This window comes from Bubalus kerabau, chromosome 4 (genome assembly GCF_029407905.1).
Source record: "Bubalus kerabau isolate K-KA32 ecotype Philippines breed swamp buffalo chromosome 4, PCC_UOA_SB_1v2, whole genome shotgun sequence".
NCBI classification, from domain to species: Eukaryota; Metazoa; Chordata; class Mammalia; order Artiodactyla; family Bovidae; genus Bubalus; species Bubalus kerabau.
The window spans coordinates 135,832,478-135,951,788 of NC_073627.1; the positions used below are offsets into that span (position 1 = coordinate 135,832,478).

General features: G+C 49.8%; 4 protein-coding genes across 5 annotated transcripts; 3 read left to right on the forward strand and 1 right to left on the reverse strand.

The window, feature by feature from the left end:
- Positions 1–5,766: 5,766 nt before the first annotated feature.
- On the forward strand, positions 5,767–8,245 carry SFTPC (surfactant protein C). Its single transcript, XM_055580269.1, has 5 exons — positions 5,767–5,808; positions 6,539–6,697; positions 7,289–7,411; positions 7,650–7,760; positions 8,108–8,245. Exons 1-5 carry the CDS (start codon positions 5,767–5,769, stop codon positions 8,243–8,245), a joined length of 573 nt encoding a protein of 190 aa, XP_055436244.1.
- A 1,141-nt stretch (positions 8,246–9,386) lies between these two features.
- Positions 9,387–56,677, forward strand: BMP1 (bone morphogenetic protein 1). 2 transcript variants are annotated; one of them, XM_055578695.1, is made up of 20 exons: positions 9,387–9,667; positions 17,867–17,980; positions 20,977–21,147; positions 21,311–21,428; positions 21,731–21,909; positions 22,635–22,740; positions 24,400–24,524; positions 25,062–25,177; positions 36,063–36,165; positions 37,878–37,994; positions 38,243–38,388; positions 38,499–38,694; positions 40,355–40,480; positions 41,312–41,472; positions 42,100–42,280; positions 46,216–46,341; positions 50,846–50,973; positions 51,315–51,528; positions 53,554–53,804; positions 55,973–56,677. In XM_055578695.1, exons 1-20 carry the CDS (start codon positions 9,514–9,516, stop codon positions 56,105–56,107), a joined length of 2,967 nt encoding a protein of 988 aa, XP_055434670.1. In that variant the 5' UTR covers positions 9,387–9,513; the 3' UTR covers positions 56,108–56,677. The 2 variants fall into 2 exon arrangements, with proteins under 2 accessions (XP_055434670.1, XP_055434671.1); XM_055578696.1 differs by lacking the exons at positions 46,216–46,341; positions 50,846–50,973; positions 51,315–51,528; positions 53,554–53,804; positions 55,973–56,677 and adding an exon at positions 45,536–45,855.
- A 7,009-nt stretch (positions 56,678–63,686) lies between these two features.
- Positions 63,687–70,878, reverse strand: PHYHIP (phytanoyl-CoA 2-hydroxylase interacting protein). Its single transcript, XM_055580270.1, has 4 exons — positions 70,714–70,878; positions 69,141–69,315; positions 66,723–66,840; positions 63,687–64,543 (listed from the first exon to the last, which is right to left on the reverse strand). Exons 1-4 carry the CDS (start codon positions 70,876–70,878, stop codon positions 64,009–64,011), a joined length of 993 nt encoding a protein of 330 aa, XP_055436245.1. The 3' UTR covers positions 63,687–64,008.
- An 18,246-nt stretch (positions 70,879–89,124) lies between these two features.
- POLR3D (RNA polymerase III subunit D) lies at positions 89,125–95,023 on the forward strand. The gene is made up of 9 exons (XM_055578697.1): positions 89,125–89,261; positions 89,504–89,673; positions 90,624–90,667; positions 91,879–92,030; positions 92,195–92,319; positions 92,724–92,892; positions 93,449–93,714; positions 94,402–94,554; positions 94,713–95,023. The coding sequence occupies exons 1-9, from the start codon at positions 89,240–89,242 to the stop codon at positions 94,833–94,835; spliced, it is 1,224 nt and encodes a 407-aa protein (XP_055434672.1). The 5' UTR covers positions 89,125–89,239; the 3' UTR covers positions 94,836–95,023.
- The last annotated feature ends 24,288 nt before the right edge of the window (positions 95,024–119,311 follow it).

Genomic DNA, 119,311 nt, shown 5'->3' on the forward strand with positions numbered 1-119,311 from the left:
CAGTGCAGAGGAAAGCAGCCAACCTTGTTATCACATCTACTAGCTGCTGTGTACTCTGTGTACTTAATCGCCTCAACCTTTTGAGGTCTTTGTTATTAATCACCTTTTGCAGATAAGGAAAGTGAGACCTGTAGTACCCAAATAAGAAAGGGACAGAGCAGGGGTTTAAAACGCACTCTGCCTGACTCCCTGGGCTCCCTGGTAGCTCAGCTGGTAAAGAATCCGCCTGCAAGGCAAGAGACTCTGGTTTGATACCTGGGCTGGGAAAATCCCCTGGAGAAGCGATAGACTCCAGTATTCTTGTCTGGAGAATCCCAAGGACAGAGGCGCCTGGCAAGCTACAGTCCATGGGGTCACAGTCAGACATGATGAGTGACAGAGAACACATGACCTGACTCCAGAGCCAACAACCATTCTACACACAGGATTTTCAAAGTCTGGTCCAGGGAGCCCAGGGGTCTGAGGACCTTCCAGGGAGTCTTTAAGGTCAAAACAATTTTCCTAATCATGTTAAGGCATTATTTGCCCTTTTCATTTTCACGCTCTTACAGAAGTACCCTGGAATTTTCCAGAGGTTACAAGACATATCTTCTATGAAATTAAAGAAATTTGCAAAAATGTAAAACAATGACGCCCTGCTCCGTAATTTTTTGTTTTGTAAAGTAGTTAATTTCATTACATAATTTATGTTACGTGTGCTACAAAACATTGGTATTCAGTCACTAAGTCGTGTCTGACTCTTTGCAGCCCCATGAAGTGCAGCACGCCAGACTTCCCTGTTCTTCACTATCTGCCTGAGTTTGCTCAAACTCATGTCCATTGAGTCAATAATGCTATCCAACCATCTCATCCTCTGTCGTCCCCTTCTCCTCCTGCCCCCAAATTTCCCCAGCATCCCAGGTCTTTTCCAATGAGTCAGCTCTTTGCAACAGGTGGCCAAAGTATTGGAGATTCAACTTTAGCATCAGTCCTTCCAATGAATATGCAGGGTTATTTTAACTAAATTAATTCAGTTTTTAAAATTTCTTAGTAAATATCAATATGGTAAGTATCGATAGCTGTAAGACACATAAACAAAAGCACTTTAGGGTTTTCACAACTTTTTAAGTGTTAAAGGTTCCTGAAACCAAGAAGTTTGAGAACTGCTGCTCTCTACTATGTTATTTCCCAGGGGTGTGTATGTGGGAGGAAGGTGATTGTCCGAGAGCTCACAGGTACAGTCAGGTGGATGGGCTCCCAGTTCAGTGCTCTTTCCATCAGTCCAGAAAGCCAAGATCACTGGATAGAAGATGCTTCCCCAGCTGTCCCTAGCCTCTGCCAGACAGGGATTCTCTGGTGTGAGCGTAAGTCCATGTTCTCCCAGCCAGGGATGCCCCTGCCCTTGGATGCTCACTTGCTACTGCCCGTCCAGCTGCCCGTGCTGCCCTCCCCATGCCAGTTTGTGGGAAGACAAGCAGTGGCGGGGGGGGGAGGGTGGCCTGGGCAGCTGGACAACCATCCCCACCCGTCCCTGGCACGGCTGTGCCCAGAACACAAAGGGCAGAGTGAATCTTGTCCCTCCCCTGAAGCTGAGGGGCCAGAAGGAGGAAAAGAGAAGGCACACACAGGAGAGGCTACCATGGGCTTCTCCATCACCCATAGTTCTCGGAGAGCTTTAACTCAGATACAGACAGAATGGGGGAGTCTGGGTCCTATTCTTAGCCAGTGGGAAGAGGTGCCCTGGGGGGTGAAGTCCATGATGATAATCATGATGATTGAACTTGCACATCGTGATGTCATTGGATCTTTACAACAACTTGGAGAGAGGAGCAAGATAGGCTGTATTAGTCCCCTTTCACAGATGAACACGTGGGTGCATGCGAAGTTACTTCAGTCGTGTCCGACTCTTTGCGACCCCATGGACTGTAGCCCGCCGGGCTCCTCTGTCCATGGGATTCTCCAGGCAAGAATACTGGAATGGATTACCATGCCCTCCTCCAGAGGATCTTCGTGACCCAGGGATCGGACCTGCATCTCTTATGTCTCTGGCATTGGCAGGTGGGTTGTTTACCACCTGGGAAGCCCACAGATGAATACACTAAAGCCAAGAAAGGCAGAATGACTTATCCATGGTCCCAGAGCTGAGCTGATCAGTGAAGCACTGCGTCTTCTATATACTGAGGGAATAAACTACTGAGCCCTCATTAGGAGCCCTGTCATGTTTGGTGACAGTCTTATTATCACTGAGTAGAGTTACAGGTTGGCTGCATGCATGTGCCTGACCCTGTGTGAAGCCTCAGGAAGGCATGGTCTCAGGGCTGGTCCCAAGGGCTGGCAGCCTGGTTGGGAAGAAGGGCAACACAAAACACCCACAGAGCTGAAGGGGACAGCAGTGCATGCTAAGTGGCAGGTGAACGTGCAGGAGGGAAGGGGCGCTGTGGGTTAGGGTGGGAGCACAGAGGGGGTGCCAACTGGCTCTTGCCTGATCTTTTAGGATGGGTGGTATTCAGCAAGGTGAAGAGGCATTGAAGGTATGCTTTCCAGCAAGGAGAAATGGCCTAAATAAAGGCCAAAAAGTGAAAAGCCTATAGCGGAGGGCTGGGATAGTGTGGGGGCAGGTGAGGTGACAACCCTGCATGCTCAGCTGAAGGTCCCTTGCCCCTTTCTGGAAGGAAGAAAAGAATCCCAAGACCTTCCATGTCAGTGCCAGCATGTGAATTTCCCTTATTAAACTTGAGAACACCCTTCCTTCCCCAACTTCCAAAAAGGCAAAAATGAATTAATAAAGAAAGGGATAAAAACAAAGTTGTAAGAACCACAGCCTAAGGGCAGCCGGCAGGGGAGACTTTCCCCAGCAGCCAGAGATGCTGGCAAGCTCCAGGCACAGCGCCTGCTCAGAACAAGCCCCACAGCTGGATCATGCCCCGCCCACCCCCAGGATGCCCACAGGGACCCCCAAGATGCTTGCCATTCTCCTTGGTTCTCCCGCTGGCCCACTGCCCATCTGGCTCAGGTCCAGTACATGTGAGTCAGCCAATCAATCCCAGTGTTGCTAGGACAACTGGGGTGGGAGTGGGGGCCCTGGGGCCAGCAGGGGTGGGCACGGCAGGCGGGCTGTCTCCTGCATCTGGCACCTGCAGCAGCTGAGGCTGCATAAAGTCCCCAGAAGGATGTTTCCCCTCCCTCCTTCTTCCTGGACTCCCATCCCTTTCTCTCCCTCCTCCTAGGACACTTGCTGCTAGAGGCTTAGGCAAATATTTAAAGCGGCAGTTGGAGGTGAGGAGGGTGGTGGGAACAAACACTTCTGTCTCTCTCTCCTTTCCGGAGCTTCTCTTCTGGGACTCTCAGCTCGGATGCCATGCCATTGTGTAACCTGGAGGCTAAAGGCTCTCCAACTGGAGAGGGGGTCCTTGTGGAGACAAGGGAACCTGCCAGGGCTGGAGAGTTGGGGGCCAGCTCGTGACTGAAGGGCAGGGCCAAGGTGGGAGGGGGTGCCCAGCAAGGGACAGGAATTGGGGTGAAGTGTTGGAGTTCAAGTACAAGGAGAATGGGGTGAGGCCAAGAGAGGAGTGAGGTGTGGGGCTCTGACTTACACTCGAGTTAAAGTTCAGAGGTGAAGGCAATGTAGAGACCACTTGGCCCAGCAAGTGGAGGGAGCTGGAGAGAAAGAAGGCAGTCATTAATTGGCATGGTTTAGTACTACAAAGCAACAGAGATGACTTTGGGGAAAGAGACAGGAAAGGGGTAGAGAGGAGAAGAAGAAGATCCAGAAGCAGTTCAGATCTGGGTAAGAGCATCCTCAGGGCAAATGCAGGAACAGAGGATATAAAAAGAAGAGTGTTGAGAGGGTAGGGCGTGAGGCAGCACTAAGCAAGTGGGCTGATTCAAGGACAAGGAGATGGGGACCCCCATCAGACACCACCACCAGCCCTGTGCAAGGCTGTCTGGGCATAACTGTCAGGTGAGGAACTGCTATCAAAAGCCTCTAGCGTGGTACTTCCCTGGTGGTCCAGTGGCTAAGACTCCACACTCCCAATACAGGGGGCCCAGGTCCAATCCTTGATCAAGGAGATAGATCCTGATGCCACAATTATGATAGAAGGTCTCAAGTGCCCAGTGTAGCCAAAAAAAAAAAAAAAAACCCTCCAGCTTGATCTCTGAAAATGGTTTGCTCCCTTGATGCAGAAAACCCACAGAAACATGCAAATCCAAAGTTCAAATCTTCGTGTTCACTTTAGGAACATTCATGAAACGGCACAGGCTATCAAGGGTATGTATATCCCTAAAGCCACCAAGTATTTGAAGGATGTCACTTTAGAGAAGCAATGTGTGCTGTGCCCTTGTTCCAACTGTGGAGCTGGTTGATGAGCCCAAGCCAAACAGCGGGGCTAAACTTAGGGTTGGCGACCCAAAAAGAATGCTGAGTTTTGCTGCACGTGCTCAAAAATGCAGACAGTAATGCTGAACTGAAGGGTTTCAATGTGGATTCTGTGGTCAATAAGCCCCCAAGATGCCGCACAGAACTTTGCAGAGCTCACAGTCGGATTAACCTCTGTGGGACTCCCCCTGCCACACAGAGATGATCCTGACTGGGAAAAGAGCCAGTTATTCCTAAACTTGCACAGGAACTTGTGCAGAAGAGAAAGCTATCCCAGAAGAAACTGAAGAAGCAAAAATGTATGGTCTGGAAAATAAATTCAGCATAAAATAATTGCAGGGACTTCCCTGGTGGGGAATCTGCCTGCCAATGCAGGGAACACAGATTCAATCCCTGGTCCAGGAAGATCCCACCTGCCCTGGGACAGCTAAGCTGGTGTGCCACAGTTACTGAGAACTCACTCTAGAGGCTGTGCTCCGCAACAAAAGACGTCTCTACAACAGAAGCCTATGCACTGCAACTAGAGTAGCCCCTGCTGGCTGCAACTAGAGAAAGCCTACAAGCAGCAATGAAGAACCAGCACAGCAAAAGTAAACAAACAAATAAATACAACTTAAAAATAAATGCAAAAAAGTTAAAACCAGGTTAAAAAGAAAAAGCCTTCAGCTTACAAACAAGCCCATACAAAGAAAGAAAAACTGCATGTTAGTAAGAATGTATAACTAGAAGGGACAGTTTTCAGAATTTGGGAAAGAATGACCAGGGGCATGTCTGAGGTTAGGTACAAGATGTGTAAGAGTAGGCAAAGCAGGTATACTTGAATTGAAAATCTGACACTCCCAGGAAATTTATGAACCATTTATGAAATCCTGCACCGATGCCAAAGCACCTCGTGCCTTTGGTACTGTCCCTGTGAGTCCACAAGATTTCCCCTTCCTGGAGCTTAGGCTCCAGGGGCAATTTGGAGGCAAGTCTGGGGGCAAATCTGTTGGGAAGTGTGGTGGACCCACTGGGTCTAGCCCTTGGTTGCCGAAGAGATTCAGCCTGGCAGAAGAACAGGAAAAGCCATAAGACAGCAGGGGCAGGTGCCAGCAAGAATGGTAGGCACGCCAGGAAGACACCCACGGTGAGAGGTGTAGATTTCTCAAGGGCAAGGTTGCTCAGCTCACCCAGCTTTGCTTTCCCTGGGGCCAAGAGGACTCACGCACCAGGGCCAAGGGCCCTTAGGCGCTCTTGCAGCTGGCTTATCCAGCCCTTGGCTCTGAAGGGCCAGGAACAAACAGGCTTCAAAGCTGAGGGCTTGGTTGGCAGACAGGGGCTGGGTCTTTTACCTCTGTCCTGTGTCCATGCTGGCACATATAAGACCCTCGTCGTACTCAGAGATGAGGAGGGAAGGTGTCTACAGCAAGATGGATGTGGGTAGCAAAGAGGTCTTGATGGAGAGCCCGCCGGTGAGTCTGATTGTGTGTACATGTATGTGTGTGTGTGTACATGTGCAAGAGTGTATCTGTGTACGATGGGCTCTGCCTCCTCCAGCCTCTCTGGGCCTGTTTCCTCACCCAAATTCATTCACTCCACTAACCTAGGACTGTGCTAAATTAAGACAGGGACACCAACCACTAAGACAGAGACTCGGAGTGGCAGACTCAGCAGCCACTAATTCCCATACAAGGGGCTGTGAGCCATCAAAGGGGTCCGTGGAAAAGACTGTAGAGAGCACTGGGAAAGGAGCCACTACACGGGAGGTCACAGGAAGCTTTGCAGAGAAACTAACATTTGAGCTGGCTCCAGAGGAACAAGCTGGAGCTCACCAGGTGGAGAAGGAGGAAGGCATTGCTGGAAGAAGGGATCATACGCCTAAAAGCACGGATTTGGAGGGGAACTGGAGGGGATGGGTGTGGCTGGGATGTCAGAGGTGTGGAGGAAACAGCAGGACGTGAGACTGGTGAAACAGGCTCTCTTGGATCTGTTCGAGCTAGACCTCACTTCTAAGCATCTATGAGTTTGTTGCAATCCAGGCCCCCTCCTCCAGGAAGCCTCTAACCGGCTCAGCCCTCTTCTACACATCCATGGCATTGGTTGTTCAGTCCTGGGAGAGAGTGGGAGGGTGTCTCAGTTGTGCAGGGAGAAGGGGCATCTTCATGACCTCATACCTGTCTCCCCGCCTGCCCCACATGTCAGGACTACACAGCAGTCCCTGGGGGCCGGCTCCCCATCCCCTGCTGTCCCGTGAACATCAAACGCCTTCTCATCGTGGTCGTGGTTGTGGTCCTTGTCGTCGTGGTGATCGTAGGGGCCCTGCTCATGGGCCTTCACATGAGCCAGAAACATACAGAGATGGTGAGTAGGCTTGGGATGGGGTGGGCAGTGGATACAGGGCAGGTCAGATAGAGGCCCTGGGATGGGGTGGGCAGAGAGCAAATTGCCCACGGGGAATGAGGGGAGGAGGCAAGTGACACCTCAGGGAAGGACAGAGGTGGAAACAGGGTGGCAAACTTGGCCTGGGCTTTTTCACCAGCCCCCACCCCACAGTTGGACAATCTGTTCCCTCCAGTGCCTGGTTTCCCTGGGCCTCTCTGAGCTCCCAGGGAAGAAAGAATTGCATTTGAGTAAAGAGGACTGGGGCTTCCCAGGTGTGCTAGTGGTAAAGAACCCGCCTGCCAATGCAGGAGACGTAAGAGATGAGGGTTCCATCTCTTACGGGTCGGGAAGATCCCCTGGAGGAGGGCATGGCAACCCACTCCAGTAGTCTTGCCTGGAGAATCCCATAGACAGAGGAGCCTGGAGGGTTACAGTCCACAGGGTCTCAAAGAGTTGGACATGACTGAAGTGACTGAGCATAGCACAGCACAAAGGGAACTGAGGGTGGGTATGAGCTGCTGGGATGAGTGGGGAAAGAGGAATGCCAGGCAGCACAATGCCCTCCTCTAGGTTCTAGAGATGAGTATCGCAGGCCCGGAAGCACAGCAGCGCCTGGCCCTGAGTGAGCGTGTGGGAAGCACTGCCACTTTCCTCATTGGCTCCACTGGCACTGTGGTGTATGACTACCAGCGGGTGGGTATGCGCGGACCTCTTGACCCCAAGGCTAGGGAACTGGTGATAATTCTGTGCTAGACCTCTTCAGCTTTGGCCTTCCTACAGGTTCATCTCTCCCCACCCCCAGCCCTTTTGCTAAGCCCCAGATTCCAGTATGACTCCTTCCAGTGCCCAACCTAGAGGGGGATGGCCTAGAGTTAGGAGTGAGCTAGGCAGCACCTTACTAACTGACCCTCTTGTATGTTCCCATGCCCAGCTCCTGATTGCCTACAAGCCAGCCCCCGGAACCTGCTGCTACATCATGAAGATGGCTCCGCAGAACATCCCAAGTCTCGAGGCTCTCACCAGAAAATTGCAGAACTTCCAGGTGGGTGTATGGGTAAGAGGGAGTGGGTTGGCTTTTCCCAGGGCTGCTGGCAGGAGCATTTTAGATGATGATTTTGTCACCTGTAAAACACTGCTCCTCATGGGCTGCCAGGTAAATGTCCTCCCTGGATTCCCCTGCACCGAACCTTTCCTAGCCAAGTTCCCCAGCCCCGCCCCGCAGCCAAGCTGCTGGCTTAGCTGAGCCCACACACCCCCTGGGGGCTCTGATTCTAGCACAACACCTTCTTTACACAGAGAGACTGCCTGGAACACCTGAGGTCCCATGATAAGGACCACAGGTGAGACAGAAACACAGTTCCCAGGCTCCAAACCAGATGCTCTTTCCAGGCCAAGCCCCAAGTGCCTTCCTCGAAGCTGGGCCAGGAGCAGGGCCGTGACGCCGGCTCAGCATTCTCTGGGGACCTGGCCTTCCTGGGCAGGACCGTGAGCACCCTGTGTGGCGAGGTGCCCCTGTACTACACCTAGGACTGGTCAGGTGAGCAGGTGTGACCTCCAGGGCACAGGAACAGACGCAGCCCTGGACGGTTTGGGCCACCTCTTCATGTCAGTTGACCAGGCACTGGGGGACCCAACAAGATGGGGTCACCTACAGAGCTCCAGGGAGGGAAGGTTTCACAAACACCCTCTCCAGTCCTTCTCCCTCACATAATAAACAGTGTTTCTTCGCTTCCCAGGGCCTCAGGAAGCCCCAAAGGGACAGCGGAGATCCAGGAGCAAAGGGTCTTGTGCGGACTGGCAGGAAGCGGATCCTGTCGACACCACCCAGACTGGCCCTGCAGAAATGGGAGCTGTGGGAAGAGGTGGGCGGAGGAGAAGCAGCTCCTAGGGCCCAAGGGGGCTCCTACCACCAAAGATTAAAGCATCCTGATTGCAAAACGAACGGTGTACCTCGTCTGTCCGCTCACAGCCCGGCTCTTGGTGGGAGCCGGCCAGGGGAAGGCTAGAGCCTTGGGGGCGCCAAGCCGGCTTTCCAGTTCTCCCCCGATCCCAGGGTGAGGAGACTGGGGAGCAATCCGCGGGCTCCAGGCGCCCTCCAGTGGCGTCTCCCGAGGGAGGGAGCGAGACGGAGACGGCAAGAGACCGAAGGACCGAACTAGAGGGACAGGGACGGAGATGGGCGAGAGCGAGGGTCCGAGAACCGGAGAGAGCGAGAGCCGCAGGCGGGGAAACGCAATCCGAGACAAGGGGGGCTAGAGCTGTGCGGAGGCTGCACGATCGACCCGGCGGCGTGTCCGGAGGCCCAGGAGGGGGCTCGGGCCGGACACCCCGGGGACCGGCGCCCCCTTCCCGGCCCCGCCGCCTCGCGCCCCGCGCCGCCCGAGCCCCCTCCAGGCCGGCCGGCTCCGTGCCCTCCCCGCCTCCGGCTGGCGTGCGTCCCGGCCCGGCCGATCGCCGTCCCGGCCCCGAGGGGGGCCGAGCTCCGGGCGAAAACCCGCCCTCCAGCGAGCTCATTTCCCTAAAGAGGGGGAGAGGGAGGGAGGGAGAGAAGGAAAGAGACGGAAAGAAGGGAAGGGAGAGCGGAGAAGCCGGGCTGGAGAGGGGGCGGGAGACAGGAAGGAGGGAGGGCGAGCAGAGGGAAGGGGAAGAGGTAGGGAGAGCTCGGGGGGAGAGCGGGCGGCCGGGAGCGCCCTCCCCTCGCCGCCAGTCCTCCGCTTCCCCTCGCCCGCTCCCGCGTCCGGGTGCGACCCGCCGCCGCCGCTGCCGCCGCCGCCGCCGCCGCCGCGCCCGCCAGCATGCCCGGCGTGGCCCGCCCGCCGCTGCCGCTGCTGCTCTGGCTGCTGCTGCTCGCGCGCCCCGGCCGGCCGCTCGACTTGGCCGATTACACCTATGACCTGGGGGAGGAGGACGACGCAGAGCCCCTCAACTACAAAGACCCCTGCAAGGCGGGTAGGTGCCCCCGACCCCGCCGGCCGGTCCCCGGGGCGCCAGGGCCGGGCGCGGGCGGCCCGGGGCCCGGAGGAAGGCGCCGGCTGCTTGAGGGTTCGGGGGAGGACAGTCCGGTGTGGGAAGCTGGGAGCTGCCTGGTTGGCAATGCAGTGGGGAACAAAAGAAAGAGGGAGAGAGTGGGGGGGGGGGAAGTTTGGGGGAATTGTAGGGACTGAAGTTTTGCTGCAATTGGTGTGAGCTGCCCAGTGGCTACCTCTGGTGTGACCCCAGGAGGGTTCCTCCCGGGATACCGGGAGGAAACCTGTGGCCAAGGAGGCTTTTCCTTCTACTGGAAACTTTTCCGGCCAAACTCCTGTGTGTGTGTATGTGTGTGTGTGTGTGTGTGTGTGTGTGTGTGCACACGCAGTTTTCCCTTCTGCCAGATCCGGGGTTCCAGCACACTGGTGTTTTCCATCCTGTCTGTCTGGGCTGCCCTAGGGGCTACACATCTGTCCGGCTGGGTTCAGGGAGGCCTCAATCTCCAAGCAGGTCTCCTGAGACCTACCCCCTCCACCCACCCAGTCCAAGTGGAAGAAAGTTTTTTTCAAGGGATCCTCTGAGATCATGCCCCCTGGGGATCCCATTTCCCCACCAGCAGCAGCAGTTTACTGAGACCTCAGAGACAGCTGTCAAAAGTCAGAGAAGCCAGCTCAGGACTGGGACTGACTTCTGTCCCCCTGTGCCAGAGGCCCCTGCCAAGGCCAAGTGGTGGTGGAAAGGGGGAAAAACGGAACTCAGATACTGTATATCAGCTCTCTCCATCCTGCAGACACTGGAGGTTAATTAGCCCAGGTCAGGGCCCTGGAGGGGGTGTGTGTGTGTGTTCTTTGTCCATGAAGACCTGGTGTAACCCCTTCACTCCTGCTGGGCCCAGAGGGATTCCCCCCTCTCCCCCCTACCAGAGTGACCAGATGGTCTTGCACTCCAGCCATTTGCCTGATCGGATGACCCTGAATAGGCTGCCATGGATAAGAGAACACACAGGGCGTAAGATATCAGAACCTTTCCTCGACTTCCAGCCTCTGATTTCAGACTGTCTCCAAATAGCCAGGGCCAGGGGAATGACTCGGGGTGCTTGGAATTCTAGACATACCTGTGGGTGGCACGGGGGACAGGGGGTCAGGTTGCTCTGGTTCCGACCCAGGGGACCCCTCTTTGGGTGATGGAGCAGAGCGAACTGCAGGCATAAGGGACCTTCCAGTGGGAGCAGGAGAAGCCGAAGCCTCAGCCCTTCCTCCTCCACCCGTGCTGGGCTGTGAGCAAACCAGACGTTAGCCTCCATCTTTCTCACTGGGCTTGGGGTGGACATAAGGCTAAGTGGCCAGAGTGTGGGCTTTGCAGGCAGGCAGACATAGCTCTCAATCCTGGACCCACAACTCATTAGCTGTAGCATCTTGGGAACAGTAATTATCATCTCTGGACTTTGCTTTTCTCACCTGTAAAATGGAACTGATAATACGTTTCTCCGTAGAGCTGGTGGTAAAGATTAAATGTGAGAACACATATAAAATGTGTATTAGAGCTTAACACTCAGGAAGCACTAAGTAAACATTGGTGGCTTACCCCCTGTTTTCTGTGCCTCACACACTTACTTCTTTTTTTTTTTTTTTTTTCTGAGAAAATAGGCTTGGTTTTCAGGAAAAGAGAATAGCTTCCTAACCCCGTCCTGTGTCATTTATTCATTCAACTGGCCTGCATTTGGGCTTCCCTCGTGTCTCAGACAGTAAAGAATCCACCTGCAATGCAGGAGACCTGAGTTCAGTCCCTGGGTGGGGGAGATCCCCTGGAGACAGGAATGGCTACCCCTCCAGTATTCTTGCCTGGAGAATTCCATTACAGAAAGGTTCCAGGCCATGGTCTTGATGTTGTGAGAGAAAGAATTATAAGCCAGGCTCCCTGCCCTCAAAGAGCTTACAGTCCAAAGGGGGCACAAGACATCTGTGGATGAACCAACTGCACAAACCAAGATATCTTACGTGCCACCCTGGAGGGAAAGCCCTTAAAGGCTCAAGGAACCTCTTGCCCCATGGTAGTGGTGCTGGCAGAGAAACAGTGATCACAGCATGCCGGGAAGGCTTGGGAGATCTTCATGGAGAAAGAGAGCTGGACAAGGCCTTAAAGAATAGGAAGGAAGCCAGGCTGATGTATTTCACTACCAGTTGGAAATTGGAGCGATTTTTTGGAGCAGGGAAGGTTCAGGGCTCCATCCCAGTCTCAGATTTCATGCTGGCTGGGTGGGGCTAGCTGAGTTGGAACTTCAAACGAAGGCTTTGGAGCAAGTTCTCCACTAGGGTGAAGTGAGGCTTGTGGGGAGCTGGGCCAGACCTAGGGGTGGCCAGGAGAGCCTGACAAGGCCAAGACTTGGGGTTGGAGCAGGCTTCCCTCCTTAGTGTGACTGGTACAGCCTTTCCTCCCTCCTGCCTGACTCCTAAGACCCCATATCAGCACCCTCAGGCCTCAGGTCCCCAGATTCTTTCCTCTGTTTGTGTTAACTTCTCCTGCCTGCCGTCACCTCTTGCCCCAGCTGAGCCCTGACCTCCAGATGCTGGTGCAGATGGTGTCTGACTTGACTTCCTTTGAATGCACCTGGCTGTACCTGCTTGATGCTCTCCAGCTCCCTTCTCTTCCTTCTCCTTCTTCTGTCAGAATTAGGGTTACTGTTGGCGGTAAGGACAGAATTAAGACCCTTGAGACCCTGGAGAGGTTCTGGCAAGACCAGAGCAAAGGGCAGGAAGCCAAAATAGCCTGTGTGTGCTCAGAGCCGTTTCCACCAAGCCCTCTTTTTCTCTCCCAGGGAGATTGCGACTCAGCCCTCATTTTTTGTATGTTGGGATGCCAAACCATCAAGGAAATCATTTCCCAAGATTCCCAGTTCCTTCTGGCTGCTCCAGATGACTCAGGGCTCTGGGAGAGACCATAGAGGCAAGAATTGGGACGCAGCTGCTCCATTCAGCAGAGAAGCCCACAGGATGCTCCTGAGCCAGCAAGGACCTTAATTCTGCCTCAGTTAGCAGCTCCGAGATATGCTATGGGGAGGCCAGGTGGTCTAGTAGCTCACCATCCTTATCCCAGGGGCTTTGTAACCCAGATTTGGACTTCACAGGGCCTCAGAGGAGTAGATTATAGGCTCTGGAGGTTGAGAAGCAATTCCTTCTCCTGCCAGACCACTTTCCCCCTCCAGACACGCTGCATGAGTCACCCACCCACCTATACCCTTGCTCCATGAGTCACCTTCTCTTTTCGGTGCCCCAAGGAAGGAGGAAAAGTCTTATAATCTTCCTGGACTCAGGATGAATGGGGAAACAATGGGACTCCCCTGGAAGAAGAAGCTCCAGAAATTCTAGTTTCTCCAGGGATTTTGGGAGAAGATATTGGGGGAGGAGGGGATGTAGTAGAGTGTATCACTCCTCAGGCCACTAAAGACCTCCTAAGGATAGCCAAGGGATTCAGCTACTCTCCCTTTCTCCTCTCCTCTCTCCATTTCTCAAGGTGCCCCTCTCCTTCAGTGAGGGGGTGTAGCCTGTGAAATGGGGTGTGCACATACAGTTCTTTGTGTATTTGAAAACACTGGGACTTGCACAGGAAAGCAGTTAGTGTGTTTTTACACGTCTGTGGGTGTGTCCCTGCTCTATGGGCAAGTCTATTCAACTGTGCCTGTGGGTACTCCTGAGTACATGTGTATGTGCACATATGCCCCTGTGTGTAAATGTATGGCTGTGATTAAGTACATGCAAACACTTGCGGGGGGGCTTCCGGGTGGCACTAGTGGTAAGGAATCTGCCTGCAATGCAGGAGGCCTGGGTTTGATCCCTGGGTGGGGAAGATCCCCTGGAGGAGGAAATAGCAACCCACTCTAGTATTCTTGCCTGGAGAATCCCATGGACAGAGGAGCCTGGTGGGCTACTATCCATGGCGCCACAAAAAGTCAGACATGACTGAGTGACTAAACACACACACAGACACTTGCAGGAGCTTAAGCATGTCCTCCTCCAGCTAGAAGCTTGCTAGAAGCCTGCATTTGTGTGATGGGTGGGACCTGTGTAGGACGCCTGGTACACATGGTTCTGTACAACACCAGCCAGGCTCCTCTCCGTCCTTCCAAAAGTGGAGGCGACTCTGTGGAGTCCCAAGGCCAACTGAAGGATGTGCTCAAGGGATGCAGTTTGATGTCTTTCATATCCTGCTTGAGGTAGGGGGGACTGGCTATGGAGCATTCATAAATGCCCCTAGCTGATTTATAGCCTGAAAACAAAACAAAACGTTTGATTCCATGTTGAAAACAACTACTACTCTGACCTTGACCCTTCCTTCTGGGTGAGGAGGGGCTTCCTGGACTCTCCAGAATCCAGTTTCCCTAACTGCCCTGGAGGGCACTGCGCATGGTCAGGGCCTTCAGCTCCCGGCCATAAGGCTCTCCTGCCCACCCCATCAGCCCTCCCGCCTTGGTTCCTTCGCATTCTTCAGTCATGACATTCACACCACTGGCCGCTGCTGACAGGGAGTGCTCCACTTCTAGCCTAGCCCAGGGCCTCTAGCCTAGCCCAGGACTGGTCCTGCCTTCTGCTCAGCTAGCCCTCCACACTGCCTTGCTCCCGCAGGCCAGCACAGTTCTGTGGCCTCTGTACTTGGAATGAAAGGTTCTGCTTCTCAGGGGCTTCATTGAGCCCAGAGGCCTGTGTGGGTGAAAACTGTATGGCCTTGGAAGTAGAGAGCTGACCTTGAGACCATGGGGCTCTTATTGGGGTGATATTAACAGTGGCCATTTAGTGGGTGCTTACTATGCTCCAGGCTTTGTGCTGGATGCTCTCTTTACATGCTTTATTTTGCGCAGTTATCCTGGGAGACAGATTCTTTTATTAGCTCCTTTTTTATGTAGGGGAAAATTGAGATTTAGAAGAGTTTTTGTGACTTATCAGTGAGAGGGTAGTCACACAGATTCAAAGCAGATCTGTCTGACTCCAAAGACCTTGTTCTTCGCTGCTATGTCCGAAGATGAGTTTAAATATCCAGATACATTGTATCCTTGTGATGCCTACGGTTGTGGCTGTGTGAGCCTGAGGGTACAGTGTCCGTGTAGAGGTGCAAAGAGAGCAGAGGTGTAGGGGCATTCATGTGGCACTGGGTGCCTGTGTAAACTTTAGCACATAGGATCCACCACCACCTCCGTGGGGTGTATCTCCCATCCCATGTCCTTGCTCAGACCACAGCTGAGAAGCACCTTGTATTGCTGTCCATCAGTTGCTGAGCCAAGGCCACCAAGATGTTTTCAGTAAGAAAATCTTTCCCATGTGGAGGAAGAAATTCTGGGCCACTTACCAGTTGGTGACCTTGGCCAGGTCGTTTCCCATCTCACATTCAAGTGTTCTGATCTCTCAAGTCAGGGCTGGCGTGAGCGCGCGTGCTAAGTCACTTCAGTCGTGTGCGACTCTTTGCAACCCCATGGACTGTAGCCTGCCAGGCTCCTCTATCCATGGGAATTTCCAGGCAAGAATACTGAAGTGGGTTGCCATGCCCTCCTTCATGGGATCTTCCCAACCCAGGAGTCAAACCTGGCTCTTGCATTGCAGGCAGATTCTTTACCACTCAGCCACCGTTTCCTGGCCCACTCAAGTCAGGGAGAAGGGATCAAATCTAACCACTAGGTTATTTCTCCAAGAGTTTGTAATGGGATGCTCCTTGGCAAGTGTATGGCTGGAGTTTGGCTTATTGGGAATATCCCTAGCGGGCCAGGATTAATGAATTCATTAATGTGAGAGCACTTTGTCAACAGGAAAGCACCAGGCAAATTTCAACAGATATTTACATAAGGTGTCATTATTGCTACTATTACTGGCTTAAAGGGTTTGGAACTTGCTGTTGGTTTGTGTGTGTTGGAGCTTCTGCATGTGTTTTAGGACTGTCTGTGATGTGTATATTTTTTGGTGGATGTGTGTTTCTGAATGAGTATTTTTGTGTATATGTATTTAGAATATGGGCCTTCCCTGGTGGCTCATTAGAAAAGAATCTGCCTGCCAATGCAGGAGGTGGGAGTTTGATCCCTGGGTTGGAAAGATCCCCTGGAGAGGGAAATGGCAACCCATGTCAGTATTCTTGCCTGGGAAATCCCATGGACAGAAGAGCCTGGCGGGCTGCAGTCCATGGGGTCGCAAATGAGTCAGACATGACTTAGCAACTAAACAAACAATTTAGAATGTGGGTTCTACAAGCTGACGAACTCGAGTGCAGTGAGCACTGGACTGGGAACTGGGAGGCCTGAGGTATAAATCCAGCCTTGGTAGTGACTAGCAGCATGATCTCCATTAAATCATCGCCCTTCTGGGCCTCAGTTTCTGCATCTATAAAATGGGACACTGGCCTAGACAACTGATAAAGTCATTCCACATTCTGCCCATCCAGCTCCAGGTCACACCTGTCGAAGAGTGAGTGTCTGTTGGCACATGTTTGCAAGCCCGAAGTATATCAGCATGACACTTCACTTGAACAAATGTATATCGAGTGCCTGCCACCACCAGAAGGGGTGGTGTGGGTGCTGCTCGTGTGTGCAGGAATGTCTATGTGACTTTTGTAGCTCTGTTTTGGATGGCACAGGTGTGGATGTTACCATGAGTCTGGCGGAACACTGACTCCTGTGTATGATGCTGTGGTGATGACTAGAGGGGTGTGTATGTGTGTGTCCACCCAGTGGGCCAGCTGGTGAGGAAAAACCTGTGTGCAAGGCCTCAAGGTTAGAACAGTTTGTGTAATGCTGCCCGCCAGGCCTCTGTAGCACTGGGGATGAGAAGCAGATGTCGCTGTGGGTGGGTCTGCGGGAGGCTGCTCTCTGCTCCACCTCCAGCGCGGCCTCCTGCCTCCCATACTGCAGCCCAGCATGAAGCTTGCATCTGAGCACCTTCCAAAGGGTTCAGCTCCCCCTGTATTTTTCAGAAAGCAGACTGTTCAGTCCATCCCTCAGGTTTCCCCATGAGAAACCTCATGAAAAGATGTTCAACATCACTCATTATAAGAGAAACACAAATCAAAACCACAATAAGGTGTCATCTCACTCCAGTCAGCATGGCCATCGTCAAAAAGTCTACAAACAATAAATGCTGGAGAGGGTGTGAAGAAAAGGGAACCCTTCTACACTGTTGGTGGGAATGCATACTGGTATTGCCACTATGGAGAACAGTGTGGAGATTCCTTAAAATAAGTTGGGAATAGAACTGCCATATGACCCAGCAATCCCACTGCTGGCTGGGCACACACCCCTCAGGAAACCTCTCCCCACAGCACCAGAAATCAAAACGCCCTGGGGTGGGGGACTCTTTTCCCCCAGATCTTTCTCCTTCCCGAAAGGGGACTTGAGACTCAGACAGGAATCACTGTTAAACCTTTTCCTCCAAGCCTATCAGGTGTCCTGACTTCCCTACCACACTTTCCTGCTCCCATTTTTATTCATAGGGTCCCCCTCAGTGTAATTGAAATGGCAATTCTTAAGCGAATTCCATATGCCCAACACAATGCCAAGGTTATGGACCCCCAAAGTAGACACTCTGTCCTCTTAACACCTTTGATTTTGTTGGTAATACCCATCCCTTCCTGGAATTCTCCAGCTCTGTTTTTGTTTACTTGTATATCTTTGAAGGTCAGTTTCCTACAAGTGAGTGGGGACCACTTCTGTCTTGCTAAACAGTAGAGTAGCACCTGGTCCACAGTAGGTGCTGACTGTGTGCTCAGACTCTTTGTGACCCCATGAACTATAGCCCACCAGGCTTCTTTGCCCGTGGATTCTCCAGGCAAGAATATTGGAGTGGGTTGCCATTTCCTCCTCCAGGGGATTTTCCTGACCCAGGGATCCCACCCCCATCTACATCTTCTGCTTTGCCGGTGGATTCTTTACTGTTGAGACATTACTAGGCATTTGCTAAAGAATGATGGAATACATGAAGTGACCCTGTCTTTGAGGAGTCTGGTGGGGCTGAGCATCAGCTTTGATGAGATTTCAACTGAAAATTGAGCTTGAGTTTCCCAAAAGATCCGCAAAGCTGGCCCCCCACTACTCCTCTTCCTTAGAAGGCATTTGAGGATTACAGTTGCAGTGAGGGCCAGGGGCAGTGGCCACGGGTCAGGCAATCAGTGCTGCACAGGGGGACTGACTGTCCTTGCCTCTTCTCTCTCCAGCTGCCTTCCTTGGGGACATCGCCCTGGACGAGGAGGACTTGAGGGCCTTCCAAGTGCAGCAGGCTGCGGATCTCAGACAGCGTGCAACTGGCAGGTCTTCCATCAAAGCTGCAGGTACACTGGGTATGGGCCAGCCCTCCTCTGTCCCAGAAACGGGTTCCAGAATTGGAGAAACAGGGAACGCCTCTGTTCTCAGCCAGGCCCTCCCAGGACAGAGGTGGTGAACTTGAATCCAGCATAAGGGCTTGTCTTCTCCTAGTGTATCTTTATCCCTTCCCCAGTACAGTGGCAAGTGTAGACATACCCAGAAGCTAAGCACCCATGTTGTTTTTGCTTACAGTTTATGAAGTACTTTCAAAAGCATTTTCTAACTTGACTGTCCCCAACCACCTTCAAAGGTAGGTCAGGACAACTCCCACTTTACAGACACAGATCTTCCTCACCTTATGATTGGGCTGAAAGTGTGAAAAAGTCAAAGTGTGTTAGTTGCTCAGTCGTGTCCAACTCTTTGTGACCCCATGGACTGCAGCCCCGCCAGGCTCTTCTGTCCATGGAATTCTCCAGGCAAGAATACTGGAGTGGGTAGATATTCCCTCCTCTGGGGGATCTTCCTGACCCAGGGATCAAACCTGAGTCTCCTGCATTGCTGGCAGATTCTTTACTATCTGAGCCAAGATGGGGTACATCCTGATAAACCCATCATAAATTGAAAATAGGTGAAGTTGAAAATGCTTTTAATACACCTAATCTACTGAACATCGTAGCTCAGCCTAGCCTACCTTAAAGGTGCTCAGGACACTTACATACACCTATTATTGGGCAAAATCATCTTAACACAAAGCCTATTTTATAATAAAATGATGAATCCCTCATGTAATTATTGAATACTGTCCAGAAAGTAAAAAATAGAATGATAGTCTGGGTACAGAATGGTTGCAAATGTGTGGGTTGTTTCCCGGCACAATGGTGTGGCTGGTGGGGAGCTGCAGCTTCCTGCCACTGCCCAGCATCTCAGGAGAGGGTACTGCCTATCTCTAGCTCAGGAAACTTAAAATACAAACTTTGAAGCGTAGTTTCTCCTGAATGTGGATCACATTCGTCCCATCATAAAGTCAAAACACTGTAAGTCAAACCATCGTAAATCAGAGACTGTACAGAAACCAAGAGTCACAGAGGTAAGGTGGCTTGCTCAAGATCCCAGAGCTAGTCAGTGGCGGAACCGGGACAGGAACCCAAGCCTTCACACTCTAAATCCCAAGTTCTTTGCTCAACCCCACAATCCCTCCTGGCCTCTCCTCCTGCTCCCATTTTGCAAGCCTCTACACATCCTTCATGGCCCATCTCAAGAGCTTCTCTTGGGAATCTTCCCTGATTGTCTCCCAGGCATGACCAGGCCACCAGTTGCTGTGCTCTCTCTGCTCTGGGCTTATACTATTAGCATCTCACAAGTCAAATCACACTGCAATGACTTGTTTATACTTCTCTCTCCCCAGCTGGACTCGAAGCTCTTCAAGGTCAGGTGTGGGTCCAAGCACCTCCCAGCCAGCCTGGCACTTGTGAATGGGGGAGGGCAGGGTGGGGTCAAGGCCCTGGGCTCTTTTAGTTCTGTCCAGCCTTCTCACTGCTCTGCAACATGGTCCAGCTCACAGATAACCCTCCCCTTGCCAAAGTGGGGGATTCTCACATGGGCCTGTTCTGGGCACACTCTGGTGGTGCTGGGTAGTTGGCCAGTCTGCATGAGGGAGGATCTTCACTGGGCAGTCCATGGAGTAAAGGTCAAACTATGCCAGTGAGCAGCTGGCATTGGAGGGTGACCTGGTAGCCTGATAACTGGCAAGGCTTATTTGACCTTAGTGCGGGGACTAGGAGACATGGGATAAGGGGAAAGACAAGGGGAAAGCTGAATGGAGATTTGGATCACCTGGACCTGCCACTTACCATCTGACTTTGGACAAGTCCTAGGCTTTAGTTTCCTTATCTGTCAAATGTAGGTAGTGACACTTGCCTAGTCCAGCATGAGAGCTACTGTGTCAAATGAGGACCTGTACTTGGGAATTCTTAAAGAAGACATTAAGTTCTGTATGCTCCACAATTATGAAAGTTCCCTGGTAGCTCAGGCGGTAAAGAATCTGCCTGCAATGCATGAGACTCTGGTTTGATCCCTGGGTCGGGAAGATCCCTTGGAGGAGGGCACAGCAACCCACTCCAGTATTCTTGCCTGGAGAATTCCATGGATAGAGGAGCCTAGTGGGCTACAGTCCACAGGGTCACATAGAGTCAGACATGATTGAGCAACTAACACTTTCATTAGCTGAGCAGGAATGTTTCCTAGTCTCAGGTTCCCTGTAGGTCCAGGGAAATGAGTACACCGCTGTTCTCTTATTCACTTGTAGTCTATTCTTATTGTTTATGGCAGTTACAGTTTATAGTTATAAGGTTATAACTATAACCTTATAGTTAGTTATTCCATAAAGTCACTGCAAACACTGAATTAGTGAATTCTGAGCCATTACTCCTAGGAGAAATACAAGGTTAAGTTCCTACAAGCCTCTGGTCACATTTTCATCAACTTGTTAACACATAACCAAGTCATATATGTGTTTCTATTTAAAGACATCTTATTTGCTATGTCATTGATTTATTAACACTGAACTCATGGTCAACAGCACTGTAAGTCAAGCCTGAATGAAGATTATCTAACACAGGTATTTTCTCTATATACATCCCAGCCCTCTTGCACTTGGGAGTTAGGGAGAGGGTCATTTTAGACAGTGAAATCACCAAGAAAAGGCATAAAAATGCAAAAAAAAAAAAAAAAAAGTGGCGCTAACTAAATTATGAAGATACTTACCTACAGAATGAGCTGAAACAGGGAGGCAGCCTGTCCCCTTGTTCGGGCTCAGCCCAGGTCACGTACATTGGGTGACTCAAATTTCTCACTGCTCTGTGCATCACAGCCAGTGACCATGAAAGAGCTGATGGTCTTGGTTTGGGGGGGTTTACAAATTTTAGTGAGTGGGCAGGTACAGAACCCCTAGACAATGAGGATCGGTTGTCATTTGCTTCCCCCTGCCCTTCATGCCCTTGCTACCAGTGGCTTCCTTTTTTAGTTTCAGGAAACTCCTCTACCCTCAACAGCCAGAACACTAGTATGAAGCCTCAGAGAAGAAGCCGTGGGAGATGGAAAAGCCGGTCCCGGAGCCGGCGGGCAGCAACGTCCAGACCAGAGCGGGTGTGGCCTGATGGAGTCATCCCCTTTGTCATTGGGGGCAACTTCACTGGTGAGCATGATGTTGGGGGCGGTTGGGGGTGGTTGGGGGTGGGGGTGGACGCGGTGGTGTGAGTGGTGCCTTCTGCCTGTCTGATGAATGGCTGACTCTTTAGCGGAGGGTGGAGGTGAGCCCCCTGGACACTGTGACAGCCTGGCCTCCTTTGTCCCCACAGGTAGCCAGAGGGCAGTCTTCCGGCAGGCCATGAGGCACTGGGAGAAGCACACCTGTGTCACCTTCTTAGAGCGCACGGACGAGGACAGCTATATCGTGTTCACCTACCGACCCTGCGGGTGAGCAGTGGCCCCTGGGCGCTGTACCCTCGGCCATCGCCCCAGCCCGTGTTCGGTCCTGGGTACTGCAGCCGTCCCCCCGGGCACGGCCCTGGGTCATGTGTCCCTTCCTGCCATGGGAGCATCTCCCCAGGAGCTGCCCCGGATGTGGCTCAGACCCCAGCACACAACCCGGGCATCCCGCGCTCGGGCCCCTCCTCCACCCCTCTGCTCCTTGACCCCCCTGGCAGCCACGCCCGGCCCCTGAGTGGATGCACTCCCCCAGCTCGGGACCGCCCCCCTGAGCTGGCCCCGCCCTCCAGGTGCTGCTCCTACGTGGGCCGCCGTGGCGGGGGCCCCCAGGCCATCTCCATTGGCAAGAACTGTGACAAGTTTGGCATCGTGGTCCACGAGCTGGGTCACGTCATCGGCTTCTGGCACGAGCACACACGACCTGACCGAGACCGCCACGTCTCCATCGTGCGGGAGAACATCCAGCCAGGTACAGACCTCTGCCTGCCCCTCCAGGGTCCCTGGTCAGGGTGGGAGCTGCTCCCTCAAGCCATCACCTTTGCTCAACGTGGTATTACAGTCCCAGCCCTGCCTGGGGTCCAAACCCTTCCCCTGAAGCATCTTCTCTGGGTCAGTGGCAGCTCAGGGACCTCAAATCCGTTGTCAGATGGGGGCCCGGACAGGTCTAGGTCCTGCACACAGGGCTGCCTGGAGCAGCCAGAACCCACCTGGCCTTCAGGATGGGGGTTGGGGAGGGGTCGGCCCTGTCTCCATGCTGCCTCAGCCTTTCTCTTCACTTTTACCCAGTCTTCAGCTCTCTGCCTATTCTGTCCTCTAAAGGGTTTTTTCTCTCTCCTTTCTCCCTACTATGCTCTCTCTTCCCTCCCTTCCTGCTTCCTCCCTCTCCTCCCCTCTTCACTGCTCTCATCTCCCCAGTGGTTCTAGAAATGGGCGCCTCCTGCCTATCGTCCCTTGAGTCATTTCTCCAGCATATCCTCACCCCACCTACACCCTGCTGGACAGACTCTTCTAGAGACCCGCCTCTCCCCCTGGCTTCCCTGGGCCACTGCTGGACCCCCAGGTAGGGGGTCACCTCTCAAGAGCAGGGAGGACCCCATCCCTGACCCTAAAGAGGTAGCACTGCAACCCCACAGACCTGCCCCCGCCCGCCCCCGCCCCCTCCCCTCCCACACTCCCTTCTCCTGGTCTTCACAGGGCAGGAGTATAACTTCCTGAAGATGGAGGTCCAGGAGGTGGAGTCCCTGGGGGAGACCTATGATTTTGACAGTATCATGCACTATGCCCGGAACACATTCTCCAGGTGAGAGATGGGGGCCCCCCTCTTCTGGGGCAGCCCAGCCCTGCCCTCTGTAGACCTCCCACTTTGCACTAGCCTGCCCCACTGGGGTCATCAGTGAGGACAAGAGTGGGTCCCTGGGTGGCTGAGGCCCTGGAACAGAGGACCCATGGGTGCTGCCTGCCCTGCTGCTCTCTTCCACGGTGGGTCGGTGGCAAGACTGGGACTCCCAGGGCCTAGGTTCCTCACCTAGTACTGGGCACAGTGGCCCCAGGAGGGTGAAACCCAGCTGCTGCCCAGGCACATGGGATGCCAAGACCCCGGAGCTGTATCAGCCCGAGGGAACTGAGTTTTTCCCTCAACCATCCGCAAAAGGGGGCACATTTTTCTGGTGGGTCTGCCTTTTTGTAATTGACTGATCTGTACAAAGGCTGGCTTCTGTCCTGGATCAGCCCCGCTCCCTAGTTCATGAGCACATATACACCTACTCTTTATCCTGAGCCCAGGCTTCCTGGTGGCTCAGACAGTAAAGAATCCGCCTGCAGTGGGAAAGACCTGGATTTGATCCCTGGGTTGGGAAGATCCCCTGGAGAAGGGAATGGTAACCAACTCCAGTATTCTTGCCTGGAGAATCCCATGGACAGAAAAGCCTGATGGTATACAGTTCAGGGGATGTTGCAAAGGGTCAGACAGGACTGAATGACTAAGCATAGGTTCCCAGAAACCACAGGCAGAACCCCCAGCAGTCTTGGCCCAGCCTCCCCATCCCAGCTTCTCCTTAGCAGAGTATGGGACTCTGCCCCTCCCCCTCCTCAGGCTTTCCCTCACCCGCCACGCCTGGCCTTTCCCATGCCTGGCTCTGCCCTCTTCCTCCATCTCTGTTCTCCCAGACACTGGCCCTTCCCCTCTCCTCAGTCGCTCCTTCTAGACCCTCTCTTCCTGCCTCCAGACCTGAGGGAATAGACCAAGGAAGGGTGGTGAGGTCACCCCAACCCCCACCCACAGACCACCCATTTCCCACCAATCCTACCCCAGCTCCTGCTGAGGTCCAGCCAGCTGGGTGTGAGTCAAGGGCCCTGGGGAGGTGGAGGGCTGCCTGTTCTGCCTGCATTCTGATCTTCCCAGATGGAAACACCCAAGACCCAGCAGGCAGGAACTGGGGGGACAGGAGACACAATGGGTCAGGAGCTGGAGGGGCTGTTTTGGGGTCTGGTCTGGCCACAGTGGAACCTGCCCTTTGGCCTTGTCCCAGGTGCCATCAGGAAGGAAGAAGGGCTGGCCCTGGGTAGTCCTGGGAGGGGTGTCGGCAGGGCTGATACAGCACAAGGGGCCTCAGAAGCAGGGCTGAGACACGGCTGACTAGGGGGTCTGAGGTCTCCCAGGGTTTGGAGGTGGGCCAGACAGAGCCAGGGCACGGGTGGGTCCCCAGGGCCTCCTAGGTTTTTGTTCTCAACCTCCCAAGTGTTCCCGGGGCTCCCCCAGGCCCTGTGGCGTGGCTGCCACGGAGCAGGGTGGCAGCTGGTCAGTGGGCAGTGTAATGACAGGGTGATATGTCTCCACCCGTCCCGGACCCTGCTGAGGAATGTCTGGGCTCTGGCAGGGTCGTGACCTTGGGTGCATGCAGGCGAGCCACCCTCCTTCCGTTCGATTCTCACCCGGGGCTGGGCTTCTCCTCCTCCCCAGGGGCATCTTCCTGGACACCATCGTTCCCAAGTACGAGGTGAATGGGGTAAAGCCCCCCATTGGCCAGAGGACACGACTCAGCAAGGGGGACATTGCCCAGGCACGCAAGCTCTACAAGTGCCCAGGTCAGGGCAGGGGTGGGGATGGGACAGAGTGGGGTGGAGGGCAGGCCCTGGAGCCAAGAAGGTTGAAGCTGTGAGACTTAGAAGTTAGAGGCAGCCTGGTTTCTGAGGAGGGGGCACCCAGGTAGGAGCAGTGTTCAAGTTACAGAGCCAAACTGGGGCTCGGATCTAGTGGGGAGGTGCTGAGCCACCCACCTTCTGAGGGTCTCTGAGAGTGAGGGGCAGTGGGAGTAGAAAAAGCCAAGGGTGGGGGGGTGTGCAGAGCAATTCCCAGGAAGTGAGATAGAGTGAGGCCCTCCCAAGGAGCTTGACCTTAACTCTGGAAGCCTTGTTGCCTTGACAACAGGGCATCCCTGGCACTAGGTAGAAAAAGAGGAGAAGGAGGTGGATCTTAAAGGGACAGAACCATCCCAGACTCTTTGCTCTGCTCAACCAGTCTGCTGTCCCCCAAAGGGCACCAGGGCTCAGGATGAGAAGCCAGAAGGTTGGGGGGACTGGGCAGCTGCAGCAAGCAATCTGATCATTTCCTTTCCTTGACAGCCTGTGGAGAGACCCTGCAGGACAGTACAGGCAACTTCTCCTCCCCCGAGTACCCCAATGGCTACTCTGCCCACATGCACTGTGTATGGCGCATCTCGGTCACACCTGGGGAGAAGGTAACTGAGCATCACTTCCTCTGCCAGGACCCCCGAGTAGGAGAGCTGAGTCCTTGTGGCTGTGAATGACCTGCCTGGGAAATGTACTCATTCACCCCACAGGAGGATGGGAAAGTGTGAAAGTCACTCAGTTGTGTCCAATTCTTTGTGATCCCATGGGCTGTAGCCCGCCAGGCTTCTCTGTCCATGGAATTCTCCAGGCTAGAATAATGGAGTGGGTGGCCATTCCCTGCTCCAGGGGATCTTTCCAACCCAGGGACTGAGCCCATGTCTCCCGCATTGCTGCTGCTGCTGCTAAGTCACTTCAGTCGTGTCCGACTCTGTGTGACCCCATAGACAGCAGCCCACCAGGCTCCCGTATCCCTGGGATTCTCCAGGCAAGAACACTGGAGTGGGTTGCCATTTCCTTCTCCAATGCATGAAAGTGAAAAGTGAAAGTTAAGTCGCTCAGTCATGTCTGACCCTCAGCGACCCCATGGACTGCAGCCTTCCAGGCTCCTCTGTCCATGGCATTTTCCAGGCAAGAGTACTGGAGTGGTGTGCCATTGCCTTCTCCGCATTGCAGGCGGATTCTTTACCATCTGAGCCACTAGGGAAGCCCAGGAGGATGGGAGGCATCTACTGATAGTTGTATACAAACGCTAACTCATGAAGAGCATGTATTATGTGCTAGGCATTTTTCTACTTGCTTCTCAGATCCATTCACAGGCTTTTCACGTGGAGTCTGGATCTCTCACCCACCCTTGGGTCTTCCATGTCCTTCATATTTTTATTGCACCCACAGCTTTTCAGCGTTTATATCCCTTGATTGGAACTTGGTACTTAATGTTCTAGTGCAACCTTGAGCTGGGTTAGATTTTATTATCAGTCACATTGCTTATTCCAACAGGTCTCAAGATCATTTTGAATCAGAATTCTACCAACCACCAGGTAGCCATTCTCACTCTGTCATGAGCTCATTGGATATGCATGTCTTCTGGGTCTTCCAAACTCAACCTTTGATCAAAATATTGAACAGGACATGAATCAAAGCAGATCCCAAGATCTCCCTCTGAATTGACCTTGCCCCAGTAATCTGCAGGCTTCAGGCAGAGCTATTCCATTAGCGATGACTACTTTAAGAGTCATTACCAGTCAGCCACAGGTCACCACTGGGTTGACCAACCACAGTAGGAGCCACTTCTGAGACCAGGCCTGTGTCATCTTTATGTCTTTGGCATAGGAAGTGATTAATAAATACCAAGTAAGTGGGTGGATTGCCTTAGCAAACATAAGTACTATTTCACTGGTTGGTAAAGCCCCTTTTTAAAAGGAAGTAAGATTTGTCTAATGTGTCTTGTTTCCAGTGAACCCAAACTGGCTCCTAGCAATCCAGTGTTTCTTTTCTAAATGGTCACAGGCTGTCTATTTTAAATGGTCACAGACCATCTGTTGAATTGGGGATTAACATTGAACTCCATGGTTTGCAATTCCCAGAATTAAACTCCAAACTCTCCTCCCCAAACACTCATGCGTACGTTCTCGCACACACCCCTTTTGAAAACTGGAAAGATTCTGTTCTGACTTCTCAAGATTACAGACACTGATCACATCTGCAAGTTATTTGAATGTCCTCTGATGTCATTTTTGAGTCTAGAGACAAAAGCCAATTTAAATAGGCGCTTGCTGACTCTCCTCCTATATTACTGAGCTTCTCTTTCCTTTTCAAATGATGTTTATTTTTTGTAATTTGAAGATCATCCTTTTTTACAACAAACTTTCATTGAGAGTTGAGTAATTCCCTATCTCTCTCGCTTAGCTTTCTACCGTCGTCCCTCAACAGTGAACCCACCCCTTCCTTGTTCTTCTCCTTGTTCTGAATCTAACTTAAAAATTGTGGTCCTTTTTGCTGTCTTGTACTGACCTTGCCCTGGATTCTTTCATTCCTCTACTGAGGAATTTGGAAATTTCACCACAGATAACAACAACATGTAATGACTACTGAGCATAATGATTGGCCAGGCACGTGTTAAATTCTTTGTGTCATGTCTTTTAGTTAGCCCCACAACGTTAAAGGCTGGGTGCTAATGTTAGCCTTATTATTATTATTATTATTTGGCTGCACTATGCAGCCTGTGGGATCTTATTTCCCTGACCAGGGATCGAACTCGAGCCCTTGGAGTAAAAGCACAGAGACCTAACCACCTGACTGCCAGGGTATTCCTGTTGGCTTCATTTTGTATATGAGAAAGCAAATTTAGAAAAACTAACTTGCCCAGGATCTCGTAGAACCTAGATTATGATATCAGAGTCTGCGATTGTAGTACTGTGTGTATTCCAAAGCCTATTCCGTTCTTTCAACAACTACTTAAGTGCTCTTCCGCTACAGTGTTGTCTGGCCACTTTGTGCCTGGTGCTGGGCCTGGCACTGGGGATGGACAGGTGCCCAAGATAGTCCCTGGCCCTGAGGAGCACTGAGGAGGGTAGAGCATCCTTTCTTTCCTGTTTAGGAGGTTTGCTTTGTCAGAAAGCATAGGGCAACTTTGTCAGGACCCACTTCTTCCCTTCCTACTCTGGACTGACATGGGCTGGCCCTACTCTCTAGAGCAGTGGTTCCCAACCTTTTTGGCACCAGGGACTGGTTTCATGGAAGACAGTGTTTCCACGGACTGGGGTGGGAGGGATGGTTTCAGGATGATTCAAGTGCACTGTGTTTATTGTGCTAATGATAGTATTTGCAGCCACTCCCTGGCGCTAGCATCACTGTCTCAGATCATCAGGCATTAGATTCTCATAAGAAGCGTGCAACCTCTATCCCTTGCATGCGTAGTTCACAATAGGGTTCATTCTCCTGTGAGAATTTAATGCCATGGCTGAACTGACAGGAGATAAAGCTCAAGGAGTAATGTGAGCAATGTGGAGTAGCTATAAATACAGATGAAACTTCACTCACTTGCCTGCTGTTCACCTCCTACAATATAGCCCAGTTGCTAACAGGCCATGGACTGGCAATTAGGGTGGGGACCCCTGGTCTAGTGGACATATGGCCTTGCCTTAGAAAAACCTCTGTATACCTTCAGCCTGCTCCCTCCATATCTCCCACAAGACTCACCATCCTTTTTCAGCAGTGTGCCCAGAGCTCCTGGGAGTAGGCTAGAGATTAAAAAAAATTCAGATTAACCAAGGCATGATTGGAGAATTCCATGAACAGAGGAGCCTGGCAGGCTACACTCCATGGGGTCACAAAGAGTCAGACACGACTGAGTTACTAACACACACACACAAAACATACCCATGGTCCTGGTTGAAGCCATAGAATTATAACTGAACGAAAGATGGAATTGTAGGGGACAGAAACATTTAGAAGCTGGAGAGAATAGAAGAAGATGGCATCAGAAAATTGTCACAGCCACTCCCTGTGGCCAATTATATGCAAAGTATTGGCATTCTATATACATGATCTCTTTATTCCTCACAACAGTGTCATGATGTAGGTACTGTTATCCCTGCTGGAGAGAGGAGGGTCTTGAGGCTCAAAGGGCAGTAGACCTGGCCAAGTTTGCTCCGGTAGCAGTGGTGGAACCAGCACTCAATTCTAGGACTATCTGACTCCAAAGTCTACTCTTTCAACAGTAAACCTTAAATAAATCTAACAGCATTAGCGAATGGACTTTGACATCTGTTTGGCTCCTGAGAGGTTGTTTTTCACTCGTCTCCCAGTTCTCAGCTTATTGCCAGCAATGCACGTGATATGTGAATCTTATCTTGTACAATCATGCAAGTCTCGGTGATGTCAAACAGATGAAAGAGCCACTTTGGAGGACTTCTCTGAGGATCCCTAAGCCTTGACGCTGCAAGTGATTAGCAGCTGCCCTGAAGAGTATTTACAGTGTTTCCCAGGCAACAAAGGGAACTCCTTTATGAGCAGGAGAGTGGTTTCAGGACACCCCAGTCAATTGTTGTAGAGCAGCCAAGAAGATAAGAGTATACAATGTTTTTTGGATTTGGCGTATCCACCCTCCTTCCCATCCCTACTTTCCGACATCCTGACTCTTCCTCAAGGTCCAGCCCAAATTCTGCCTCCTCTGTAAGGCCTTCCCTGACCCCTACTTCCCATTCCCCAACTGGGCAGAGATGACCCATCTCCTCCCTGCTCTGCAAGACCTGGGCTGAGTCCACTCCTAAGTCTCTCTTCTTGGGCACTGAAGGGCATGGGGCTCCGAGGATGGAGGGAAAGTTGATGCTTTCTTTGTACGGCTGTTGGGCAGAATTGATTGGTAGGCCTGGGGAGGCCACAGGGACTAGAGGTTAAGGGCATAAGTTTAAGAGCCAGAGTTGAAACCTAGGTTTGACTCTCAGCTGTGTTCTTTTTTTAATATATATATCTGTTGTTGTTCAGTCGCTAAGTCATGTCCAGCTCTTTGCGACCCCATGAACCGCAGCATGCCAGGCTTCCCTGTCCTTCATTATCTCCTGGAGTTTTCTCAAACTGATGTCCATTGAGCCAGTGATGCCCATCCTGCCATCTCATCCTCTGTCGCCCCTTCTCTTCCTGCCCTTGGTCTTTCCCAGCATCAGGGTCTTTTCCAGTGAGTTGGCTCTTCACATCAGGGGGCCAAAGTATTGGAGCTTCTGCTTCATCAGTCCTTCTGATGAATGTTCAAGGTTGATTTCCTTTAGGATGACTGGTTTGATCTTTCTGTCCAAGGGGCTCTCAAGCAGCTTCTTTAGCACTGCAATTCTAAAATTAATATATATGTTTATTTTTATTTATTTGGCTGTGCCTGGTCTTAGTTTCGGCATGTGGGATCTAGTTCCCCAACCAGAAATCGAACCCAGGCACTCTGCTTTGGGAACACAGTGTCTTAGCCACTGGACCATAAGGAAAGTCCCTCAGCTGTGCTCATTACTGGATGTGTGATGTTGGGGAAGTTGCTTATACTCTCTGAGCCTTTGTTTCCCCATCTGTAAAATGGGCCTGGTGATAGTACCTCCCTCATGGGGTTGATACAAGGGTTAAACAAGTTAATGTACATAAAGTGCTTATAGGGCACTGCCTAAACATAGCAGGAATTCGGTGTTAGCTGCTAGTATCATTCTGTGTGTGTGCTCAGTCATGTCTGACTTTTGTGACCCCATGGACTAGCCTGCCAAGCTCCTTTGTCCCTGAAATTTTCCAAGCAAGAATACTGGAGTGAGTTGCCATTTCCTACTCCAGGAGATCTTCCTGACCCAGGGATCAAACCCATCCCTCCTGCTTTGGCAGGTGGATTCTTTACCACTGCGCCACCTGGGAAGCAAGTATCATTCTGTAGTCCTGATCTATTAATGAATAAGCCCTAGTCAACGTCCCTGGGTGCCTCAATTGCCTCCCTCTATTTTCCTGGATTCTGGTGTGGACCATATTGTGACCCAAATATCAGACTATCTAAACTCAACTCTAGGAGCGAAATCCACATATATTGAGTGGCATACACTGCCATAGGGATGTGTGACACGTATGTTTGACCCCAGTGTCAGACAAGGTCTTAAATTTTACATGTAATAATTCAATTCCCCTAAACTCTATGAGGCAGGTACTATTACCATTTGTTGTTGTCATTGTTGTTTAGTCACTAAGTCCTGTCCAATTCCTTTGTGACCCCATGGACTGTAGCCCACCAGGCTCCTCCATCCATGGGATTTCCTAGGCAAGTATACTGGGGTGGGTTGCTATTTCTTCCTCCAGGGGAATCTTCCTGACCCATGGATCGAATCCACGTCTTCTGCATTGGCAGGTGGATTCTTTACTGCTGAGCCACCAGGGAAGCTCACTATTACCATCACCATCTTACAAATAAGGAAACAGAGGAGTTCAGTGATGAGCCCAAGATCTGCCTGAGGCCAGCCAACTGGTCTCCGAGGATTGATGTGTTCTCCCAGCTCCTCCTTGAGATCACCCAACACAAATGAGGAATACTTCCCACACGCAGGGTTCACCTGGGGACTCTGCACCCCTATCGCATTTTCCCCATGACTCCCCAGTGGAATCCTTATGATCGCCTCCATTTTTCAGACAAAGACAGCGAGGCCCAAAGTCAGGCTCCGAGCCAGAATCACCAGCTAGGAAGTGGCAGAGCCAGCCAGGTTTTCCTTGGCAAAGGGCAGCGCCCCTGCCACCAGAGCACTGCTGTTTCCACACGACAGAAGTCGTTACAACTCTTAATTAGACACCTCCGGTCTCAATATAGCCACAGCTGCACCTCCCTGTGAGATGCGCCTGACCGCCAGCCCAGGTCTCTTCCTCCTACTTGTGGTGACCTCTGCTTCCTCTTGCCCGTGGAAGGTCCTGGGTGGGCCCTGTAGGGGTCTGCCAGCCGGACGTGGTTTCTTTTGGGGGGGCCTGAGTGCATCCATCCTGGACAGAGTCACGGTTGTTTCCGGGGAAGAAGGGAAAGTGGCTGCTATTCTCCATGCAGCTGCTGAGCGGACTTGATTGGCAGGCTCAGAGAAGCCACGTGGAGTAGTGGTTAAGAGAGTAAGTTTAGGAGCCAAGAAGCCCTCACTTGGCCCTCTGCATTCCTTCTTCCATCCAGCCACTCTTTTTTTATTTTTTTAAAAGATTTATTTATTTTCTTTGTTGGCCGTGGTGGGTCTTTGTTGCTGCACAAGGGCTTTCTCTAGTTGCAGAGCATGGGCTTTTCATTGTGGTGGCTTCTCTTGCTGCAGAGCACAGGCTTCAGTAGATGTGGCTCTCAGGCTTAGTTGCTCTGTTGCATGTGGAATCTTCCCAGACCAGGGATCAAACCCATGTCCCTGCATTGGCAGGCGGATTCTTAACCACTGGACCACCAGGGAAGCCCCATCCAGCAACTCTTTAAAAGATATTTTTGTTGTGTGCTAGGTATAAAGATAACATATACATGTTATTAAAATTTTGAGCAATATAGAAATGCCTAAGGTAAAAAATGAACTTTCTCCCCTTGATTATCCTCTGAATGCCACTCCTCAGAGATGACTAAGCATTGGTAACACTTGGGATGTCCTCCCAGACCCTTTTAGTGTGTGTGTGGTCTTCTGTAACTTGCCTTTCACTCAACAATAAATCGTGGTCATCGGTTTATGTCCGCACATATATTATCTACCTCAATCACTTTTGAGGCTGCTTGGCATCCCATCATCTCAATTTAATTATTTAATCACCCCCTGCAGGTCTCTTTTTTATATATAATTTTATTTTTATTTATTTTTGACTGTGCTGGGTCTTCACTGCTGCGCACGGGCTTTTCTCTAGCTACAGCGAGTGGGGGCTGCTCTCTAGTTGCCATGCATAGGCTTCTCATTACAGTGATTTCTCTCATTGCAGGGCATGGGCTCGAGGTGTGCAGGCTTCAGTCTCGTGGCACGTGGACTCCGTAGTTGTGGTTCCCCGGCTCTAGAGCACAGGCAGAGTAGTTGTGGGTTCCTCAGCTTGTGGGATCCTTCCAGACCAGGGATTGAACCCATGTTTCCTGCATTGGCAGGAGGATTCTTTATGACTGAGCCACCAGGGAAGCCCACCCTGCAGGTTTCTTGATGGATGCTGATCTAAGTTTTTCCAACCTTTTATTACTACCAAAATAAACACCTTGAAATTTATGTCTTTATACACTTAGGCAACTTTCTCTGTAGAACAAATTGTAGAAGGCAAAATTCTGGTCAAGAAATATTTACTAAGCAACAACTATGTGCCATGCACTGAGGAGTCCATAATGAATGAAACTTCCTCTGTGGTCACATTTGATCATTTTCTGAAAAGATAAAATATTGGGTAATAAGACGCCGGCTATAGAGCAAGAGCTGGAACAGATTTTCAACTTCAGTTTTTCAAAATGTCAGGACTTGTTTTTTTATCATAATGATACTCCCGATGATGAATAATTATCATCATCAAGTGTAAGATAGTGTGCTTTTGAAGGGTTTCCTGGTAGCCTGGTTAGGGTTCCAGGCCATGGCCCAGGTTCAATTTCTGGTCAGAGAACTGAGATCCTGCAAGCTGTATGTGTGAATTCAGTCGTGTCCAACTCTTCATGACCCCAGGGACTGTAGCCCACCAGGCTCCTCTGTCCGTGGAATTTTCCAGGCAAGAATATTGGAGTGGATTGCCATACTCTCCTCCAGGGGATCTTCCCAGGGATTGAACCCATGTCTCTTATATCCTCTGCATTGGCAGGAAGGTTCTTTACCACTAGCACCACCTGGGAAGCCTGTGCAGTGTGTCCAAAAAAAAAAAAAAAAACACACCGAAAAAAGAGTAATATAGTGTACTTTTCAAAACATGATCTCACTTGATTACCTCTTGTAACCCCACTTGATTACATCAAAGCAGCAAAATTAATGAAAGCCTCCCCAACACAAACATATTTAAACTCATGTATGAATCAAAAGAAAAGATAAAAGGTGGACCATGGATTCCAAGCTAGGTCAGGATGACATGTGGGAGTGACAAGCAGTGAAAATATGATGGACTCAGTAGATTGAAGGTTGTAGTGAATTGGAAGGATTGGGCTCTATGCACAGAGGGAGTGAGTGAGGAAAGATTGGGCCACATGGACGGAGAATGGGGTCTTTGGGTTTGAGATTGTGGACGTTAACAAGATTTAGGGCATGATGTGTTGACTGGAAAGGGGCAGAGAGAGGGTGGGAGAGGAGGGCAGGGAATACAGAGGTCAGGAAATGGCAAGGATCATGCAAGTCAATGGTGAAATCACGAGGAGTTCTGACGGGGTTGGTGCTAAAGTGACCATAAGGCAGGAGCTCTTCCTTGACCAGTGGTAGCATTGACCTTGGCTAAAGACAGCAGCTGCCAGCGCCTGCTGTGGGATCTTTTTCATTCCAGCCTCTACTCTGTGTTAGTCGCTCAGTCATGTCTGACTCTTTGCAACCCCATGGACTGTAGCCGCCAGGCTCCTCTGTCCGTGGAATTTCCCAGGCAAGAATACTGCAGTGGGTTGCCATTCCCTTCTCTAGGGGATCTTCCTGACCTTCCTGACCCAGGGATCGAAACTGGGTCTCCTGCATTGCAGGCAGATTCTTTAACATCTCAGCCATCCTGGAAGCTATGGGATCTTTTTCATTCCAGCCTCCACTCTGTCTGCCTCTAACATTGCAGGAAGCCAGAGGGGAGACGGACTCCCTTGTCCCTTTCTCCTCCAGCAGGGAATCTAGTTCACACCTAACAGGTGGGCCCCTCAGAGCTTTGCATGCTTACTGCACACGCCTTGCAGATGGGCAAGGAGGCATTCTCTGGAGTCCCTGCTTGTTGGACTCAAAAAGTACAGCAAGCTTCAGGGCTCGCTCCAGAAACTACTAAGCAAGAAAGTGTGCTTCTCTACCTGTTCATGAGCCTACCTACTGGGGAGACTCGGTATTTACCAAGGTGTTAGAGGTCCCTCCAGTATTAGGTGAACATTTGATGAGTTCAAGGGCAGAAATGAGTTTATGTGCAGAAGGTGCTTAGGGCAGTGCCTATACCCATGAAGGGCTGTGTCAGGGTGAGATGTCTTTCCTCATTTTACGTACTAGGTAACTGAGGTTCAGAGAGGTCAAGTGATTTACCCAAGGACTCACAGCAGGAAAGGCAGAGATGAGATTCAAACCCAGGCTCAAATGACTGGGGCCTGAGTTTTTCACTCAGTGATCTTTTTAACATAATGCTTTTTTTTAATGACTTATTTGGCTGCCTCAGGTCTCAGTTCCAGCAGGTGGGATCTTTCACTGTAGCACTCTCTAGTTGTGGTTTGCAGGCTCAATTGTTGTGGCACACAAGCTCAGTCCCTCTGAGGCATGTGGGATCTTAGTTCCCCTGCCAGGGATAGAACCTGCATCCCCTTTCATTGCAGGGAGGATTTTTAACCACTGGACCCCAGGGAAGTGCCTCATTAGGTGATCTTTTCATGCATGTCTTATTCGTCTAAGTCCTAATTTCCTTGATAGAGATGTGTGTGTGTGTGTGTGTGTGTGTGTGTGTGTATAATCAACTACACTGTATCGCTGAGTATCTTAAACCCATTCACGGGAGGCATACAGACCTGATGTTCTCCTCAGCGGTCAGCATGACCCCTGCTCAGGACCAGCATTTAATAAATATGTGATGATAGGTGACCTCTGCTCTTCCTCTCTGGACCCTGCATTCCCATTCAGACCCCCCCAGTACCCAAATACTGTCTTGGGCCCTTCCTATCACCAAGGAGACCTCTTCCCTCTAAAGATGTTGTAATTTATATTATTTAAGTTGACCACGAGAAGAGCTAGGTTTGTGTAACCCTAAGCAACGGCTCCTTAACTAAGGAGATCAGTAAAATGAGATCCTGGGTTTCAAACGTATATTCAGTGAGGTCGTGCATTTTAAGTGAGGCCTGGCCCGGGATGTCTGGGAAGAATGCTGACTAGAACTGGCAGATGGCTGGGGAGGAGGGACATTTCTGTGCCAGGAGCTCCTTTTTGGAACTCTTAACTATTTTTTTTAAATTTATTTTTGGCTTCGCTGGGGTCTTTGTTGCTGAGCACTGGCTTTCTCTCTCGTCGTGGCAAGCGGGGGCTACTCTGTTGCAATGCCCAGGCTTCTCACTGCAGTGGCTTCTCTTGTTGCAGAGCACAGGCTTTAGGGTGTGAAGGCTTCAGTGGTTGCAGCATGCAGTCAGTAATTGTGGTGCACGAGTTTTTGTTGCTCTGTGGGGTGTGGGATCTTCCCGGACCAGGGATTGAACCCATGTCCCCTGCATTGGCAGGCAGATTCTTTAATCACTGAACCATCAGGGAAGTTCTTTTAACTATTTATAACCCATGGCAGATGGCCTTACAAGGCAAGCAGTGATCATGGGACTGATGGGTGAGGTCAGCGAAGCATGGGCAGCAGTGTAACCTTCTTCCTCCCCCATTTTCCCAGATCATTCTGAACTTCACGTCCATGGACCTGTACCGTAGCCGCCTATGCTGGTATGACTACGTGGAGGTCCGAGATGGCTTCTGGAGGAAGGCGCCCCTTCGAGGTACGGGCCCCAGCCTTGCCTTGCCCACTCCACAGTCGAATCCTTGGTATGATTATTCACATCACAGCCTGCATCCTCCCTGACACCAACACCTGGCCAAGGGCAGCACCATGGCGCAGAAGCCAGGAGAGCTGGTGTAGTTGCTGCTGCCAGCTCCATCGTGAAGTGTGTGACTTTGGGCAAGTCCCTTCCCTAATCTGGACCTCATGGAGACCTTGGTATGGGCTTCTGGGCTTCTCGCAGATGGTGGCTTATCAGTGTACATGGTGGGGAGTCACACCAGGTAACAGAGGGAGATGGACGGGCCCATCTTCTCAGCTCCAGGCTCTCTTGCTCATCTGGGCAATGTCAGGGGCTCTGTTGCTTGTTTGTGAGATGTGGCCTGAGGGTGCCCACGATGTAGCCTGGTGCATCACAGAGGCCTGCATTCCTGGCACAATGGCCCAAACTTGTTTGCACAGGATACTTTGTCTTGGGGTGGGGTGGTGGGTAAGTGGGGGGATGGCTGGGTCAGAACCACAGGACAGAAGATCCTGTAATGGACATAGAGCCTGAGAGGGTACCTGAATTTTCCTTCTCCGATCTGGACCTGATCCTAAGTGGCTCAGGACTGCTCATTAGCTTAAGAACCTCTGCCCCATAGCTTGTGCCTGAAGCAGGCTGACAAGTCCTCACTAACCATCTCTTCCCCCCTCCCCCTAGTTTGTTTCTGATGTTGGCCTATTTCTTATTAGTCACCCAAAGCAGCTGTCTTTATGATACTTCCTGCTACAAAAGTGTGAATGTTTCCAAGATTGCAGTTTCTTTTTCACAACTTGCATTCCTAGGGCAGCACCCTCCGTCCCCTGCCAAAAGTTGGGAAAACACCCATCTTACTAGGAACACACAAATCATCCCAAGTTGATTCTCGACTACAAAGGATTTCACAGAGGGCCAACCTCACCCGCTTATGTGGATTCTTGTCAGGTTTCACGTCAAATAAAGCATTTTCTGCCCAGTTCCTGGATTCAGGGGTGTATCTGGGCTCCTATGGCACCCCCCGCATTTGAGCAAATGGCATTTTGTCATAGCCAAAGAAAGCTGTGTTTGCTTTTGGTTATTGCTTGTTAGCATGGATAGCAAGTAAGAAAAGATAGGTAACAATGATAATGCTCTTTTTAAAAAGTGTCAATAAATAAAACACAGGTATCCTTGGTTATGGGCTTTCCTGGTAACTCAGCAGTAAAGAATCCGCCTATAGTGCTGGAGATATGGGTTCGATCCCTGGGTTGGGAAGATCCCCTGGAGAAGGGAATGGCACCCCACTCTAGTATTCTTGCCTAGAGAATCCCATGGACAGAGGAGCCTGGCGGGGATATACTATAGTCCATGGGATCGCAAAGAGTCGGACATGACCTAGTAACTAAACAACAGCACCATTGGTTATGGTGAGGAATCTCTTTCCTCCTAGACACAGATTCCTTCCTATCCTTTCCCTCGAGTGCATGAAATCTTCTAGAGTGGCCTCTGACTCTTCAAGGCCATACTGGACCTTGGATCAGATATAGGCCAACTGGAGTGTGTGCGGTCTTGAGAATGTGCGTCAAGGGCAGACCAGGGTCCAGCACCTGCCCGTGGAGATGGGGCGGGCTCCCTGGAGTTGCAGCCCTGGGGCGAGAAGGGAGGAGGCCTCGCTGGAGCCTCACTGCCTTCTGTCTGCCCAATCTGTGCAGGCCGCTTCTGTGGGGGCAAACTCCCCGAGCCCATCGTCTCCACCGACAGCCGCCTCTGGGTTGAATTCCGCAGCAGCAGCAACTGGGTCGGGAAGGGCTTCTTCGCGGTCTATGAAGGTACTAAGGCAAGGGGAGAGGGGAGTTGGAGGTGGGGTCCCTGGACACCCTAGAGCCCCTCCCTCCTGGCACCCCACGGGTGAGGCCAAGGCCCCTTGAGGGAGGAAGCAGAGATCTCAATGGGATTGGCCGAGGCCTGGGACCCTGGGAGGCTGGGGGATGTGGGTGGGACTGGAAGAAGGAAAGAGGAGCTCAGAGCATTCTGACCAACACTCCCCTCTTTCCCACCTTGTCCCTTGTCCCCAAAGCCATCTGCGGGGGAGATGTGAAAAAGGACAATGGCCACATCCAATCGCCCAATTACCCAGATGACTACCGGCCCAGCAAAGTCTGCGTCTGGCGGATCCAGGTGTCCGAGGGCTTCCACGTGGGCCTCACCTTCCAGTCCTTTGAGGTGGGTCAGGGACCCCCCCAGGACGGGGCCCACCTCCTGAGGGCTTCCAGGGCTTGGGTCTGGGCCGCCAGGGCTCCTCTTGCCGATGAGCCCCCCACTGCCTCCTCCAGATCGAGCGCCATGACAGCTGCGCCTACGACTACCTGGAGGTGCGGGACGGGCACAGCGAGAGCAGCACCCTCATCGGGCGCTACTGTGGCTACGAGAAGCCCGACGACATCAAGAGCACGTCCAGCCGCCTCTGGCTCAAGTTCGTCTCCGATGGGTCCATTAACAAGGCTGGCTTTGCCGTCAACTTTTTCAAAGGTGCCTCCTTCCCCGCTGCCCCACCAGGCCCGCCCATGTGGCCAACCCATCCTCTGTGGTCCTTCTTTTTCTTAATTTTATTTGCTTGTGGTAAAAACACTTAGTGTGAGAGCTACACTCAGAACACAACTGAGTGTACAATTCAGCACAGGTATGGTGCTGTCCAGCTCTGTCAGCTTGACTGAAACTTTTTTAAAAAATGATTTTAAATTTATTTTTTGGCTGCACTGCATGGCATGGCAGATCTTAAGTTCCCCATCCAGGGATTGAACCCAACCCATGCCCCCTCCAGTGGAAACTCGGAGTCTTAACCACTGGATAAGTGTTATCACTCAGTCATGTCTGACTCTGTGACCCCATGGACTGTAGTCCACCAGGCTCCTCTGTCCATGGAATTCTCCAGGCAAGCATACTGGAGTGGGTTGCCATGCCCTTCCCCAGGGGATCTTCCCGACCCAGGGATTGAACCCAAATCTCTTGTACTGCAGGCAGATTCTTTACCATCTGAGCCACTGGACCACCAGGGAAGTCCCTTGACTGAAAATTTATGCCTTCTGAGTTGTGACTCCCCACCCCTCAGCCCCTGGCACCCACCATTCCACTCTTTAATTTTATGAATGTGACTGTTTTTGATACCTCATGTGAATGGAATCATGTACATTTTAACTTTCTGTGACTGGCTTATTTTAACATAATATCCCAAAAGTTCACCTGTGTTGTCGTGTATGGCAGAATTTCCCTCTTTTTTAAGGCTGAATAGTATTCCAGTATGTGTCCAGATCAGATTTCCTTAGCCTGATCCATCAGTGGACACCTTAGCTAGTGTGAATTGTGCTGCTGTGGCTTCATCCCCACCTCATTCATTCACTCAACACACTCCTAGAGATGTGTAGACCCTGGCGCCCTGTCCTTGAAGTTATGTCCTAACCGGGCAGGAAAGGTCCCAGTGAATAACTACATATAATACCTGGTTGAGTAAATGCCACACCTAGGTAAAAGTAGCCAATGCGTGGTAGGTGCTCGACTGAGAGTTGACATAATTGCAGAGTTGCTTTTAAGTCCACACGTTTGTGCAGAAGGGATGTTGGTGAGAGGCGGAGGCAGGAAATGCCATAGCAGCTCAGGGAGGAGGCAAGACAGTGTGGACTTTTATCAGTGTGATTCTGGGCATTGAGGGCATTCTGCCCAAACTTCCTTTCCTTGTCTTAAGCTGGGGACAGCAACAGCCCCTCCATCACAAGCTTCACGTAGGGATTGAAGAAGAGATGCAAGAATAGTACTCAGCCAGGGACGGCGCAGGAGAGACACCAGTGAATGAAGGTGGCCACCAGCCCAGCTAGTGTGGTCAGAAGGAAGGCTCCATGGGCTCCATCTGTCCCTTCCTTCAGGGCTCTGCCTTTGGGGCTGTCTTCAGCCAGATGCCCTTGGGACCAAGTGGGGTTCTGAGCAGCCGTGGAAGGCTGGGTGGGGCAGGGAAGCCCTTGTCTTCGGAGCTGAGTGGACAAAGGAAGGTCTTAACTGACTTCTTCCCCTTGGAATGGCTAAGAGTGGCCTCAGCATCCTGAGGGATCCTGGGCTTGGCTCTCAAGCAGAGGGCAGGAGGAAGAGGGCCCCGGGTCCCAGACTGGGAGTCACTGACACCCTTGCTTTCTGACCGCAGAGGTGGACGAGTGCTCTCGGCCCAACCGCGGGGGCTGTGAGCAGCGGTGTCTCAACACCCTGGGCAGCTACAAGTGCAGCTGTGACCCTGGGTACGAGCTGGCCCCCGACAAGCGCCGCTGTGAGGGTGAGTGCCCCCAGACCACCCAGGACCCTGTGCCCTATCCCCTTCCAAACCCTCCAGCCCGGGTCTCTTATGCCCTTCGGACAGACCTTTTTCTGGAAAAACTAGGATTCTCTGGCACTTTGGTCACCACTGGTTGATGAGGAATACGTTGTATATTTCAGTCCCCCAGAACACACTGTGACCAGGTGTGATGTACTTCGGTTTTTTGTTTTCATTCTTGTTCTTCTTTTGAATGCTGATCTTGATTGATTTCATCACCCACCAGAAGGTGGTGATCCACCATTTGGCAGTTCTCCGATGGGCACTGAGTTTCGGCCTCTCATTATAAATGTTCCCAGGAGGCTAGTGAAACCCTATCTGGCTAACTGACTCCAGCTCAGCCTGATCTTGCTGCCGGCTTCTCTCTGCTCACCTCTGAGCAGCTTCTTCTCCCTGCCTCCTGGTCCCCACCCCCAGCCCTCCCTGCTACCCTTCCAGTCCTCCCTGTCTTCCCCGCCCACTGCCAGTCCCCTCTGCCTCCCTGCCAGCACTTTCTGCCCGCCTGCACTGCCTTTCTGGAGCCTGCCCCCAGCCCAAGCAAGCGCCTGGCCTGTTCTCTCACAGAGAAAATAGAAATGACCACACAACTCCTCAACTCCCTCTACTCTGAACACACCCCCTCACCCTGCCTCCTCCCCCTCTACCCTAGAGAGACCAGACACAAGCCCCCACTTTGGGCTGGGGGAATCCACAAATCTTTCTCTCCTCCTTCATGCACCGCAGCCCGTGTTCATGCCCTTTCTCTAGAGCCGAGACTCCCGGGGGGTGACACTGCCTTCCTTGTGCCCCCAGCTGCCTGTGGTGGATTCCTCACCAAGCTCAATGGCTCCATCACCAGCCCGGGCTGGCCCAAGGAGTACCCCCCTAACAAAAACTGCATCTGGCAGCTGGTGGCGCCCACCCAGTACCGCATTTCCCTGCAGTTCGACTTCTTTGAGACCGAGGGCAATGACGTAAGTGCCCACCCCAGGGGCTGAGGAGGCGCAGAGAGGTCCGAGGTGTGGGAGCTCAGCTCAGTGCCTGCTTCCTACCCTCTGAAAGAAACACTCCAGGAATGTAGAGATGGAGAGCACCTCAGGGAAGCAGTGGGGCTCAGGGAGGAGGGCCCTGAAGCCCATGGAGCATGTGGCATGTGGGAATGAAGGACATGGAGTCTGGACGCCTTTGGAGAGAGATGGGGCTAGGGGGCTTATGTGGGGAGCACAGGAGGAACTGACGAGGTGGGAGTGGCACCATTTTTTAAGTATTAGATGTGGCAAAAGAGATGTGGGCTTCCCAGGTGGCACTAGTGGTAAAGAACCCGCCTACCCATACAGGAGACACAAGAGATGTGGGTTTGATCCTTGAGGTGCGAAGATCCTCTGGAGGAGGGTATGGCAACCCGCTCCAGTATTCTTGCCTGGGAAATCCCATGGACAGAGGAGCCTGGCTGGCTACAGTCTGTGGGGCAAAGAGTCAGACATGACCGAGCACATACATAGCAACGGCGAAAGGACCCACAGAACAAGGAGCCTCCCTAGGTGGGGGTGGTCAGGAGGGGCTTCCTGGAGGAGGTGGCCTGGAGCTGTGCTGCCCCACAGGTGTGCAAGTACGACTTTGTGGAGGTGCGCAGTGGACTCACGGCCGACTCCAAGCTGCACGGCAAGTTCTGTGGCTCCGAGAAGCCTGAGGTCATCACCTCTCAGTACAACAACATGCGTGTGGAGTTCAAGTCTGACAATACGGTCTCCAAAAAGGGCTTCAAGGCCCACTTCTTCTCAGGTAACCCTGGACTGCCCCGCTTCAGGCCCCGCCTCCCCTTCTTACTGCCGCTGCACCCCCTGCACTCCCCAGCCCCTCCGGTGCCGGTGCCGGGCGGCACAGTCTGTCCCCTGCTCCCCCAACTAGCCCTCCACCACCAGGCCAGCCCCTTCCTGCCTGAACTCCTCTATTCCTGAGCCCTCAGAGCGGTATGGGAGCCACCCTGAGGCCAGGCAGTACATAGACCTGCAGAAAGGAAGGGAGAGGGCGCTCCAGGGCTTAGGAGCCCCAACAGAGGGCAAGCCCTGGGAACAGGGGGCACAGTGAGGTGGACACTGCCCCAGGCAGAGGAGGAGAGTGTTTGTGTTGGACTGTGGGGCAGATTATCTAGCAGTGGTTGGATCTTTAATCAGACCCTGCATGTGCCAAGTGGGGTCATACTGGGGGCTTCACAAGAGATGAGGAGCCCCTCCAGTCAACCCCAAAGCCTCCCCACTCCCCCAAGGCCCACGGTGGGGGGATTCAGATCCAATCAGCACTTGTCTGTTGAGAGCTGCTGCATGTAAGGCTAGGGGGTCAGTCCTTTTGATGGCCCCATCTCCGGGCAGACTCAATGGTAGTCAGAGCACCTGCCCAGCCTCTCCAAGCAGACCTCCAGGGGTCCCCAGACACCTCTCCCCTGCTTTAGTAACCCCCAGTCCTTCACCCAGGGCTAGGCTGGGAGGAGGCTGGTAGTTTTCTGGAGGCAGTAGGACCTGGGGCACTGACAGCGTTTAGGGTGGGAGAGAGTGTGGGGGGGTGGGGGGCGTGGACTGGCTGGAGTGGCCCAGGGGTCCTTAGCACACCTAGTGGGCCGGGCATGGGTGGCAGAAAGGCCAGAAGCCCCCGGCCGGGTCCCTGCCGCCTTCCTTCTCCCCTCTTCTGCCCGGAGTCCTGCATCCTTGAGCCCCCTGTGGCTGCCCTGCACCCCCGCCTACCCCACTGGATGCCATGCACTGCCCCTGTGCACTGGTTCCCCGCTTGGCACTGCCAGCCACCCTGCTCTGCATACAATGTCCCCAGCCCTGGCCCCACTGCTGGCTGAGACCACCCCGCAATGCAAATCCCTCTTTTCCCTGGGGACATCCCCAGAACTCCTCAAGGTGCTCACCAGAGGGCCGAGGGGATGTAACATCTATACTCAGGGGTGGGCTCGGTGCCAGAGAAACCATTACCTGCTTACTCTTGTCTCTTCCTGCCCTTCTGTTGCTCTAGTCTTGGGGGGCGGTGGGGGGGGACCAGTACTGCATCTGTCAGACCTAGAGCCCAGGGCTCTCCACCCATGATTGCTGCCCTGCCCTGGCACACCACTGTGTGCACCCCACCCTCAGCCCTGCGTAGATGCACGCACACACACACACATGCACGCACACATGCAGTGCCCTTTTGCACAAGAAACCTGCAGAGGACCCTCGCCACTGGGCATCAAGGTTCAGCCCTCAGGGCGCCCTGGGGCACCTGACTCTGGCCCCCCAGGAGAGGGGCTGTTTGGACTTTGGGACACCCAGCAAGGAGACCATAAGGCAAGAAGAAGAGAGAGCCGGAAGACCTTCAGTGTGACCCCAGCCACCTTCCGGGGCATTTGGCACTGGAGGGTGAGTGCCATCTCCTTGTCCCGGCCTGTGTCCACCCCCGTTCCTGCCCTTCTTGCAACCTGCATTCTTGGCTCCCAGGAGAGGCCACCCCCACCACCACCGTGCCAGAGCCCCTCCCCAGGCACTGCAGCAGGCCCTCCTTGGGGCACACAGCTCTCACTGCCGCACTCAGCCACACTCTCCCACTCAGTTTTTCACTGGCAAGTATCTATGACCCCTACAATGTGCCAGGCATCATACTTGGTATTTAGGGGAAATACGAGGAAGGTTTGAGGGTCAATTTCAGGAAAATCTTTGCTCATTCCATGGAGCTGCAACCCCTGAAGCTCCCAGCATAGGGTCACCAGTGTGTTCCTCAGTGAACTCCCAGGATGGGCTGTAGGGTACTCACCACCCCCCACGTTTTCACAGGGCTTGTGCAAAGGCAGCTTCCACAGGGCCCTCGCTCAAGGCCCCCATGGTTCTCTAACTTAGGAGACCTGGGGAAGGACTTGACGACTCCACCTCTTGACCTTGGGTTTTTCTGGATCCTTCTTGGCCTGAGAGGGGATTGGATAAGCAAGGCCACCTGCGAGTCCATGCTCCAGCCTTCAGGCCCTTCTCCCAAGGGAGACCAAGGACAGGGCTCCTGTTGTCACAGACCTCGCCTGGCCATGTGAGTGCCAGCAGGCATCTTTCTAGCTTGGGGTTCATCTCTGGAATTCTTGTGTTCATCTCACAACCCCCTTCCCTGAATGTCTGCCTCCGTGCCAGGCACCCAGTGCCCAGAATGACTGCGGAGAGACTGGAGAACATGTGTGTGTGACGTACTGCATGCCTGTGACCACGTGTCTCTCTGTGTATTAGTTTCTGTGTTCATGGGAGTGTGCATGTTCAGACCCACCCGAGCCGGAGCAGCTGAATGTATGAGCCCTCTGCAGGTCGCTGATCAGCCCGGGGTCTCTGCATTCGAGTGTGTCTCTGTTTGTACCCATGTGCAGGGCCCTGAAGGCAGCTGTGACCCCTGTGTTTGCACCTTTGTGTGCTTCCTCACATGTGAGGAGTGAGCAACCAGCATCTGTTTGTGTGTGCACATGTGCACAGGTGGCTGATGGCCGATGTATGAGCGTGTGGTGTCTGTGTGAGAGGGGCTGGTATGTATCCTGTGTACATGTGTGTGTATGTGTGTCCCTGTGGGTGGGTGTCTGTGCTGCGGGATCGGGAGGACAGTGCAGGGTGAGGGATCCTGTGTCTGTTGCTGTGTTGATGTGAGTGTGTGTCTGTCTGTAACACACTCTGTAGCTACAGCACCAGGAGGACAGAGCCAAGCTCTGGATCAGGCCCCTTCCCATGGACCGCTCCCCTCTGCCAGACTTCAGTCTCCTTCCCCAGCGTGCGGCCTCTTCCTCACACCCAGGCCTTGTCCCTGCCGCAGGCTTCCTCCCACCCGTCCCCTGTTGCTGTGCCTCCCCCTACCCCGCTGTCCCTCCGTGGCCTGGCTGCGCCGGACATGGCCGTCCTGCATGTGTGTCCCGCTGCCCCCCGCCCCTTGCCCTGCCCGTGGACCCCCGCCTCGGAGCCAGGCCTGGTTTTCACTGCTCTCCCTCCCTGGCCCCCGCCCTCCACCCCCTGGTCCCTTTTCTCCTTCTCTCTCTCGTTTCAGAAAAGAGGCCAGCTCTGCAGCCCCCCCGGGGACGCCCCCACCAGCTCAAATTCCGAGTGCAGAAAAGAAACCGGACCCCCCAGTGAGGCCGGCCTGGCCTCCCGGACTCTTTGTTACTCAGGAACCTCACCTTGGACGGAACGGGCTGGGGGCTTTGCGGCCGCCCACCCCCACCTCCGCTCGGCCTTGCCGGCCCACCTCCCTCTGGCCGGACAGAACTGGTGCTCTCCTCGCCCCCACCCCCCTCACATGGACAGGGGCCCCTCCTTGCCCCCCGCCCCCTCCCATTTTGATGGTGTCTGTGACATTTCCTGTTGTGAAGTAAAAGAGGGACCCCTGCGTCCTGCTCCTTTCTCTTGCAGTCTGCTTGTCCATGTGTCTGTTTTTCCACTTGTCCGTCTGTCCAGTAAGCAGGTAATGGTAGAGGGTGCCCATGCTGGTCAGCTCCAGACCCCAACCCTCCCTCCGTCCATTTCAACTTTCTCTCCGCACAGCTGGGCCCCCTCAGCTGGCTCTGCATGAGGCAGTGCCCCGGACCCCCACCATCGCCTTGACCTCCGCTCCCTGCCCTGCCTCCCCCAGGGTGGGGAGGACGCCCGGCCAGGCCCCCCACTTCCCTTGGGGTGCCGCTGCCCTTGGCCCATGCACAGACCCGTCCTGCCTTGCTTGCTCCCCTGCAGACAAGGACGAGTGCTCCAAGGACAACGGCGGCTGCCAGCAGGACTGCGTCAACACCTTCGGCAGCTACGAGTGCCAGTGTCGCAGCGGCTTTGTCCTCCACGACAACAAGCACGACTGCAAGGAAGGTAGGTGGCCCGAGTGCCCCGGCCAGCTGGCAGCCTGAGAACCAAGACTGCAGAAAGGGCTCAGAGATGCCATCTCCCTCGGCCTCTGTTTGGACTCAAGAAGCTGAGTGACCTCTGAGGTCACCTCTTTTCGCCTTCCATGCTCCTCCCTCCACCAGCAACATCCAAGCCACACACACTTATGGAGGGGAGGGGCTTGCGGCTCCCCCCAGGCCCTGTCGTCAAGCTGATCTGGTAACTAGCGCTTGTTCAAATCCATGTTCGGGTGTGTCTGTCAGGGGGGAGGTGAGCTGGGACAGTGCTGAAGAGCTGGGCTCTGGAGCCAGGCTGCCTGGCCCAGCCCCACCTCTTAGCCAGCTGTGGGCCCTGAGCCGCTGACTCCCTCCCTCCACACCTGGATTTGCTCGTTGGTGCTGCCTGCTTGGGCAGCGACACTGTGACTTGCTCCGAGAAGTGCCCGGCTTGTATCAAGCATGATCACATGTGTCACCATTATTGGTCACGTGCTCTGACCCCTGGGGACACCTAGAACAGGGCTGCTGCCTCCCTGACATTGAGGCTCTGCATAAGCTCAAAAACAGTTCTTGTGTCCTCTCCCATATCACGTGATACCTCCTCTTTGTACACAATACAACCCTGGCCTGCTCCCTGTGGTCAATACCACCGTGGACCATGCCAGCCGGCGATGCACGTTCCCCAGCTACACAACGCAGACTCGCCTTTGACCTTGAGTGTCTGTGTGCCCTTGGGCCAGTCCCTTCACCACTCTGAGTTCAACTGTCTCACCCATGAGATGGCCCTAAGCTTTCAAGCCCTTGCTTTGAACACTTAGCACAGGGTCTGGCAGATGCCTCTTCCACACCATCACTGTGTGGACAACCAAGGTGCCAGTAAATAAACTGCCAACTAGAATAAACATAGCTGAAGCACCAAGTGGACGCTCCAGGGCTTTTCACCCCATCACTTCAGTCTCCCAGATATGGAGTTCCACTCACTCACAGAGCCCCCACATCGTTTAGCTAGGGGGAGGACCTTCTTCTGATGCTGTTTCTAAACTGCATGCCATCTCTGTGCTCTCTATGAAAATGAAGGTTTTGCTAAGGAACCTTCCACACCAGCATCAACAAGAGAGCAGGAGCAGGTGTAAAATTCCTGGGAGGGTAGCCTGTGTGTGGCTCTGAGTCACTGGAGAAGCCCACATGGTTCCTTACTCAGTCAGTTCAGTCACTCAGTCGTGTCCGACTCCTTGCGACCCCATGAATCGCAGCACGCCAGGCCTCCCTGTCCATCACCAACTCCCAGAGTTCACCCAAACCCACGTCCATCGAGTCGGTGATGCCATCCAGCCATCTCATCCTCTGTTGTCCCCTTCTCCTCCTGCCCCCAATCCCTCCCAGCATCAGAGTCTTTTCCAATGAGTCAACTCTTCGCATGAGGTGGCCAAAGTATTGGAGCTTCAGCTTTAGCATCATTCCCTCCAAAGAACACCCAGGTCTGATCTCCTTCAGAATGGACTGGTTGGATCTCCTTGCAGTCCAAGGGACTCTCAGGAGTCTTCTCTAACACCACAGTTCAAAAGCATCAATTCTTCGATGCTCAGCTTTCTTCACAGTCCAACTCTCACATCCATACATGACCACTGGAAAAACCATAGCCTTGACTAGATGGACCTTTGTTGGCAAAGTAATGTCTCTGCTTTTCAATATGCTATGTAGGTTGGTCATAACTTGTCTTCCAAGGAGTAAGCGTCTTTTAATTTCATGGCTGCAATCACCATCTGCAGTGATTTTGGAGCCCCAAAAAATAAAGTCTGACACTGTTTCCACTGTTTCCCCATCTATTTCCCATGAAGTGGTGGGACCAGATGCCATGATCTTCATTTTCTGAATGTTGAGTTTTAAGCCAACTTTTTCACTCTCCTCTTTCAGCTTCATCAAGAGGCTTTTTAGTTCCTCTTCACTTTCTGCCATAAGGGTGGTGTCATCTGCATATCTAAGGTTATTGATATTTCTCCTGGCAATCTTGATTCCAGCTTGTGGTTCTTCCAGCCCAGCGTCTCTCATGATGTACTCTGCATAGAAGTTAAATAAGCAGGGTGACAATATACAGCCTTGACGTACTCCTTTTCCTATTTGGAACCAGTCTGTTGTTCCATGTCCAGTTCTAACTGTTGCTTCCTGACCTGCATATAGGTTTCTCAAGAGGCAGGTCAGGTGGTCTGGTATTCCCATCTCTTTCAGAATTTTCCACAGTTTATTGTGATCCACACAGTCAAAGGCTTTGGCATAGTCAATAAAGCAGAAATAGATGTTTTTCTGGAACTCGCTTGCTTTTTCGATGATCCAGCAGATGCTGGCAGTTTGATCTCTGGTTCCTTTGCCTTTTCTAAAACCAGCTTGAACATCTGGAAGTTCACGGTTCACGTATTGTTGAAGGCTGGCTTGGAGAATTTTGAGCATTACTTTACTAGCGTGTGAGATGAGTGCAATTGTGCGATAGTTTGAGCATTCTTTGGCATTGCCTTTCTTTGGGATTGGAATGAAAACTGACCTTTTCCAGTCCTGTGGCCACTGCTGAGTTTTCCAAATTTGCTGGCATATTGAGTGCAGCACTTTCACAGCATCATCTTTCAGGATTTGAAATAGCTCAACTGGAATTCCATCACCTCCACTAGCTTTGTTCGTAGTGATGCTTTCTAAGGCCCACTTGACTTCACATTCCAGGATGTCTGGCTCTAGGTGAGTGATCATACCAAGTGATGGGCTAGTAACAAATCAGTATTTCCTGATCCCCTGCAGAGGGTGCAGCACTGTACAAAGTTCTGTGGGGAATTAAAGATGGGGACCCCTCTGCTCTCGAGGAGACTGCTGTCTAGCTGGGAAGAGAAGCAGGTGTGGAAATAAATTAGAGGGCGGGGAATACCAGTAAAAGTGGGGAGACAGTGAGTGCAGACAAGGAAAGCTGAAGATGAGTAATAGAAGCAGCTCGTAGCTCAAACGTGGAGACCAGCGGCTCCGCACAGCCCCGAGGGCCCTGCTCCTCTCTGGACCCTGGTGGCCTTGCATTCATCCTGTGAGCCTCTGACTGTAGGCGCAGCTGTGTGGGCTGCATGCCACCCACCCCTTTTTCCTTCTCATCCCAGCAGTGCACTGGCTTTTCCTCAGAGGGACCTGTCAGATTGGATGATAACGAATAAAGAGCATCAGCGTTTCAGTTGGAGTTGTGAGGCTGTGCTTTTCCGAGGCAGAAAGCATGGATCAAGGAGTCATGAGCAGTGAGAACGTGACATAGCACGTTTTCTTGAAGAAAAGGGAGATAGGAGGGATGGTAGTCAGAAGGGAGTGTTGTTTTAGGATGCGCAAAGTGTAGGAAGGTTCGTGGGCTGGACGAGCTGGCAGAGAGAGCGAGCGTGGGTAACGTGTGATACAGAGGTCCCCGGATGGTGGGCAGCAGTGAGCTCCAGCTCATGAAGGAAAATCTAGTCCTGCCTAAGGGGAGGGACACCTTCTCTGAGATAAGGCAGGAGGGAAGGTGAGTGGAGAGGTGAGTTTGCAGGTAGGGGTCAGGAAGTTGAAGTTGTTCATATTTGCAGACTCTGCCTTTCCCCAAGAGGCAAGAGGTGAGGTGGTCTGCTGGGACGGGGAGGTGGGAGTTGAGGAAAGGGCCAAAGGTTTGGAGCCATAGCTGAGGAGGTGAGAGATGGAGCTGGTGAAGGGTAAGTCCAAAGAATACCAAGCACTTAGAGACCACAAATGGGGTTTTCCAAGATGGTACAGTTCAAGCATGGCCATTGGTGAGCAATTGGGGTGATGGGCCATGTGGTCCAGCTGATAGAGAAGCAAGGTAAGTAACCCCAGGATGAAGTATTGGGAGAAATCAGAAGGATCAACACCGTGGAGGTCTCTAAAGTTGACAAGGTGTTAAGGGAAATGGGGGAGGGGGGGCGCGCTGGCGCTGAGTGCCCTGGAAGAAAGAGAGGTGGCCACCAGCACCGAGAATTTGTGGGTGATGGCAGAGCCTTGTGGGGAAGGAAGTGAGAACTCATAGATCTGAGAAGGTCAGGAGAGGCCAGCGTGCGGGTGGACCATCCATGTGTTTGCTGACATCACCTAGGATGGTGGCAGGAGTGGAGTGGAGAGAACTGAGTCAGGTGCCAAAGTCTTCTGTGAATATGGAAGCGTGGCAGGAGATCAGAGGATACTAGCTTCGCAGGGGGCAGAGGAGGTGTGGCCAGATGGCCTCAAAGGTCCATGGGGTACCTGGGAGGGCTGCTTCCATAGATGCTGCCAGGCGAGGGCCAGCTTGGAACCAAGCAGCCAGATATCCCCAGGCTGGATGGCTGAATAGAAAACAAGCTGTGTGAGCCTTCAGCTCATTTCTAAGTGGAAGATAAGCAAGAAAGGAGCAGGTGGGACGGAGGAAATGTCTGCCTTCCTTTCTTCATAGGGGCCATTAGAACCCAGGGGTCCCCACTGATCCCCTTCCCCACCTCACCTCCCCACAGCGGGCTGTGACCACAAGGTGACATCCAGCAGCGGCACCATCACCAGTCCCAACTGGCCTGACAAGTACCCCAGCAAGAAGGAGTGTACCTGGGCCATCTCTAGCACCCCTGGGCACCGGGTCAAGCTGGTAAGGTGCCACTCCCAGGCCTGCTCCTCCATGCCATCTACCCATCACCTACTTCCCATCAGCTCCAAAGCCTCACGTCACTCAGAGCACCTTAGGCTGGTAACTGGCTGAGCCCACAGTGCCGGCATCCCTGTGGGATGCAAGTCTGGCCTGGACAAAGGCCCTTTCCCCAGCAACATGTTGGGGTATACCTGCCATTGCCCCATTCCTAGGTCCTCCCTCTCCCCATCCACCAGCAGTGGCCACTGTCCTAAACTGGGGTCCAGAGGTCTTGGTTTATTGCCCACGTCTCCTGCCCTTGGCCATATTCCTGATTCTCTGTTCTCCCTCACACCCTCCAGACTTTCATGGAGATGGACATCGAGTCCCAGCCTGAGTGTGCCTATGACCACCTGGAGGTGTATGATGGGCGTGACTCCAAGGCCCCCGTCCTGGGCCGCTTCTGCGGGAGCAAGAAGCCCGAGCCTGTCCTGGCCACTGGCAACCGCATGTTCCTGCGCTTCTACTCTGACAACTCCGTGCAGAGGAAGGGCTTCCAGGCGTCCCACTCCACAGGTGAGCCCACTGCAGGCCAGGTGCCCTCATGCAGTCATTTGTCCTAGAGGCATCTGCTGATTCTGGTCTCAAATGCAGACTGGGGGCTTGGATGGGGGGTTTACAAATAGCTCCTGAAGACAGACAGGCCCAGCCCCTGGCCAGGTGGGGAGACAGCATGTCCTGAAGGCTACTAAGCCGATTTCTGCCTCAGGACCTTTGCACCAGCAGTTCTCTGGCTTGAAACACCTAAAATCGTCTTCCCTTGAATCATTTCTCTATCTCATTATTTGAGACTCAGCTCAAATGCCTCCTCAGTATAGAGACCTTCCCTGCCCATCTAATATAAAGCAATGCCCTCTTCCTTTTTTTATATCATTCAGCTTTATTTTCACCAATGTGCTTATTTTCACCAACTGGAATTATCTTATATATTTATTTACTTGCTTATTATCTGCTCTCCTTTCCCCACTAGAAGTAAACCTTCACAGAACAGGAACTTTCTGTCTTGGCCCTGCTGTCTTTGTAGCAACTAGACTAGTTCTTGGCCCCAGTAGGTGCTCAAAAAATATTTACTGAATATTTTTTAAAATATTACTGAAAGCAAAGTAAGCCTTCTGGGCAAAGGCGGGGAAGTCCTGATTTGGGGTATGAAGGTCAGAAAACAGGCCAGTAACAACAAGGAGTAGAGAACGCAGAGATGGAGAGGAAATCTACAGAGTCCCTAGTGGCAGGACACTTGAGTGTGCAGTAGCCCACCCACATCCCACCCCCTAAATCCACTCGTTCATTCATCCTACAGACATTCATTAACATGCAGCACGTATGTGGCAGCATCCTGAGTGTGGGTCACAAAATGAACGAGGCAGACAAACCTCAGTCCTTGAGGGATTTACTCCGCATCTGCTCGTTCATGTATTCAACAACTTTTTATGGAGCCCTGGCCCCCTGCAGGGGACTCAGAGGGGCATGGGGAAATGAATCAGCCATGAGCCCTTCACCTTGCCCATCTGGGAACCCGCAGCCTGGGGGTGAGACGAGACCCAGACAGATAATTCCAACAGAAGACAAAACACGATCAGGGCCTTGCTCTGGGTGTGAGATGATGGGTCATTGCAGGCAGGGGAGGAGCCCAAGCACAGCTACAACTCCAGACAGCTGTGGGTGTACACAAGTGAATGCAGATCGTGTAGTGTGGCTAGAGCAATGGGCACGTGATGACAGCAGTGAACTGGGGATGCTGCGGCTACAGAGAAAGGCCGTAGCCTGGTCCTGCGAGGCCTGGATGTCAGGCCAGCCGTGGCCTCTGGGGGCTTGGCAGCTTCTTGGAGTCGTAAGCTACCTGCTGGGGAGGTCCCAAAACTGATGGATCCACAGCCTCCCCTCCTTCCTTTCAGCTCAGGCCACGCCCACCTACTTCCCCCCCTCCCCTCAACCCCCACCGTGAGCCCAGGTGTCCCGGAGGCCAGAGGACGTTCAGAGAAGGTGTGGTGTTCAGAGAAGGTGTGGTGTACACGGATGGCCTTGCCCTCGTCAGCCCCTCCCAGCACAGGGTCACACACTGGAGGCCCGGAAGTCCATATGGCTCTCAGAGCTGCTATGTTTGGCCCACATTGTGTTTTTTAAAAACCTGAGCCAACATTTAAAAATTAGGAGTTTTCACATAAAACCCAGATGGACATCTTCTCACTTAAGAACGGGAGCTCTGGCGTCACAGAGCCCACATTCTTCCATGACAGCTATCAGCTGGAGCAAATTAGCAACGTTCTCTTTCAACAAGTGCATCCTCCCTGGGGCCTCCACGGAGAATGGCCTTTCACCCGCTGTGTCCCTGGGCCTCCGTGGGCATCTCTCCAGAGAAAGAGCAGCAGAGCACTAGTTCCAGGCCAAGTCCTGGGCTGGATCCAAACCACCTATCTCTAGCCATGTGGCGCTGTCCCAGGGCCTCCATCCGGCCAGGAGGGCTGCACGTGGGGAGGGACAGTGCCTGGGCCACAACTGTGCTCCTGGGCGGCAGCTGACCTTGTGTCTCCCTCCTCCCTCTAGAGTGTGGTGGCCAGGTTCGGGCAGAGGTGAAGACCAAGGACCTTTACTCCCACGCCCAGTTTGGCGACAACAACTACCCGGGGGGAGTGGACTGTGAGTGGGTCATCGTAGCCGAGGAAGGCTATGGTGTGGAGCTGGTGTTCCAGACCTTCGAGGTGGAAGAGGAGACCGACTGTGGCTATGACTACATGGAGCTCTTCGACGGCTATGACAGCGCTGCCCCCAGGCTGGGGCGCTACTGTGGCTCAGGGGTGAGGCCCCCACACTCCTCACACCTCTCACCCCAGCCCAGGGACCCGGTGCCTCTGTAGACATGTGCAGCAGCCCCTGCCTGGCACTTTGCAGGGGCCAGAGGTCCAGCCTGGTGGGTCTCCCAGCTCACAAAGGCCCACCTGGCCCTGGGCCATCCCCACCCAGGAAACAAGGTTGTTTCTGGCTGACACTGAGGTTCCTGCACCCTCTGGGATAGACCCTACCCTGACCCAAGCCTGCTCAGCACCACTTCAGTTGGGTCTCCAAGGTAGTTTGCATTGGAGTTCCCTCTGCCCCCTCATTCCCTTGCCCTGGTCCAGAGGCAGCTGAGCAGGGCCCAGAATGAGGGCAGAGGCTGGGGCAAGAGCCAGGGCCCAGGGCTGAGCTGAGCCGCGCTGGGCAGTTATCCTGGCCGAGCCATAACAATACCCTCATCTCTTCCGCTGCCAGTTTCTCTTCTTGGTGACAGGCCAGCTGGTCCCGAAGCATATTGGTGCTGCTGTCCAAGCAGACACTGAGCATCATTTCTTGGTCCATAAAATGGTACTTTCAGAGGCAGTGGGCAAGAATTTGCTTGATAGGGTTTTAACTAAGGTCACAGGAAAACCACAGAGGTGGATTTATTTTCCTCCAGGCAGAGCCTGTGAATTCTTTGGTGGTTTTTTTTTTTTTCTGTTCTTTTTTAATCCTCGCTTCCTTCAGAGAATGCCATCTTCCTCTTCCCATTCTACATACCCACACACACTTTGGCACATGTACTCACACTCATATGTACACTCAGACATGCCCTCCTGCCCATCACTTCCTGCTCCCCTGCCTCTCATGGCCGTGCCTAGGACAGCCTGGGTGCCCCAGAAAGGGTTAATCTTCCCAGGAGCTGCAGCAGCTGCTGGACCCAGCATTGGCCAGTGCAGTCTCCCCTTAGGAGCAGAGCTTCAGCCTTTGTCAACTGGCAAAGGATTGGGGGGACAGAACTGGGGGGATGGGGACATGGAGCACACAGCCCCCTTGCCAGACGGGCTCAGCTGCTCTGGATCCCTGGGCTACCAAGCGAGTGCCCCCCTCACCACTTTGCCCTTTGCATCTCCCTTGACCTGACACCTTCGGGTGAGTCACACACCAAATTGGGTGTCCCCAGGTGGCTTCTTGCAGAGACTGCCATCAGGCTGGAGCCAGCAGGAGGGGACTGGGGAGGGAACCCAGTTCCGTCAAGGCTTCCTGGCATGGTTGCTGGAAATATCCCCAAGGTTCTTGGAAATGATCCTTTCCACGCCTCGAGGGCCAGGGCCTCCGTGTGCTGATGCTCCACGGGCAGCTGCTACTCTGAGCGCTGCACACAGAGGCAAGGAGGGGCTTGCAGGAGCCTCGGAAGGGGCATAACCTGGAGCCCACCATGGCCCGCATCTGAGGAGGGGAGGAGGAGAGAGGCCAAGTCCAGGTCTGGGGGATCCAGCTGTCCAGTCTTTTCCAAGAGACAGGCGGATTGCAAGAAGGCAGCTGACAAATTACTCCCTTTGCAAATCCCTTTGCAAAACTCTGACACATCCATCCTCTTATTTGTCTCCCCCGCCCCTGCCACCTCCACCCACCTTTCTAGACTTGAAGAGCAGAGAGCATTTGCTCCTTCCTGTTTGCTTTTGAAGGGAGTGAGGCCCAGAGAGGGGCAGTGCATTGCCTGAGACTTCACAGCTAACTAGTTAGGCACTGGGTACAGAATGGAAGTGTGACTCTGAACTTAAGACAAGCCCCCCATACCTCCCCTACTCCAGCATGCATGCTAAGTCACTTCAGTCATGTCTGACTCTTTGTAATGCCATGGACTGTAGCCTGCCAGGCTCCTCTGTCCATGGGAGTCTCCAGGCAAGAATGCTGCAGTGGGTTGCCATGCCTTCCTCCGGGGAGCCTCCCAACCCAGAGATCACACCCATGTCTCCTGCACTGGCGTGCGGATTCTTTACCACCAGAGCCACCTGGGAAGCCCTCCCCCTACTCCAAATGCCCCATTAAACTCCAGCTCACAAGAGTCCTCCTCCTGCTTCAAGGCACTGGGGGAACCTGGCGGGAGTCTGGAGCCACCCGCCTCCCTTATAGCAGGAGAACTTAGGGAGGGAAACAGCAGTCCCGGCCCCCGGTCCTCAGCCTCATGCCCACCTCTTTCCTCTAACAGCCTCCTGAGGAGGTGTACTCGGCAGGCGACTCTGTTCTGGTGAAATTCCACTCGGATGACACCATCACCAAAAAAGGCTTCCACCTGCGGTACACCAGCACGAAGTTCCAGGACACTCTACACAGCAGAAAGTGACCGCTGCCCTCACACGGCAGGGATGGGAGACCTGCTGCCCTCGGTCACCTGAGCCGGACAGCGGGGGGCGGGCAGAAAGTGGGTACCCCATCTCTCCCCCCTGGTGCCAGGACCTGCGGGCTGATGGTCCTGGTGAAGCTGTCCTCGGGAGGTGGGGCACTGGACTCCCACATGAGCTGCTGCCCCACGATCCCTTCCTCCCTCGCCCCCAACCCTGGGAGTGAGGGGCCAGGGCCAGGGTGCCAGAGCTTGCCCTGAGACACTTGAAGTGGCCATTCCTCTCTGGGGCCCAGCCCAGTGTGTGAGGACCCGCCCACCTTCCCCGCCCATCTCCAAGCACCCTATTGTGTATAGCCAGTGGCATATCTTCATTGTAATGTACGTTTCCCACCCCTCCCCCCCCCATTTGGTTTTGTTGGAAGCCCCCACCTCCCCGTTTCCTGGGGCGTGAATTTCCGTGCATGTCCCACAGGAGCCACATGCGGCTGCGGCAGGAGGATGAAGGAGAGGGGGTGGGGGCATCAAGACAGGGCTTCTCTCAGGCCCAGCGGCTGGTCAGCCACACCAGGGCACCCCAGCCAATAAACCGAAAGTGTTACAGCCAGTGTCCTGTGCCAGAGGCTGTCTGAGATATGGGGGTGGCAGTGGAGGGGGGTGGTGAGGGTGCACATCTTCCAGATGTGAGTCTGGGGCCGGCTCATAGCCAGGACACCTGGCCTCGCCGGCTGCCCTTCCTGCCTTGATTCCAGGGCCCCTGAGAGTGTGATTTCACACTGGGGCACACACAGATACGGATGCCTTGCACACTTGAGCCTGCAGGCACCCCTGTACCTCATAACCCTTCCACACGACCCAAGGGGCAGAACAGTTCTGTAAAGCGGCTATACAATGGGAAGGAAGGAGGTATGTCAACGGGATGATGGCGTGTGTCTGTCTAGACGGTGTCCAGCGGGGTCTTCTGTCTCTGGGTCTGGGTGATGGGCTAGAAGAGCCCACCACCCAGACCCAGAGTACCATTATGGGCCAGAGCAGATCCATCAGTCAGCTCCCAGTACCTTCCTTCCTGAAGGTCAGACCCCTGAGTGCTGGCCCCTTGGGACCATCTCTCTTCCGGGAGACAAGAGCCAGACACTAGGCAGCCACAGAGCAAACATTCCAGCTCTGGCCCCCTCTCCCAAGGCGACCCATGGCTGTGTCATGTCTGGTCTCTCCTTCCTGCCTCTGCCGCCTTCTCTCTTCCTAGCCAACGGTGAGGTACAGACCTCAGACCTGTCTCCCCGGAGGCCAGCAGGAGAGAAACCACATCCCTGCTCCTTTCTTTCAAAGGACCCTCTCTCCCTACTTTCTGTGGATCTCACAGGGAAAGAAAACCCAGAGAGGACCCAGCTTTCCTGCCTAGACTGGCTACTCCCAGATTCCAGAGCAAGCCAGGGGTCTGCTCCAAGCCCTGGGGCTCCCTGAGGGCCTCCAGTGGGACTGTGGGTCTTTTCCTGGCCCTAGACTTCTCCCTATAGCAGAGTCAGATGTGCCAGAAACTAAATCTGGACTCTGGGGTGGGGGGACCCACCCCCAGGGAACAGTATGGAGTGTTGCATCCCATGCTAAGTCACTTCAGTCGTGTCTGACTCTGTGCGACCCCATAGATGGCAGCCCACCAGGCTCCCCATCCCTGGGATTCTCCAGGCAAGAACACTGGAGTGGGTTGCCATTTCCTTCTCCAATGCATGAAAGTGAAAAGTGAAAGTGAAGTCGCTCAGTCGTGTCTGACTCTTAGCGACCCCATGGATTGCAGCCTAACAGGCTCCTCCGTCCATGGGATTTTCCAAGCAAGAGTACTGGAGTGGGGTGCCATTGCCTTCTCCGGTTGCATCCCATACTGGTCCTTTAAAAAATGGAAACCAGACACATGGCTAGTGTCCCATGTGCAAGTAGGCTGATGTGACCCCACGGTCAGGCTGCAGCCCTCTCTTCTAGTCCTGACTGCAGGTGAGGGAATGGGTGATGGTTGGAGGGCCAGCTAGGTCCCAGGCTGTGATGTCATGGCCACCCCTCTACCTCCTCTGAGCAGAATGTTCAGCACAGCCCAGAGGACCATGAACAGAACAGAAAGGCCCCCAAACCATTTGGAGCCGCCCAGGCATCTCATCTGGACACTGCCAACCAACCTGGGCTCAGCTCTGCAGCAGAGTTCATCGTCAGTGGTCCCAGCTCCCCTCACCAGCACCCCCGGGTTGCTCTGAAGCTCAGAGGACCACACTCTTGGTACAAGCCACATGTGTGAAGGGAGCCAGGATCCTAGCCCAGGTCCAGGCTGTAGGGCAGAGAGTACCCCATCCTCCCTCCAGGTCAGCACAGCCAGACGCAGGTCAGGACCGACCCACACAGCTGCCCAGGGGACCCATTCCTAGGCTCCATCACCGCCGTAGACTCGGGCCCCTCTAATGAGCCAGGGGCCTGTGCTGGTTGGGCCCTCCATCTTTCCTGGGCCCCTCTTCCCGGAGGCTACCTCTGGGTAGTGAAGGCTGCTTGGGAGCTGGCAGCAGGCCATTTATACACATTCCAGAACTTAATGAATGATTCTCCAGACCCAGCCCATCCTCACCTTCTGGCTGCTTGCAGGCTTCAAGACTAGATGAACCTCAATGCAGCTGCCCAACTGTTCAGGTGATTCCACGTCAGAGGACAGAACCCTTCCAATTCCAACTGTCCCCAAGCCCCTGAGATCCCTCTGAGGTCCCCTAGTCCTGAGTGTGTGGCCAGCAGCAGAATAATTAGAATGATCCTGTCCCAGATGGTGCTTCCAGCCTGGAAACCCAGGTGGAGATAACCCCAAACCCTGGAGCCCCAGGCTTTCCTCTCCGGGTGCACTTCTCTAACCCCTGGGGGACATAGCCAGCCCTGGCCTGGCGGTCAGGAGACCTAGCTCTGCCTTGCTTCGTTCTGTGATGTTGGCCAGTTTGTTCCCTCTCTGGGCTTCTGCTCCCCAGTCTGTCGTCTTTCCCCAGCAACCCTTCCTGTCAGGGTGTAGTCTCCAAGAGTCAGGCTCCTGAGGCAGCTGGGGGCTTCCAGGGCCAACTGTTGGCTCGGGTGCAGAAGAAGGAAGGTTGGATACCCGTCACTGCTCCCTCACTCCTTTTTGCCCCTCTCTTTCCCTTTCCTGCACTCTAACCCCACATGCTTCTCGGTCTTGAATGTAACATAGCCAGTTTCTGGACTTCCTGGGCGATCCAGTGGTTAAGACTCTGCACTTTCAATGCAGGGTGTGCAGGTTCACTCCCTGGTCAGGGAACTAAGATCCCACGTGCTGAGAGGCATGGCCAAAAAAAGTTTGAAAATAAATAAAATATGATAAAATAAGAACATAGACGATTTTGAATACAAGCTTTCCCATTTGGTGACTGTGTGTCCCTGGGTGAGTCATTTAACTGCTCTGAACCTTGGGTTCTTCATCTTGACCCAAAGAATGATAACACAGAGAGAAAGGAAGAGATACACACTGAAGGGAGCCTGTCAAAGCGCCTAGCAAATAGGCAGTCTGTAAATGGGTCTTCTTTTCCTGTCATCCGCCAAACAATTCTCCAGTTTCCGGATGACGTGTTTCCTGCGCTAAAAGGAAACGTCTGGGTTCACCAGTCTCCAGTCGTGCGTTAGGAGTTGAGCGCAGAACCGCATCTGTCTGCCAGAAAGGGCAATGCTTATGCCACGGTAGGGCGGGGCTTGCAGGGCGGCAGGCGACATATTTCTTTCTAAGCTGGTAGACTTTCTGGGCACCTCCCAAGTCACACCCTGTGCTTGACTGTCCCCACACACAAGACTGATTCTAGAATCTGTGAAGAGATCTGCTGTCCCAGTTTGCAAAAATAGTAGTGCCTGACTCGGGAGCGGCTAGATGTTTCTCCCAGAGTCAGGAGGCCCCCAACCCAGGCCCCCCAACCCTGCTGACCAGTCTGCTTCTCCTGCTCCAGCTCCCTCCCACCCTCCCAAGCCTCCCCTCCCCCATCCCAGGAACATCTGGTTCCAATCTCTTTCAGATGCTGTGGCCAAGCTGTTTTATGGCCAATCACCTCAGCTCAGCTTCCTGAAGGCCTCCCTCTATTTCGGGGAATGGTCCCTCCTCGTCCTCTTCCTTGGAACCCCTACCACCTCTTTTCCTAACATGGAGAAGAGACGCATGTCAGAGCCAGACGAAACTGTGAGGGTCCTCGGAACTGGCGCCTTCTCTCCTACTTCCTTGGAGGGGGCCTGTCATCCATCCAGGATTAAAAGAAAGATGCTACTCCGGGGGAAAGGAACAGATAGGAAAGTATGGATATATGTCTGGACAGAGGAGACTGCGTATGTGTGTGAGTCTCTGTGTGTGTGTATGTGTGTGTATGCATGTGTGTGTGGTGGAGGGTTAGGAGTGTGTGAGGCCATGTCCATGTGTTGGGTGTGTCTGTGTTTATACCTGCACAGCAAAATACCCCACCTGTAACCTGGAAGTGCCCTTTGGTGGCCAGCCCCCCACTGTCCCTCCCTGACTGCACTGGAGCAGGGCTAACTTGGAGCCCCTCTGCTGGACAGTGGCTGCCACAGTCTAAGTTTGTTCTTCACCTTGCAGCTCTCTGTGGTCACCAAGGCTGTCTTCCATATCCAGCCCAGGGAAGCAGTGTGTGTGCGTGTGTGAGTGCACATGTAGACCTTCTACCAGGTCAGATTAGAGGGACACTGATCAAAAGGGACCCCAGGGCAGACGCCAGCAGATGACCTGACCCAGCTCTATTGGACAGGTGCCTGGAGCAATGCTGGAGTGCCAGAGAGTGGCCATCTGGGGAGAAGCAAGAAGAGGCTCTCCGGAGGAAACCTATTTGCAACCCCACCACCACCTCTGCTTCACCTGGCTTCTTTATCTTCCACTAAGAGGACCCTGGAAGCCAATCTCTTCTCCTAAAAACCCACAAAGGATTTGCAAAAGGAAGATTGAAGCCTGTCCCTCTCGGGGACACTGAAAACCACTCAGGTCCTGCCCAGAGGTGAAAGGATGGACCCTGGAGGTCACCGCCCCATCTTTAGAACCCTGTGCACGCCAAGTCACTTCCATTGTGTCTGACTCTTTCTGACCCCCATGGACTGTAGCCTGCCAGGCTCCTCTGTCCATGGGATTCTCCAGGCAAGAATACTGGAGTGGGTTACCATGCCCTCTTCCAGGGGATCTTCCCGACCCAGGGATCAAACCCATGTCTCTTATGTCTGCTGCATTGGTGGGAGTGTTCTTTACCACTAGTCCCACCTGGGAAGCCATCCTAGAACCCTGGGCTCCGAATATTCCCCGCTACGCCTTTAAAATAAGCTTCCTTGGCACTTTTGACTCCACAGTGCCCCCTGGTGTTATTCAGGAGCTAGGCATGGACTTGATAGACCAGAAGCTCTGTGGAGACCATCCTGAAGGCCGCTGTGACAGAGATCTGCCCCACCCCTGTCTTACAGTCCCAGGGGATTCCTGGCATACACTGGGGAGACAGGCAGTGAAATACGAGGATTCTAGCTTCTAAATCAAATCCAGGGCATTGCTACCTACTGGCTGTTAGACACAGGCAAGCCTTTTAACCTCCTTGTGCCTCAGTTTCTTCATCTGTTAAATAGGAATCATAGAGGGTGGGGGGACTAAAGGAGTTGTGTGTGAAAGCACCTGGCTGGATGCCTGGGCACATAGTAGGCTCTCGGGAAGCGGCATTTACCCTTCAGCTTTCCTTCCTGGTGTAAGGAGGCCAGGCCCCAAGCTTTGGATGACACATGTTCATTTAGCTCTGAGCCAAGCAGTGTCACGGAGGTGACTCTAATTTTTCTGGAGCTTTTCCACTCCAGCAGAGAATCATTTTAATAAGTCCATAATAACAGACGCAGAGGTGACTCAGATCCACAAACGAGGAGCCCTGCTGGGGAGGGGACACTTGGGCTCTGGGGGAGGGGAACTCAGTGGCTTGTGGGGCTGATGCAGTCCAGGTGGCTGCAGTGGGAGGGGCTCCAAGCAGGGGGCCTGTGGACCTGTGTCACACTTCCAGATTGCTACAGGTTCTCCCCGAAGAGGTCTCAGTTTTCCTATCTGCAAAGTGCAGAGTAGCACCACATTGACCTCCAACGTCCTTCCCAAGCTGGAGATGTGGCTCTGCTTTCAGAGCCCTGGCTCCCACAGTGAGTCCGGAACACCCTTGGAAAGGATTCCAGGTGGCCTGTCCGAGCTCCTCTGTGACTTTACAGCTTGTCCACCCCTCCCCCCACCCCTTCCCAGAGCCCAAGGAAAGGCAGGGCTCTCAGGCCATGGTGGTTTATTGATGCAAGCACAGCACAGGTGGGTGTGCCCCCAGCCCAGGGCAGACACAGGGCCAGGGGAGGGGCAGCGGGCCACCCCCTCAGCAGAGGGCAAAGGGCCTGGGGCCCACGTCCTCTCCTCCATGCACCTCCCACGGCCCCCAGCCCTGATCCAGGCCACAAAGACAGATGACCACACCATTCCCTGTGGCTACAGAAGAGGCCACCAGCTGTCCCATTCGCCCGCTCACTGAGATATGGCCTTGTTGGCCCGCTGCCCCCTTCTGTCTTTCATCACAGAAGTCCGCTGTCACTGTGGAGGCTGCTCTCCTTCACCTGGCATCCTTCTGCCACCCCTCCAACAGCTGGATGCATTAGTTGACGCCTCTCCTCATCACCCACCAGGTCTGCTCTTCTTCACGGTCCACCCTCACCACTCCCATGACCCGTACAAAAGTAGGAAAGAGGTGAAAACACTGAGTGGCCCGGGAAAGACTTCACCAAGAACTCCCCAGGGAAGGGACTCTCCGCCAGGAGGCTGGCTTCGCGGTGAGGTGAGGAGCCAACAGTGCCGGGGGGCGGGGGCGCGAGGTGGCGGGGGCGCAGGGAAGCCACGGTCCAGATGACACGCAGGCACAGTGCAGTGGCGGCGCCCCGGCAGAGTGAGCGAGCAAGCGCGCAGCCAGGTGGGGTACCAGGGCCCTGTGGGAACGCCCTCGCTTCCAGTTCCACGCCGGGACCCCTCGGCGTGAGGCCATCCACTCCCAGCTGAGGAAGGGGTCCCTCTGGGTCTCAGGGGTCTCTGGCCCCCTCCTCGACCCCAGTGGCTGCCACTGCACACCCCAGCACTCTGAGCAAGGGAGAAAGTCCGCTGGGATTTACACCATCTCCAGGCAGAAGAAGGGGAACCCCCCCAGCAGCCAGGTGCCCCCAAAGCCAAGAGAAAGAGGGCCCTTTTTTAGAGGGCAGGTGGATAAGGAGAGGGACGGCTCTCCCCATGCAGGAAGAGGGTGTTCCAGGGCAAGGAATAACGGGGTGGAGTTGGGGTGGGGGGGGTCACAGCTGTGCAGGAGACTATTTATAGAGGGAGAGGGTGGGGCCTGCAGTAGGACGCCCCCAAGGCCCGGCTCGTGGGGGAGGGGGCATTCTGTGATTGGCCCTGAATGGGGTGGGTGGGGCTAAGGAAGAACACGCCCACAGCTCTCGGCTCACCTCTGGAGGCAGGCAAGCTACAGGTGGGTCTGCGAGGGAAGGCTTCCGTGGGAGAACCCTAGAGGGGCAGGTCTCCTGAGATGGAGGCCTGGCATGAGGCAAGAAATAGCAGGGCAGGGAAACCAAAGGAAAGGGGAAGTCTCCAGAAATCCACCCGCCCTCCCCACCAACCTGCTGAGGCTAAGAAGCCCTCCCAATTCGGCCAGGCATGGGCAGGCCATGCCTGCCAAGGGACCACCCTCCGTTGCTTCTAATGCCCTGGGGAAGGGAAGGGAAGAGGGAGATGGATGGCGTGGAGGGAGCAGGGGGGCAAGGGAGAGAAAGCCAGCTCCCTGCGTTTATGCCAGCCATCACCACCCTGCTTGCCATCTCTCCCTAACTCCCTGGCTCCCCAGGAGTCCCTAGCGGCCCACGCTGATGTTGCAGGTCTTGCAGCTGGGGTCTTTCTTGGCGTCGGCGGTGGACAGGCTCATCAGCTGGTGCCCGCTGATCTCCCCCAGGGTGCCCAGGGACAGGTCAACCGGCTCGGTGTAGATGATCTCCAGGATGAGGTCCTGGGCATGGCGGAAGACCAGCTCCCCATCCTCCACGCTGCAGGTCAGGAACTTGTTGCAGGCAATGTCCAGGAGAGGCAGACGGTCGCGGCAGAAGCGGTCCCCCAGAGAACCCTTGGGGGCCAGCACCAGGATGGCGTAGTGGTAGGCCGTGTACATACAGTAGAAGTCCGCAAAATAGAGGTTGGTGCTGGGGTTGAAAAGGCGCTGGGCGGGGATCTGGAAGCGCCAGCGGCCGTAGGGGGAGTCCTGCGGGGGCTGGCCAGTGTTGAACTCCGTATTGCAGCTGAAGAAGACACCGTGGAGCATGCCGCTGGTTGGGGAGCCGTGGCTGCCGCTGTTGTCCTTCAGGTAGGGTTGCAGCATGTTCCCGCAGTGGGTCCTGCCCACCGCAGGGGGAAAATAAATGCCAAGAGGAAGAGAAAATGCTTTTGGTTAGCTGGACTGAGGCTTGGCGGCTGTGGTGTGACCAAGAAGGAAGTCAGCCCAGCTCCCAGTTCTCCCACCAGCTACCGCCTCCACCAGTCACAAATAGAACATTCCAGAAGGCAAGAGAAGGGATGGGGCTGATCCAGCCCACTCCTTCACGGAGGAGAGATTTGAACCTGCCACTCCCCAGCTTAAAACCTTAAAAGCTTTTGATGGGGCTTGCACAAAAAGCAAGATCGGGAAGATCTGGTCTTTCTTGTCCCACCTCCCACCACCCCCACACTCACAGGTAACACCCTCCAGCCATGCAAGAACCCCACCCCAGGTCTTTCCTGCCTCTGTACCTTTGCAGTGCTCTTCCCTCTGCCTGAACTGCCTTTTCTACCTTTTGCCACCTGGCCTGGCAAACTTCTAACCATCCTGCAAAGTCCAAAACAAGTGTCCCCTCCCTTCTCCTCTAAAACCTTCCAGGGACTTCCCTGGTGGTCCAATGGTTAAGAATCTGCCTTCCAGTGCAGAGGGTGTGGGCTCAATCCCAAATTGGGGAACTAAAATCCCATGGGCCTTGGGGCAACTAAACTTGTGCACTACAACTAGAGAGTCTGCACACTGCAAAAAAATATCCCACGTGATGCAACTAAGACCCGAGGTAGCCAAATAAATAAATATTAAAAAAAAAAAAAACAAACTTCCAGGAACAGCAAACACTTATATTCAACAAAACTTTGACTGCTTACTGTGTGCAGGGCACTGAACTTTATTCAGCAATCACACACACTACATTCCATCCGGCTGTACTGTCCCCTTGATAGACTCAAGTTTGCAGGAGCGGGGGCTATGCCTTTATTCTTTTTTCTTTGGCTACACTCTACAGCATGCAGTGATCTTAGTTCCCTGACCAGGGATTGAACCCTGCAGTGCTATCATGGAGTCTTAACCACTGGACCACCAGAGAAGTCCCTATTCATCTTTATATTCCAGCATATATGGATGCTCTGCGTCTCTCCCTTGCTTGCTGATAGAGGAGCCCAAACTGGGCCAGTGTCCTCCCCACTCACCTACTGCCTCCCTTCTTTAGTATAAACACAGAAGACCCCCTGGGGTCAGGTCAGAATGCCCCACCCCAGCAGACTGCTGTGATAAAAACAGTAACAGCGGCAGCTTGCCCTGACCCAGCCTTAGAAGGACTTGGAGCCATATCAGGCAGCGAAGAGTGGATGGGCAGCCCCTGGCCCTTCTGGCCCTCTGGGCCTCAGTCTCCGCATTTGTAGGCTGAGAGTATTGGATCAGATCACCAATTTTCAGACATGTTAAAAATACTTCAAACATTCAAGCAGAACCCCTCTTGTATCCCCCAAGGAAATTATACACAGGCAGGCAGAGGCAACAAACCTGAAGCTGCCCTGGCTGGATGATGGGGGCGGGGCTCACCCGGCCTCATCCTCTGAGTTCCTCACTGACCCTTCAGCACCACCCTAGGATGCCCTGAGATCCTTCCCCGGAGCCTCCAGGCTTCCCAGCACACAGTTTGAAGATCACGACCCTTCTTGCTCAGAATCCTCTCACTCGGTGTTCCCCTCACCACCTCCCTTGAGACCAGGGCCTGAATTGGAGGGACAGCTGACCTGTAGCCTTGTGTGCATGCATGCTCAGTCACATTCAACTCTTTGTGAACCCATGGACTGTAGCCCGCCAGGCTCCTCTGTCCATGGGATTTCCCAGGCAGGGATACTGGAGTGGGTTGCCATTTCCTCCTCCAGGGGACCTTCCTGACCCAGGGATCAAACCCACGTCTCCTGTGTCTCCTGCTTTGGCAAGTGAATTCTTTACCACTGTGCCACCTGGAAAGCCCAACCTGCAGCCTTAGAGCTCAGCAAGAGGGACTCAGCAAAAGGGAGGATTAAACCCAGGACCTCATTCACTCAGGCTTGTTAGTGCAGTGCCTCCAGGCAGCCCCATTCTAAAGCCCCTTTCCTTCTCTGGAGCCCAACACCCCTCCCCAGAACCAGCCTGGGATATAGGGGGATGGTGAGGACACCAGAGGAGGGTCTGGCAACTAACAGGGTGGAGGTGACCTCGGAGGGCCAGGGTAGTGGGCAGAGCCACGGCAGGAAGTCCAGAGCTGGTCGTACCTGGCATGCTGGAAGTACTCCTTATGATGGTTGCGGTAGAAGACAGAGAAGCGGAGCATGCGGCCTGCAATCTGCTCAGCCTTCTCCTGTAGCTGGGCCAGGTGCTCCTTGGCATAATCTGCAAGAGTCCAGGTGGGTGAGCTGAGGGCCAGGCGGGGGATCACAGCTTCCCCCTCAGATCACCCACTGCCCCCAGGGTGCAGGGGAAACCAGACAGTCACAGCACCTGGGACCAGAAAGGACTACCTGGCCTGGCTGGGAACTTGGGCAGCTGGAGGCTGTCTGTCCTGTCACCTCAATGCCCTGTGACCAGAAGCTCAGGGCTCTGCACTAGAAAAAGGCAGAGGGCTGCCCAGTTATACAGTCATGTCGAGGGACCCAGAGACTGTAATCCCAGACCATTCTCATGTGAAAAGAGATCCAAGAGGCAAAAGATTGAGAGGAAAGAATCTGAGGTCCTTTGGAGACAGCCCATCAAATCCAGCAGGTATGAGCCTGTCCACACCACTATATGGAAGTCAGGTGTAATTTCAGGACAGCAAGGAGATCAAACCAGTCAATCCTAAAGGAAATCAATCCTGAATATTCATTGGAAGGACTGATGCTGAAGCTCCAATACTTTGGCCACCTGATATGAAGAGCCGACTCATTGGAAAAGACCCTGATGCCGGGAAAGATTGGAGGCAGGAGGAGAAAGGGGGGACAGAATGAGATGATTGGATGGCATCACCAACTCAATGGACATGAGTTTGAGAAAACTCAGGGAGATCATGAAGGACAGCGAAGACTGGCATGCTGCTGTTCTTGGGGTTGCAAAGAGTCAGACACGATTTAGCAACTGAACAATAACTGAGGGGAAACTGCAGACAACTGAGGGGAAGAAAGGGTTAGGGGCAATGACTCTGCCTCAGCATCCCAGGAGAAAGGAGGAAGGCTGGAAACAGGATGGTAAAACTGGACTGGATGGGCCAGGCCAGAGGCTAGGGCTGTGGGGTCCAGGCAGGGCTGCTGCTCATCTAGACAGTACCTTTGAACGAAGCAAGAAAAGCTGCCCTTTCCTCCTTGCTAATGCAGCCCTGGCCAGGGCGTTGCATTGACAAGAGAAGGAGGAACTGGATTGCAGCCATCCCCAGCTCCCAAGTTTGAATGAACTCCCACTGCATGTAGAGTTCTGGGGTACACCAAGAGACTTTCCCTGCAAGGTGCAGGAGTACCTCCAGAGAGTGGGGTTTTGAAGCCAAGTTAAGGAAAAAAACAGCACTCAAAAGAGAAAGGCAGGTCAAGGAGAGCTGGGGCACAGACCTTGGCAGAGGATGGAGTCAGCAGCCTCTGAGGCCTGAGGCTAAGGATGTTCCTGCCCCTTCCTTGTGACAGGGGAAGATCTGGAGCAATTCTCACGTGGACAACAAAAGAATAGAAGATTGTGGGGCAGGTCCTGGGTCACCAGTGACTCAATATGCAGAAGCCCCAGTGTTTGTTCATGTTGGAGTTTGCAAGTTAATAGGCAAGTTTGTGAGACCATTTTCCGAGGCTGAGTGGAGGCTCAAGACAAACAAAATGTGATGGTCCCACCAAGTGTCCATCAACCAATGATCAATAAACAAAATGTGGTCCATCCACACAATAGGGTGTTATTGAGCTTTAAAAAGGAAAGAAATTCTGACACATGCTACAACACGGATGAACCTTGAAGACATTTTGCCAAATGACTAAGTCAGTCACAGAAGTGCAAATACTGTATGATTCCCTTCATATGAGATACTAGACTGTAGCCAGCCAGGCTCCTCTGTCCATGGGATTCTCCAGGCAAGAATACTGGAGTGGGTTGCCATTCCCTTCTCCAGGGCATCTTCCCAACCTAGGGATTGAACCCAGGTCTCCCGCATTGGGAGGCAGATTCTTTACTGTCTTAGCCACAGGGAAGTCCCATATGAGATACTGAGAGTTGTCAAATTTACAAAAAGAGTAAAGGTGGTTTCTGGGGCATTCAATGAAGGGGAAAGGTAAGTTGTTGTTTAAGGGGGCATAATGTTTCAGCTTGGGAAGATGAAAAATTTCTAGACATGGATTGTGTGCCAACATGAACATACTTAATCCTGCTGGACTGTACATTGAAAAATGGTTAAGGTGGTAAATTTATGTTATGTGTGATTTCCCACAATTATGCTTGCCCCAGGCCAGAGAAGTAACTCCATCCCTTTCCAGAAGTGGTATTGTCAATGCAATTAGCAGTGCTCGCATCTGCCTCCTGCATCAGACTGCAGGCTTTGGGGTAGCAGGAGTGGGTCTCATCCACTGTGTCAACCAGAGCATGGTGCCTACATATAGCAGGAGTTGCTAAATGCATGCTGGGTTAAGAGGAAGCCCCCTCCTGACCATCGCTAAACCAGCCAAAGCAGCCAGACAGCAGAACCTCACCCCCAGTGCAGAACTCGACTGTCTCACTCCAGCCAGACACCAGGTACTCCCCGTCGCTCTGCTTCACGGCAGTCTGCACTGCCACACTGTATTCAGTGCGAGGACTCAGGAACCAGTGGCCTCTCACCGTCATAGGCAGTGGCACAGCCTTGGCAACAAGCTTGGTGGGGACATCCTGAGAAGTGAGGTGCAGACAGAGAGCCAAGAGTCAAACTGGAGGTCACGTCCACCCTTGGCATTCCCCCAGGCCTCTCACTCCCCCGATGGCCACCTTCCTGTTGAAGATAGCCGGAGTCTTAAGGACTCAATGGCTCGGTGCCCTGGCCACCATTTTCCTGCAGAAGCAAGAAGTGGCCATTGGGAAGGCTGTACAGATCCTCCCTGGCCTCCACCCCCTTAACCCCTGATGCCCGTTCTCTTGGGAACGGAGGAGAAAGGCCAGTGGGGTGGAGGCCCGCAAAGTTGAGGGCGGTGAGACCTTCATTTTCGAGGGACACCTCGAGAGCGCTGCACACTGCAGCGCCGTCTCCACGGCAACGGCAAATGCTGAGAAGCCAGGGAGGAAAGGAAAATATGCCTTCTTCTTTGGGGGGAGGAGGGTTAAGGGGGTGGTGTTGAACATTCACGTCACCGTGGCAACTGGCCTGCCAAAAGACACCCAGATTGGAGAGCCAGTTCCAAAGAAAGAGAGGGTGAGTAACCCACACGATGCGGTCGTCGTGGGAACCAGCTCCTTCCCACCTCACTCTTCCCCCTACCTCTCTGCCAGCTCGCCAGCTCGAGAAGATGGAAGCCTTCCTCCTGCCCACCCCCACACTAGCTCTAACCCAGGGGGAAAGGACACCCCAGCCATCAGAGGGCTCACCACGCCATCTCTTTTCTAAACCCAGTGAAGGATAGGCCAGAGGGGGAGGGCAGAAAGGATCACGAGGGCCTGCATGCGTGTGTGCTCAGTCACTAAGTCGTGTCCAACTCTTTGCGACACCATGGACTGTGGCAGGCCAGGCTCCTCTGTCCATGGGATTCTCCAGGCAAGAATATTAGAGTGGATTGCCATGCCCTCCTCCAGGGGATCTTCCCCACCCAGGGATTGAACCCGCCTCTCTTCTGTCTCCTGCATTGGCAGCCAGGTTCTTTACCACTAGCGCCACCTGGAAAACCACCCCTCAGGGGCCTGAGAACCAAGCAATGGGCCCCACCCCTGCCCAAGGCCCACCCCATCAACAACAAGGCTGTTTCCTGAGTTAGGGGTTTTGTCAGACCCCTGAGACATCCCCAGGTGTGACGTCTGTGGCCCCACCCTGGCTTTTCCCACCCCGTGTGAAGGTCCAGTCACGATGCTGATGGTGCTCTTCAAGGTATGCTGGGCCCGACAATTACCTCCATGAAGCCTCTCACAAGCTGGCATTATTATTATTATTATTCCCTTTTTACCGGGGGAAGAGAGAGGTTAAACTTTCCCAAGATTCCCCAGGAGGAGCTGGGCTGGAGTCGGGCCCTCTCTAGGCATTCTGCCGGCCCGCCTCCTTGGAGAGCAGCCTCTGGGAGGAAGCACTCTGGGCGGTGTGCTCACCCGGTGCTTGAACTTGTTGGAGTTCTTATTCTCCTTCTTGTTCAGGTCGATGAAGTAGTGGGTGACCCTCTCCAGGTCACTATTCTCCATGGTCCAGGAGATGCGGAAGGAGTCGCAGGTGATGTTGCTGACCTCGATGCTGTGGGGCGTGGACAGCAGCTCCATGCTCCCCGCTGATTTGGCTTCTGTGAGGACTTCGGAGGGAAAAAGAAGCTTCAGTACCTCCCTCCCCGCCCCGGAACCTTCTAGAATGTCTTGCTCCCACCATCCCTTGCCAGGTGGAACCTTGAGGAGCCTTCACTTGTACCTGCCTTGTCGGATCTGATAGGAAGATGGCATGGGGAGGGCTGGAGGGGTGGAGCTGAAGGTGGGCTGGGGGGCCCCTTGGCGGGGGCTCTTGGCTCTCTCTTCAGAGGGGTCTGCAGAGCAGACGGCACCTGACAGGTGGCGGAGGCAGTGGGAATGCTGCAGACGCAGGGCGGGACAGATTTGCAGCAGATGGAGCCGCGGAGGGGGGCCTGCAGCCAGCAGGCGTGAACAGAGAAGGGGGGTGCCGGAGGTGCAGGAGTGGCGAGACGCACCCGTCGGAGATGGGCTGAGGGCGCAGCAGGCAGGGGCACCAGCAGCCCAGAGGCCTGGGTGCCAGGGCTCTCGAGCCCAGGCCCCCCTCCACCCTGGGGGTGACTCAGCAAGGATCACCACGGAGGGGCTGGGAGCACAGGCACCATGGAGATGACATGGATCCACTGGTGGCATGAGGGGCAGCAGGCTGTAGCTCTCTTGCACCTGTAACTTTTCAACTCCATTTTTTTCTTTTTCTTTCAGCAGATCCTGTGGTTACTTGACTCTTCAATGACTAGTTTTTAACCTTTACATCTCTTGCAGGCCAACTACGTGCTAATAATTTCACAAACATCATCTCGTGCAAGCCTCACAATTATTATTATTGTCCCTATTTTACTGATTAAATAGCTGAGGTCGGGGATGGAGGGTGGTACTAAGATGCCAAAGGCCACTCAGCTGGAAAATGATTGGAATGCAGGTCTAATTCCACAGTCTAAGCTCTTTATCTTTAAGCTAAGGTTCTGTCCTCTTGTGTGTGTGTGTGTGTGTGCACGCGCGTGTGTGTGATGCATGATACATGTGTTATGTGCTTGTGTATGCCAGGTGCTCATGGTTCTACTGCTATTTATTTTTCCTCTTTCCATCCTTCCCTTTCAAGGAATTGCCTTCTCTCTCACCTCTTTCTATCCCTGGCTGCTGTTCCGGGTTTGAAAGGACCACAACACCATCACTCTCACCTGTACTGTAACTGGGACAAGCTGGCTCTGGCCTTGACTTTGGCCTGGCTCAAAGGACCTCTGAAGAACAGGGTGGGGAACTGAGAGGGAGGAGGAGATGGCAGAGGGGTGCTGTCTCTGGGCCAAGAGCACATGATCAGACTCTGCCCTGGGGTGTGTTCTCCGTCCCCCACGGAGCTCCTGCCTTCCTCAAGCCCAGTGTCAGCACGCTCAGATTTCTGGGGTGTCATCTCCTTTTCTCCCTGTCTCTCTCCCTCACCCAGGCGCTAATGGTGAGGGTACCTTGTACCTTCGAAAGCAGGTACTTCTAATTATAGCTCTCATAAGATCCAACCCACACTCTCCTGTCAATTAAGCCTGCTCCGGAGCCTGGCACCTCTAAATTAACCCATGGGCTGCCTGGGTAGCAGGCACAGGGTGAAGAATATGGGTGATGGCTCCCACCAGTCCTAGGATGTCACCTCAGTCCTTGCTTCATCTTAGCTTTCCACCCTAAAGTGTGTGCCTGCCTGTGATGAAATACAGCCAAATGCCAGTGGCTCCGTGTACGGGAATTCTATGGTAAACAAGCACTGTGTTGCTCCCAGGTCCACCCCCGAATCAAACAGAATGGGATGGGCGTCTAGAAACAACTGCATGGTAATAAAACAGTTGGTAATTCACAGGGACAGGTGTGGAGCTGGGGGAAGTTGCCATCCCTTGGGCTCCCAGTGAGGAGCTCCCTGGGAGACACACATGTGCCCCCTCAAATGCACCCACACACACCAACGCAGACACACACAAACACATCCCCCAGAGGGCCCAAGTGGCCGTCTCCCACCCACATGGGATGCAGTCTACGCTGACCCCGAGGCGGACACCCACCCCTGCCCCCCTACTCCTATTCTCATACTCTTTCTAGAGGCAGGGGCAGCCGTGTTTGGTGGTGAGGTCTCCAGCACCTGGCTCTTCCTTTCCTCTCTCCAGTTCTAGGAGAGCTCAGATCTAGCTTTGGGGAGCCCATACTAGCTTTGGGGGTTGACTGTGAGTGACTGGGAGAACAACAAAGCCGAGAGGACCAAGGGTGGGCGTGCACCCAGGTCTCTAAGCTCAGATGATGGGGAAAGGCAAGGTTTGATGGACAGGCTGAGATAGCCCTGAGAAACACCCATGGTCCCATGTAATCCACCCTAAGACAAACATTTACACACACCCACACGCAGAGGCACACGCACTGGATCTGCCCACCCACACCCACCACACATGGCTGCACACACCTCCTCAGACATCCTTGTCCTCCTCACTCACCTATGCACTCAGGTCCCCTCCACCACCTTCTGCATTCTAAGAATGTCCTACAGCTGGCTCTCCACAAGCTGTCACCTCCACACAAACCCACGCATGTTCACATCCGCAGGCTCTCACACACACGTATGCACACACGCCTTCCCACAAGCCATATTTGGGGAAGAAAGGAGGCCACAGGCACTAACATGCATGTGTGCCACCTCCGCCTGCTTGCACACACATGTGCATTCGCACACACATCAACCTCTGCCCATATTCTGGTATTCTCGCTCACAGCTCCTCCGGGCTCAAAGCCACAGACTTGGAGAATGTGTTTGTCTCTGCCAGGCTCTGCCAGCCCCATCCTTCTCATGCCAACAGGTTTGCGCACCTACGCAGGTGGACCTACCCATGGACAGAGGTTTCTGCCCACTCTCTCCACCTCCATCCCTCCTCCTGCTCCGGAGTTGTGCCTCCCCACCTAGAAACCCTCTGGTCGCATGCATTCCCCTCCCCCAACAACAAGCACTCCCACACACATGACAAGTGATATGTCCATCCCAGAAATATACTGCCTCACATCACCCCCAGCCCACACAGCCCCCAAGCTACTCAGATAACTGGTCCCCCACACATGGACCTTACATGCAAAAGAAACGTATGTTTCCAGACACACCACGCGTGAACATAAGTGCAGGCAGACAGAACTATGTACGCAAGCAAGCCTCTAGTCCCCTGACAAGCAAGCACTCAAGCTATACACACTGATGACTCCAGGCCGCCCGTGCCTGTTCAGAGCAGCCACTGCATGCCAGAGGGAACGCGTCCCCCCACCCTGTCCCCAGTGGCATCGCTGACTGCAGCAGAATGGTCACGGGGTGACAGTGGTGCCCCAGGGACTGGGTCCAGCTGTGAACCCTTTGCTGAGGGCCCAGGGAAAGGGGGACAAGGTTGTCGTCCCTGGCACTCCGGGTGGGCACCGCGGGCAGTGGTGGGACCCTGGTGCCCCCGGCTCCTAGCCCCTGGCCACGTCTCTAGATTGACAGCAGGATGTTCTGGGGAGGAAGAACACTCACCTGGCTCCACCGGGCTCTGCAGAGGGAGATCTGGATGGGAGGGAAGGGAGAGACCTCTGTGTGGATGTGCTCCTCAGGCAGAGGGGCAGCAGCCGGACGTCTAGGTCACAGGCAGCAGCACTCGCTTGCTCCCCTAGCTCCTTTCGCGACTGCCAAGGAGGCTTCTTCCATGCCCCGCTGGCAGCTGCCGCCTGACTCTGCAGCGCAACGCTTCTGCCCCCGGAGAGGCAATGCTCCTAGCCGGGAGAGAAGCAAGAGCGAAATCAAAGCGGCGTGGAGGAGAGAGAGGCAGAGAAGGCGAGAAAGAACGAAAGAGCCAGACCGAATCTGGCTCCACCAATGGGATCAGTGGCTGCCCAGCGTCAGGTGACAATAAGCAAGCTTGGTCCCTGCTCGCCTGGGCTGCTGGGAGGGGGGAAAGGGCAGAGGGTCTCTTAGGGACCTCAATCGATGTCCTTGGACACAGTGGCAGGGATCACGTTTCCCGCATGCTCCCAGGACCGGCCGCCCCCAGAAGTCTCTCCAACACACCCCTGCTTGGGAATCTCTCACTTGAAGCAGCCCCTAAACTTCAAGATGCTGGGAGAGGGGTGGGGCTTAGCCTAAGGGCTCAGGAGCTCTGAAGCCTGGATTGTGATTGGGGGATGGGGAGGAGGAAGAGTACGGGAAAGAGTCCACCGGGAGTATGCAAGCTGCAGGGGGCAGGCATAGGGGGTCTGTCTACAGTCTGGATTCTTGCTGATCCATGGCTCCATTTTCTTACCAACTCTATCAAGAGCTATCAGACCTGCAGCTCCAGGGCCCCCTGATCATCTAGAGAGAATGTCTGGCTGCGTTAAGTTCTCCAGGGAAAAAACAAGAGAAAGAAGTTGTGGGGCAGTGAAGGGATAGCAGAGATGAGGAAACGGGGGTAGGAGGAGCTCACAGAGCTTAGCGTGTTCCCATCTCAGCCAACTCCCTGGGCTCAGAAGAGCCCAGCCCTGAATACCTTGGCCAGAGAGATTATCATCTGCTCTCTGATTAACAGGAAGGTTTTCTACTACTGAAAAAGGAGGACCCCAAGGAGGTCACGGTGAAAAACACTCAAGGAAATCTGAATCAAGCAACCAACAGTGACAAAGAGTATGCAGGGTGTGAAAAAACACAGACTTTGCAGTCAGACAGATTCTATGGTCAAAAATTCTTGCTCTGTCACTTTCTAGCTGGGTGACCTTGGACAAGTTACTTACCCTCTCAAGGCTTCAATTTCTGCATCTGTTAAGAGGAATAATGACACAAGCTTGTTGTCATCACTGATGAGAAATTTTGTAAATCATGATGCTGTGGCTGGTCCAGTAGATGTGCCCAGTCACCCAGAGTCATACTGATGCCCAGTCACATCAGAGCTGTTATCATCAGCATCATTGTTGACAGTGCCTGCCTGCCACGAGCCCACAGCCTTGTAGGGGAGAAAAGATGGACATCTAGAGACACAATTAGAGAACAAGGAATATACGGCTGAACTGAGGGTATAGATGCGGATTCGAAAAAGGAGGAGTGGAGACCAGCTCCAGAGAACAGGTGGAGCACAGCCAAGACACTGGAAACAGCAGTGTGGTGGGGGTGGGGAGGGCTTGGTGCAGGGCCAGCAGACCGACCAGGCGGGCCCTGGGTGAGGGACTCAGAGAGCCACAGGGGGCCTGAGCTGAGCATAGGGACACTCCCTGAGAGGGACTCAGAGACTGCAGGCATCGGCCACAAAGGTTAAAGGAGTTGACAGCGGTTAGAAAGTGAACAGTTTACTGAAAGTGAAAACAAGCAGAAGCCAATCCTACCTTAAAGGGGTGTGGAGAACCAGGGCAAGTTGGGTCAAATCCCGAACCTCACAGTGCGATGTGTGGTGTTACACGGAGGCAGGATTAAGTACTCCCTTGGCCAAACAAGAGGAGGTCCTGCCCCTCATACACCTACACGGAGATGTTGAAACTCCAATGCCATGCAACGTGTTGTCTCATGATTATGGCCAGCAGCAGACATCTGGACCAAAACCTGGCCCTAGAGCCAACCTACAGACAGCAACTCCCCTTTAAAGGAAGACTAGTTTAAGCACATCCCTGCCTCCCACCTTCTCGGGATGGCATGAGATCATGCGTCCCACTCAGAGAACAACAGCCATCTGAATGAGCTTTTGTGGGGCTTGGTGCTGGCTTCAGGTGAAGGCACAAACCCTCAGAGCTCCTGCCCTTTCTCGCCTCAGAGAACTTCTCTGCAGATCACATGAGGAGACGCATGGTAAGAAGAAAGCATAACAGGCCAAATATAACTAACTCCGGATGAAACCAAAACGGCCGCCAAGATGCACTTCTGCTGCATTTTTATTTTTAATAACTTTTTATTACACAACTCATACGTGAAAAAGAAAAATTAATTCTAAAATTTGAGAGCATTATAATTGCTTGTTTCCTCACCATTTAGAAATAGGCATATAAGATACATATTTTATTAGCAAAAATAGAAAGTATAAATACTGTTTTATACCTGGTTCTTCCACTTACCAATACCTTTTCTGTTCATCACAGTCTTTCTACAGCATTTTTTTTTCCCCTTTGGCTGCACTGCTCTTAGTTCCCTGACCAGGGACTGAACCCAGGCCAATGGCAGTCAAAGTGCAGAGTGCTAAACCCTGGGTGGCCAGGGAATTACATACATTACTATTTTAAATTTAAATATGTTCTATTTCTTTGAAGCTTATCTTTTCTATAATTAACTTATTTTACTTTTTCTCCATTCTAAACAACACTGCAATGAACATTCTTACAGCAAAATCCCTTCCCACACCGTAATTATTTTTCCAATAAAATATTAAGTGGTATAATAAATACAAAGGGACCTTAACTGGATACTGATTTAAACAAACCATTAAAAAAAACTTATGTAACAACTGGAAAATTTGAATACTAACTGGATTTTGATAATATTTAGGAATTGGCAACCCATTCTAGTATTCTTACCTGCGGAATCCCATGGACAGAAGACCCCGGCATGCTACAGTCCACAGGGGTCACAAGAGTCAGACACGACTTAGCAACTAAACAATAACAAGGAATTATTAGTTCTGATCCTCCTTCAGGGTTATTCTTTTAAAAGAATATCCTTCAGAGATACATATTTATGGATGAATGACATGATATCTGTGATTTGTTTCAGAATAATCTCAGGGGGACTCAGTGGGATGTGTATATGAAAGATCAGCATGGGTGGATAATTGCTGAAGCTGGGCACTTTGAGATTCAATAAGCTATTTTCTCCATTTTTGTGCATGCTTGGAAGTTTCCCTGTTAAACATTATATCTAAGCTATGATTACAATACAGTCATAACAAAAGCATTTATTAAGCACCAAGACCCAGTGCTAGGCAGGTGAATCTCATAACAGATCATACCCCTAGAGGGGTAGATCTAGCAACCCTTTTTTTCGAAAAGTGGATGGTGGAAAATGAGACTTGGTCCATAAGAAGTCAAGGTAGAGTCAAATTCAGGTTTGAGTACAAAGACTGGGTTCTTCATGGTAGAAGGGCATAGAGCAATTATAAAGTCTTAGGTAACAGAGAATGAGGCTGCACATGAAAAAAATCTATAGTCTTAACATTGCTTGTGCACTTTTTATTTTTTGAAAATTATTTTATTATTTATTTATTTTTGGTTGTGCTGGGTCTTTGCTGCTGCCTGAGGCTTTCTCTAGTTGCAGTGAGCAGGGGCTGCTCTCTAGCTGTGATGCATGGGCTTCTCTTGTGGAGCACAGGCTCTAGGCCCCCGGGTTCAGTGGTTGTGGCACACGGGTTTGGTTGCTTCTTGGCATGTGGGATCTTCCCAGACCAGGGATCAAACCAGTGTCTCCTGCATTGGCAGGCGAATTCTTAACCACTGGACCACCAGGGAAGTCCCTCATGCACCTTTTAGACTCAAAATGTTTACATGTGTTTCCTCATGGTTGAAGTAAGTATGGAGATTTCAGAGGCCAATGAATGCAGACACACCCAGATAGCCCATAAAAACCACCTTGTTCATTCACAAGTGTTGACAATGACAGGAGTGGGCAGTGGCTGTTTATGAGAACTGTGTGGATTTCTCAGTGCTTATTTACTTTACCTGTTTGAAATTATGTTTAGGCCTCCTACAACCCCCACCTATTTCGAACTTATAAAGAATATTAATTCTAAAAACTGGACACATTTCTGAGTATGGACTCAACTAAAGAATATAATACACTTTAAAGCTTTTTGAAAACTTAAATATGTAACAATTTTAAGGCATGGAAAAATACTAAATTATATTTAAGGAGACTGAAAAGTTATTAGAAGAGACATTAATGAAATGTTGGAGGAGTTAAATTTCAAGGGAAGAAGATCAAAAACAATAAAGAAAGAATCACAAGTGAAATGAGAAGGGGAAGAACTAATCAGATAGAACCATGGTGCTGAAATAGTCACTAAACTATGCCTGAAGTGGACCAGCATAAGGTTGGGACTATGGAATACCTCTGGGCACTGCATGGCAAGATACTGGGGTAACACTTAGACATATTGAATACTCAAACTCCTACCATGCTGCAAAGGCTTTCCTCCACAATAATTCTATTTAGAGAACTGCATAGAGAAGAACCTACAGAGAAGACATAGGAAAAGGCAACACAAAAATGGCTTTTACACCAATGGTGTAAAAGTTAAATTACTGACTGATACAATCTATCTGGAAACAATCCACCCTTATTTTTCTAAGGCACATAGGGCTGCTTGGCCTTGCCACAAACTGAAATCCATTCATTCATTCAAGAAAAATTTATTGGATGCTTCACTATGTATCACGCATTGTTTTAGGCAATGAAGATATTATTGTGGGAGGAGAGAGAAGAATCCCTGCTCTTCGGGACTTACTTTCTGGCAAGGGGAAGACAGACAGTAAATAAACTCTATATTAGGTGACGCTCAGTGCTATGGAGGGACTTCCCTGGTGGTCCAGTGGTTAAGAACGTGCCCTCCAATGCAAGGGACGTGGGTTTGACCCCTGGTTGGGGAACTAAGATCGCACATGCCATGGGGTGACTAAGCCCATGTACCACAACTACTGAGTCCATACTCTGCAACTAGAGAGAAGCCTGCATGGTCTCAATGAAAGATCCCAAGTTCTGCAACTAAGATCTGACACAGTCAAAAATAAATAAAGAAATATTAAAAATAAGAAAACATTCAATATTTCAAAAAAGTGCTATGGAGAAAAATAAGTCAGATGTAGGGATAGGGAATGTCTCGGGGGAGTCCGTGCATGCTCAGTTGTGTCTGACTCTTTGCAATCCCCTGGACTATAGCCCACCAGACTCCTCCTCTGTCCATGGGATTTCCCAGGCAGGAATACTGGAGCTGGTTGCCTTTTCCTTCTCCAGGGGGTCTTCCTGGACCAGAGATCAAACCCACATTTCCTCATTGGCAGGTGGATTCTTTACCACTGAGCCACCTGGGAAGCCCCCCAGGCAGGGAGAGTGGGAGGTTACAGTTTTAAACAAGGCCATCAGAGAAGGCCTGGGAAAGATGACTTTGGGCAAAAAAAATAAAATAAAAAAATCCAAAGGGAGGGAGGCATGCAGAATTATCAATATGTGGGGGAGGAGCATTCCCATTAGCGGATGGACGTAGAGGCCCTGAAGCAGGAGAGAGCCAAATTGTTCCAGATACAGCAAGAAGACCAGTGCAGCAGAAGCAGAGGGAGCGAGGAGAGGGTGGCAGAAGTTGAGGACAGAGAGATGGTGGGTGGAGGGACAGATGATGCAGGGGTGTGTAAGCCATTCTCAAACCTCTGGTTTGTACTCTGAAATGGGAAGCCATGGGGAAGTTTAGAGCAGAGACTGACCTGATGTGAAATATGTTAACTGTGCTCTACCAAGGCTTGGCGGAGGGGGCTCAGCTGGAAGCACAAAGGCTGTTAGAAGGCCCCTATAATAATCACAGCCTCCTCACTAGAGGTGGCCTGGACCTAGGTGGGGTGTCAGTGAAGCTGGTGAGAAGCAGTAGGACTCTGGCTATATCCGGGAGAGCTGACATGTTAGATGCACCACATGAGAAAAAGAGGCAAAAATAACTAAGATTTTGGACTTGAACTCCTATGAGGGAGGAGTTGCTGGGTACTGAGATGGGGAGTACTCCAGAGTAGTTTGAGGAGGAAAATCAAGGGTTTGGCTGTGGATATAGGTTTGAGATGCCGGGCAGACATCCCCATGTAGGTGTGGGATAGGCAGAGAGATGTAGCTGGAAGGCAGAGAGGTCCAGATGATAAGCCCTGAGGAGTTGTCACATACAGCACACAGTTCAAAGCTGAGAAACTGGACCATTGCCGAGGGAGCAAGTGTAAGAGAAAAGGGAAGTTCTGAGAACTGAATCTTACAGCTCTCTAGTGTTTTGAGGTCAAGGAGATGAGGAAGAACCAGAAAATACATGGCTTCAAAATGATGTAAACAAATTAGGATAAATTATTCATAGATAATATGTAATAACTTGAACTCGGATAACATTTCCAGACCACATATTTCTTTTATTCTACTGATATGTATTCAAAAGCGTTCTTTATTCATTTAGCATTTCCATTGCCCATTGAGAATTCATAGACAGAATCTGTTAAACCTTCTGAAATCTGTATTTAGACTCCAAAAATCCCTTCTTGAAGACGTTTTATTTTTAATTGTAGGTTAATCACTTTACAATGTTTTTTGGTTTGTGCCATGTAACAGTGTGAATCAGCCATAGGCATACACATGTTCTCTCCCTCTCGAATCTCCCTCTCACCCCCTACCCCATCCCACCCCTCTAAGTTGTCAGAGAGCACCAGGTTGAGCTCCTTGTATTATACAGCAACTTCCCACTAGTTATCTATTTTACATACAGTAATGTGTATGTTGAAGCCCAAGTGGTGGTAGTGGTTTAGTCTCTAAGTCGTGTCCAACTCTTTGTGACCCCATGGACTGTAGCCTGCCAGGCTCCTCTGTCCATGGGATTCTCCAGGCAAGAATATTGGAGTGGGTTGCCATTTACTTCTCAGAAGCCCAAGTGGCACCTTGGTAAAGAATCCACCTGCCAATGAAGGAGATGCAGGTTTGATACCTGGGTTGGGAAGATCCCCTGGAAAAAGAAATGGCAACCCACTCCATTATTCTTGCCTGGAAAATTCCATGGACAGTGGAGCCTGGCATGCTATAGTTCATGGGGTCACAAAGAGGCAGACATGACTTAGTGACTATACAACGCAATGTATAGGTTTCAATGCTACTCTCTCAATTCAACCCACACTTTCCTTCCTTCACTGTGTCCATACGTCCGTGATTATTAATTTCAGACAAAAACGAGAATGAAATATGTAAATTTTTCATATTTACTATGAAATATGTAAAAATAAAGTACAATAAAATGTTCTTAGTAACAATTTAAAGTCTATTTGGCTAATAATAACTTACAACTTTTATTTGAAGCTAGATAAGAGAATGAACCCTCCTCCAGAGAAAATAAGGGAGGGGTGGAGAAAATTAAGAAAGACAGCAGAATGGTGCCAAAAGTATATCAGCCTAATTAGAGGGAAAACCGGAGCGTATTCTTAATGGGGAATTATAGTAATTGTTGTTAGGAAATAAGCCCCCAAACGTAAAAGGTATTAATAGAAGGTTTGATTTAAGCATTCTCTCCTCTTGTCCTTTAGGTATGAAAAATGCTGTGTAAATCCAGCAAGCATTGCAGTAAGAAAACTGGTAAGTAAGTAAGTAAACAAAGCACGGTGTACAAGAACAATGAGGAGTACTATTTAGCCATTAAAAACAGTAGCTTAGAAGAATATTTAATAACTCAGAAAAATGTTTATAGTACATGGTGCAAAAAAAAGAGTATAGAACCACATATAAAATGTTTCAATTTTTCATTTTTATACAATTTTTAAAGGTTACTTTCCACTTAGAATTATTACAAAATATTGGCTACATTCCCTCTGTTGTACAATACATCCTTGAGCCTATCTTATACCTGATAGTTTGTACTTCCTGCCCCGCCCCCACTGGTAATCACTACCTTGTTGTCTATATCTGTGAGTCTGCTTCTTTTTTTTATCATATTCACTAGTTTGTTGTGTTTTTTAGATTCCACAAATAAGCGATATCATACAGTATTTGTCTTTTTCTGTCTGACTTTCTTCACTTTAGCATAAAGCCCTCCAAGTCTCTCCATGTTGCTGCAAATGGCAAAAATTCATTTTTTTTCATTCTTATTTATGGTTGAGCAGTATTCCATTCAATATGCTACTGGAGATCAGTGGAGAAATAACTCCAGAAAGAATGAAGAGATGGAGCCAAAGCAAAAACAACACCCAGTTGTGGATGTGACTGGTGATAGAAGTAAAGTCCGATGCTGTAAAGAGCAATATTGCATAGGAACCTGAAATGTTAGGTCCATGAATCTTAAGTCAAATTGGAAGTGATCAAACAGGAGATGGCAAGAGTGAACGCCATCAACGTTTTAGGAATCAGTGAACTAAAATGGACTGGAATGGGTGAATTTAACTCAGATAACACTTATATCTACTACTGTGGGCAATAATCCCTTAGAAGAAATGGAGTAGCTATCATAGTCAGTACTTGGATGCAATTTCAAAAACGACAGAATGATCTCTGTTTGTTTCCAAGGCAAACCATTCAATATCACAGTAAACCAAGTCTATGCCCCGACCAGTAATACTGAAGAAGCTGAAGTTGAACGGTTCTATGAAGACCTACAAGACCTTTTAGAACTAACACCCCAAAAAGATATGCTTTTCATTATAGGGGACTGGAATGCAAAAGTAGGAAATCAAGAAACACCTGGAATAACAAGCAAATTTGGCCTTGGAGTACAGAATGAAGCAGGGCAAAGGCTAATAGAGTTTTGCCAAGAGAACACATTGGTCATAGCAAACACCCTCTTCCAACAACATAAGAGAAGACTCTACACATGGACATCACCAGATGGTCAACACAGAAATCAGATTGATTATATTCTTTGCAGCCAAAAATGGAGAAGCTCTATACATTCAGCAAAAACATGACCAGGGGCTGACTGTGGCTCAGATAAGGAACCCCTTATTGCCAAATTCAGACTTAAATTGAAGAAAGTAGGGAAAACCACTAGACCATTCAGGTATGACCTAAATCAAATCCCTTACAATTATAAGGGATTTGAGAAATCTATTTGAGAAATAGATTTAAAGGACTAGATCTGATAGACAGAGCGCCTGATGAACTATGGACGGAGGTTCGTGACATTGTACAGGAGACAGGGAGCAAGACCATCCCGAAGAAAAAGAAATGCAAAAAAGCAAAATGGCTGTCTGAGGAGGCCTTACAAATAGCTGTGAAAAGAAAAGAAGCCAAAAGCAAACGAGAAAAGCAAAAATATACCCATTTCAATGCAGAGTTCCAAAGAATAGCAAGGAGAGATAAGAAAGCCTTCCTCAGTGATCAGTGCAAAGAAATAGAGGAAAACAATAGAATGGGAAAGACTAGAGATCTCCAAGAAAATTAGAGATACCAAGGGAACATTTTATGCAAAGATGGGCTCAATAAAGGACAGAAATGATCTGGACCTAACAGAAGCAGAAGATCATTAAGAAGAGGTGGAAAGAATACACAGAAGAACTGTACAAAAAAGATCTTCATGACCCAGATAATCACGATGGTGTGATCACTCACCTAGAGGCAGACATCCTGGAATGTGAAGTCAAGTGGGCCTTATGAAGCATCACTACGAACATAGTTAGTGGAGGTGATGGTATTCCAGTTGAGCTATTTCAAAACCTAAAAGATGATGCTGTGAAAGTGTTGCCCTCAATATGCCAGCAAATTTGGAAAACTCAGCAGTGGCCACAGGACTGGAAAAGGTTAGTTTTCATTCCAACCCCTAAGAAAGGCAATGCCAAAGAATGCTCAAACTACCGCACAATTGCACTCATCTCACATGCTAGTAAAGTAATGCTCAAAATTCTCCAAGCCAGGCTTCAACAATACATGAACCGTGAACTTCCAGATGTTCAAGCTGGTTTTAGAAAAGGCAGAGGAACCAGAGATCAAATTGCCAACATCTGCTGGATCATGGAAAAAGCAAGAGAGTTCCAGAAAAACATCTATTTCTGCTTTATTGACTATGCCAAAGCCTTTGACTGGGTGGATCACAATAAACTGTGGAAAATTCTGAAAGAGATGGGAATACTAGACCACCTGACCTGCCTCTTGAGAAATCTGTATGCAGGTCGGGAAGAAACAGTTAGAAATGGACATGGAACTGGTTCCAAATAGGAAAAGGAGTACGTCAAGGCTGTATATTGTCACCCTGCTTATTTAACTTATATGCAGAGTACATCATGAGAAACGCTGGGCTGGATGAAGCACAAGCTGGAATCAAGATTGCTGGGAGAAATATCAGTAACCTCAGATGTGCAGATGACACCACCTTTATGGCAGAAAGTGAAGAACTAAAGAGCCCCTTGATGAGGGTGAAGGAGGAGAGTGAAAAAGTTGGCTTAAAGCTCAACATTCGGATAACAAAGATCATGGCATTTGGTCCCATCACTTCATGGCAAATAGATGGAGAAAGAGTGGAAACAGTGGCAGACTTGCTATGGTTTTGCCAGTGGTCATGTATGGATGTGATAGTTGGACTATAAAGAAAGCTGAGTGCCAAAGAATTGATGCTTTTGAACTGTGGTGTTGGAGAAGACTCTTGAGAGTTCCTTGGACTGCAAGGAGATCCAACCAGTCCATCCTAAAGGAAATCAGTCCTGAATATTCATTGGAAGGACTGATGCTGAAGTTGGAACTCCAATACTTTGGGTACCTGATGTGAAGAGCTGACTCATTTGAAAAGACCCTAATTCTGGGAAAGATTGAAGGCAAGAGGAGAAGGGAACGACAGAGGATGAGATAGTTGGATGGCATCATCAACTTGATGGACATGAGTTTGAGTAAACTGGGAGTTGGTGATGGACAGGGAAGCCTGATGTGCTGCAGTCCATGGGGTCACAAAGAGCCGGACATGACTGAGAGACTGAACTGAGCTGAACTGAACTGAGTATTTCATTGTATATGTATATATATATGTACCACATCTTCTTTATCCATTCATCTTAGGTTGTTTCTTATGACACTTAGGTTCTATCTCTTGGCACTTATAAATAATGCTGCTGTGAACATTGGGGTGCATGCATCTTTTCAAATCAGTGTTTTTCTTCTCTTCAGACATATACTCAGGAGTGGAATTGCTGGGTCATATGGTAGTTCTATTTTTAGTTTTTTGAGAAACCTCCATACAATTTTCCACAGCGGCTGCACCAATTTACATTCCCACCAACAGTGTACAAATGATAACCGCCTTTCTGACAAGTGTGAGGTGATATCTCATTGTGGTTTTGATTTGTATTTCTTTCATAATTAGTAGTATTGAGCATCTTTTCATGCTCAACATGTGCATTTCTTCTTTCAAAAAATGTTCAGTTCTGCCCATTTTTTAATCAAGTTGTTTTTTTGATATAGAGTTGTTATTAGACTCCATTTGCATTTATAAAATATTGGCTATATTCTCCAATTTGTATAATATATCCTTGTAGCTCATTTTATACATTTATACCTAACAGTTTGTACCTCTTAATCCCCTCCTCCTACATTGCCCCTTCTCACTTCCCTCTTCCCACTGGTAACCACTAGTTTGTTCTCAATATCTGTGAGTCTGCTTTTTTGTTACATTCACTAGTGTTTTGTATTGTTTAGATTACATATACAAGTAATACCATACAGTATCTTTCTCTTGTCTTACTAATTTCACTTAGCATAATGCCCTTCAAGTCCATCCAGGTAAATGGTATGCAAATGGCAAGTTTTCATTCTTTTTTATGGCTGAGTAGTATTCAACTGTGTGTGTCTTTCTATGTGTACATATACATATATACCCATGTGCTGTGCTCAGTCGCTTCAGTTGTGTCTGACTCTTTACAACCCCATGGACTGTAGCCCGCCAGGCTCCTCTGACCATGGGATCCTCCAGGCAAGAATAATAGAGTAGGTTGCCATGCCCTCCTCCAGGGTATCTTCTGAACCCACGGGTTGAACCTGAGTCTCCTGCCTCTACTCCATTGTGGGCGGATTGTTTATCACTGAGCCATAAGGGAAGCCCATACACTTATATCCATATCTCTATATATTGGGATGCTTCTTAAAATTTTCCAAACTTTCTATAGTGAATAAGTGTCTCTGTAAAAAAAAACAAAACAAAAAACAGAACAAAACAAAAACCTAGGAGCTGCGAGAAAGCTGGTGGACCTCAAAGCCCAGAGAATGAAATCAAAGCAGTTCTAGTGCCTCAGTGAGAAGCTAAGAGCTATTGCGTGTAGCTCTGTAGGGGACGGGAAGTGTTCTCCTTTGGTTAGGTTTGCTGCTGCTGCTGCTGCTGCTGCTAAGTCACTTCAGTCGTGTCTGACTCTGTGTGACCCCATAGATGGTGGCCCACCAGGCTCCCCCATCCCTGGGATTCTCCAGGAAAGAACACTGGAGTGGGTTGCCATTGGTTAGGTTTAGTTTATCATGAAACCAATATGGAGAAAAGTTGAAAAAAGTCTGATTTAGAAACCAACACAACAAAATTTTACTATAATATTATTAAATTGACAGGTTAAATTTTTGAAAGCCAGTACTCAAAACAATGTGGTAAAATGTTACGTATATTCTCATATATGATATACATTCATGTATACATTTTTATCAGTGATGCATATCGGCACAATCCTTTTTGAAAGTAATTCAGCAATATGTACGAACAACCATAAAATGTGCATGTTCAAAAAGGAATAGCCACTATGGAAACAGCTTGGCAGTTTCCGATAAAATGAAGCATACAACTATCATTCAACCCAACAATTGCGCTTGTGGGCATTTATCCCAGAGAAAGAAAAACATACAAAAACCTGTACATGTTATGTTCATAGCAGCTTTATTCATGATGGCCCCTAACTAAAAACAACCCAGATGTTCTTCGAAGGATGAATAAATAAACCATGGAAATTCAGCAATACAAAGGAATGAACTAGTTATACATGCATGATAACATGCAACAGCTTGGATCATCTCCAGAGAATTATGCTGAGTGAACAAAGAAATCCCAAGAAGTCACACACTGTTTTCCATCTTTGAATGATTTCCACTCTGGAAATAACAAAAGTATAAAGATAGAGAACAGATTAGTAACTACCAGGGAGGGGTGAGAAGGAGGGAAGTGCGGCTATAAAAGGGCACTTGAGGGATCCTTGTGGTGAAGGACCGTCTTGTATGTGACGATCAATGTCGATATTTTGGTTGTGATACTATACTAGTCTACAATATGGTGCCACTGGGGAAACTAAGTAAAGCATACTTGGTATCTCCACATGCTTTTTTTTAACCTATTTATTTATTTGGCTGTGCCAAGTGTTAGTTGCCACACTTGGAATCTTCATCTTTGTTGAGGCATGTGAAACAGTTGCCTGATCAGGGATCAAACCCAGACCTCCTGTCTTGGGAGCCGCAAGTCTTAGCTACTGAGTCACCAGGGTAGTCCCTCTGCACTATTTCTTACAACTACTCATGTATCTACTATTACTTCAAAGCAAAAAAAAAAAAAAAAAAAAAAAAATTAAAGTACATCTTCTTTTGACCAGTTATCTCAAGTCTGGAAATTTGTCCTAGGAATAGAACCCCAAAGACTAAAGTACTTTAAAGGCACCAGATGTTCAAAACAGTAGTATTTACAACAGGAAAAAGGAACCATTTTGTGGCCAAACAGCGACACAGGCAAATCATGACACAGCCACCCAAGAATTATGCAGTTGTTTGATACAGCCACAAAGAAATGTTATCTGAAAAGGGAGGATTCAAAATTGTGGTACAATATGAAATCTCTGTGATGGGGCTGGAATACATTGCAAAAGTTTTAATAGTTACTCTGTGTGAAATTCTAACAAATGTTTCTCTTCCCTCAAGTTATCTCTAAAGTTACATGGTTTTTACATGGTTTGGGAGTGGAGAGAATGACAGTAAAGGACATTTTTTATGTTTAATTACAAACGTCAGAGGCACGACGAAACTTTAAATCTGTCCCTCCCAGTAGAAAAACTTCGTTTTTCAGGTTCCAAGATTGGAACAAGCGTGTATACAAGGACCCATAGTCACGAGCCTAGGGCAGGTGCGATTGAGGCACCCGCTTCAACCGCTGCAGCTGCTCCAGCACTGTGCTCACGGCCCCATGTCCACAGCCCCACTCCAGGACCCCATCAGGAGTCCGACGAAAAGATCCCCCGAACAAGGGCAAGAACGCAGCCCGGAGGTGCAGTGACCACTCCAAGGTCATCATCAAGCCGGCAATCGAGGCTCGGCCGGGCCCAGCCTAGAGGTCCAGGACTCTGAGTCGGGGTCTCGCTCTCTGCCCCGCATCCCCGCCCCATCCCGAGTCTCGACCCCGAGGCTCCCCAGCGGCGAACTCCCACGTTGCGTCCAGACGGCCTCTCGGCCCCTAGACCTGAACTGGACGCCCCCACCTTATGCCTGGGGCCAAGACCCCGCGAACGTACCCCTCCCCTAGACCCTTCCCCTCTTCCTTTTTCGCCCTCTCAACCCAGCTTTTCCCGACTCCGGGAAGAACCGGGAAGAGAAGGCGGAGGGGAGCGAGACGCCGCGGGATAAATACTGTAGCCCGGCCCCGCCCACCAACATCACTTCCGCCTCGCGACAAGATGGCGGCGCCCTGGCCCTGCCACGCAGACTTCCGCCCGGCGCCGAGACTCGGAACCCGCTGCGCGTCGCGTCGGAGGTGAAATCGGGACGTGCATGGTGTTGAACTACAGCCTGGGTGCGGAGGGGTGCGTCTTTGCCTCGTGCCTGGCCGGGGGCCTGGAGAGAAGGCGAGCCAAGGGCCCTAGCCGGGGTGTTCCGGGGAGTCCTGCCACGTGGGAGGGGGAGGAGCTGAGTCGCTGCCGGAGGGACGCGCCGACTCGGGGGGGGCGGGAGGCCACGTGGGTGGGGTTCCGCTCAGGGTCCGCGAGTCCTTCTCCCTCGAGTGACTTCGTTACCCCTTTTCGCCTTCTTTCTCAGGCATCATGTCGGAAGGAAACGCCGCGGGCGAGCCCAGCGCTCCGGGAGGGCCCCGACCCCTTCTTTCTGGGGCGCGGGGGCTTATTGGGCGAAGGCCGGCACCTCCCCTCACCCCGGGCCGCCTTCCCTCCATCCGCTCCAGGGACCTCACCCTCGGGGGAGTCAAGAAGGTACCCGACTACGCTGAATTCCAGGCAGTTGGGGGTTTAACTGAAGGGCCTACCGTGTGCCAGGCGTGATGTTGGGCCTTGCGAATCTTGTCTTCAGACTTCCGCCTGCAATTTCTGGGGAGCCTGCCCTACCTTCAAGTCAAGATACTGGGTCCAAGATGTTGACATGGCTCTCAGAGATGGCTGAAGAGCAGAGAATCCTAATTAGCTCAGAAGCAACTTGAGCAGGGTTTATTTCCTTTTGGTGTGTCTTGGATACCTTTCAGAAACCCATGAAAGCCACGCAGACATAAACTTTGCCTGCAATTTAAGAGAGTTCTGAATTTGCTCTGGATCCCAGTGTGCAGACTTCTGGTCCAAAATATTGAGTCTTAGGTGTGATATTAGAGCCTCTGTGTCTTCTATTATGTTTGTGACTGTAGATGTGAAGGGTAGACTGTAAAGAGAGTGGGGAAGATGACAGAGCATAAAGCAGCCAGTTTTTGAAGACCTCAGTTTCCCTTTATAAATTCTGGTGGCAGTCTAACCCAATCATCAGTTTGTGAATGCTGGCAGATCTGTCTTTCCCATTTGAACCTTGCTGGTAGAGCTCATTCTCTATAATACTGTCTGGTCTTCATAGAAATTTGAAGATGAAGTGTGAGAGTAGGTAAATTCCTCTGCTGTTAGAGTCCTGAAGGGTTGTTCTTTGAGGAGGCAGAAACTGAGGCTGCCATTTAAATGTTTTTTGATGCCCCCTTCTATATATAGCTTCACTGTTGCCTTGGCATGACATGCCTCCTTTTCAAGCACCTGTCCATTTCAGTAAATCTTTGATAACAGTATGGAATGTGCCAGAGAGAGCCATTTTGGTCTTCATCCATGGAAGATGCCCTTTGGAAGTTTTTCTTTTCCTCTGTACTTTGGGACCAGAATTTACCAAATCAGTGACTCCTGTATTTTACTTTCAGAAAACCTTCACCCCAAATATCATCAGTCGGAAGATCAAGGAAGAGTAAGTAGCTAGGCCTCCTGAATACTCGCGCCTTGTTTGTGCGTGTGTGCTCAGTCGCTTACTTGAGTCCGACTCTTTGCCACCCCATGGACCGTAGCCCGCCAGGCTTCTCTGTCCATGGGATTCTCCAGGCAAGAATACTGGAGTGGGTCGCCATTCCCTGCTCCAGGGGATCTTCCCAACCCAGGGATTGAACCTGCATCTCTTGTGTCTCCTACATTCTTTACCACTAGTGCCACCTGGGAAGCCTTGCCCCTTTGTTTACATGCTCTGAATTTGGACCTTTGGGGAAATAACTAAGTAGGTGGCTCGGAAGTTTTAATTTGTAGATTTAGTTCTTTGTAGTAGTGATTGCTGACCCTGGCTCCCAGGTGATTCGTATGTGCAAGCTTTAAAAAAATACTGATGCCTGGGAATCCATCCTTAAAATTGTTTTAACTTATTTGCAGTGAAACAGTGATTATCTTTTTTTTTTAACTTTTAATTTTTTATTGGGGTATAACCATTTAACAATGTTGTGATAGTTTTAGATTAACAGTGAAGGGACTTGGCCATACATATACATGTATCCATTCTCCCCCAAACTCCCCTCTCATCCAGGCCTCCACATAACATTGAGCAGAGTTCTGTGTGCTATACAGCAGGTCCTTGTTGGTTATACATTTTAAATATAGCAGTGTGTACACTCAGCCACAAGTTCAATTTCTAAGTCTGTGAGTCTCTTTCTGTTTTGAAGTAAATTCATATGTATAATTTCCTTTTAGATTCCACATATAAGGGATGTTATACAATTCTCCTTCTTTGACTTACTTCAGAGAGAGATTATGTTTTATAGCCAGAGTTGAGAGCCAATAGTTTGGGCAGAGATGGATCAGGTTTTCCCTTACGTTCTTTTGCATTGCAACTTTCTTGCTTTCAGTCAATACCAAAAAAAAAAAAAAAAAAATCCACATTTGGGGGCAGTCCCTATAATTCACCTTTTGTGTTATAGTTCTTCAAAAAGGTAAAGTACAGTAAACTGAAGGACTCTGCCTCATCAAGGAAGTGAAAAAGGTGCTAGACCACCCACACAGGTGGGTGCTGTGCTTCTCATGATATAGTTGTTGGCTCATAAACTCCCCTCTGGTGGAGCAGAGTGGTGTGGGAGAATGAGACCAGTTCTCGGATGCAGGTGACATCAGTAGTTTCCTTTGACCCATTCGCTTTTCCAGGCCCAAGGAAGAAGTAACTGTCAAGAAAGAGAAGCGTGAAAGGGACAGAGACCGACAGCGAGACGGCCATGGACGGGGCCGGGGGCGCCCAGAAGTGATCCAGTCCCACTCCATCTTCGAGCAGGGCCCTGCCGAAATGATGAAGAAAAAGGGTACAAAGCTGCCGGGGCTCTGGGAGGAAGGAATCAGTGGATTTCAGTGCAGACTGCCCAAGAGAAGGACCAGGGTGGTGGTATTCCCCCCTTGCTCCCAGTTTAGCCTTCCTTGCTGTTGGCTCCTCCCTCACTCCTGGTGAACTATGGGTGGTTTTCCACAGGGAACTGGGATAAGACCGTGGATATGTCAGATGTGGGGCCCTCTCACATCATCAACATCAAAAAGGAGAAGAGGGAGACAGATGAAGAAACAAAACAGATCCTGCGCATGCTGGAGAAGGATGATGTAGGTACCAGTGGACTAGGGGAAGGGGCTTCTTTTGTGATGAAAAGCACTTCCAGGGAACCAGGATGGGGGAAGCTAATGTCCTGAAAGTCTGGTGAGTGGCAGGAATCTTTGATTAGAAAAGAGCTAAGATGGACTGTGGGCTTCCAGGTGGCTCAGTGGTGTAAAGAATCCACCTGCAGTGCAGAAGATGCAAGAGACACAGGTTCGATCCCTGGGTCATGAAGATCCCCTGGAGAAGGAAACGGCAACCCACTCCAGTATTGTTGCCTGGAAAATTCCATGGACAGAGGACTCTGGAGGGCTACAGTCAGACACGACCGAGTGACTGGGCAAGGTGGATTGCCCTCCAGGTACGTGTGTATGCTGGCCCTGCTGTGTGACCCCCGACTTTTCTTTGGCAGTTCATCGATGACCCTGGGCTTAGGAATGATATTCGAAATATGCCTGTGCAACTCCCGCTGGCTCACTCGGGCTGGCTTTTTAAGGAAGAGAATGAGGAAGCAGATGTTAAACCACGGCTGGCTGGCCCCAAGGAAGAGGATATGGAGGTGGACATGTCTGCTGTGAAAGGTACTCTGTGTCAGTTAAGGTCTCGTCTCCTTTTCTCCAGCTGTTCCCGCAGGAGTAAGCCTGCCTGACTGTTTTAAGATTTGTTTATGTATTTTTGGCTGTGCTGGGTCTTCATTGGTCCATACCAGCTTTCTGTAGCTGCAGCAAGTGGGGGCTACTCTTTGTTGTGGTGTGTGGACTTCTCATTGCAGTGACTTCTCTTATTGCCAAGCACAGGCTCTAGGGCCTGCAGGCTTCAGTAGTTGCGGCTCCTGGGCTCTGGAGCACAGGCTCAGTAGTTGTGGCACGTGGGCTTAGTTGCTCTGCGGTACGTGGACTCTTCCCCAGACCAAGGTTCGAACCTGTGTCCTCTGCCATTGGCAGGAGGATTCTTAGTCACTGGACCACCCTTTTTAAAATAAGTCACATGACTATTGGATCCCTCTTTCTAAGCACAAAGTTTCCCTCCAGCTTCTTGGCTGAGTGACAGTGGAGCAGATCAGGTGGAAGGGGTGGGTGCAGTGAGATGGCCTAGATGTGGCCTCTGATAGCCTTCCCTTTCTGTTATCTCGGGCAGTAAAAGAGGAGCCCCGAGATGAGGATGAGGAAGCCAAGATGAAGGCTCCTCTCAGAGCAGCCAGGAAGATCCCGGCCCTCCCGAAGGATGTGTCTGTGGCAGAGCTGCTCAGGGAGCTGAGCCTCACGCAGGAGGAAGAGCTGCTGTTCCTGCAGCTGCCAGACTCACTGCCCGGCCAGCCACCCACTCAGGACATCAAGCCCATCAAGACGGAGGTGCAGAGCGAGGACGGGCAGATGGTGGTGATAAAGCAAGAGAAAGACCGGGTATGCTCGTCAGTGAGTGCTGTGAAGATGCGCAGGACCTGGAGGGGAAATAGCCACCTGGAGGGGGAAGCAGAGTGGTGTCGCCCGTAGTGAAATTCGAGAATAATACGCATTTGTTCTTTCTGCCTGCAAGGGGCTTGGGGCTCTGTGCTTCAGCCCAAATTGTGAGTGTGTTTATTTTTCACAGTGAACTATTTTGAACATATACAAATGAGAGAATATAAGTTCTCATGTACCATCACCTAGCTTCAGCAGTTACTGATATTTTGTCCATTTATCTGTGGTTTGGGTGTTTTTTGTTTTGTTTATTGACCAGTGGCAGGCATTCCCAGGAAAAGGCCCTCTCTGGGAAACTCATTCTTTGATTCTTTTTTTTTTTAGTATTTTTCTTTTTTTAAAGGGCTTCTTTGGTGGATCAGACAGTAATGCGTCTGTCTGCAATGCAGGAGACCCGGGTTTGATCCCTGTGTTGGGGTGTTAGTTGTGGCATGCTTACTCTTAGCTGTGGCATGTGGGGTCTAGTTCCCTGCATTGGGAGTTCAGAGTCTTAGCCACTGGACCACCAAGGAAGTCTGGGGAGCTCATTCTAACCTTTGCTGCTGATGCCTCCCTTTGGGAAAGGGTTTGTTCTTGAAGGATGGAGGAGACAGCTCCTCAGCCATTTCCGTCCCCTGATCGTATTCACAGGAAGCCAGGCTGGCAGAGAACACTTGCACCCTGGCTGACCTGACAGAGGGACAGGTCGGCAAGCTGCTCATCCGCAAGTCGGGGAAGGTGCAGCTCCTCCTCGGCAAGGTGACTCTGGACGTGACGATGGGGACCACTTGCTCTTTCCTGCAGGTGAGAGAGAGCCCGGTCGGGGTGGAGGCTGTTCAGGATGTTGATGACTTGGTGCTGAGTACGGGGGAAGGGCTCTTGGGATCATCACATTAAAATCATAGGACTGAGCAGTGGGCTGTGTGGTCTTGTCTTTCATCTCCGTCTCTGTTGATTGGCAGGAGCTGGTGTCCGTGGGCCTTGGAGACAGCAGGACAGGCGACATGACAGTCCTGGGACACATAAAGCACAAACTTGTCTGTTCTCCCAACTTCGAATCCCTGCTGGATCACAGACACCGGTAAAGCGAGCAGATGGAGGACGGTGGTGACTGTGCCCACGACTGCTGCCTGCTCCAGACGTTTTGTTCTCAAATCTGTTCGACCCAGAAGGGGCCTGTTCAGCCCACCCACTCCAGCCATTGTCCCAGTTTTCCCCACAGGGCCCGCACGTGGCTCCCTTCCACGGTGGCTGTGAACAGCACGATGACCTTCCCACAGTGAGGAAACCGCACACCCTCGCTGCTAGGGGGTTGGTCCCTGCTATTTATTTTTATATTTATGTCTTGGCTGTTGAGCAGACTGCACCCTCCCCAGGCAGAGAAGGGTCGGTCTGGGCAAGGACAGGCTCCTTCTCTGGGGATGTCTTGGTTCTCAGGGTAGGAGACGCTATTGCTCCCTCCTTCCTCCCAAGAGGCAGCGTTTGAGAGAGAACAGAGATGTCTGGAGTCTGAGACTCAACCTCAGTTCTGTCCAGTACTAATTGTGTGACTGAACAAACTACCTAACCTTTCTGAGCCTCAGAGTCCTCATCTGACAAATCGAGGACTATACCTACCTCACAGGGTTGGCGTGAGGATGCTGTGGAATACTGTCGATGAAGTGTCCTTGCACAAGGCTGGACATACACTGTAGGAGCTCAATAAATGTTAGTTGTTTTCCTTCGCCTGAGTGTTTTCAAACAATAGAGAGATTCCAAGGATCTCTCAGAAAAGATGAATGGAACTGCTTCTTCCCACATTCTTACTCCATGTCCCGTCCCTCTGGACTGATGCTCTGAAGGTTTGGGTTTGGGCCTCTCTGTGCCCTTTTTCCTCCTAAGCATCTTAGGCAAGCACTTCCTGTTCATTGCTGTGAGCCCCTAGCCATAGGTGCCATCAGAAGAGAGGAAAGCAAAGACTTGACTCCTCCCAGCCCTACAGGTGCCTTTGGGTGTCACGGTGGTCCCAGGACTCATTCCTCCCACCCTCACCTCTTCCAGCTCCACTTAAATTATTTCTCAGAAGAAACCTGTGACTGCTCGTAGATAATTATCACCCCACCAACTCAAATACTGCTGAAAAACAACCCTGGGTGAAAAAGAAAGTAGAGATGAATGAATAATGACCTCATCAACACTTGACAGATGACCTCTCACTTCAGAAGCTTTAAGTTTGAGAAGCCTGCCTCTGTCTCCTGTCCTGGCATCGGCTTGGATCCCACTGTCCCTGGCTGCACTGGGCTTGTAGTTCATTGTGTTGTCTTGTTCCTTTCAGAAGCTCAGCACACTCTTGACCCATCCAGTGTGTGGTCCCTGAGGAGCAGCGTCTCTTTCCTTATTCCTTGTCTGCAGAGCAGGGTCATGGAGACACCTTGGAGGTTAGGGAAAGCCGCCTGCTGCAGTGTCTGGTCATTAGACACAGCATTGCAGCTCCCTTTGCTTCGAGCTTAGCAAACTGCCTCTGAAACAGTTGGGAACCACACAGGTTCCATGAGAAATGCTCCCTCCTGATGTAGCTGGCCCTAGAGGTTTAGGAAGTCTTTCTTTAGTCTCCTTTCTGTTCTTGTGTTAGTTCCTCTGTTTTGTCTGACTCTTTGCAACACCATGGACTAATACCAGACTCCTCTGTCCATGGAGTTCTCCAGGCAGGCATACTGGAGTGGGTTGCCATTCTCTTCTCCAAGGGATCTTCTCAAGCCAGGGATTGAACCTAGGTCTGTCAGCATTGCAGGCAGATTCGTTTTCTGTCTGAGCCACCAGGGAAACCCTTCTGTTCCTTGAGCCTGTTTTGAAATTCATCACCGCTGGGCTTTTCACTAAGCCCTTCAAGCTGCCTCATCAGCAGCTAGGAGGCGGGATTGACTATGTAGTCCCCACATTGCCCCTTCTTAGGTAAGAGCTCATTGAGCTCTGCTAGATGGTGCTGTTCTGGTTTCTCTCATCACTGTAGAGGGCAGCTGAGCAGAAAGGGTCTTGAAGACATGTGCCATGGAAGTCCTATTTGGTCTAAGACAGTTTTGATGAACCAGCTGCATTTTTGTTCTCTGAGCTTTTATGTTTGCTCCTTTTCTACAGCTAATGCCTTGCCAGTAAGTCTCCATTGTAATCTTTTCTCTTGGTTTCGCGGGGCCATGCTGTGGTGTGTGGAAATCTTAGGTCCGTGACCAGGGATCCAACCTGTGCCCTCTTCAGTGGAAGCATGGAGTATTAACTGCAGGACCACCAGGGAGGTGGTCCCTCTCTGGGTTTGTTTGGTTCAAAAACTCTTCTTCTTTTCTGGGCTAACTCAAAAGTCCCTGCCTCAGTAGACATTTGACGTTTCACAGCCTTTAATTCTCTGATTATTCCACAAAAACTTGAGGAAGAGCATGTATCACTTTATAGCTCACTGTTGTGCCATTTCAAGTGTATTGGGGATTGAACGTTACGACCCTGAATCAGAGTCCCCATAGCCTGTCTTATATTCCTGATATACAGGTTGGACAGTAGAAATGTGAGGAGAAGACAGGACACATCTGCTTTCTTGGACAAGACTCCAAAGCATACATTTGTACCGACAAATAAATACAAGTAACAGGAGTAAAAAGCCCAAAGCCAGGTTCACGTATGAGTGAAAATTGATGAAAATTTATTGAAACCTGCATCTATGTGTATGTATTTTGTTAAGACATGGAAAGTAAACTATAGGCATGTTCATTTCTTAACTACGTAAGTGACAGAATGTGGGCTTTAGAGTCCGGATTCAGTTTGAATATAACTCCATCAGTATAACTTTGGAGGAAAATTACTTAACTTCCCTAAGCTCAGTTTTACTCATTTTCTAAAAAATTGAGATAATAGTACTTTTTAAAATAAAGTTGCTTTTAAATTACAATGGACACAAAGTTTTTCTTATGCAAGACAGAAGAGTGCTGCTATCAGTATGGGATCAGCACAAGTAGCAGAAAACTAGACTGACAGTGATGTAAGCAATGGGATGTTTAATTATCTCATGTAACCAGCAGCCTGGAGATAAGATGGTTCCAGGGTTGGGTGGCAGCCAAAGCATCAAGATTTTCTAGGATGCGTGTGTTCCACCATCTTTGGCATTCTAAAGTGGCTATAACAACTTAGCATCGTTTCTTAAAATGAGTGTTCAGAGCCAAAGCAGGAAGCAAAGTACATAGCAGTAAAGGAACTTTCTCCTCATTCTGCTCATATCAGGGAGGAATATGCTTCAGAGGCCCAAAGAGCTTTGGCCTTGTGTCTCTGATACAGCAGACCACATACCCACCCTTGGCTGGGCACTGGCAGAAAAGGATGGGTGGACCCGTCCTTGTTGCCTGTGAGGCAGGGTTTTGTTCAGAGGGAGGAAACAGGAAAGGCAGGTATAGATGGTTCATGATAGGTACCACCATGATCAAAAAATGCTGTCTATTGTTAAATCATAAAGTCTATCTAGGTAGAATTTTTTTAATATTCAGTTATCTTTTACTCTAAATACCAGTTTTAAAAATAACCAGTTTTAACATTTTAGTGCATATTCTTTCAGACTACAAAATTGTGTGTTACATATATAAACATGCTGTTTTATTACTGATTTCATCTCACTCAAATACAGTCCTTCCTGGTTAATAATAAGTATCTTGTACTTCAGATATTTCTTATCTAGCTGAAAATATCAGAGACAATGCCCTTTAATTCTCCCAGACCTACCCACTGGTCTAATTGATTCACACTTGGCTCTTTAAAGGAAAAGAGGCTTATTTCTTAGGTATGTGTTAATATGCTCAGTCATGTCCGACTTTGTGACACCATGGACTGTAGCCCACCAAGCTCCTCTGTCCATGGAATTTTCCAGGCAAGAATGCCAGGGCAACTTGCCATTTCCTGTGGGGGCTCTTCCTGACCCAGGATTGAACCTGTGTCCCCTGCATCTCCTACATTGGCAGGCAGATTCGTTACCACTGCGCCACCTGAGAAGCCTTAGTCACAGTGGAAAAAGTGACATCCATCGCCTTGCCTCATGCAGGATACATTGCAGTTGGGGCATTCCCCTCAAGAGGGCTAAGCTGTGGTGACCAATGTTAACAGCTGCTCTGGGACTGTGGTTCAGCTGCCACACTTCTACTGATGGAGGGTGGAGACTGGGGTGGGGTTAGGTCTCAAGGACATCATCTGAAAACATGGAGACAGGTTACCAACTCTAGGAGCCCCTCTGTGTGGCCAGCTGCTGACTTGGTTCTTCTGAAGCACTCTGTCCCCTTCCATTGGAGCACTCACTGGTGCAACACCCTGAAAGCTGAGGCAGAGGTTGGACTTCCTTCTATTTGGCTAATTTACATTTAAGACCCAGTTGGTCGGGAAAAAAAAGCAGTTTTGATCATCATTGGCCCAACAGTTTTATCTTACAGACTTTTCAGGATTCAGTGGAGAAACAGAAACCATTCTAGGTACCCTAAGTAGAGAAGTTTAAGACAGGAAAGTGCGTATTTTTAGACCTATTGGAAAGTTGGAGGTGTGAGCCCTAGGTTGAATCTCCAGGAATCAGAACCCTGGAGAACTGGTCCACCAGAGGAGCTATGGCCTTGGCTAAAACCAGGAAGGCGGAGACCAGGATGGAGCTATGGGTTCCAGAACACCCTGTGTGACTGCAATCCAGGGATCAGGAAACACCCACAGTCTTCAACTACCTGGAAAACCACAGAGCTAAAGGTTGCACCTTGGAAAACCTGAAGAAAAAGCCCCACACACGTACTGAGTGCTGTCTGTGTGCTCAGTACACTTCCAGTTTGAGGACTGGTCAGTGACAAGACAGAAAAACCTCTGTCCTGGTGGAATTTGCATTCTACCAGGAGGGAGGGAGATGGTAAGTAAATAGCATGTAGACAGTGATGGCTGCTTAGGAATTTTTTTTAAAACTAAGTCTCTGACTGGTAGTGTCACAAATAGAGTAGGCTTTGATGAAAAAGTATCTGAAGAAGTGAACTAGCAGATCAGTAGGAGGCGGCTAGAATCAGGATCAGCGTGGAGACTGGCTGGAGCTTACACCATGACTGGACACAGTATCAGAGGTGGGGTGAGTGGCCCAGGTCCTACAGGGTTTTGAGGCCGTCGTAAGGACGTTGGCTTTATCCTGAGGGAAATGGGGCTTCCCATGTGATGCTAGTGGTAAAGGATCCACCAGCCAGTGGAAGAGCCACAGGAGAGGGGGGTTCTATCTCTGGGTTGGGAAGATCCCCTGGAGGAGAAAATGGCAACTCACTCCAGTATTCTTGCCGCGATAATCATATATCCATGGGGTGAAAGAGTCGGACACGACTGAAGTGATTGAGCACACACGCACTAAGGGAAATGGTTAGCTGTCCCACGTGTCTCTTGGGTTTCAAAAGGCTCACATTAGATGTGGGATTGAGGCAGGGGTAGAAACAGGGGCAACGGTTTGGAGGGTATTACACTGACCCAGGCAACTGATGGCTGTGGCTTGGACCAGGGTTACCAGTGGAGGTATAGGGAAGGAGTTGGATTTTATCATAGACACTTATTTCAAAGGTAGACTCATCTTGATCTGCTGATAGAGGAAATGTGGCAAATGAAAGAAAGGGAAGAATCAAACAGCTGAAGCAGTAGGAAGGTGGCCTGTACCTCCACTTTTCAAATCCAAAACGGTAAAACCTACTTCACGCCCAGAATCCTAGCACAAGAAATTTTGGGAAATGTAGCATCCCCCTTCTAGCCCCAGTAATCCAGGCTGACGTTTTATGAAGTGGTAGTTGATGTGTGCTGATCAACCGTACTCACAGAAGTTGACTTAAGGACTCAAGATTTGAAGGTAAAGCTTTCTGTGACCATGTCATGCTGCCAATACAAAGTTTTCTCTGATTCATTCCCTCAAAACAGTGTATTCCAAATGAAAACACAATACCTAAGACTGACCATACTGAGTGTGACTCTCACACCTCTCCCTAGGGCAGGATAATACAGGAATTATTTTAGAAACAGCTCTTCCACTATATAACATAACATTAATGCCTGCATTAGACTCCATCTTTTTCACCCAAATATTCCCTGATAATTTTGGTCTTTCCAATTTTTCACTATCTTAAAAAAATGTGATAATTTTATAGTTAAATTGTTTCTGATATCCTGTTTATTTCCTTAGGATCTTTTTTAAATTAAAAATGGCTTTGTGGTGGTGGGGAGAAGGGGAGCAGGACTTCCCTGGTGGTCCAGTGGTTAAGACTCTGAGCTCTTAACGCAAAGGGCATAGGTTTGAGCCCTGGTTGGGAAAATAGGATCCCACATGCTGCGAGGTGTGGTGCGAAAAGTCTTTTTTGACTTTAGTGAAGTCGCTCAGTTGTGTCCGACTCTTTGCGACCCCATGGACAGTAGCCAACCAGGCTTCTCCGTCCATGGGATTTTCCAGACAAGAATACTGGAGTGGGTTGCCATTTCCTTCTCCAGGGATTTTGACTTTAAAAGTGTCAAATTCTATGACATCTTTAAGGCTTTTGGCAAAGCCCATCCTCCAGAATGCTTGCACCTGTCCACATGCCCATCAACAGTGTGTAAGAGTTGCTTGTGCAATTGTAAAGTTAGATGTATAATCAAGATTCTGCTTTTGAGCTATATAAACATACAAAGATGCTGTGCTCGTGCTCAGTTGTGTCCAAATCTTTGTGACCGCAGGAACTGTAGCCCACCAGGCTCCTCTGTCCGTGGGATTTCCCGGGCAAGAATACTGGAATGGGTAGCCATTCCCTTCTCCAAGGAATCTTCCCAACCCAAGGATTGAACTTTTGCCTCCCGTATTCCAGGCAGATTATTTACCATTAAGGCACAGCTGCTGCTGCTAAGTCGCTTCAGTCATGTCCGACTCTGTGCGACCCCATAGACGGCAGCCCACCAGGCTCCCCCATCCCTGGGATTCTCCAAGCAAGAACACTGGAGTGGGTTGCCATTTCCTTCTCCAATGCATGAAAGTGAAAAGTGAAAGTGAAGTCGTGTCTGACTCTTAGCGACCCCATGGATTGCAGCCCACCAGGCTCCTCTATCCATGGAATTTTACAGGCAAGAGTACTGGAGTGGGGTGCCATTGCGTTCTCCGACTAAGGCACAGGGGAACCCCCAAAAGATGCTGACCTATACTCAGCTGATCTGCTCCTCATATCCTTTCCCCTCTGTATCAGGCCTTCGAGCATTTCTCTTGGCTATCTGCTCTCATTCCCTCACCATCTCACCAGAATCATGGCTTTAAACTCTGCATGCCTATGATTCTCAAGGTATTATTGCAGCCAGGACCTCTCTCCTATCTCCCAACCTTATACTCAGCTGCCACTCCTTCATCTCTTCATGTATGTCTAGTAGGCAACTCACACTTGACTGCCAATTTTGGGAAATACAAACATCAAGAAGCATATTAAGATAACCCATGAGGGTCCCATCAGCAAAGCCTTGAGTCTACGGGACAAATGACTCAGGTTCTTCCACAAATTTTAAGGGAAAAAAGAAGAACCTACGGATTAAAAAGAGATTTGAGAGATAATGTTAATTGGTTGTAATACATAAACCTTTTTTAATATTATTCTTATTTTTAAAATTTATTTATGTTTTATTAAGTATACTTATTTAATAAATATTTTATTAAATTTATAGATATAAATAATAAATTTATTAAATATATAAATAAAATATATTTTATATATTTATTGACACATAGTTGATTTACAATTTGTTTCTGATGTATAGCAAAGTGATTTAGTTATACATTCAGTTATATATTCTTTTTCATATTCTTTCCCATTATAGTTTACTACTGAATATCAAATATATTAATAGTCCCCTATGCCATACAGTAGGACCTTGCTGTTTATCCACCCTGTATCTAATAGTTTACATCTGCTAATCCCAAACTCTCAATCCATCCCCCTCAACCCCTCCTACTTGGTAAGCATAAATCTGTTCTCTATGTCTGTGAGTCTGTATCTGTTTCATATACGTGTTCATTTGTGTTATATTTTAGATTCCACATATAAGCAATATCATATGTTATTTGTCTTTTTCTGGTGTACTTCACTTTGTATGATAATTTCTTGACCCATCATGTTGCTGCAAATAGCATTATTTGTATTAACCTTATTTGGATAGCGATTCTGAGAACTGCAATGAACTCTCAGCATGAAGACTCCATTCAAATCTTGTACTGAAAAAAAAAAAAATCTTGCACTGAGAGTCTTGACCAAACCTGAATGTGGCTTCTTCTATCAGCTTAAGGTCATGTGTCTGGGGCTATCCAGCCTCTTTTGAGTTCCTGTTTGGAACAGCTTAGAGCTGTCAAAAAATATCTATTGTTTGTCAAAAAATAATTGCTGTTTGTTTTAGGTGACACCTGACGTAGCCCCCCCGACCTCCCTTTATTATTTATTCAGAAAGGGTTTATAGTTATGAATCCATTCTCTATCCCTTTGAGATGATACATATCTTCTCTAACTGTGAATTGTCATGTCTCAAGGACTCAAAAACTATTCCTGAAATGTAATTATCAGGAAAGAGAGGGCTTCTGTCTCCCAGTCTCTGGGAAGATAGAATCCTAAAGTCCATAATCACCAGCCAGCAGATACTGCTAACCTAATCACGTGTGCAGGGACTGACCCTTTGTAATTTTTCACATGAGTCCTTGCCCCCATTCTCCCTTTACAGTGCCTTTTTGCAAATCAGGATGGAGCTCAGCTTTTTGGCCTATTGTCAATAGTTACTGAGTAAAATGTTTACACTATTTTAACTAATACCTGGCTTTGTTCATCTTTGATATTTTTTACAAAATTTTTTAAAAATCATGAGGCAATCATGATTGACTAGATATTTGATAATATTAAATCATTGTTGTTAGTGTTTTTAACTGTGATAATGGTGTTGTGATTATATTTTTCAAAATAATAATTTTAAGGGAATTACTTGGTGGTTCAGTGGTTAGGAGTCCAAGCTTTCACTACTGAGGGCATGGGTTCGATCCCTGGTCAGGGAACTAAGATCCCCCAAGCCACATGGCCAAAAGAAATTAAAAAAAAAAAAAATCTATTGAGAACGTTATCGATTCTTACTACTCCCAGCATCATTCCTCTTAACCAAATAACATCCTCTCTTATGGGACTTTTAACAGTTACCCCTTAAATGATCTGCCTGCTTCTATACCCAAATCCCACCCCCCACCCCACACCAGTCTGCTCTCAACACATCAGTCAGAGATACCCTGGTAAAATGTGCCATGTTATACCACTTCCCATCTCATTCAGACTAAGACCAAGTCTGCAAGACCTTATAGGATCCTCCTATGATCCCTGTGACCTTGGGTCCAGCTCTCCTGGACATTCCATCCGATTCTTGTGTAACAGAGCAGGCAGCGTCCTGCTTCTGGGTTTTGCATTATTTCCCTCCTGCCTAGAACCCAGTTTTCCCAGAGAACTTCATGTCTTGTTTCTTCATTCCTTCCAGGTCTCTGAGCCTCTCCCTGACCACCCTGCATAAATTAGGAAACTTCCATTCCTGACACTCCTTTTTAACCCCTTTCCTTGCTCATTTTCTCCATAACATTGATCATCTGTCCTGTTACCTATTTCCCTTTTTTAATCTGATATTCCCAGTAGAACATAAGCTATGGGATAGTATAGACTATTTTGTTCATTATTGTATCCCCAGAACTTAAGATAGACTCTTGCACATAATAGACACCAAAGAAATGTTAGTTAAAAGAATGAAGGAATGACTACTACTGTGTGGAGGCTGTATGTGCTAAAGAACTGACGGTTGCATTTCTGTGTGAGTGTGTGTTTAGTTGCTCAGTCTTGTCCGACTCTTTGCAACCCCATGGACTGTAGCCTGCCAGGCTCCTCTGTCTATGAGACTGCCCAGGCAAGAATACTGGAGTGGGTTGCCATTTCCTACTCCAGGGAGTCTTCCCCACCCAGAGATCAAACCTGGAACTCTTGTGTCTCCTGCATTGGCAGGCTGATTATTTACCACTATGCCACCTAGGAAACCCCAACTGCATTTCTGAGCAAGTCTAGAAAAAAGACTTTTCAAGTCTCCTAGTCTTCCTCCCAAGGGAAGAATGACCCTCACTTTTCCAAGCAGAAGACAGAAGCTGGCCAACCTTTTGGGCAGGGCTTTGGGCCAATTCAATGGACTGTCCTTGTGACTTCTGCTGCTGACTGTGTAACTGGCATTTGGTGTTTTTCATGAATGTTCCATGAATGCTCATAAATGCCAGAAGGGATGATATCGATGGGAGATTGCTGCATTTAGAGAGGTGCTAGTGTCTTTGGGACCCCATAACCCTATGATCCCTTTGAGCTAAAAATCTTTCTGATTGATTCTCTTTTTTTCTTTTTTAAAAATTATTTATTTTTGGCTGTGCTGGGTCTTCGTTGCTGTACTCTGACTCACGTTGTGGTGAGTGGGATCTTTTAGTTTCGGTGCACGGGCTTCTCGTTGCAGTGGCTTCTCTTGTGGAGCACAGGAGCACAGGCTTTAGGTGAACAGGCTTTAGTAGTTGCTCCGCGGGCTGTGGAATCTTCCCAGATCAGGGATGGAACCTATGTCCCCTGCATTGGCAGATGGATTCTTATCCACTGGGCCACCAGGGAAGTCCTGATTATTTTTCTGATCAGAATGTTTGGGAGGCAAAGGAAGGTAGCCTCCACTGGGAGGTGTCCCTTGATGGGGTTTGTTGTCTCTCTGATGATGCTAAGAGGTGTACCTCTTTTGAAAAGCACCTCTTACCTTGCTCTTGGGTTTTTGTCAAAACTTGTTAAAACAAACACTTATAGAGGGCTTGTGATCAATATTGGGGCTGGGAGGGGAAGTTAACTCAGACTCAATAACTAACAATGTGGGGAGGGCCAAACAAACCTCCCTTGTCAGATGGAAATGGTGTTTTTAGGTCTTCTGGCCCCGGGGGCGTTTTCAGGTTTACTTGACAAACAGGCAGCCTCCCTTTGGGGAAAGTGTTGTCCTCCGCTCCACACCCTGAAACAAAGCCACTCACTCAGTGCGGTTCTCAGTCCACAGTTGTGGTTGTTGTTTAGCCTCTCGGTCATGTTCGACTCTTTGGCGACCCCATGGACTGCAGTACACAGGCTTCCCCGTCCTTCACTATCTCCCAGAGTTTGCTCAAACTCGTGTCCATTGAGTCAATGATGACAACCATCTCATTCTCTGTCACCCCCTTCTCCTCCTGCTCTCAGTCTTTCCCAGCATCAGTGTCTTTTCCAATGAGCTGGCTCTTCACATCAGCTGGCCAAAGTACTGGAGCTTCAGCTTCATCGTCAGTCCTTCCAATGAATATTCAGGGTTGATTTCCTTTAGGATTGACTGGTTTGCTCTCCTTGCTGCCCAAGGGACTCTCAAGAGTCTTCTCCAGCACTACAAATCAAAAGCAACAATTCTTTGGCACTCAACCTTTTTTATGGTCCAACTCGCACATCATATATGACTACTGGAAAAATCATAGTTTTGACTATAGCATTTGTCATCAAGGTGATGTCCCTGCTTTTTAATACACTGTCTTTTTGTCATTGCTTTTCTTGCAAGGAGCAAGTATCTTTTAATTTCATGGCTTTGGCCACTGTCTGCAGTAATTTTGGAGCCCAGGAAAATAAAATCTGTCTCTGTTTCCATTTTTCCCCCCATCTATTTGCCTTGAAGTGATGGGACCAGATGCCATGGTCTTAGTTTTCTGAATGTTGAGTTTTAGGCCTCAGTAGTTCCCCTAAATGTCTGGGCCTGATTCACTGATGGTTTGGCGAAGCTGGTGGACACCGTGCTGTGGCTATTCAGCTACATGGAACAGAAAACAGATGTGATCACTCTGCTTGGTAGGCAAAATTCAAAGCCATTCTCACAGCTCCAGCCAGTAATCCTTGATGAAACTTGTTATATTTTTGCTGACTCTTGTTTAGGCTGTTGACAATGGCCCAGCTGTTTGGTCTGCCACATGGAAAACTACAGGCTGGCAGACTGAAGGCTTCCCTCTTCAGGGTCACCAACCATGGACACAAATCATGGCTGCTGGTGGAAACATCTGGTCACTCCTATGGGTGCCCCTGGTGAGGGCCCATTCCCTGATAAGACTGACGGGAATGAAACTGTGGATTGAGCCTGCACCACCCAGATAGCCATTTTTGCTGCCTGGACCCATTGTTGGACCTGGACCCATGCAACACACCTACCACCATAGACTGGGGCCCCAGTAAAGGGCTCTATGTTTCAGATGTACCAGCTACTAATGCATGTCAGACCTGTACCTCCTAATAAAAGGTCAACTGTTGGTCTCGGTGAAGAAGGCCCATTGCACAGGGCAAAGCCATCAAACTGTGTCCTCCTCCTGGGGCTCACTGCTATCAACATTGTTTCAGGTTGTAGTGTTGCCATTTCAATCCAGTCAGCTGACTCTGGCCAGATACTGTAGCCCTTGAAACTAATCTTTCCTACATTTTTGGCTTTCTATACATTTGCAGTCTGTTGATGACGTACCTTTAATCGCAATGGGCTCTCAAACCCAAAGGTATTTGATGGACTTTCCACACAGGAAAGTCCACACATGGACTTTCCTATTGGCCAACCATCCACAAGGCATGTGGGCTTGTTGAGCATGGGAAAGGCCTCCTCAAAAATCAACTCAGGTCTTTCCTGGTGATGCAGTGGTTAGGAATTCACTTGCCAATGCAGGGGACACAGGTTCTGTCTCTGGTCCAGGAAGATTCCACGTGTCCTGGGGCAACTAGGCCCACTCACCGCAACTACTGAGCCTGCGTATGCTAGAGCCTGTGCCCCACAACAAGAGAAGCCACCGCAATGAGAAGCCCACATACCACAACTAGAGAGTAGCCCTGGCTCACCACAACTAGAGAAAGCCCGTACGCAGCAACAAAGACGTAGCAAAAACTAATAAAGTATAACAAAAATTTAGAAATCAACTCAAAGGGATTTCTGATCCTATATCCACCACCTTGTGGTCCATGAGCAAGATCATGCAAGGCAGTGTGGTCACTACATACGACTGTTTTAAGAAAGCTGTCTGGTCTTCTTGGCCACTCCCTGGGTACTAACTGGAATGAAAAGGTGGAGTGCCATGTAGACCTATTTTGAGAGCTGGGGATCCTCTTTTAGACACACTGTTTCTTTATTTCTCCTAATGGCAACCCCAGCAGGCATGATTGCTTTGCTCTTTAGTGGCTGCCTGGCCAAAAGGGGGCCTAGGGGTTTCAAACCGAATGTTAAGTTTTGCTTTTAGTATTAATTCTTTATGCAATTTGTTAACATTCACACTCTTAAGTGATATGCAGTGTGACAATCTGATTTTGAATTCTCGTCCCCAAGAATTTTGTCCCCAAAACTGAGTAACAAGTTTGTTTTCTAATTCAGTTCCCAAACTGGGTCCTGAGACCAATGAGGGTGCCTCGGTAGCAAGCCCATGGAGCACAGTTAACCCTTGAACAAGTGGACCCTTGAACATTGCATGATCTTGCATGTATGTAAGGTTTTTTCAAAAGTAAATACTGTAGTTCAACAAAACTTGTGGTTGATTGGATCTGTGGATATGAAAACTTGAATACAGGTGAACCGTGTATAGAGAAAGCTGACTGTAAGTTGGGCTTCCTTAGTGGCTCTGACAGTAAATAATCTGCCTACAATGAAGGAGACTCAGGAGACCTGGGTTCAATCCCCAGATTGGGAAGATCCCCTGGAGAAGGGAAGGACTACCCATTCCAGTATTCTTGGCTGGAGAATTCCACTGTCTACAGGGTTGCAAAGAGTTGGACACAACAGATATTCAACTTGTGCAGGATCTGTGCCCCAATCTGACATGTTATTCAAGGGTCAACTGTATTTTATTCATTCATTAATTTATTTTTATTGGAGTACAGTTGATTGACAATGTTGTACCAGTTTTAGGTATACTGCAGAGTGATTCAGTTATACATATACAAATACTATTTTTCTTTAGATTCTTTTCCTATGTAGGTTATTCCAGAATATTGAGTTCCTGGGCCAACTATATTTTAAATGTGCAAGAGAAGAACAGTGATACTCAATATCTATAGGTAACCACGCAAACAACAAGTACAAGGTAGATCATTGGTTTCAACATTAGATTGTTTTCCTTTTAATAATGTCATATCTTTGCAAAGTTGGGTTTTCTGCACTTGCTGTGATAAAAAGCAAATACTGTGTGAATCTCAGTGTGGCATAGGAAATGACTACGGCACTACCCAGTCTGAGTTCAAGGTCTGAGAAGTTGTACAGCACCCAGCACATCCCATTAGCAAATCATTATGATTATAGCAGTCCTCCACCCGGGCCACTTTATCCACGGGGTTTATGTTCCAAGACCCGTAGGAGATGTCTGAACCTCAGATAGTATTGTTTTAATTGCTCGAATCTTCCGTGATTATTGGATAACTGTCTTTTTCTCTCTTGGAGAAGGAAATGACAACCCACTTCAGTACTCTTGCCTGGAGAATCCCATGGACAGAGGGGCCTGGAGGGCTGTGGCCTTTGGGGTTGCAAAGAATCAGATATGACTAAGCAACTAACACACACACACTCTTTTTCTCTAGTAATAGTTTTTGCTTTAAGATTATTTTGCCTGATACTAATATAGTAGCACTAGCTTCTTTTCTTTTCTTCCTTCCTTTCGTTCTCCTTCTATTTCTGAATTTCTTTCTTTCTTTCATACTTGCCCACTGCATTTCCTTTTAATCATTTAACTTTTGATAGTTTTCTATTATTCTGCTTTATGTCCATCTTTTTCTATTAAACACCATATAGTTGGGTTTTGTTTTTTTTAATCTAGTCTGGTAATCTTTCCCTTTTACCTGAAAAGTTTAGCCCATCTATTGTAATTACTAATGCAGGAGGATTTATTTCTACTATTTATGTTGTGCTTTCTCTTTGTCCAGATTTTTCTCACTTTTGTTCTTTCTTGACTTTCTTGTTTGGATTGATTGAATTTTTCTCATTTTATTATCTTTTTCCTCTCCTGATTGGCAATATATGCGTTTTCTTTCTTTTGTAAATATCACAAATTTGAACAGTCAAGCCTGGTAGGCTGCAGTCCATGGGATCGCTAGGAGTCTGACACGACTGAGCGACTTCACTTTCACTTTTCACTTTCATGCATTGGAGAAGAAAATGGCAACCCACTCCAGTGTTCTTGCCTGGAGAATCCCAGGGATGGGGGAGCCTGGTGGGCTGCTGTCTATGGGGTTGCACAGAGTTGGACACGACTGAAGTGACTTAGCAGCAGCAGCAGCAGCGTGATCCAGCAATCCCACTTTTGCGTATTTTCCAAAGAAAACAAAAACACCAGCTCCAAGGATATATGTATACCCTACCATGTTCATTGCAGCATTATTTAAACAGCCAAGTTGTGGAAACAACTGAAGTATCCATCAATGGATGAATGGATAAAGAAAATGTGATACATATACACATGCATGCACGCATGCACAATGGAATATTATTCAGCCATCAGAAAAGGTGAAATCTTGTCATTTGTGACATGGATGGAGCTTGAGAGCATTATGCTTAGTGAAAGACACGTACTGTAAGACTTCATTTATATATGAAATCTAAACAAAAAAGCAATATATATGTGTGTGTGTGTATATATATATGTGTGTGTGTGTGTGTGTGTGTGTGTGTGTGTGTGTGTGTGTGTATATATATATATATGTAGATAAAAGGATTGGTGGTTACCAGAAGTGGGAAGTGCAGAGGTGGGAGAAATTGGTGAATGCAGTCATAAGATATAAACTTCCAGTTACAAAATAAAAAATCCTGAGGAGGTAATGTATAGCATGGCAATTATGGTTAATAATGCTGTATTGCATATTCAAAAGCTGCTGAGAGTAAATCTTCAAATTCTCATGACACAACAAAATAATTTATAACTCTGTAAGGTGATGGTTGTTAACTAGACTTATGGTGGTGATCATTTTGCAGTGTATACAAATAGTGATCATGTTGTACACCTGAAACTAATAAAATATTACATGTCAATTACACCTAACTAAAACATTTTAAATATATATATATTTAAATTTTAGATTTCTCATGCAGCCTGGTGAGTAATACTCTGGACTTCCACTGCAGGAGGCACATGTTTGATCCCTGGTCAGGGAACTAAACATCCTACATACCAGGCAGCAAGGCCAAAAAAATAAATGAATTACATTTAATATGCATTCTGAGAGAGTGTAGAGTTAATTATTACCTTCCTCCAGAACCTTATAATGCTTTTATTCGAATGACCTCTCTCCTGACTTAATATGCTATTTGGGGGACTTCCCTGGTAGTGCAGTGGTTAAGAATTCATCTGCCAATATAGGGGACACTGGTTTGGTTACAGATCTAAAAAGATCCCCACATGCCTCAAATCAACTAAGCCTGTGCACCACAACTACTGAGTTTGTGCTCTAAAGACCACGAGCTGCAACTATTGAGCCCAAGAGCCAAAACTACTGAAGCCCATGCACCTAGATCCTGTGCTCCACAACAAGAGAATCCATTGCAATGAGAGTGGTGTACCCCACTAGAGGGTGGAACCCACTCTCCACAGCTAGAGAAAGACTGCACGCAGCAGTGGAAACCCAGCACAGCCAAAAATAAATATTATGCTATTTTTCTTAACCTCTTAATTCTATCTCTTTTTTTTTTAATTTTTTTTTTTTTTAATTTCACTGTATTGGGCACCTCTTAGGCCCTGTAGTTTCTCTCAGTCTTACCTGTCCCTTTATTTAGCCAGTACTGTGGTAAACAGTTTTCTGTGGGCATTCACAAGATCTACAGGGATATCTCTTCAAGAAAATTGGAGATTCCAAGGGAACATTTCATGCAAAGATAGGTACAATAAAGGACAGAAACGGCAAAGACCTAACAGAAGCAGAAGAGATTAAGAAGAGGTGGAAAGAATACATAGAAGAACTATACAAAAATGATCTTAATAACCCAGATAACCACAATGGTGTGATCACTTACCTGTGTGAAGTAAAGTGGGCCTTAGGAAGAATCACAAGGAACAAAGCTAGCAGAGGTGATGGAATTCAAGTTGAGCTATTTCAAATCCTAAAAGATGGTGCTGTTAAATTGCTGTACTCAATATGCCAGCAAATTTGGAAAACTCATCAGTGGCCACAGGACTGGAAAAGGTCTGTTTTCATTCCAATCCCATAGAAGGGCAATGCCAAAGAGTGTTCAAACTACAGCACAATTACGCTCATTTCTAGCAAGGTAATGCTCAAAATCCTTCAAGCTAGGCTTCAGCAGTATCTGAACCGAGAATCTCCAAATGTACAAGCTAGATATAGAAAAGGCAGAGGAACCAGAGATCAACATCTGTTGGATCATAGAAAAAGCAAGGGAATTTCAGAAAAATATCTGCTCCATGGACTATGCTAAAGCTTTTGTGTGGGTCACAACAAACTGTGGAAAATTCTTAAAGAGATGGGAATATTAGACCATCTTACCCACCTCCTGAGATAGTTGAATGCAGGTCAAGAAGCAACAGTTAGAACTGGGCATGGAACAACGGACTGGTTCCAAATTGGGAAAGGAGTACGTCAAGGCTGTATATTGTCACCCTGCTTATTTAATTTCTATGCAGAGTACTTCATACAAAATGCTGGGCTGGATGAATCACAGGCTGGAATTAAGATTGCTGGAAGAAATAGCAACAGCCTCAGATAATGCAGATGATACCATTCTAATGACAGAAAGCAAAGAGGAACTAAAGACCCTCTTGATGTGGGTGAAAGAGTGAAAAAGCTGGCTTAAAATTCAACATTCAGAAAACTAATATCATGGCATCTGGTCCCATCATTTCATGGCAAATAGATGGGGAAAAAGTGGAAACAGTGACAGATTTTATTTTCTTGGGCTCCAAAATCACTGTGGACAGTGACTGCAGCCACGAAATTAAAAGACACTTGCTTCTTGGAGGGAAAGCTATGGCAAACCTAAACAGTGTATTAAAAAGCAGAGACATCACTTTCCTGACAAAGGTGTATATAGTCAAAGCTATGATTTCTCCAGTAGTCATGTACGGATACAAGAGTTGGACTGAGCATAAAGAAGGCTGAGCACCGAAGATTGATGCTTTTGAATTGTGGTGCTGGAGAAGACTCTTGAGAGTCCCTTGGACAGCAAGGAGAGCAAACAGTCAATCCTAAAGGAAATCAACTCTGAATATTCATTGGAAGGACTGATTCTGAAGTTGAATCTCCAATACCTTGGCCACCTGATGTGAAGAGCCAACTCACTGGAAAATACCCTGACACTGGGAGAGATTGAGGGCAGGAGGAAAAGGGGGAGACAGAGGATGTGATGGTTGGATGGCATCACTGACTCAGTGGATATGAATTTGAACAAACTCTGGGAGATAGTGAAGGACAGGGAAGCCTGGTGTGCTGCAATTCACGGGGCTGGGAGTTTAGTGAAGGACAGGGAAGCCTGGTGTGCTGCAATTCACGGGGTCGCAGAGTCGGACACAACTTGGTGACTGAAAAACAACAGGGATACAAGCTGATAATGCCTAGCCTCAAGCTTGCCCTGTGTATCTCCTGCTTTCTGCCCTGTTGCTTCTGCATTGATGCCAAGTGATGGAGCATGATGGTGCACTTAAAAAGTATAGGGATTAATACTCTTTGAGGTGAGACTTTGATCAAGGGACAGGACAGTCAATGCATATCCAGCTCTTCCAGGTAACATCCTGTCAGGACTAGTAGTCTTTTTTTTTTTTTTTTTTAAGATTTATTTATTTATTTTTGGCTGTGCTTGGTGTTTGTTGCTGCACATGGGCTTTCTCTAGTTGTGATCTCTAGTTGAGATCGGGGGCTACTTTTTGGTCCCAGTGAGCTGGCTTCTCATTGCAGTGGCTTCTCTTGTTGTGAAGCACAGGTTCTAGGTGTGCAGGCCTAAGCAGTTGCAGCACGTGGGCTCAGTGGCTGCAGCTTGCAAGACTCTAGAGCATTGGCTCGGTAGTTGCGGCACAGGGACTTAGTTTCTCTGAGGCCTGTAGGATCTTCCCAGACCACGGATCAAACCAGTGTCTCTTGCATTGCAAGGTGGATTCTTAATAACTGGACTACCAGGGAAGTCCTCATGTTTTTTGTTTGTTTTTATAATTTTTCATTTGATAATCTTTACTTTTAATTTGATCATTGTGTAATCCAGAATATTCTGTTTTTTGGTTGCATTGTTTACTCATAGTTTTAATTGCCAGAGTCTCATCTAGACATCATTTAAATGAGATACTGGTGAGACTTGAGGTCTGATTCATCCTGAGCCAATATTCTGTTCCAGCTGTGAAGCTATGAAGAGGAAATAGCTTTGTTATGTAGGCTTGTAGTAGCAGTGGCAGCCCTGGTCATAGCTGAATCACCTTTGGGCTTATTCTTCCCTTTTCTTAAGTAATTTGGAGTGTTGAACTGCACTCCTAATGTAGGGGGAGTTTAATCACTGGGCAGGAAACTAGATTCCACATGCTGCAACTACGGTTCTTTATTCCACAACTAAAGATCTTGTGTGCTAAAACGAAAACCCAGTGCAGCCAAATAAATAAATATGTTAAAAAAATACACAAAAATAAAACTTTATTTCATCTAGTCAGATAGCCAGTGAGAATCTCCTGTATGACTCAGGGAACTCAAACAGGGGCTCTGTGATAACCTAGAGGGGTGGGAATGAGACGGGAAGTGGGAGGAAGGGTCAAGAGGGAGAGGACATATGTATACCTATGGCTGATCCATGTTGATGTATAGCAGAAGCCAACCTAATATTGTAATTATTCTTCAATTAAAAATCAATTAAGACGAAGAAAAAACAAACCTTTAGTTCTTCCGGTCTCTGTTCCCATTGGTCTACACTGGCCATATCTCTGCTGGTATAATGCCATTTTTGCTCCAAGTTTCTGCTGAAATGGCTGATTAACTCCATAGTGAATCATGGATAATCTCCCAATAGAGAGATTGTCTAGCCACACCCTTGGGTGTTCTTTCCAGAACAAACTTTCTCATTTTTGCACCGTAGATAGGCTGTATGTATGTGTGTGTATGTTAGTCACTCAGTCGTGTCCAACCCTTTGCAACCCCATGGACTGTAGCCCACCAGGTTCCTCTGTTCATGGGATTCTCCAGGCAAGAATACTAGAGTGGGTTGCCATTTCCTTCTCCAGGGGATTGTCCCAACCCAGGGATCAAACCTGGGTCTCCTGCATTGTAGGCAGATTCTTTACAGACTGAGCCACCAGAAAATTTCCCAGCTCTTCAAATTCTGGTTCTTTTTTGTTTAATCTTTCTTTCAATTTATCTTTTTCCTCTTGCATTTCAATCTCTGGGTTGGGAAGATCCTCCAGAGAAGGGCATGGCAACCCACTCCAGTATTCTTGCCTGGAGAATCCTATGGACAGAGGAGCCTGGCAGGCTACAGTCCATAGGGTTGCAAAGAATCGGGCACAACTAAACGACTTAGCATGCACGCACTCCTTATCTAAACACCCAAGTTTGTCGCTTGTGAGTTCCACCTTCCACAAAGCACAAGCCTACAACTCAGCCAGTTCTTTGCCACTTTATAACAAGGATCACCTTTTGTCCAGTTTCCTGGATGAGGAATAACATATTCCTCATTTCAGTCTGAGACCTTACCAGAAACACCTTTAATACCCATACTTGTACCAACAGTTTCTACAAGGAAATCTAGGGTTTTTCTAGCCTGTTTCTCATAAGTCTTCCAATTATATCCATCACCCAGTTCCAAAACCACTTTCACATTTTTATGCATTTGTTATGTCAGCACTCTGCATTTAGTTAGCATTCTCTAGTGAAACAGAAGTATTAGGATACATAGATATATATATGAAGTCATATATACATGGTTTTATACTAAGCATGGGCTTCCCAGATGGTTCAGGGTTAAAGAATCTGCCTGCTGATGAAGATGTGGCTTTGATTCCTAGTCTGGGAAGATCCCCTGGAGAAGGAAATGGCAACCCACTGCAGCATTCTTGCCTGGAAAATCCCATAGACGGAGGAGCCTGGCGGGCTACAGTTCATGGGGTTGCAAAGAGTCAGACACTACTTAATGACCAAACAACAACAATAATAATAAGCAATTATAACATGTGATTATGGAAGTTGACAAATCCTGAAATCTTCAGTGGAACTGCAGGAGAGCTGATGGTGGTGCTCCAGTCTGAAAGCTGGCAGGCTCAAGACCCAGGAAGAGCCACTGTTTTAGTTTGAGTCAAAAGGTAGGAAATGGCTCCTACTGTAAAGAATCTGCCTGCAATGCAGGAGATACAGATTCGATCCTGAGGTCAAGAAAATCCCCTGGAGAAGGAAATGGCTACCCAGTCCCATATTCTAGCCTGGAGAATCCCCATGGACAGAGGAACCTGAGGGCTACAGTCCATGGGGTCGCCAAGAGTCAGACACAGCTGAGCGACTAAGCACACACAAAGGCGGGAAAAGGATGATGTTTCAGCTCAACTGAAATCAGGTGAGAAAAAATCTTTTATTCCAAGCCTTCTTGTCCTAGCGAGGCTCTCAACTATTTGGATGAGATCATCCACGGTAGAGAGGGCAATCTGTTTTACCCAGTCTCCCATTCAAATGTTAATTTTATGCAGAACACCCTCCCTGAAACACTCAGAATAATGTTGGACAAAGTATCTGGGTACCTGTGGCCAAGTCAAATTGATATGCAAAAGTAACCATCACAGGGAATTTCCTAGTGGACCAGGGTTTGATCCTTGGTCAAAAAAAAAGAAGATTAAAAAGTAGCTATCACAGTTATTATCTGTGCTATTTATTATAGCCATTCTAGTGGATGTGAAATACTGTGTATATGTTTTCAGTTTGCATTCCTGTAATGATTAGTGGTGTTGAGCATATTTTCATGTGCTTTTTACCCATTTGTATATCTTTGGTGAAAGATCAATTCATATCTGTTGCCCATTTTAAAAAACTGGATTGTTTCTGTTCTTATTGAGCCTAATCTGTGTATTTAAAATTTAATTAAAAAAAAAATTCCAACAAACAAGCAAAATTCACCCATTTTATTGACCCTCATGTGGTTTGTAATTTATCTTTTTCTTGTGAGTTCCTGTGTGGGAACTTTAAGGGCCAGGGTGAGTGTGTATTTCTCCTGGGAGGATCTGTATTTACCTCTGCCTGGAATTCAAAGATACTACAGATGTAGATCCAATTTCAGTTAAGTCCTCCGTGTAGTTTCTAGGCCAAAGTGGTAACGTCATTTTCTGCCATTAATCTTGCTGTAGCACTGTGTGACTTTATTTTCTCAACAACAAATCAGTATTTGTGGTCAGAATGGAAATACTTATTGGGGACAATGGGCCAGAGTCTTTGACGTCACGACTGCCTGGAAAAATCCAGATTGTATATAGTGACAGGACTGTCCTCATCCTGAATTTTAGAGCCTGGCAAGGCCAAGTGGATGGAACTTGGTGCTATGAAAATATCACCTTGTATCATCAGTAATTTAATTTTAAATACTTTAAACAGTACAATATGTGTGTAGTATTTTAAGTCAATACCAAGGGATTGTTAATTAACAATTGAAGTGCCCTGTGGTGGAATATAGCCTCCAGGAGAAGTTTATATTTTGAAAGCTTCCAAGCACATGTCCACACTTTAGAGCTTCAACCATCTTTATTTCCAGTCAACACTGAGACTGTAGATTTTCCTACAGTGAAATAACTAGTACTCGTTATGCATGGATTGGCTAGAAATGTTGTATAGGATATTTCTATACCCTGCTGAAGCTGAAGCTCCAATACTTTGGCCACTTGATGTGAACAGCCAACTCACTGGAAAAGACCCTGATGCCGGTAAAGACTGAAAGCAGGAGGAGAAAGGGGCGACAGAACACCACCACCGCCACCAACAATATCTTATCTACTTTTGCATGATATGATATAGAAATCTAGAGAATCCAATGTGTATATCCTTTGTAATGATGCTCTTTCAAAACTGACAGCTTCAGAAAATTGAGAATTGCTGTTGCCCAAAGCTGCTGAGTCCTGCCCCTAAAATATTGTTTCCTAGGTATGGAACTATTTTTGAGTTGCTACTAAATGTTTGCATGGGCAACAGAATTCAGTATACATGTTATTATAACAATGTAATGTTGTAAAGTAGGAAGGTTGTGAGGTAGAAGAACTTAAATATAACGTTAAACAAATTACATCTACAAAGAAGGAAGGGGTATCCTACCAATTAGATTTCTGCTTTGGAAAATCTCCTGCTCCAATAATTTTCAAACTCTATTCTGATTTGGGAAGGAGAGGAGAGTCCTCAAACGTAGGGATTAAAGCAAGGTATGAGATATCTGAGGCTTGGAAAAGCCTTCTCTAGCCCTAGCCCTATTCCATATACAGTAGTTGCATGTCTCTACAGCATCAGTCAAGGTCTCTGGGAAGCTTGACCCCAACCACCTCAGAAAACTGGGGGTTGGAGAGGGGTGCAGTTATTTGCTAAAATAATTGAGGAGGGAGAGACATTTTTATGTCTTTGGAAAATATACTGTAGCTGCAGAATTAACCACCAAAGCTTTTACATAATTTGAGGATAGCTCTTCTTGGCTCACAGTTTCAGGTATCTATAAATAATAATGATAGACAACATTTATGGAAGGCAATCTTGTCCTGGTGCAAAGTATTTTACACACATGCATGTACATTTCCTAGGTGGCCGAGTAGTAAAGAATCCACCTGCCAATGCAGGAGATGCAAGAGATTCTGGTTCAATCTCTGGGTGGGAAAAATCCCCTGGAGTAGGAAACGGCAACCTCTTCCAGTATTCTTGCCTTGAAAATTCCACGGACAGAGGAGTCTGACAAGCTACAGTCCATGGGGTCACAAAGACTTGGACACTACTGAGCATACACATGTAATTTCCATACAACCCTATGAATGGATGATTTTATTCCAGTTTTATTTTTTTCCCAGTTTTATATATAAAAACAGTGGGGCACAGAGATCGCATAATTGTTTGACTGTAACTCAAGCTCATTTCTATGCACCACCATCCTCAATATCTTCTAAAGGGGAAAGCTATGCCTGTGCATGTTTAGTAATGTCAGACTCTTTGAGCTCCCACGGACTGTAGCCAGCCAAGCTCCTCTGTCCATGGGATTCTCCAGGCAAGAATATTGGAGTGGGTTGCCATTTCCTCCTTCAGGGGATCTTCCTGACCCAGGGATCGAGCCTACGTGTCCTGTGTCGCCTGCATTGCCAGGGTGATTCTCTACAGCTTGAGCCATCAGGGAAGCCCCAATGGGAAGGTTGAAAGCAAAAGCGAAAGTCGCTCAGTCGTGTCCGATTCTTTGTGACCCCATGGACTATACAGTCCATGGAATTCTCCTGGCCAGAATACTGGAGTGGGTATCCGTTCCCTTCTCCAGATCTTCCCAACCCAGGGGTCGAGCCCAGGTCTCCTGCATTGCAGGCGGATTCTTTACCAGCTGA

What these genes read in the sequence shown, in the direction of transcription:
- SFTPC (XM_055580269.1), top strand. Translation starts at nt 5,767, where the DNA reads ATGGATGTGGGTAGCAAAGAGGTCTTGATGGAGAGCCCGCCG. An exon ending in TGGTGTATGACTACCAGCGG is followed by an intron (nt 7,412 to 7,649) that starts GTGGGTATGCGC and finishes TCCCATGCCCAG; the next exon opens with CTCCTGATTGCCTACAAGCC. An exon ending in GAAAATTGCAGAACTTCCAG is followed by an intron (nt 7,761 to 8,107) that starts GTGGGTGTATGG and finishes TGCTCTTTCCAG; the next exon opens with GCCAAGCCCCAAGTGCCTTC.
- BMP1 (XM_055578695.1), top strand. Translation starts at nt 9,514, where the DNA reads ATGCCCGGCGTGGCCCGCCCGCCGCTGCCGCTGCTGCTCTGGCTGCTG. An exon ending in GCCCGGAACACATTCTCCAG is followed by an intron (nt 22,741 to 24,399) that starts GTGAGAGATGGG and finishes CCTCCTCCCCAG; the next exon opens with GGGCATCTTCCTGGACACCA. An exon ending in CAAGGCCCACTTCTTCTCAG is followed by an intron (nt 42,281 to 46,215) that starts GTAACCCTGGAC and finishes GCTCCCCTGCAG; the next exon opens with ACAAGGACGAGTGCTCCAAG.
- PHYHIP (XM_055580270.1), bottom strand. Translation starts at nt 70,878, where the DNA reads ATGGAGCTGCTGTCCACGCCCCACAGCATCGAGGTCAGCAACATCACC. An exon ending in CCAACAAGTTCAAGCACCGG is followed by an intron (nt 69,316 to 70,713) that starts GTGAGCACACCG and finishes CTCACTTCTCAG; the next exon opens with GATGTCCCCACCAAGCTTGT. An exon ending in AGTCGAGTTCTGCACTGGGG is followed by an intron (nt 66,841 to 69,140) that starts GTGAGGTTCTGC and finishes GGACTCTTGCAG; the next exon opens with ATTATGCCAAGGAGCACCTG.
- POLR3D (XM_055578697.1), top strand. Translation starts at nt 89,240, where the DNA reads ATGGTGTTGAACTACAGCCTGG. An exon ending in AGTCGGAAGATCAAGGAAGA is followed by an intron (nt 90,668 to 91,878) that starts GTAAGTAGCTAG and finishes TCGCTTTTCCAG; the next exon opens with GCCCAAGGAAGAAGTAACTG. An exon ending in CGAAATGATGAAGAAAAAGG is followed by an intron (nt 92,031 to 92,194) that starts GTACAAAGCTGC and finishes GGTTTTCCACAG; the next exon opens with GGAACTGGGATAAGACCGTG.